We start from the raw sequence: 144,179 nt of genomic DNA on the forward strand, positions 1-144,179 counted from the left end.
GGAGAAATTGTTCACAGCAATGCCCTTTTTATGCTGATGGAATACTCTGCATCCAGAACTGCACTCATGTAGATGGAGCTTTAAAAACAAGACTGACTTCCAAGTCCATTGGATTTTGTCCCTATAATATTCTCAGAAAGGAAAATCTAATGAAATGAAATGAAGTGCTTTCATAGGATTTTGTCTTTTTGTCCCAATAATCATGTGGCCTTTCTGTTAAAGCTTCATTATTCTCAAACATAATTTTATGTTTCCCATCAGATGAAACACTAACACAGCTGATAACTTTAAACTATCCTTATTATTCCTTATAAGAACTTCGATAAATCATTATAGAATTATCATTATTCAGACTTGTTTTGACAAGGCTACAACCTTCATGTTTCAAAATGAGTTAGGTCTGAATTTGTCTAAGCCCAGGGTACTTTATGTATTCTGAAAATGTCATGAAATTTTTCACTGCTCTATATCTTCACGGTGCTAATTTACCACCAGAACCATATGTTTCTAATCTTAGATTACAGCTGTATAATACCCTCAAAATTGTGTTCATTAAAAATATGCCTGTGGTTAGGTCAGCTTATCTATATTTATTTTAAGTATAAGGTAGGGTTCATATTCTGTTGCTAGTCATTTTGTAGAGACTGTAGCACACAGGAACGGCGCAGAGGAAGTGAGAAGAAAAGCAAATGTGAGTTCAAGCCATCTTTTTGCCCATGAAAGGAAAGTTCATATTGTTATTCAAAGGAATGTGTATACATTAAACATTTGCTACACTTCTAAAGCATAATTTAAGCACTGGCACAGAAATAAAAATGTGATATTTCAAAGCATGCATTTCTCTTCATAAATATTCCAGGTTATAGTTTAGGTTCTTTTTACAAGTTGGAAAAACACTTTCAAGCACACTGAAGCAAAAAAGTATCCAAATGAAAAACATCTAGCAAAACCAAGATTTTTGAATATGTCAGCTGATAGTTGACTGTCCCATTTTCCTACTCTCAAAATGGTGCATGAAGTAGAGAGATGTTTCACATACATTGTTATATGTAAAGGTGTTCTTTGAAGGCAATTCCAGTGTATTGTGTGTTACAAGAAATGCCATGCAGTAATGTTAATTTCTTTTTGGTGGTGTTGTTCAAGGAAGTTAAATAGATACATAAAACTTACATGAGTTGTTGGCACGCAAGTTATTGCTTCCTGGGGACTGCAGCAAAGTACTGAAACCTATTTCAAATGATGTTAGGATTCTTTGTAATTGAATATTTTACATGTTGGAGGCTGAAACACACTTTTGTTTTTGGCTGGCTTTTTCAACAGATGCACGTGCTGAGCCTCTATATTAGGAGGTCTTACAGCATACGTAAGTCAATATATGTGCATAATTTATAAAACTGAGCAGTGGAACATGGCTTTTCCATCAAATTTATACAGCCATATTTCCATTATTGTGTTTCTTGCTAAAGGAAAAAAGGATGCAGAGGCACCAAAGACATCAATATGAATAGGTAGGTAGGTACGTAGTTAGGCAGGTGGATGGATGGATGGATGGATGGATGGATGGATGGATGGATGGATGGATGGATGGATGGATAGATAAAATTTAGGATTAGAAGCTAAACATTACTAGCTAATGATAGTAGAAACTGACATTTTTTTCTGAAGAAAAGTACTAATGGAAAACAGAAACAAAGGAGAGTATTCAAAACTTGTAATTAGTCTTTCAATCCATACTCCCAAGTCCCTGAATGTTTCTTTTTAATTAGCTTGTCTCTCAATTTCTTTGGGGTTTTGATGAAAGAGATAACAGGCAGGGTTGTAAAGAGCAGAAATCATTTTTAAAACATGTCTAAAGTGTTCATAAATATTAGTTAGAGTTGCTGTGTACCTTCCAGTTCCTTATATTGCTGTCATGCATTCCAACTTTAAGAAATGGAAGACACACAATAAACAGGCCAGCAGGGTAAATGGATTGTTGTGTCATAAGCATGATACTATAGTGACTGAAGGTCACTGAATTCAACTCACTAATTTCTGGTACTGTCAGTAATTAGAAATTTGGAAAAGTCATGAGCTAAATATATCATCAACCATTTTCTATAAAGAGCAAGTGTGTAGATATAAAGATAAGGATTGTTTGACTTTTTTGACTTGCTGCCAAATTATCAATAATAAAAATACACCATACTAGAGTCATATCTAGAGTTTCAGATAATGCCTTACCTTGGTTCTGTTTATATTACCACAAATTGTGATGAGTTGCTTTGCAATGAGATTATTTTTATTACTGCTGTTATTTAATAAACCTCTAAATATCAAACCACCTGGAAGTCACTAAAAATCATAAAACTAGAGTGAACCTAAGATTCTCTCATCCAGACTTGAGTGGACATACCAATTTTTTTAAATGAACATTAAATTAATTGTTTAACTGAAAATTGAGAAAAAGAAATAAGCAGTTTAGACTTAGATTTGCTTTCAGTATGGAGATTTATTTGTATACCTCTAGTTTTTACTTTAGCCTTTGTTTTATACACTGCATAGGAAAAAAAGGTAACAAAGATTTATTACTCCACAGATAAGAAATGAACAACAATTCTGACAGCTTCATAAGAAGTTCATGCTGTTGCATGATAATGAATAAGAGCGCTTGTGGTGACAAGTAATGGCTGCCAATTTTAGTAACAGTTTTCAGTCACAAAGGTTAGCTTTGGACATGAACTTTCTAAGGAATATATAATAATCATGTATAAGCATTTAAGTTTAGGCTACTTTTTCAAAGTAAAAGCATTTCAATGGGAGAAAGTAGAGCAAATAAAAAAATAGACTAGACATTGCAGTGCTGCACACATTTTACTTACGAGTGAGCTGATATAGACAATGACTAGATTGCACTGCAAAATCTTTGAGTGTCAGAATATAAACTAGCTCTTGTCACTAATTACAGCCACCAGGCCACACTTCTATTAGTCAAAAGATTTTTCTTTTCAAGAAAGATGTCTGGTGATTGGGCTAACCAAACATTATTTTCTGAAAATCCTATCTTGACATAGCTAAAAGAGTCACTGGGAGAACAGATCAAGATTTAACTACAGCTTTCACGTTCCTAGCAACTTTTATTTGCATTCTACTGCAGATGCATCTTACTTCCATAAATTTCAAATAAAATGATGTCAAAGACATGATGTTAGATCTGTCATCATGAACATAATTTATATATATAGCGATAAACTTCCTATATAATAGAGAGAACTAGCTAAGAATTCAGCTTTATCGAGCATATCATAATACAAACAACCAGAATAATGAGTCAAAGGACAATTTCTGAGTATGCAGATGTGATTAAATTGGGTAGAACATCAAGTAATGAAGACTAATAAAGAAGGACTTGAATCACTGAAGAAATACGTCTGAGCTAATTTATAGTAAATAGGCTTTGACAAAGACGGATGTATCATTATGTGCTAAAAGGAAAGAAAACTCATCTATGTGAATGGAAAGATGCAGAAGTCTTCTAATTTCAGACAGCTAATCCACATCTCTGACAATACCCTGTACAATACACGTTATATATAAGCAGCACTTTTTATATAAATATTGTTCCACAGCAACCGTAACATGAAATGAAAAGAAAGACTGTGAAGTATCAAAAGGGAGCAAGTGGAAAGGGATGGAAAAAAAAGCCCAACACAGAACCAGAGTGGGAAAAACTAGAAGTACAAGGCATTTCAAGTTGTTCTAAATCTTTCAAAGCTAGATCAAACACAGATTGAAAAGAAGAATCTTGCTTTAGTAGGAAAATTCAGTATATCAAATACTCATCTCTTTTCTATGTTTAAATCCTTAATACTCTTTTTAAGATTGCCTGGTGTATTTTTCAAGCAGAAAAATGTTGCTAAATGTTACCTTTGAAAGTGCAGCATCTTTCTTCTACTTCCCTCTTTTTTTCTGCACTTCCTTCCCTATAGTGAAAATTTAAGTCTTAACAGAAATACAGTTTGGAATATTCCTGAAGATAAATATTTCAAACTTCAGCTGCTTATCTAAAACTTGAACCAAAGTAGTCTAGAAAACACATTGAAATAAGTATTCTGTACATACACACATGTACCACAATATGTTTACATTCTTTTGAAGATACACATTTGGTGACTGCTAGCCTATATGACTAGATTTCAGTAGTCCTTTTTAATTCACTAAGGGCCCTTCAGTGACTCAAGAAGACCATTCTGTCCCTTTTTAATTACCCAGATTGTCCCTAACTGCAGTCTTATTCTCCTTCTTAATTTACCAAAGGCACCACCTCTGGACTGAATCCAACTGCAATTTAACAATTTATTTTAACTTCAGAGTGAGCAGTTTTAATCAGTTTCTCTCTCTCATCGCTTCAGCCTGATATCTGAAGAATAAACACAAATGAAACCCAGGGTTAAATCTGTGCCAATAACAACTTCTCCTGTATAGTACACAGAGCTGGATTCAGAAAAGCAGAACTCACATTTTGTTGCATCCAGTGATTTCATCTGGGCTCTAAAACATAAATTTGAAATGCTAAAATAAAATTAAATAACCAAGGGCTATCTATGCCCTTAATTTGGTCAATGTAACTCCTAACATTATTGAAACATAATGTAAAGCAGAAAATTGACATTTGTTTTCCAGCTCTAATCTCCTGATATTTTAATACATCCACTGCTTGTTGTAGCTACAATATATCTGTGCACTAAGAAAGCAAAAAAGATTAGTGTTAGTGCTGTAATTTTTATGACTATAGCAGCTGGTCTTTGGTGAAGTGGACGGCAGACTGGGTGCTTTTGAGATTATTCACCTGTATCAACTCTTGAAATAAGTCTGATGACATTAAGATGAAATACAACAATACAATAAGAAGCAGAAAGACATATTTTTCATGCCTATTTTCATCTATTGACCATAAAACAAGTGAGAATTTTAACATAATAGAATTTATTCTATACTATTCCTTTTTCTTTCAAGATAGTTCTTTGAGGCTTTCATTGTTAGAATATGGCTGCTTTACATGAAGTAATACAGTGTGCACACACCCTGCCTTTCTCATTTTGACTCCCTCTTCCAAAATAACCTCATACCCAAGGAAACTAGTTTTCACTTTTTCTCTGACTCCGAAGCATACCAGTTTCTGAGGGAAGGATCAGTATTTTATTGTCAAGAATAGCAACATACTGAAATATGTTTTAGGCATCATTAAGATCTTACATACTTATTTGTATATAACAGTTGAAATTGAAGTTTACTTTGAATAAAGAAACAATAATGTAGACATATGCAATCAGCAATTTCCATAGTGGTGGAATACTCTGAAAACCATAAAAACAATTAAATAAAGACAGGACAATAATTGTGCTTCCAGGAGTAAGATTCATTTGAACTGACTGTTATAAAATAATCAAATATCTCACCGCTGTCTTGCAACCAAGACAGTATTCTTTCAGGATTTCCAGCATGCCTCAGGAGACCAAATGCACTTCCAAAAACATAGCATGAAGCAAATCTGACCAATCCCATTCTACTGTGATTATATATGTGTTTTCCATCAGAAAACACTATAATTATTGGGCTTTAGCAGAGATGTTTCACTATCAAGTCATCCTTGAAAGGGAACTTCAATAGCAGAATCAATATAACCTTGAACAAATCTCTCTTGTGAGAGACATAACAAAGAAAACTAAAAATTACCACTAGAAGGTTACGACTGTGCTAATACCAGTACCACTTTTACCAAGTCGCCTTCCCTTTTTTCTTTACACACCCTCTCTGCACATCTTGGCTAAGCCGAGGATGCTAAGACTGTCGAGATTGTCTTTTTGATGCTTTGCATATGTCTATTCTGTTCCTTTGATGTATAGACACATATTTGTAACAGTAATTACTATTAGAAGCAGTGCTGTTTAACCACATTGTAGTACTTCTCAAATTTCTCAGTCTTTTCTAATAAGCAAATGTATACAGAGGGAACAGAAGACTACAAGAATTTCGAATCATATAATTTCTGTCAGAGAGAGCGCCAATGATTCACTCTGTCTTGAGTAAATGTACTGACTGGTTTATGTTTGACGTTCAAATAAATTAGTAATGAGAGTAGAAGCCAAAAGAGGCCATAAGATGAAGGTGTGGGGGTTTTCCCTATGAATAAACAACATTTCATCATTCTATAAGGTCAAAGAAATTAGATTAAAAGAGTTCTATTACTAGCCATTGAATAACTGAAGTCAATAAGGAACACTGATTTCTGTTAGCCAAGGATACACAACCAAGGAGTGTTCAATAGCTGCATAAAAGTAAGGAAGTGATACAGCCGGTCACATACAGGTTACTGAAGTGCCATTATCTGTACAGCACTCTGACCGTGTCACATCCATGGTCACCAAAGCTAACACTAATAAATTATTTACAAACATGAAGATAATCATAACATTGAGTTAGAAAATTAAATGGATTCTTCTCCCCTCCCTGCTTTCATTTTCTGTTTCTTAAGCATCAGTTTTAAACCACCTGACAGAAATCTAAATGTGCCTTCAAGCACCAACAGCGTGGGTGGCTGTGATCCTACTCCAAAATTCTTAATTAAATACCTGCTTTAACCATCTGACTAAATGAACACAACATTGACTGGTAGCTCTAAATCTTTACTTTATAATTAATGAAAAAAATCATCAATGTTTGTACTACAGACAGACTATCCTCTCCTTAAAATGGTACAAGTGTAAATTATAGACCAAAGATGTTAAAAATGTTTTGCCAAGCGAGATCTCCCAGCTTGTTTTTTTAAAAATTATTATTAAAAATAATAAGAATTGTTATTACCATAAGCATTCCTACACTAACTCTACTGAAAAAAGGATCATTTTCAATACACTCAAACAAATTCTGTTTTCAGATGCATGTGTCTCTGTAAAGTTTATGCTTTTGAGGAAAATCCTTAAACAAGTCTAGTTTTCTCTGCATACAGAAAAAAGCCCAGCCCAAATGACATCCAATGTTCTTTTTCCTCTTATTCCAGCATGTCATTACTTCACAACACCGCAAAGGCTGTTTGAACTCATGTAGGAGTGAGCAAAGAGGTTAGCTCCTTTTTGAACTCACATCACTTTTATTTTCCTCTTCAGACACTTCATATAACAGCAAGTAGTGTTACAAATATTGGGGGTTTTATAATTTTACTGATTGATTGATTTATTTCCTTGCTTATTATTTTATTTTATTGATTTGTCTATTTATTTTGTCATAAATGTTGGTTTATTTTTATAACAGCTGGAGCTTCTTTCTTAGTTTTTAACATGATCTTGGGAATAAAAACATCTACTCTCTTGTAAAATAGAAAATAAAATTCTTCAGTTTCTGAGGATCCCTAAGGTGCTGGGGTTGAATATTCAAATAAATTTAAAAAGCACTAGACTAGAAGAGTTTTAAGTTGCTATCAAGCGTGCTTGCTCCTGAATCCTGAGTTCATTTGTTGTGGCAAAAATATTTGTCATGTTGCTCATCACATCACTCCGTTAGACACCAGGAAAATAAAAAAAGAGATCAACCAACTAAAACCAAAACTCAAAAGTACATAGAAATTCATTATAGTATCCTAGCCTATGAATGTAAACCCACTTCTGCTATTTGATGATGCTGACATGAGTGATCAGCATGTTTCACAATGGAAGACCATAAAAGCTTCTGATAATTATGCTGTCAAGCTAATTAGTATTTGTAATCAGAAGTGTGTTTTGCGGGGACCCTTGATAAGAAATGACATTTTTGTTATTTGTGATTGACATGGATACGCAAAATTCAATCAGACTTATTACCATCTTCTTTTTATTTACACTTTTTTGCTGCACAATGATTTCCAGGAACATCAAAACCTTTTTTTAATACTGACAATAGTAAGGAATTTCACAAAATAGAATCTTAGAAGATTTACTTTCTTTTTTAATTGCCTGTTCAATACCAAAGTACATTTACTTTGAAATCTCCAGTGCAAAGGTTCACAATATTAATAACATCAAACTATTTTGGATCTTAGTCAGTCCTTATGGAGGCAGAGTTTGGGCAAATTTTCTCCTGCTGACTCGACCCTTGGTTTTATAGTAAATAAGTAGTTTAAGTAATTTGACCAAAAGAGTGACTCAATTACATTCTTGATGTATAAAAAAACTTATATAAATAATTTCATAAAATATAAGTACAAAAGACCTGCAGCTGAAACATCAGTTATTAAACAGGAATTAATTAAAAAAGAGATTTTCTGAGGCTGGAGTACATTGGAAAGAAAAATTAAACAGCTAAATCTTCAATGGAATCATTAACTTCTCTTCTTTGTAACCTAATGTTTCTGCATATTAACACATGCAGCTGTTTAAGTGACACTTTGTCTTACTACAGCTGAATGTCGTCCTCACAAAACTTGACAAAACATGGCCACGGGTTCTCCAAAAGACCTGGAAAACCTGAAGCCCTACAGTAGCTCGGAAGATGATCCATGCCAATATCCTGTTTCTGAGCTAAGATTTTCCTTTGATGTACATCAGTAGAGTTTTCACCAGTCACAATAAAGGGCGACATGATGCACTGAAATAGAGTTTTCCCATTGAATTCAATGAAACAGGTATTTTGCTTACAATTTCATCTTTTTTTTAATCTAAATGTGGTCTGTTCCAGCACATGTGGAGATGTCTTTTGTGAAGGCACAATTTTATTCTGGATGCACTACTAGCAGCGTACATCGAAGGCTGATTTGAGAGCACCTGGCCCACTGAGGACATTGGTGTGGAAAACGCTGCCGCTCTGATTGTGTTTTCCCTGGCGGCACTTAGTTACTGTCATGGGAAATGTCAGATACACTCAGGCAGCCCAATGTGCAATAGCCACACCTAGCAAGTACAGTTATTGAATATAGCTATGGTAATCAGAGTAAGGTCATGGAGATCTTGCTAATTAACAGAGATACGGAAAAGCATGTTTCATGATCTGAACTGCATTCTCCTGTATTCCCATTCTATCAAGACACTCTGACTAGAGCACAACAGAGGTGCCATCTTCCAACCTAGACATGAAACACTGTCAGTGCTGCTCAGGAGACTGCATCCCTGGATCTAGCTCTGTCACAATACTCTTCTCTGGGGTGTCTATGTCATCTTCTAAGAGCTCTCTGAAACAATCTCCTCCTTCTGTCTTCCAGACTGACATCACATGCTGACACACTAAAGTGACTGGGGAGACACTGGCATCACCACCAACTACAGCCCATGCTAAGCTGTGTGCTACATCAGAGAATGTATCGAGAGAAAAGGGTCAAGGCTACATAAATTCTGGTAAATGAGCATTCTTCTTGATAATGATGCCTGTGATACACTATGTATGCCCAAATTGGACACTGGATCCTGGAGCTCATTCACTGGAGTAACCTGCAGAACTGAACAAGTCTCTGAATCTTTTGTCTCCCCTTTTGAAAGATTACATGCACTAGATAGCCACAGCCACAACATAGAGCACATAAGTAACCACAAATTACTTGTGAAAGTGTAAGTAAACCATGTTGTTCTGAATAATTTGTGTCTGCAGCACTTACAGGCATTTTTATGGACTTTTTTCTTCTAAGAGTCTGTTGGGACTGGTAAAAACCCAGACTGATTGAACTAATGGAATGGGATTTTAGTCTAAAGATGGAGCTGAATGTTCCACGTACAGTGTGTGTCTTTAAACAGCAGCAGGTCACCAGTACTTTGAGCTGGATTTAATTTTTTAGAAATATTGCATAAGTTAAATTGGAATGAATTAACTGTGGCAAATATTCCATGCTTACTATTTTTAACAATAATGGTTAAAACAAAATCTGAATTGGTTACTACATATAAAGAACAAAACATTCCTCTATATGTTATTTATTGACCTGGCTACTCCTTGTAATATTTATATTGTTTATATAATGTTGATTGTTCACTTTTCCTTTATTCCAGGAACTCAAAGTAAAGGTCTGATAATTTCAGTAACTCTTCTAATTTTTTCCAGATATTTCAGTGTATGCTTTTGCTATTTTTGTATAGGTTTTGTGTAGTGAAGTTAAGTATGAAAGTTGATTTATCTACAACAGACACATGGAGGGAGAAGTCTCATCGGATGCTTGGGAAAGAAAGTATACTTCTCACGAATGAACAGTTAACTTCTTTCCTATTTCAGCACCACATACTCAGGGACATTGAAGCAGCTGTGATGAGAATGAGGAATTTTCCAAATTGGCTGCATTGTACTCCTAGAATTTTAAAAGGTCACAGAGTGAAGGAAATGAAAGAAACTGTTTTGACAGAGACACAGTTACCCTGTCATGGCAATCATGCCAACAAATAGCTTTGTGCTCATATCTAACATAAAATCCTAAATCTATTGCTAAAATACTTCTTCATCATTCTTATAAGTCTGTTATCTCTTTAACTCTTTAACAGTTTTAATTGGAATCACAGAATCATGGAACAGTTTGGGTTGGAAGGGACCTTAGAGATCATCCAGTTCCAACTCCCCTGCCGTGAACAAGGACACCTCCCACTAGATCAGGCTGCTCAAGGCCCCATCCAACCTGGCCTTGAAAAGTTTCAGGAAGGGGGCATCCACAATTTCCCTGCGCAACTTGTTCCAGTGTCTCACCAACATCATTGTGAAGAAATTATTTGTCATGTCTAATCTAAATCTTCCCCCTTCCAATTTAAAAGATCAGCATGAAGAAGCACTGAAAGAAATTACAAAGCAGCAAGTAAAGAGCAAAGGAAATAAGAGTGGGTTTTTTTTTTCACACTGTGCAAGTAAATTGTTGAATTTATGGTCTCAGAAAGGGAAAGACCCAAACTATGAGTGTGAAAAATACTTAGACACATTTATTGAAGAAAAATCCGTTAGGAAGTCCCTAAATTGCTTGAGCTGGAAGGATATGCTTACTGTCTGTAAATAGGGCAACAGCATTACTCTTACTTTTTCTCACCAAGCATCTGCTATGGGTCATTTTCAGAGACAGCATTGGGCTAGGTCAAACTTTCATTTGACCTCTAGCAGCTATTGTACTCATGATATGTGTAAATCAGGGAGGTTGATCTCACAGCACAGCAAGCTACTTCATCAGTTCATTTCTGTGATTCTTCAGGTCTACTATCTGAACTTATAAAATACTCAGTACAGTTTCCATGGCACCTCATTTCACCAACCCCCATCTTAACCCTTGCAGTATGATAGAAAATAGGCAGCTCATACAAGTCCTGAGTTTTCTGCACCTACAGATCTCCAAGTAGCCTGTTAGTGAAAATTTTATACTTAGTTTAGATACTTTCAGACACACAAAAAAATCTTTTGTTTTACCTGTTATCTAATATCCTTCTTCACATCCACAAGCTCAGAAATGAAAATGACAAATTTTATTTTTCAAAGCAAAGAGTTACTAGTTGAAAAATTGGAATCACACTCACAAAAGAGAAACATGAAAATGAGATATCACTCAAAATTAATTCCTACTTTTCACTACTTTTCATTGTTACTTATAGCTGTCTTTGAGGCAACACTTTGCTGCAGAAGCAAAATCAACAAAATCCTTCAGGAATTTTGTCTTTAGCATAGGACTGCTGTGAGACATCTGTGTTCAAAAAGATGATTCAACAGTTCTGCATCAGAATATGAATTTATAAGAAGTGGATGCACAGGTTTACTGCCTTGTTACTTCTATGAATGAATGCATTCCTCATGAAAGGTGTGGTTTTCTTCAAAGTATAATTGTTGATACAATTACAATACTTTGTAAATCACATGTTCAGGGAAATTTCTACTGTACATGCATTTTAGAGACGTTATAGACTCCTAGCCATCTCTTGCATTGCTCAGTATATAGACTGCTTTAGCAGGTGAGAAAGTAACATATTTCGGTATACAGCAATAATCAAATCACCGTCAGATGGTTCTGATTTAGCTTTTCCTTACAGCTTTGCTAATCCTAATGTTTCTGCAGTAAAGGCTCAACAGGTTTTCCAAGAAGGTGTATTTTCTTCCTTGCTCCTTGTCTTTTGTTTGTAGCTTTTGGGACTGAGAGGGAATAGGATGATCTCAGAAACCAGTGAAATTTTAAAAGAAATTCATGTGAATGAAAAATTAAAACAATGTGTGACTGATTTTATTTGCTTTGGAAAACTGATTCCTCTGCATTAGGTGGAAATGACTATCCTGCACTCAATGGTAAAATTCCATATTGTCTTCACGTAGATGAGGAATTTATCTTTGATTTTCTGAGATTCAGAGATGAAGAGGCTTTATTACCAGTTCTGTCTATTTGTTGAAGGTTTCAGAGCATTCAATGTGCAACTTTGCAAAAGAAACAATGTCTGCCTATTTCCAACATTTTTTGCAACTAGATCTGCACAAACCTGTATAGATTTTCTGAAACAGAGTTTGTACCTGAAAGAGCCCAATTTTCTCAAGGTCAGCTTGTTCTATGAACACAGATATGATTTATGCATAGTAACGTGGATCAAAAGTGTGTCAGAAGAAGGACGTAATTACATGAGACAAAACATGAAAAAGTAATGAGGTCATTTCCTATTCAGGTTTTTATATACAGGCCTTAATCCTTTCCAGAGAAAGAAAGAAACATCACTGCAACAAGGCGTTTCAGATGTGATTTTATGTCTTGTCCTCTTGATTCTTAAACTATAATTTTATGCTAAAAAAATAATTATATTTTGGACAGCACTGACCTTTTCTCTCCGAGTTTAATAGGGTATAAATTAGGCCATATATACTGATATAAATATATGTAAAAGGTAAGTACAGACTCACTAGAGTATAATATCTTGATGACCACAATCTTGAATAGAAGAAGAGGTACTGAAATGCATGAAAATCTCAATCATGTGTGATCACATGAGGAAAAATTAGACATCAAAGTATTTTTTTAGCACAGCTTAAAAAATTTACACTTTTTCATTCATGACGCTAAGATATTTCTTTAAATCCTGCAACTATAGTGTAACTTTTAAATGAAGCAATAATAACATACTAAACCGGTAAAAAGAACAAGTCAAAGACAAAGTCAGATTCAAGTTATAATAAGGCAAACATAACCTTTCAGTAAAATAAATTTGAATAATTCCCAAATCTGATTAAAAACTGAATAATACTCAGTACTGTCACAGGTGAGACAAAGTAGAAGTAAACTCACAGTGGATTTGATAGTAGGGTTTATTTAAAAACCTGAGAGTTTCATTTATAACCCACTTGGTTATCTCACACGCTTGCTCACTGCCTCCCCCTGCCCCACCAGGTTTCCTTTATCTCCAGTCCTCATCTGAGCAGTGGATGCTGTCTCAGAGAAGCTGGGAAGTAATTTGTGTCAGTACATGCCATGCTGCTGCTTGCACATACCTGTCTTGGGCACCACCAGATAAGGTTCCTGGGCATTCCCCAGCATTTCTGTCCATGCATATCTCACCTCTGGGAACTTTCCCTACTTCCTAGAACATTTATCCAGCAACAATATTCACCTTCTACTTCCTAGACCTCTTTTTTTTTTTTTTTCCTCCAAGACCAATTCCTCCTTTGGGGAATCCCTCTTCTGTTTCACACCTCTTCTTTCCAGGGCCCTACATCCCCAGTTTTCCCAATGTATTTAGAGTAGGTAAGGAAGCCAAAGACTTGATTGCCCTTATGACAGCTTGTCAAGTCTCAACTGGAAGATTCAGGATGTGAGACCCAAATGCCCAGTCAGCATGGATTCAGGAAGGCAGGTCCTGCTTGACCAATCTAATCTTCTCAAAAGGTGACCAGCTTAGTGGATGATAGAAAGGCTGTGGTTGTTGTCTATCTGGACATTAGTAAAGCTTTTGACACCATTTCCTGTAGCAAACTGTCTGCTCATAGTTTGCATGAACATACTCTTCACTGGGTAAAAAACTGTCTAGACAGCCAAGCCCAAAGTGTTGTGAATGGAGTTAAATTCAGTTGGAGGCTGGTCACAAGTGGTGTTCTCCAGGGATCAGTGTAGAATACAGTTCTGTTTAATGTCTTTATCAATGAATATGAAAGAGGGAATTGAGTGCATCTTCAGTAAGTTTGCAGTGTTGATCTGCTTGAAAGCAGAAAGGCTCTACAGAGTGATCTGGACAGGCTGTATGGGTGGGCTGAGACCAATTGTGTGAGGTTCAAAAAGGGTAGGTGTTAGATCCTACACCTAGGTCACAACAACCCCATGCAATGTTACAGGCTTGGGGAACAGAGGCTGGAAAGCTGCTTGGTGGAAAAGGACCTGGCGGTGTTGGTCAATAGCCAGTTGATCATAAGCCAGCAGTGTGTCCAGGGGGCCAAGAAGGCCAATAGCATCCTGGCTTGTATCAGAAATACTATGGCTAGTGGGAGTGATACTCAGCACTTGTGAGGCTGCAACACAAATTCTACAAGAAGGACATTTAGGTGCTGGAGAACTAGAAGAGACAATAATATTTTATATTGCAAGCATCTGCTATTCTATCGTAACTGAATTTATGGCACAACTAAGAGTTTGACTGTTACAGAATAAATAAATCATATTAGACAACATTATATATATATATAGTCACAGAATGTTAGACTTGGAAAGAAGGCTCATTTCCTTACTTAGTTGACCCTCATGGAAAGCAGATTTAAACCATATATTCTCTTGAGCTTTACACAGACAGATTTTTACATGTCCATAACTATGAGTTTTCCATTACATTTCTTGAAAGATTTTTTCATAATCTAGTATCCTGGAATACTCCGGCATTGATTTCATTTTTTTTTTCACTTAAATACAGTGAAACCTATTAATAGTTGATGTCATCCAGTAATCCACTTCACCAAGTTTGATTTGTTTTGACTGGTAAAATTTATGATTCTGAAAACATAAATGTCTGTTTTTGAAGCAGATGCTCATTTCACACTGAGGCACAGCATAGCCAGTTACAATTGTCCGTTGCTGCCTAACAACTACAGAAATCTATGAAGAAAATATAGTGGTAATTTTTCATACTGAAGAAATAAGAACCACAATTGAATGTTTTGTTCATAATTCTTCAGACAGACTCAAATCATACATGGAAGTTTGACACACAAATTCTATCCCATGTGCTTAGTATTGGTAACTCAAAACATTAATAATTTCATAAAATAATTAAACTCTAAAAATTAATCACTGTCAATATTTGCTTTCTTATGAAAAGCTACAGAGAGCTCCCTGTAAGCTTTTCTTCTAGTCTCAAGATATTGATATTCATGAAAGTTTTCATTGTGTCAGTTATAGGTATCAATTTAGACATTTTAACATCTAAAAATTTGTCACACAGCAGGAGACTCAGCATCAAAGTTATACACAGCTATTACTAAGAAAGTAATTGCCTGCACCCTGGAAAAATAAAATAATCTACATAAGAAGTACTCTGAACTTGTTCTCCAGCAAGTGCACATATAGTAAAAGAGGAGATGACTTTTTGCACAATTTCTACATGGTTAAATAAAATAGGAGAACTTGCTTTCAGACAGCTTTTTGTCCTAGAGATATGGACCTGAAGGTGCTACGTCTCCAAAGCCTGCTTTACTGATTAGACTATTGAAAGAAGCCTCAAGGAATACTGAGATCCTTACAGGCAGTGAAAGCTGAACAACTATATAAAAAAAAAAAGTAGAAGGGTGTCTGGCTCTGCATCTCTCTCTTAAACACAGAGCTGCTGAAGCAAGGGCTCAATGCTGTTACAGAATGATCTGATTCAGTAGTATTTTAACAAAAAATGCATAGTCAAAGATGGAAATCCAAATACCTCTCAGAGTTAAATGAGCAGTTTACCATAAAATCTGTGCATTTTTAATTTTAATGTTATTCTTTAAAAGCACTTCAGGCATTTATTTCATGCCATTTATATATTTTTTGATATATTGCCCAATTTGTAACAGAAAATAATTTGGAAATTATAACCTTGGCTAGAAAGGGGTTTTGTTACTTTCTTTCTAAAAGTATGTTGTTGTGTTATGCAGAGGAGCCATCTTTTGACACATTATCTACAAATGTGTGTTATCTTTTAATTACTTCTCCAATGACTTCTGCCATCTGTTTGGAGTTGCAAATACCTTTTGGGATGGAAAAATAAGAAAAAGGAAGGAAAAATGCCGAAACTGAAGTACCAAGAACACTAAGATCATATCAATACCAAAAAAATATTAGAAATTTTTAAAGAAATCAACAGAAATGGTTTCACTAGGAGAAATACTAGAAACAAATTTAAGGAAAAATAAGATTCAGTATGAGAGAAAGATATGCTGAAAAATCTAGTAGTGGAAACAGTGAATAGGAAGCCAAATTGGTGTACATATACAGTCAAAATGAATAGTGCATAATGGAAAGGAGACATAACAAGTCATATATTATGTATTTAGGACATCTAATTACAAGAAAAGTAAAATTGGAATAGATTTACAAGAAAAAAGAAAGGATTTCTTTTTGCTTTTGAAAACATTTAATTATTTTTAATTTCAAGTAATTCTTTTTAGTGAAATGTTACCAGATCAATTTGAAATCTTTAGAGAAGTCATCACAATAACCAAACAAAGTTGACAGCCTGCATCTTAAACCTTTTTTGAACTTCAAAAATAGATGGTATGTTTGTAAAACAAGAACATATTGGCAATGACTTTTTTCTAAATTCAAACGTATCTTTGAAATTTCTGTGCCATAGCACATCACAGCTGATTATCATGTTACGGTATGTGTTGATGTAACCATAGCAATCATTAAATTCATTCTTGGAATTTTTAGGTCACATGGATTCTCCAGACTGTTCAAACATTTGTTCAAAAAGAGCAACATTTTCTTTTTAAAAATTATTTTTTAAAGAATTTTCAGATTTTTTTATATAATGTTCAGATGCTAAAGGAATTGTTATGCAAATACAGTCCAGTCTAATGTACTTATTTCATGCTTACATTTCTCATTTGCTTATAATCAAACTGAATTAAGTACAATCTACTGTGCTTGCTATGCGTGATGCCTGTCATTGATCAATTCACTACACAGTTACGTACTGCTTTAAAACTTGATCTGGAAGATATAAGCAGTAATTCCCCTGGGAGCCAAGAGTCAAGACCCCTCAGAAGTACAACAGTAAGTGATAAATTAGATTGTTTAATTATTAACATGAGTACAGGTTATTTGCAATCTCAATAAATCATCCAACGATACCTACACCAGATAGAATTTTAATTCTCCTGTTCAAGGAAGAGCCCTGACCTATAATTTGCCTTTGTTGAGCAGATAATGGAAAGAACAGATGATAAGACTGAAGGGGGAATACTCAGATGTTAAGAATAAGTATTTTATTTTATTTTGCCATAAGATTTTTTTAATGCTGGCAGTTAGGATTACAGGGACAGGTAAATAGGTACATGTTCAGAAATGCTCAGAAATTTATAGGATGGCAGGCAAGAAAACCATCAAATCTTTGGAAATGGAAATATGGGGTAAATTTGTATAAATGTTGTTAGGTTAGTGGGACGAGATGTGCAGTCACAAGAGTATTGTAGTAATATCTTGGTTCATTTTTGTGATCATGGCAAGTACCTCAAGCCCAAATGTAACACTGCATCTAATGATAATTGTTTTTACAAGCTTCTGTATGTTCAGTGGTTGAAAAAAATATTAAACACAGACAGAATATTGGTAACTAGGCTTTTTTATTCTGATCAAAGTTTATTTGCAATTTATTACTTTCAAACACAGCATGAGGTAAGCAAGACTTTAGGTTGGGACAGTATACACATTTCTTTGATCTTTTGTGTTTGCCAAAAAGACTTTGTATGAATGTCCATGTAACTCTGATTAAAAACACCTCTGGCCAAAATTTTCAGATTTGTTTTCTGAAGATGGGCTGTTAAGATAATGGCTTAATTTTGACTCCTCATAAATATTCAACAATTTCCAATACCTTTCTCTGCAGTTTTAATGGTACTGATTTGTTTTAACTATATTTCAAACCACAGTAACCCTAGAAAATTAGTTTATAATATATAGTAATGGCTCGGAGTATGTCACCCTCCAAAGAAGCTGTCTGAAATTCACAAGAGTGGCATCCTTATGCTCAGTGTCTGAGATATTGCATTCATGTTATAAATCTTTTAAATGGTTAAACAGTGGTTCTCAGGCAGGGCAGAAAAATAAGTAAATAGACCTGTGTCATTCTAGAGTTAGTGCATCTTACAAGGCTAAGTAAAGGAGTGGTCTGTATCCATCACATAATGACATTATAAATCTTTGTACCTTGCAAGGCAATGACATGAAAAATTAGACTGAACAAGCCAGAGATGCACTATTTGCAAGCCTCAAAGGAAAGGTTAATGCAAGTTAAATATTGACATGTCAGCAGTAAGGATTATAGCAATTATAAATTTGCACTAATGCCAGCTGCTGTTTAATTATTATGTGACACTGACAGGTCAGCCTGGTAGATTGACAGCCGAAGGCATTTGCCTTACAGAAATAATTCAAAGTCTTTAGAACAGGATCTGATCTCAGTTACACCAATTCAATTATATGCACAAATCTCAAAGAGTCAGGGGAGTTAATTCATATTACCAGTGGCAAGAGCCGAATCTGCAACTATGTCACGTGTTGTATTCATTTCCCCAAGGGTCAGGAAAGTAAATAATTAGTTATCATGTAAATATACAATAACACACTTCCTCTCTTCTTTCCTTTACATCAGTCTTCTAAGAACCACACTAGAACAGGTGTAAATACTGTTAGTATCTGTGTGAAGAAAGGGAGGGGGTAGTTAAGAAGTGTGAATTTCTGCTCTAAATGGTTATGTTTTAATTAATGTCAGTGATAATAAAAAATCCTGAGCTTTTGGTAGGTGCTCAGAAATAAAAATGTATGTACATAATACAGGAGAATTTTACTGTTTTCTGGGGAAAAAAACCCAAAATAATCAGTGATTAAAATAGAGGAATATTTCTGAGAACAGGGAATAGAAGAGACTGAACTTCTCTGCTGAAATTTACTGGGTCTTCTTAAATTATTTGTCTGGAAAATTAATTCAATGACTGCCATTTTGCTGCACTTGTATTGTTCACAAAGCAATTTGATATCTAAAAGCACATGGAAATTATGGCAGTAAATGCCTGCAACTGACTGACACAAAGCCTGTGAATCAATTCAATTCTAATTAAACCTTCACATACTGAATGAACAGAATTTAACTTGTGGAGAAGTCTTGTCTTGGTCCCTCCACATACTCGTGCATTTCTAAAAGACTCTGTCAAATAGAAAATCAGGACAATTTAATGATTTCAATGGGAGAAGATTAAAACAAGTCTTGTCACTTTTGAAATTTCTAGATCATACCTTTCCTACTTTCAGTGTTTAAGTGAAACAGGAGACCTGTACCAAGGCCTGATGGAGTTCCTGGTAAAACTGCAGTTTTCTCTTACAGAATTCTGTGGTTTGGGGCAGTTATACATCTGTTTACCTGTAGTAAGACACGTTTAATTCTGAATACGCAAATACGCTCAAGTCCATCTCATAGTCTTTTCTTATATACTTTATTTCAGCTGCCTCAGATAATTGAAGGAACTTCTAACTAAGATTCAGCACTAGTAAGTGTGATTGCAATTTAGTTCTCAGCTATCATTAAAACTTGTGTCTTCCCATACCTCAATTACAGTTTTATAGATAACTAAATGGGTGTGTGGTTTTTGATTATTAATTGAACATTATAAATTTTTGCAGGGGCTTATTTCGAGCAGTTTCTATATGCTTCTGTTTCTGTGTTCCCCAGTCCTTTGAATTCACTAGTAGCATGGATTCAAGGTTTTAATCTCCCAGAGGAGAGATCACTTCAGCTCTTCTTGTATTCTTCCTTCAAGTTTAATTGACATGTGAAATTTAACTTCTGATAAGATGAAACACATAAAATCAGTGACATATGACTAAATTGTAAAATATCTGACCTTCAGCATGACTTGTTGGCATTGTTATTTCTTCTCTTCATTGAAAATAGGAGTTTTGCTTGTTAAGAGAATAAGGTTGGAAGTAACCTCCAAGAAATTTCAAATGCAAAATTTTTTCATGTTAAGATTTTACAGTTACAAAATTAAAACAAATCAGAGGCAACCACTATAACACAAGGATGCCTGAACTTTAGATTTGCTATAGGGTACCAAGAATGTACTACACAGGTTCAGGATAACAGCAAAAAAAGTCTATGTAAAGGTCATAAAATAATGTTGTGGCTCCTTGCTCCAAAGCAAAGCAGAGTCAGTAGTGACTGTTAGTGAAATCCCTTAGAAAATGCACCCCTGATCCAAGCTAGAAAAACAATTTAGATACATGTTGTAGAGTCGTTCCACTATGTTCTTCACAATAAATGAATAGCTGAAATGAGACTTCTTTATGGCAATATTCTGTGGTGGCATAACATACTGCAGTGACCCTAAAGTGGACTAAAGAAGTGACTGTATCACTGTCTTTTTCCCAGAGTTTTCTTGAACTTTAAAGTGGAAATACTGGAGAAGTTCATACACTGCAGTAGTTTAACAGAGATTAATTTAAGCGCTTTCGTGTGATCAAAATGAAACCAGGCATTTGTATTATTTTAAAAGTTTCAGTGTTAGCAACTAGCCTAATATTTGTAAGCATGCTGATAGAATGATATCAGAGTCCTCTCCAATCAGATAAAAAATAGATAATTCAGATGATTATTCCAACTCTTTCTCTTCTCCATTCAAACAAACAGCACCATCATTTGATTTAAAACAAATATATTTATAACTCTACTTCCTATTAAATGAGGCAGGTTACATTTTATTTAGAAAATATTCTCAATTTGAACGCACAAATCCAATCTGCATGAAAAACTAAAGACATTTCTCCAGTTTGAGAGTGGAGTTCTAAGGAAATTATGGCACGTATTTTAAGGGCAAAAACCTTCGAAATATTGACCAGTCTCAATTATATTGTTAATTCCTTTTATGCAAAGGTCATTAACCTCATGCAACCATAAACACATCTTCATTCTTCTTCCAGTCTTCACTTGATTCCCCAAGGTTCAAATATTTTTTCATTTTTTGTTTAAAGACTTTCATGTTGCTTAAAGAGTAAGTAAAGCTGTGCTATTTGGTAGTTATTGGATTAATAGCTCTTTCTAAACTTACTTAAACAAATGCGAAGAGACACAAAATAAAACTTTTGCTTTGTCTTTGTGATTTTAATGCCAAATAGAGGCTTTTTTAGAATTACATAAAACTTTAACTTTCAAAAACTAATATAAATTATGAAATATATTAATATATTTCTAAAAAAATACCAAAATGGGACCCAAAAAGACCAAACACATTCCTGTTGAAAAAATGCAGCACAGAAAGCTGGGAATTTCCAGACTAAGTCATACCTAACATGTCTCTAGTGTTGCACACTTTCTAAAATAGCCCCCAACAATAGTTTGCAGATGTCACATTATCTACCCTACTGCCACTTTCCTAAACAGACTGAACTTTCTCCTCCTTACTATTCAGACACCCCAGCTCTATGGGCTTCTTGAAGATTTGCCTCTGAGTAGAGACTCCCAGGACTCTTTTTTGAGTTGATACAATGCACCTGAAATGTGAGAGTCCTCTCTATTGTGGATTAATTAGCATTTTTTAGTTCTTTTTGACATTATGCTTCCAAGTAACTATTCACAGAATCCTCTAGTATTTTTTTGTAGCTTTCTGTGTATTTGAGTATTAATGAAGTAGCTTCTGATCATCAAGAAAATTTGCATGACTAATATTCACTCAGTATTTACAAATATATTGACATTGGACTTTTCATGAAGATTTGAAACCTCGTATTGTCAATCTGACGCCACAAAACCTGACCATTTACTATCTAGTTTGTTTCCTCTTGTCTTCTGTGGGAGACTTCTGAGAGAAGGCTTGTTCCTGTACACAATTATTACCTTTCCAAAATGTCCAAAGGACTCAAATAACGTATCACTTATCAAGCTTGCCAGATCGGTTATCCAGGGAGAGACATTCTACTTCAAAAACCAAAATTGTTCTAAACAAACTTCTTGAACTGTCTTAGCTCCCAATAAATTAAAAAATAACAAACCCAAATTCTTAATCTCAGAGACCTTTTCAAGTTTATTGTGAGAATCCTTTGTGATATAGAAAGTCAGAAAATCATTTTACTTCTCAGCAATATCCTTAACTTCCTCTAATGTTCCCTCAATCATACTTAAATATACAAAACAAAAAAGATCTGAATGTTGTGGTCTGTCATTTACTGTGCATTTAGATCAATTGTTATGCACATGACACTGAAATGATAAATAGAAGAGTTTTATTATTGTTTACAACTCTGAACACAGCAGAGTTTAGTAATGTTGAAGATAAGCACTGAGCCTGATAGGTAGCTGGAATCAATGAAAGGCAGAGGCAAATTATGAACTGAAAATTTTTTTCAAGCTTTTCATGTCCATTTATTTGTGAAAATCTCCCTCACACATATATGTGTTTGCAAGGTACAGGACTCAGAATATTTCTGGAATCACTATAGGTAAACGGGGAACAAGAGACAGGGAACTGAGTGAGCAAATTTCCTCCTTTACTGCATGATGTTGGCACTTTACTGCATGATGTTGGCACTTTACTGCATGATGTTAGCACTTTACTACAAAGGGTGGCAAAAGGATTCTGCATGCCCTTCTGCTTTCTCTCTAGCCTGGCAAGGCTCTGAGGGAAAGGATCACTGAAAACTTATTCTTATCAAAAAGCTATTGAAGGAAAATTCATTTTCAGAATTCTCCTTTTAGGATTCCCACCAAAATATGCCATTAGCCAATGAGGAAACTGTATTACTGCCATCCAGTTTCTCAATGAGAATGGTTCCCGCGTTCCCTTGTTCACTGCTATGCACTGGTTTTCACTGGTCAGATGATGTGTTTGTGTGAAGGGATGTATTCTGTGGGCACTCAAATGCCTGGGCAACCTGTAAGACTGGGGGGAAATTTACTATCTCTTTGGTATTTATTCTCTATTTATGCTCAAAAAAACAGGATTCAGCTTGCTTGCCTAGAGTTCCTACACCCTGCAATAAACATGATGATCACTTTTACAGTCTCCAATTTATCTAAAAATTATTAGGTTTTTTGAACCATTTATATTTCCAATAGAGTCATGTTAGTTCACATGACTTGTTCTCCTTTATGTCCTCAGCAGTGAAAGTTTGTTCACTTTTTCATCACTAAGGCTTACAAGTATAGTATTTCTCTTACTTGTCATTTCTGGATATTAGCACCACATAAACCGTCCTCCAGCCTTCTGGGTATTTTTTTTGCTATCCCTGAAATGTATTACAAATCAACACTATCAAGACAGAGATGTCATCAGCCACATCTTTTGGATACAGCTCTCCCAGCTTGATGATTTCCAAGGTTTATCACCACCAGATGTTACTTAACATCTTTTTTAGTTACTAATAGACAATATCTATCTATCTAGAAAACAGACATATTAATTCTTTCCAAATGTAGGCATATTCCAAAACTCTTTGGCTTTTTTATTTCTCAAAACCTCTTCATCTTCTTCATTTAGTGGATTCCCTCTTTTTTTTAAGATTTCTGTTGTTCTTACTATATATCCCTAATAAATAAATCTTAGCATAGAATATTTAATTTCACTATCAATAATCTAAACTTCAAAACACCTGTTTTGATTGATTTAAACATGGGTCTGCTTTTTTATATAAAAAAAGTTTTATATAATATTTACCTTTTCACTTCGGCTTTAATTTCACCATTATATAAATACTATTCATGCTGAGAAGTTGTCCTCTTTCTTGTTTCCAGAATTACATTTTGTCATCAAATAAACTCTATTTGAAGCATTCTGAATTTTATTCACATTGTTTTTTGTCTTCTCACTGCTGTTGTAATTCTTACTGACAGTTTGTTTTCTAGTCTATTTAAACACTAAGTAGGGCAGTATACATTAATGTGTTAACTTCCCTAAAAAGGAAAAATGTGTTATTTAAATAAATTTAGGAAGGAAATGATTGATTTGATGCACAAAGGAAAGTCACAGAGATGTGAAAGAAGGCAGTATCACCTGTCAGTCTTGACAATTATAACTTTCTAGTCTAAGTCAAACTTCTCATATATTATTTGAATAAACCTTTTTATGCTATGGTTATCCTAAGTTTTTCCTGCCCAATGCTAGCAACACAATAAGTGCTGGAACTGGTCCATCTCTAGCATTCTGGAGCTGCTATTCCACAGTAGACTGTAAACTTCTTAGTGTTATAACATGGGGTGAAAAGAAAAACATTTTATGTGGTAAAATTACCTTGGAATAAATATGAAGTGGCTGTGGTGGTTATATGCTCTCAGCTGTTTAAAATTTAAAATGCTGTATGGTAGGGAGGCTGTATTTGTCTTTGATAATCTTAATGTGTTTTCCTGATCCTTAAAAGCACACAGAAAATATGCAGTTCATAAAAGCAGGTGTATGTGTAGTCTTCAAGATTTAATGATGCATGAAGTGTCAAATTTTTAAATCACAATCTCATTCTTGCACATATGAGGATTATGAGGATACTTAACTTTACACAAAGTAAATAAACACACTAAAGATAATTCTATTCACAGTCTGCATATTTGGACACAGGTAATGTAATACTATTTCATAAAGAAAATAATATTGCTAATGTATTTTCTGTTTATATTAGCTGTTCACACAGAATCATTCTTTCCAGTCCATCTGACTGACAAGGACATTCTTTTCAAATCAAGAGGACCTCACAAATACATATATTCATCTTTTCTTGGCTGGAAACATTACAAAATACATACAAGAGTGAATATGGAAACATGCAGCAAAGCATACCTGAAAATTCAAAAGAGTGTAGGTATTCAACATGAAAATGGAGTACCTGTGCTGAAACCAGCACATTGGCTCTTTCCATAGTTCTTCAGATTGTTGACTTAGATGTCTCTTCCTAAGACAATCAGAGGTGCTAGAATTGAGAGAAATAACTGGCAGTTCTGTTTATTAGGCAAAGGGGAGTGGAAAGGATGGAAAGAATCTTCTCCAGACTGATTCTGAAAGCAAGAATTCCAACAGAGTCTAAAACCCATTTCAAACCATTTCTCTATGTAATACATTATGCACCCAAAAAAAGCTACAAAATATTGCAGGCATTAAACAAGTAAAATAAGGAATTTCTCATTTAGTGAGTTCACTTTAGGGTGATTTAAAATAGATTTAAAATGATCTAGAGACATTTGGCGATAGAAAGACCCCAATAATAGTATAGGAAAATGTTACACAACTTGGAAGTTCACACAAAAATTAAGCTACCATAAAGTCCTAACAGAGGAAACTCTGCTTTAAAATTAATTCAGTTAATTTGAAAACAAGTAAAAAGAGTGTAAAACTGGCCCAGGACATATTCAAAGAGGTATTCAAAGAGGGAACAGAAATATTAACTTAGGGTTTCTTCATAATGCAAATCATAGAATCATAGAATGGTTTGAGTTGGAAGGGACCTTAAAGATCATCTAATTCCAACCCTTTGTCATGGACACAGACACATCCCACTAAATCAAGTTGTTCAAGGCCTTGAATACTTCAATGGATGGCTCATCCACAACTTCCCTTGGCAACCTGTTCCAGTGCCTCACCACCCTCTTTGTGAAGAATTTCCTCCTTATGTCTAGTCTAAATCTTCTCCTCTCCAATTTATAGCCATTCCCCCTAGTCTTGTCATCATAAGCCTTTGTAAAAAGTCCCTCTCCAGCTTTCTTGCATGCACCCTTCAGTTACTGGAAGGCTGCTATTAGGTCTCCTCAGAGCCTTCTCTTCTCCAGGCTAAACAGCCCCAACTCTCTCAGCCTGTCTTTGCATGGGAGGTGCTCCAGACCTCTGATCATCTTTGTACCCTCCAATCATCTTTGTAGCCCTCCTCTGGACCAGTTCCAACAGTTCCATATCCTTATGTTGAGGATTCCAGAACTGGACACAATACTCCAAGTAGGGCCTTCCAGGAGCAGTGTGGATGGCGCGAATCACCTCCCTGGCCATGCTGGCCATGCGTCTTTTGATGCAACCCAGGATACAGTTGGCATCCAAGGCTGTAAATGTGCATTGCCAGCTCATGTCCAGCTTCTAATCAATGAGCACCTCCAAGTCCTTCTCCACAAGGCTGCTTTCAATCACATCATCCCTCATTCTGTATTGAAAGCACGGATTGCCCCAATCCAGGTGTAGGACCTTGCACTTGGCCTTGTTGAACCTCATGAGGTTCACACAGGCTTATTTCTCCAGCTATTGGTTTGCCCATGTCCACTGACGTGTTTACCCCATCATAGAAAGCCGCTAGGCAGGTCATGCCTGACTTGCCCTTGGTGAAGCCATGCTGGCTGCCTCTAATCACCTCCCCATACTCCATGTCCTGCATGTCTTCTAGGAGGATCTGCTCCATGACTTTCCCAGGCACAGAGGGAGGCTGAGAGGTCAGTAATTTCCAGGGTCATCTTTTCTGCCCTTTTTAAAAATGGGCACATTGTTACAGTTCTTCCAGTCACCAGGGACTTCTCCTGATTGCCATGACATTTCCAATATCATGGAGAGTGGCTTGGCAGCCACATCAGCCAATTCTCTCATGTCTCTGTGATGCATCTCATCAAGTCCCATAGACTTACATGTGTTCAAGTTCCTCAGGTGGTTGTGAGTCTGGTGTTCCCCTACAGTGGGAGGGGCTATACCTCCTGTTCCCCATCTTATTGTCCATTGACTCAGGAAGTCTTACTTTTTAAACAGATAATATGTACAAAATAGGGAGCTGAAAGGTTCCGTATGGGGTGCATAAATAAGCCTTTAGTAATCTCTAAGCTAATAAAATTTACAGAAACAGTAATTTGCTCTGCTTTGAGTGGGCTTTCCCTAAGAAAGGGGAAACCTTATTGCTCTCTATAACTAACTGAAAGGAGGTTGTAGAGAGGTGGATGTTGGTCTCTATGCCCAAGCGACAGGGGACAGGACAAGGTTTAGCCTGAGTGATGCTGAGAGGGAAAGATGAAAAACTTAAAACCTTGAACTCTACTTACCACTGTTGATCCGGAGATGAAGTTGTGCTCCCTCCATGAAAGCTTCCTTGTACACAAAGAAGTTTTAAAACCAAAATAATGCACTAATCCCTAAGGCTATATCCCCATTTAAAAGCTTGGCAACAAAAATGAGTGCATAATGCATATGAACGGATGTAAAAACACATGTATAAATACGTGCTGAAATGCCAGTTCACCTGGCAAATGCAATTTTCACTGTAATATACCCTTTCTTAGGACAAGTTGTATATTTTAAATATGAGCCTGCAGAACAATTATTTCTTTTCATTTAAGATTTATTATAGTATACGGAACATATGAGCCAGCAGTGTGCCCAGGTGGCCAAGAAGGCCAATGGCATCTTGGCTTGGATCAGAAACGGTGTGACCAGCAGGTCCAGGGAGGTTATCCTCCCTCTGTACTCAGCACTGGTGAGACCGCTCCTCGAATACTGTGTTCAGTTCTGGGCCCCTCAGCACAAGAAGGATGTTGAGGCTCTGGAGAGAGTCCAGAGAAGAACAACAAAGCTGGTGAAAGGGCTGGAGAACAGGCCTTATGAGGAGCGGCTGAGAGAGCTGAGGTTGTTTAGCCTGGAGAAGAGGAGGCTGAGGGGAGACCTCATTGCTCTCTACAACTACCTGAAAGGACATTGGAGAGAGGAGGGTGCTGGCCTGTTCTCCCAAGTGACAGGGGACAGGACAAGAGGGAATGGCCTCAAGCTCCGCCAGGGGAGGTTTAGGCTAGACGTTAGGAAAAAATTCTTTACAGAAAGGGTCATTGGGCACTGGAACAGGCTGCCCAGGGAGGTTGTTGAGTCACCTTCCCTGGAGGTGTTTAAGGCACGGGTGGACGAGGTGCTGAGGGATATGGTTTAGTGTTTGATAGGAACGGTTGGACTCGATGATGCAGTGGGTCTCTTCCAACCTGGTTATTCTGTGATTCTGTGATTCTGTGATAACCTTTTCCACCTCATCCAAATTTGAAAATATTAGTGACGATTTTTAAAGAGGGTAACTAGAACCATGTTACTTTTAAGAAAGTCAGAATCTAAGGGATCACATATATTCATAAGTATTCATAAGATAACAGTTAATTTTCTTTGTAAAAGAACTTTTGACTCAGCAGAATGTGTATGGAAACTTCAGTACCCTACAATACAAAAATTTTTCTTTTTATGATAACGCAGTGATTTTTCTGTTTCCCAAATGGGATTTGAATTAGTTTTACAAAATGTAGTTTACCCATAACAGGTGCAACCTGCACCTGTGCAGTATTTCAGAAAATCAGTAAGAATTATATATTATATTTTCACTGCCATGTGGTGTGGGAAACAAGTGAACAGAAAGTGGCTACTGAGACCTAATGAATGAGAAAGTAATGCAATATCAGTTTGAAGAGGTATTTACTTTTTTGAGGTATGTAACTAAACATAGAAAAGATTCAAGTTTAGGCAACAAAAATGCTGTACTTTCACTTCTGAACTGAAGCAGCAGCTAAGCTGGATGAAAAATGTTTGATGATTCTAATTTGTCTCATAGAAGTTGCAACCATTTCTTGCTTTGTTTTGTTTAGTTTTGTTTTCTGTTGGTTTTATTTTCCTTTTTAGAATCAGTGACTAAGGTCTTCACTTATTTTCAGATCTCAGAGCCTGATGTGTGGTGATTCAGTCTGTGGGTAAATTAAAATCCCCTGAGAACAATGCTGTGAATATCAGTCCTCAGAGAATCAGACAGGTGAAGGTGCTAGGAGGGATTCAAAACTTACTCTTGCCAGATACTGATCTGCCCAGCCTGCATTCAAGTCATGGTGAGTTACAAGTAGGCATTGCACTCAGGAAAGTGCATTACACTTTTTAATATCTGCCAGGGTTGTATTCAGCCCTGGTTTGAGAGGTAAGGGCTGCCTCAACATGAACCACATGAGGTCAGAAAGAACAGGGTGCACATTGCTAACAGAAGGGGAAAATAAGTGAACAAAGCCACTCTGTGCCTCCAAACCCCAAACAAATCTGTGTTTGTATCCTCTCTGTGTGTTTTGTTAGCAACAGTGTTAGATGGCACCAGACATGCTTTGGAAATCCAACCCTTTCCCTGAATTTTTAATCTCTCTTTTGGTGACAAAACCACAAATTTCCAACGAAGTACTTGTAACTGCATTTGCAGCATTTTAACTTTTTTTAAAGTAAGGAAATAATAAAAAAATTAAATGTACTTACCTCCATCCATTTTTCAAACCATTCTATGGAAAGTTGCCCAGAAAATAAGCATAAATGTATCTCAGTTTTTTTTTAAACAAAGGAAGAAAAAAGGACAGAATATCTTCCCATTAATTGCAGATACAATAACAATCTTATTTTAGGTTTTTCAAATAGCTACAAAGAAATCATGTAAAAGAAAACATAAAAAGAATGAATGCTATTAAAGACTGTCACTAGGCTTGACAAGTTAATAAGGGTTAGATTATGAGAGTATTATTACTTTAGCAGAGTATTATTTTCCACTCAGATTCTCCTCCTGACTTCATAGACAAAACTTGCTCTGAAAGCTGTGCCAACTATTACATTAGGTTAATGGGACCCTGACATGCGAAACAAGGCAATGCAGTCCTGTTGACCTACCACATGGAAAAGTGATACTGGAGCCAGTAATTCAGAAGGGACAGCATGTTGGTTTGTTGGGGTTTTTTGTGGTTTGTTTGTCTTTTTTTTTTGAAATGAGAGAATGAGGTAAAATGATTAAAATAATCTCTAATGCAGTGAACACCAATTAATTAATTGTTGTACTCCAGCAAGGTACATTGCTGTTTCTAAGTGAAACAGGCATTTTTACCCTCTGGTTTTTTATCTTTAAAAAAAAGTAGAATACTTCCCAGATGACCCGGCAGCAGAGAAAGTCTCCTAAAGGCATTGTTTTCGCTAGATTCTTTTTTTTGAAGATCTGAAAAAATTGTTTCTGTTTTCCTTTCTCTTACCTTAAAAGGCAATTATAATTCTTTTGAGCCTAGGTGCATACGCAGCACGCCTAAAACCTGTTAATTTGATTAAGTTCTGAACAAAGAGCTCCATTACTCAAACTTCTGTTCAAAACCACAGCTGTGGCACTGTTACCATTTTGTTTCATATTCATTCTGTGGCTAATGCATTCCCCTTGAATGCAGACATTTCCATTGAAATGTCTTCAGCTTGATGGGATTTATAGACACAATCTGAATTCCAGGAACTCTAATCCTGAACTGCCTAGACCAAGACCCATAGAATAGGCCTATCAAGCAACTGTTAACTAGGTATGTAGGAGGCAGGTAGGACATCCTGGGAAGTGGTACCAGATGGCAGAGGGTAGCATTCCCAGACATAATCCTGTAGAAGTAAGGGCCTGCACTAGGCTTGCTGATGAATTAAATAGACAATTCACTAAAACAGCTCCCATATCCCCCCTCAGCTCTTTTTTTGCACCTGTAGATTCAGATATCTCTTCGGTTATGTCTCATATCTAACCAAGACTTTTGATCCTTTCTTGAGCTTGCATTCAACTGAAGAGCATCATTCTGTTCACATTTTCTTTTGTCTACTCAGGAGGAGAGAAGGTTACAAGGAAGTCAGTCTCCCACAAAGAAGAACTGTAGGATCTGTCTTTCCATATTCTGTTGCGGCTCTGCTAAGATCGTTGGCCTAGAAAGGAAAGATGACCCCTTAGCACTGTCACTATGGCATTTGCACAGAAGAAGGAGGCTGCTTTAAATGTTTCTTTCTGTATTGTCATGTTTCTCTTTTGATTGTCATTTATGTCTGTTTGTGGCTGTTGTTAGTGGGATGTTCTGATTTTCTTACTGACAGCTTATGGTCTCTGTCCTACTGTGCTTTCCAAGTTTGTAGCTGCTCTGCTGCATAAGTAATAATATAAATTATACCTATTATTTTCAGTTAGGTCTTTATCTGACTTAACCTCTTAATCATTAACCCTTCTCTCGTGTCTTTGGCACAAAGCTTTCTCTACTTCTGTCTTGACTGCTGCATCTATTTGAATGGCTGTTCCCTCCCCCTTTGTGCCTGTTTACACTCCCTGTCTACCTTTCCCTCAGACACAAGTGAGTCTTGTCATAGTTGAGATCAAGGGACTTGAGCCATTTTCTGCAGTCACTAATCAATGACTTACAGAACAGTCACTTGATTAAGTAGTGTTAACTTAGGATCTATAATGTTTAACAGTGCACACGAAGCTTGCCTATATTCAGAAAGAAGGTTACACTATTATTCCAGCTAATGTGACTGTTTCATGATTTTAAAACATATATACTTTAATAATGCATGTTTTCCTACCCTTTTGACATCCTGAAGATTTTCAAACATGATGTCAGGAAGTAAATGATAACAATATTTTTTTCTAAATAATTTAATACTTTAAAAAATAGGTAGGTATCCCTCTTCTGCTTTCTTTATAATAATTCTGTTCACAGGAAGAAAATTATTTGTTTCTGCAAAAAGATTATTTTTATTAGCAGTTGTATATGAATTTAGATTAGAGAGAGAAGAAAAGTGAGAGAAAAAAAAACTGGTGAATGAGTAATATGTAATTTTTAGGTAAAGACAATTATATCTCACCTGTCTCTGTAGGAGAGCTTGGACGTTCAGACTGTGTCTGAACAAAAAGCCATTTTGAGAGATGACAGAATGCAAATCAAGTAAAATGTGAAAAATTGGTATCCTAAGTACAGTAAATGTTCAAACTCTATGCAACATTCCATTTTGCCACAACACTCTTGAATTTTTCACTTACCCATAGCATTTCAAAATGATAGCACAAGTACACGTGAACTTTTACTATAAAATGCAGGTTGATCAGCTTTGCCTTGGCAGCAGCATTTGTTTAATCAGCCTGCACTGACATTTTGTGAAAGACAGTCATGCCATAGTGTCCTGGGAGTGTGGCCTCTCTGGATTTTACTCTTATTTAATCATTGCTCAGATGTGCCCCCCGCCCCATTACTCCGTAAGCTATGCTCTGTGTTTTTTTATTGATGGTATTTAAGCTGACATAGCAGCTGAAATGACAAGCAAACAAAGCCACAGAAGCCCCTCTGCTTACAACCAGCATCATGCTTGACAGTTTGACCTTGTCCTGCTAATTTTAACTGTCATACCAATTGGATTTGAGAGACAAAGCACAGATGAAATCAGTAACACAGAAATATTGTTCACATTTTATGTCCATGCTCACGTTTACAAGGAGAAAAGGTAGAAAGAAATCATGCTGTCCATCTAAGCTTGAGGATATGGAGGTCATTTTGCCAGTACATATATTCACATGGAAACAATGCTACTTAGTTTCAGACTGTGAAATAATCTTATCAGACTGCAAAGAACAGATCAAGGTCTTCTGTAGTAGAAAATTATAACTGTAGTGATATCAGCAGAAGCAACTGTTTCTTCACTACGTTTTTCTCATAAAAAATCTTATATGGATTTCAAAAGTTAATTTGGATGTTATTGGTTTCTAGTCATTCATATGGTTTCTCAGCAGTGCCTCTTGAATGCATCAGTTTCTCTGCAAATGTTTTTATATTAATTTAAATATATGTGTGGATTATATACTGACATATATATGTATACTTACATTTTAATAACTTCTAAATTTCTTTTTATTTTAATATTTGCTGCTGCAAAACCACTGCAAATTCAGTTTGTTTTTCAATAAATTCGTCACTTTTGTAAGAGCAGTGTGAATAAAACTCTTAGCTTCAGGGAGGCAGATGAAGAATAGAATATAAGTACAATTTCTTCCTTGTTCAGCTTACTGTACTCAGGGAATTTGATAACTCTGTGCCATCTAATATGAAAGTGTCATTTGAGATCCTAATACCAGAAGAAACAGGAAAATCACTATGACCATAAGTGAAATTAGACAGGAAGAAAGGAAAACAAAATTAACATGAAATAGAAAGTAATCACATTTCTCTATACTCTGTTCTATCTCAGCTAACAATTTCTTCTAATTAATCTGCTGAGTGAAGTGATATTATTCATGACATGAATTCATGAGGAAAGAAAATCTGGCTTATGTCATTAGGGACTTCCATAGAAAAGTTCCTGGTTTTGCAGGAACTAGAAAATCTCCTATATCTGTTATCATGCTTAGACATTGACACAAAGAATTAGAAAAGGAGGAATTTTCATTTTGTTCTTTGGCATCGTCTGGTAGAACAACTATTGACCAAGTCTAATATGTCTTCTGCTTTACTCTTGTTGAGTTTGTGTTTATGCACGGTCTTTTACTCCTCAGTAAAATATATGAAAAAAAAAAAGAAAAGTCTTGAACAGTTCTTTCCCCATTTGTCTACAGAACTTGCATCTCAATTGTGACAGACACTTTCACGTGTTTCTGAAGATGCGAGAACTATACTGACTAGCAATTAAAGGCACAATGGATATAATAGACATTCAGCATTTATCTGCATGGTAGTAACAATATTCAATTCAGACCTAAGCTTTTAGTAAAGGGGCTATTATTGTGTTATTTGTTTCTACAGCTTCCTGATCCCTGCTGGAGAGCTCTGAATGAGACCACAATAGAAATTAGAAATAATGATTCAACCGAGGGAAAGGTGCTTTGTTCTCATTCAGATCTGCTTTTAAAGGTACCATCAATGCCTGGATTTATTTATTTATGGCAGAGGTCTATAGAGAAATCTATTGTATAAGCAATGGATTTTGAAGAAGCGGCAAAGATACAAAGACAGAAAAATATGACAAATCATCCCTTAGAAAGACAGGTTATAAAAAGTCTATGACTTATAAGCAAAATTCTAATATGACCTAATGTAATCTCATTCTTTTCTTTCCATGTGGTGAATTAAGAGTCTATTACTCTTCCCTAGCACCACTAACTTCACAACTATTGAAGTCAGTGGACTTGCAGAGGTATAACACTGGTGTAAGGGAGCAAAAAAATCAGACTCATTTTCCTGTCTGCATACAATCTAAGGGTTTCAAAGGTCTTTTTTTGGTCATACTTTGACTCTAAATATACAAGGCAAGAAATAGTCCTACCCAGTTGAATAAAAGGATGTTGCAATTCAGCTGATGGTAAAAACAGCTCAAACCTTTCCTTTCAGCACTCTTGTAAGCAGAAGACAGCAAAACACAGAGAATAAAGAAAAGTTGTTCTTTCTTATTTAATTTTATCCAGAATAGCATAATTCCACAGAATGAAACATTTTAGCAACGTAACTGAAATACATACATATAAACCATAAATTTATTTTCCTTTTAGGGACAAAACTACATCATTTGAGTTGTTATAAAATCTCCCAGTAGCTCAGATAAGATTATTCCACTGAGCTTTTGTCTTATGGAATCTGATTTAACTTGTAAAATAATGAAAATTGATTTTAACACATTTCTTTTTTTTTATGATACTGTCAAGTCCTTAAGAACTTTACAAATTTCTTTTTAAACTCACTATGACTGAGGTAACCTAGAGGCACAACACCACTGTTGCCTTAAGTTCCAGTTTACCACCACTGAGGGTTTACGTAGACGTTGCAAAGATAATATGAAGTGGACTTAAGTGAAGGCACGTTTGTTTATAAAAGGCAGCTTTTCCTGCAGGAACAGAAAGAAGATCTTAAGTAAATAAACAAATACATCCACTTGACTCACAAAATTGAGGCTACGATGACTGAAGGGTGAACCTTGGCTACCTATCCATTTTCATTTCTGCAATTTTTACTATAGTAGCCAAAAACTATGCAACCTAGCACAAGCCGTATAGTGCTTCAGTTTCAGTTCCAAAGACTTAGGGAGTTTACTTTCTTTTTTTTTTTTCTTCTACTCTACAGTAACTCATATCCTAGCTGTTACTTCAATATCGTTATAGGTTTTAGGTTGGGGAGTCATTGCAGTAGCGCTGCATTATCTTATCATGTCAATTGATATTGTCAAGCCACTAAAATATTGAGACATGAAAGCATTGGGATAATTTTTATATACAGCAGTTAGCTTTCAAATATACACATACTCAATGGGGAGAATTTTAAAGGCAGACTTAAAACAGCTGTAGGTTTTAGAAAATATTATTTTTGCTCCATGAGAACACTGAATTGCCAACACTCAGATGTTTCATTTTAAAATAAGGTTTCCATTCACACAGACAGCTTTTTTAACAGCTCTGTTGGTGCCTATGTCAGAGTGAATTAAAAGGGAAGTTCCATGACACAGAGCAGAACAGTTTAATTTGATAGGCATACATTTGGAGAAAGATGAGGAGGCATAACTGGAGGAAAGAACAAGATTTTAGAATCTAGGAGATAGATGGACTGTAAATTTAAGTTTTGCCATTGCATTGCTGTGTAAACTTAGACTTCTGCATGGCCAGTCCAAATGACTCAGTAGAGCTACTGAAGTGGTCTGAATGAATATAGTCTGTAAGCTTTGTAGCATTGTTGCGTCAGACCAATAGAGATTCCTGCTACTTTTTTATATTCTCATTTCAAATGTGCCTTGCAGAGTAATGGGATTATTTTTTTAAAGGGAAGACCATAAGTTGTATAAAGACTTTTAAATGTTTTTCATCACTCACAGGCTAGACCCTAACCTGCTACCCAGGGGACTACCACAATGTCCTTCTTCCCTTTTAGACTAGCTATGACCAATCTTGGGTCTATTGATCAGAAATCAGCAAACAGAAAAATATTAGTTCATATCTCTAAGTCAGTAAAGAGCAGTTTGCAAAGTAAGCCAATTATTTTCGGTGACACCACTTGTTTTGGTCTAAACGTGTGTTCTTGTAACTGATCATTAGTATCTTTTCATAATGCAAGGGCATAGTACAGCAACAGTCTTGCCAGATGTTTAAACTCTGAACATACGTCTCATGGACAGTGACCCATCCCTCCAAGCCTGTGTTGAGGAGCCATTTCAGATTACTTCTTTGAAAATAGTCTGGTGTGGGCAGATTTCATACCCATTACATGAGCTCCCCTTTTCTTAGATAAACTTGTTACAAGCATCTGAATAGTGCAGGAATCCAAGCTCTATTTTTCTAGCCAAACCTACAAGATCAAAGAGTGAAATATGCATTAAAAACTGCTGGAATAAAAGCTTGCAATAAGAAACTACTAATTAGAAGGTATCAAAAATCCATTCTTTTGATCTGCTTTAGAGAATACTTCATGCTAGGCTGTCTTAATTGTTGGAATCATTCTGTCCAATGTTATTTCAGTAATAAAATATCAGCCTTTTTTTCTTACTATTATTTTTTCCTAACACCATTTTCAGTCTGTCAAATAAGCTTATGTACATACACTTTATAAGAGACAACTCAACACTGTAGAGCTTTTTAATAAGCTCATTAATGTACTAACAAGATTTTAACTATTGTGTAACCTAAAGTAACAGGGGGGAGAGGAAAAGGTAGTACTAAGATGGCTTTTAGCTGGGTAGCACTCCTAAGCCTTTTGAAAATATTTTGATGTAGTTAGTCAAAGGACTAATCTCCTTTTCTTGTTTCTCCAGTGTTTACTATGTAAAGATTGTTTTCATCACAAATGCTGTAAGCCATCAACTGTATTAATGCAATGCACAGTAACTATACAGAACAATCTTCAAATAAAATCCTCTATACTTACATTGTAAAATACTTGTTATTCAAAAATTAATTTTAAATCTCTGAAAGAAACATGGCATCAAAATAAAAATACTGGGTAAATCGTGGAAACATTAGACACAGTCAGCTCCAGAAGGAACAAAGAATTTTTGAAATGTCAACATATTTAATTTCGGTATTCTGTTTTAATGATCTTGGATACTCATTTTTTATTTCAGTTTATAGCTCCAAATTGACATTTATTCATATGACAACAGCTATAATATAAGACGGTGAGAAAACTTTGGTAGCACTTATTAAATAATATGTTACTTTCCATCATGTTTCTGTTTGACGCGTAACATTATCTTCCTTTGCATAGCAACATTACAAAAACCCAAATTACTAAGGACCAAATCATTTTGGGCTTATAGCAGCACGTGTAACAAGACCACAGAAAAGTAAAACAGGAACAATTTTTCCACAAGTCACTTTGTCACAGGCAGAACTTTACAGTGCAAGTAATGTGCACATTGATTCAGTTCTGAGATTCAATAATCTTTGGGAACAACTAGGAAACAAGGCCTCTTGAAAAAGGCAGACCATCCTAATTAACTCTTCATTTCTCTTCCATGGTTCTGGACAACAAGAAAGGCCAATCTCTCCTTTGGACAGACAATTGGACAGATTTTACTTAGGAGAAATGAGCTTAGCACACTGCAGCCCAGGTGGCAGACAGTTCCGGAACAGGAGACAAAGACAGCAGAGTCTGAACACAGCTCTGCCAGCAGAAGAAGCCTCCAGAGGTGGAACACAGTGGATGGTTCTCTGGCCAAGTTACCAAGCCACCATTGCTTGAAAACTGGAGTTCATAAGTAGGTGGAAGAGGTTGAGGCTTGTGAAGATATGATTCATGTAAAGCCAAATGTATCATTGTAGTTTTGCTGGCAGTGAGACTATCAAAAGGTTTTGGTTTGGACCATTGCCTTAGTTACACTGACTGCCACAATGTGAAAACATTTTATATCAGTAGAGAACTGGGTCTTTTATGTATTTCCTTACTGTTAAAATGGCGCATTTTCCATATTGATAATTATAACTTGAAGTCAGCTTTTCTGCAATCTTAGTAAGTATAATTTTGGTATGTTTTACTTGAAAACACATACACCACAAAATAATTACTTAACAGATTTAAATAGGATACTCTTAACCATTTGAAATACATTTCTAATTCATTTCCATAAATTGGCCACAAAAATAAGTCCTTTACAACTTCAGAATTTATAACAGATTTTTAACTACTGCCCTAAGGAGCAGAACTTAGAAAAAAATTACCTATTTTATCACTTGGGAATACCATAGTTGCAGAATATTCGTAAGAATAACAGCAGAAAATAATATTGTCTATGCTTATAAACACAACAGCTTATTATTATCAAATGCTGACACATGGTGCATTGAAATGAAATACTATTAACAGTTGCACTGCAGATCTACCACAAAATTCTTCTAATTAGCTGTGAACATTTTTCAAGTCTTACGGTTTCCCTCAACAGGCACCATGATTTTGTTTAGATTTTTCTGATACAGGTTAAGGGAAAAAAAAGAGAAAAAAAGAGCCAAACTAAACACCAGCCATCACCAAGTTCTTCTGCATAATAATTATATCATTTTGAACAATCACAGTATTGATTTCAGAATAACAAAAGTAAAAGTTACGGCCCAGAGGATGAAAAGTGCAGGTAGAACTCTGCATTGTAGTGTAAAGCTATGAAAGATGGTTAACCAGATGAGAGATTCTAAGTTGCATCCTTTTTGCTTTGGCTTTTTTTTTAACCTTTAAATGAATTTTATCGTTTTAGTGTCAAGCATTTAACGTCGACTTAATGTCTATGAACCTGGATCTACCTAATTACAAAATAAACAAAGGCTCTTCAAGGTAATAAACAAGAGAAAGAACATAGGTAAAACAGGATGGCATATTCAGGTAAAGACCATGGTAGAAAGCCTTCCAGCATTTACACTAAGGAATACAGTTTTCAATGAAGTGCTAAAAAAACCAGAGATGTTGTAAAAGCCGGTGTATGGAGAACACTTCAGATCTCCAGAACATACTCAAAATATGCTACAGGATTTGCCAAACAGACTGTTCTTTCCTTTCCACCACTGCCTCACCAGTAAAAATACATGTTAAAATAGAGGACAGAGGTAAGAATTTAAATCCTAAGGCATGAAAATGTTGGTCTCTGTTACTTATCCATACTGTAAAATTATTAGGTTTGTCACACAAAGCTACTTTTTTCTGATGTCATAGTATGCAGTCACACCTTTGTATTATCAGAAACTTGTTTGTCAATATAATTCTGTAAGGTCTGTCATGATTTTTTTTACCTGCACAACTCTGTAAGAAAACTGTTTTCCCAAATATGATGGCGCAGCACCTATTTTATTATTTGATTTTATTATTAGGTGTCACTGTGCAAAATGGTTTTATAAGTAAAATTAAGCCAGTACTGTTATAATTCTCAATAACAGTGGGTATTATCCAACGATTGATCTTGTCACTAGGTATCCAAAGGATCAAAATGAGGTTAATGACATAGATGGAACAGAAACAATTAAAATTATGGTTTTGGTTACTATATTTCAGTATGTATTTTGACATAAATACATTGATCTTCAGTCTCTAGGTGAGGACTGACATTCTGTGGTGGGTTGGCATTGGCTGGTTGCCAGACAGCTGCTGTCTCAGCTCCACTCCTCAACAGGGCAGTGTCAGAACATAAGATGGAAAAGCTCATGGGTCAGGATAAAGGCACTTACCTATTACCATCACAGGTAAACCAGACTTGACTTGGGGAAAATTAATTAAATTAGTTGCCAGTTAAAATAGATTTGGCTAGTGGGAAACAAAGACAAAGCCTAAAACACGTTCCCCCTTACTTGTCCCTTTTTCCCGAATACATACCTTCTCTCCTGACTTCTCTACCTCTCTCCTGCCCCAATTGGTATGAGGAGCATGAGGAGCAGGGGGTTGTGGTTGATCTGTAATGGCTCCTTTCTGCTTCTCCTTCCTCCTCACACTTTCCCCTGCTCCAGCATGGGGTCCCTCACCTGCCCTGAAGTCCTTCAGAAAATATCCTTGTGCTCTGGCACGCAGTACTCCACAGGATGCAGTGTGGATATCTGTTCTGTCATGATCTCTTCATGGGCTGCAGGAGAATCTCTGCTCTTCATCTCTTTCTCCTCTGACCTTTTTGCTCAAAGCGTTGTTTCTCACACCTTGTTACTCTCTCCTCACTGCCATACAGTATTTTGTCTTTCCTTCAACATGTTTTCCCAGAGGCCCTGCTAAGCTGGCTGATGAGGTGAACTGTGTCCTGCCATGGGTCTGTTGGAGTGGCTGGAGATGACTGGAACTGACTGTGTCTGGCATGGGGCAGCCCTGGCCTCTCCGCACAGAGGAGCCCTCTGCCCTACTGCCAACACCTAGACACAACTTACAACCAAAGCACACACTCATGGCAAACATGATCTTTTGCCACTCTAACCACATGGCTTGCACAGCTTTGGACACTAGCTATGTTAAAGAAATAATAAACATCATCTGTCTGATACAGAGCCAATAATATAACGAAATGTTTAAGTCACTTTTCCACCTCCCTCACTTCTAATTAATAAAGCAAAACCTACATCTCTGATCAACACAACAGGAGCAATCTCCCAATCATCTATTCTTCATCAGAGCAAGCAAAGCATTTGAATGAAAGTTCATATTTTATTATAGTGCACAATTTGAGACTACAAGAAATACTAACCAGCAAAACTGTGATTTATTAACCTCTCTTTTGATACAATTGTGAACTTTATGAGGTTTGATTTTCTAGCTGAGCTGAAAGAGAAAAAAATTCACTCCCTTTAAGTACAACAGAATGCAATTAGAGGTGTAGCAAATGAAAAAGTACTTAAGCAGTAGGAACCATGATCTAATTAAGGTTTATAATTAGAAATAAATTGAAACTGAAAAGGCAAAAAAACATCAGGATGCTTAATGTCAGAGGGAAATACTTGTCAGATTAGTTAAGATATTCTCAGGGGCAAACAAAATATCACGCAATGAAGATAGACTGATAGATGGATTCTGCATGAAGTACAACCAAAGGCATAGAAGAGGGGAGTACCCTGTAGCCGTAAAATCTTAAATACAGAAATGAAGGTCCTGTACCTGGATCAGGGCAATCCCAAGCACAAATACAAAGTGACTAGAGAATGCATTGATAATAGCCCTGAAGAGAAGGACTTGGGGCTGCTGGTGGATGAAATCCTTCATTATGAGCTGGCAGTGTGTGCTCTCAGCCCAGAAAGCCAACTGTAACCTGGGCTGCATCCGAAGTAGTGAAACCAGCAAGTCGAGGGAGGTGATTTACCCCCTCTCTTCTGCTCTCATGAGACCCCCTCGGAGTACTATGTTCAGTTCTGGAGTCCTCAGTACAGGAAGGACATGAATCTGCTATATTGAGTCTAGAAGAAGGCCACGAAGATGATTAGAGGGCTGGGTTAGAGGGCACCTTCCAAAGAAGGACAAGTTGAGAGGATTTGGCTTGTTCATCCCAGAGAAGAGAAGGCTCCAGGGAGACCTTATAGCAGCCTTCCAATACTTAAAGAGGGCCTACAGAAAAGATTGCGGTTTTCTTTATCAGGGAGTAAAATGGTAGGACGAGGGGTAACAGTTTTAAGCTGAAAGAGAGATGAGATATGAGGAAGATATTTTTTACAGTGAGTGTGTTGAGGCACAGGAATGGGTTGTCCAGAGAAGTTATGGATGCCTCATCCCTGGAGGTGTCAAGGCCAGGTTGGACGAGTCTTTGAACAACCTGATCTAGTGGGACATGTCCCTGCCCATGGCAGGGGGATTGGAACTGGGTCATCTTTAAGGTCACATCCAACCCAAAACATTCTATGACTCCGTGATGTATAAAGTAAAGACCATAAAAAACAATTAGGGGAAACATGGAGTGAAAGAAAAGAACTCAGGAACTAGCAGTGCAGGACAAAATCAGAAATGTCAGTCTAACAGCAGAAGTCACAGAATGAAGAAATTCAAGTAATGAGTAGCAGTAGAAAATTAAAAGCTTTCTAAAAGATTTCTGACGCACCCGATCAGCTTTCATAGTAAAATAATACACTTGCCCTACTTTACTAGTATTTTAACAGATGTTTTTGTAGCTTTTTAAACCTTTAATTTAGCTTTACATTTTCCATACTGTAATCTCTGATTAACTCTTTTAAAATCAAAATTATTTGCAAATAAAAAAGATTTAAAGACAAGTATGCCACAAAAGGCCCACCATCCACATACTCCTGGGTGATGTTCTTTTAAAAACTTTTTCCTTCTGCAGTACCAAATGCTAAGAATCAACATTCTGTGGGAATGCAGCAATTTCGCTGACAGCGTCAGGAAGACATGCAAGCAGCCAGGCTGACCGTCTCGGCAAGGCTGACCGTCCTGTTCAGAATGACCATTCTGGCCAGCCTTGGTCTTTTTAGATGCATAGGGTCCAACATTCCTGTGCTGTCCAGCAGAATCCTATTTCCTGAACAGCTAGCTGTGTTTATACTTCATTATTTTTTATTTATCTAGCAGAACACAAAGACTGTGATGCACCTGGAATACTATGGATCAGAAAAACTGTGGTTATGTTTAAGACGAAGATAAGTTATGTTTTAAATTTATTACAATGAAAGGAAAACCAGACCTGATTCCATCATGGGAGCTACCTCAGAAAGACAACAAACACAATTGTTACAAGATCTAGAAAGGCACAATATAGTTGGAAAAAATATGTGGCTAATGCTAGATGACAGTGTGTCTAAGACTTGGTTGTGGATGTGAATGTAGGCATACCGCAAAGATAATAGTGTCACTAGAATCAGGATTCTGACCTTCAGACACTGGACAGGACTTGAAACAAGACTTATCACCACACCCATGAACCAAGAAAAAAAAATTAAAACCAATTTGAATTTATCTTATCTGCTAATAGTGAAATGAGTTTAAGTCTTAGTAAAAACAATAATACCACCTTGAATAACACAATGAAAGTTAATTTCTTTTTTATTAAAACTAAGCACAGCCAGTCTATGGAACTGCTGGGTGGGACTTTGATTCTTTTCTTCAATCTCTTAATCATAGTATCACGTCTCTTATTTCTAACACACATATTAAGTCTTTTAATAATAGTGTTGGTGTCTAAAAACTATAAGATAGCAGTAACTCACCCAACAGGACTAATGTGTACACTAGAGAAGTTACGATTAAAGTGGTGCAGCCCAATGCTCCTCAAAATGCCAACTATGGCACTTTTTCTCACACTCTATTAAGAATAGCACAGCACAATTCTACTGATAACAGTAATGTGAGAAGTTACAGATTAAACTGTACACATAGTGATGCAATACAAGTCATCCATGGGTCACCTATGTTGTTTTTCACCTTTCGATCGGGCCTCATCACTTCAGAAACCAAGAATGAAGACAATTATGTTAAAAACAAATATACTTCAGGTGCACAGTGAAGGTAAAGCAAGAGAAAGCTCAGTAACAGTTTACTGAATCACAGGGTAGTGGACCAGAATATGACAGCAAAGAAAAAAATCAAACCACTATTTCTTAGTAGGAACTGTTACCCTGGCAAACAGCATCTATGCTGATACAACCAAAGAGCTTCAAGCTTTTTTTTTCTTTTTAAAAATTATTTATTATTATTTTAAGAGCAGACATTTCAGAAGCCTTAGGACAATTTTTTGGCTAGAAAGTAAGCATAATCTGGTGAGAGAAAGGAACTTTGCTGGAGTAATAACATGCTGTGTCTTTCTGGGATTCCTAATGAGCCTTAAAGTGACTTCTGTTTTGCAAACAGACTTGCACAAACAATATCTTCCCCTTTTCTGCATTAGCCCTCCAGAATACTAAATTTTCATTAAAACATATTTGTATCTCAGATTTCTCTTTCTGCCTTCTTCAGTGACGACCTTAGAAGAATATGAAGGAGGTAGCCACCATCTGCTCGGAGACATGGAAATGAGTCTAAAAGCATTAAAAAAAAATAATTATTCATCAAAGATAAGGTTCAAAAACAGCAAAGAGTTTCAGCATACTTTAATGAGAAAGTGAGAACGTGATGGACGAGCCTTTCCGTTTCTCTTTCCACCACTACTTTTCCAGTCTCTTGTGTTTTTTACCCCAATCTTACTATATTTTCTCTCTTCCCATAAAAATTTATTATTTATTTATTATTCATTTATTATTTATTTATTTATTTATTTATTTATTATTTATTATTATTTATTCCCATGTGTCTGATCCACCTGTAAGACATGAGACATGCCCAACTTCTGTGATTTTTCACGCTTTTTATCACTATCTCCTTGAGAATTTGCCCTTTAATTTGTGCCTGACCTCGAAGAAACCAGAAGTTGCAGCCCCCTACCAAGATAGCAAGGCTGATCTGGTCCAAGCCCACCCTGGCCACAGACTTGTAGCATTTCCGAAGAAGGAATTCAAAAGAAACATGAGCTGAGGCAGCAACAGGCAGGTGCTGGAACAAAGGCTTCCTGCCCTGCTGGTCATACAACTCTTCTGCTGGGATATGCTTCTCTGTGCTTTCCGTTCAGTCACCAAGTACAACAGCTGAATTTTAAGAGGTATTTTGATAGCGGGAGAGTGAATGAGTGCAGAGTGACATTGTATTGTAAGCAGTTTCAGGCTTTCCTTTCACTATCTAACACAAGCTCCCTCACCCCACTGAGTCAACGAGAATTTGCTCTACACTTAATACCTTATATAGACAGTTTTTCACGTAGAAGGACCTATACCTATAGACTGCCTTCATCAGTCCAGTATGAAAAGCTGTTCCAATAAGGAGCTAATTATATGTATTGCAAGAAGGAGTGAAGATCTTGTGACTCAGCAGTACTGGTATACATATTAATTTATTAAATACATTTCTCAGATTTTTTGTATGAAAGGTTTTTTTAAATTTAATTAATGAAAGAATACAGTAAAAAAGTCAATAAAACACCAACTGAATCATTACCCGTCTTTGCAAAGGAAAAAATATTTTAGCCATTATATTTTAGCGCCTATTTACTAAAGAAACCTTGCAATATCAATCTTTATTTACTAGATTTTCTAGAGCTTGATCTAAAAGCTATTCGGGTCAACAGAATTGTTATCATCAACTTAATAACATTCACTCAGGCCCCAGTGGATGCAAATATACAATAGTAAATAAAATACATATGTTGACCTACATTAGACAATGAACCCATAAAGTGAAAGAAAAGAAGAAAGACCTTGCAAAGAGAAAAAAATGTAGGTAATAACATATTGTTGTACTTCAACTCCAACAGTTTTTTTGCTTGTTTTGTTTGTTTACTGAAAAAATAGATTTGATGAAATACTATACTAACTTACCTCAGTGATAAGAATTTATTGACAGAAGCAAATAAAAAAAGATTGCCATGAAGGCTGTCTGTTTAAGCAACTAGTCTCTACAAGACTTCAGAAGTCTCCAGATCAATTTTTCAATACCTGAGAAAGCCTCCATGGTACAAAAGATATGTAGAATATTTGACTAATTTTTCTGTTGAGAATTATTGTTTTAACATTTGTATTTTCATACCTTCACTACATTTGAATCTTGCCATATATGTCAGGATGCTTATAGAATAAGAAGAAAGAGATGTAGAAACCCTCTATTCATTAGTGTTCATTTTACTTCAGACATACAGGATGTTCTTGACTGATGTATGTAGACTAGGCCTAAAATGTTAAAGAAATTGAGCTAATCATCAGCCTAAATTTTTGCTTTGCGTGGTGTATCACATCACTCTCAGTTATGTCCCATTGGACTACCATAAACAGTTCTTTTTCATCTTTTATTCATATGCTCTTCAATGTTCCTAAATGATTGTTACAATCCCTCTTAGATGTTCTTAGCCAAAGTAGTAATGTGAGATGTGTTCAGAATTTTGTCTCCCATCATGGGAGCAAATAAATAAATCATTAAAAACATAGCTAAGGGCTTTGTTTCTTTCCATGAATTTTATCTAACTGTGCTATTTTAATCATGAACTAGGCAATAAATCAATAAATAGTGAAGATCACTTTTTCCTGCACTCTTTTTTCTCAGTAAGCTTAATAGGGACCTAATAGCAGTCTTTCAATACCTTTGAGGAGTTTGTTGAAAAAGTTTATCTAGGGCCTTTACAGTGGTGTCTGGCAGGAGTATGACAGCAAACTGAAACGAAAGTTTCTGCCTGGGTATTAGGAAAAGCTTTTTTCCACATGAGGGCAGTTCAGCAGAGGAGAAGGTTGCCCAGAGGGTTGGTATCTTCTCCAGCCTTGGGAGTTATCAAGACCCAGATAGATAAGACCTGAGTAACCTGGTTTTATCTCATAGTTGACCCTCTCTTCAGCAAGATTTGAACTAAAAACCTTCTGAGATAGCTTCTATTCCAAGAATTCTAAGTAAGTGTGATTGAAAACTATCAGCTTCAGTAATAAAATAAATTGGGTGGGAGCAGAGTTCATTTTACATGAAACGATGAGGAATTAACCAAATGGGGAAAAAAAGAAACAGGAAAACAGAAAAATAAATCACTTGCTTATCCAAATTTCCTGAAAATACTATTGGCTCTTTACCATACATATGGGCTTAAGAAATAAAGATATGAAAATAAACTTTCATGCCCTAAGGTATAATTTGGGCATTGTGTTACAGTAGCTGAGTAATGGCTTAAAAATACATCAGGGTATTGGAACAGAGGAAATTTTTTTAGGCTATTTCTCATAATAAACTAACCCATGGAAGCTTTGTTGGTAGGACTCTCTCAGAAAGTCTTTCATTGAAAGGATAAAGATGCAGGTAACATCTACTTCTAGCCTGAATGATGGAGCATTCACCTCTCTTAGCCCTGCCTGTTGTCAAACCTGTCTGAAGAACTGCAGTGTCAGACTATTAGGAACTCACGGTAAGTCATCATTATGCCTGAACTTACTGTTCTAAAATATGCAGCATACATTCCTGATTATGTGTTGTGCATTTCAATGTAGTCTTTCTCTGTCCTTGATCAGCTATCTAAACAATACTAATCACTACAAGAATTCAAGGAATGGCACTTTTATTCTGAGAAGGAATTGTTTTATTTCTTTCCAGATACTTATTAACCTTAAAAAAAAGAGCTCCCTAAAGTCTCATGCTACTGGTTACATGAACATTTCCATATCTTCTTAGTTTATCTGCCCAAACAAACCCTATATGATTGTAAAAGCTTCGCAGTTTTCCTCTCTTATTCAGTTTTTATCACAGACATGAAATTCTGCTGTCTGGCTATATGGTTAAATGGATGATACTCCTGATGTTACATGAGCCAGGACAGAGTCTCCCAGTCTTGTCTCTGGGTCATAGGCAAGGAGTATTGAAAACTTCTTTTTTCATTAATTAAATATGACTCTGATTATACCTATCCAAGAGCCGCATGGATCAAGTATTTTTAGAAGGGGGAGATTCTATTTCTGTATATATATGCATGCCTTCAAAGTTCAAAATCAGCTATTCTGAGAACTCTTCATTCAATCATTTCCAAAAGGCCTTGCTTGTCAAATATATTAACTGATCTTCATGAAAATAATAAAATTATAAAAACAGTACATCTGTCATTGTACCACATGCTTCCTTAGCTCACTAATAAACTGAGAGTCAGACTGAGAAACAGTCACACTGATTGATGGCTCACTTTAAAGCAGTGTTCTGCTAATCAGTCTACCATGGCACCAAAAGAGCGAATGCCAGGAATGTGCAAGAATATTACCAGTGCAGTCTTCAGCTTAGTGCTATGAAAATGCTTCTTTAGGGGGCCGATCCCCACAAGGTGCAGAGTAAACTGTTCCAGAGTGCTCAGTTCTACAATTTTCATTCAGTTGGAAGGGAATTAAGAGCATTAAGTACTTGGAAGGCAAGGTCCCACTCACTGATGTTGCAGCTTTGAGATTTAATGTGTGCATTAAATGCATTGTTTCTGAACCTTTTATGGATTTAAAGATAAATCTTTTAACTTGGAACTGATGCCATATAATTATCTCTAAGGAAAAGAATAGACACTGTGATTATTTCAGACTTATCACAACATTAATTTGCTGGGGGAAACATGTTGATGTGCTTCAATTGTAAAATAAATATATACTGCTAGAAAGAGATCTCAAACTAGCTAGCTTCAGCAGAAAATCTTTCATTTTTCTAATCCTCATGCAAAGACTTATATGCTTTTAATGTGCAGTTATTCATTATGAAGGATCTGTGCAGAAACTAGAGTTCTCTTCATTTAGTGTTTCAGTGTGAACTTGTAACATAAATATGTTAAAGGCCAAGGCTCTGTCCTCTAAGCCCCCTCAGTCCTCTTGACAGTGTCATAATCCTGTACAATAGGTCTTATTTATTAACAATTTGTGATTTGCTGCCATGAATACCAATAGATGTTGTGCAAAAATGTTTGATTGCTGAATTGCAATTTAATAACCAAGTTATAAAAGCTGTTATAGAACATGACTTAGTGGCCAGGCACATATGAATATTTAATCAGGGGTCAAGACTTTCTTACACTTGCTTTTAAAATAACAACTTCTTGAAGCTGCAGAAAAGGATTTTTTTCCAAAGTGTGTGTTGTAAAATACCTCTTGAGTGCACTACTTTTAAAGAATAGAATCTTTTTTGTTTTAAAAGGATATACCTACCTACAGGTACAGTTATGTATAATATACAAATGTTATATGTGAACAGATAAAAAAATATTTTGTAAATAATTTTTAAAGTGTTCAATTCAATTTTTAACTACAAGATCAATTATCTCATTAAATTAGCTACGTTATAGTAAGACAACTATGAGTACATCAGATGAGACTTTAATTATGTTTCCTTAAGGAAAAATCAGTGTGATCACAGAAGCAATGCATTGTCTCATTTTATCCAAACCCTGCTTTTACATAATATAAATGCTCAATTCCAAGGCTCCTCAGGGATATTGAGCTATAAAACTAGAACAGTTTTTATACTGTGACAGACTGTAAAACAGAAATCATCTCTAATTTACTTGTAGTAAATGGGAATTGAAAGATTATGAAAAAAAAGACAGAGGAAAAATATGGAATCGCAGTAAAATGTTCAATGAATGGAAAAATACACTTTGTCACAGCTTCTTATTCTGTTTAATAACATTTGGTTTTTGTTCTCGGTTGAACTGCTATACCAGCCTCAGAACACTCCAGGCAGAAAGAACTAGCTTTAGTCTTTCAACACCTCTTTTTTTTTTTTATTATGGAATGTGAGTTAGAGTAGCTAGGTAGTATAAACAAGCTCTAAATCTCATTAATCTTGCTGCCCTTTCTGTTCCCACTTGTGCAGTCTCCAATATGGTAATCATATTTTGCACTCAGGCAGACACTATTTACTCAGAAAGAAGAGTGATGTCTAATTTTAAGAGCATTTGCCGAACAGTAGCAAGTACAATATTGCCTTTACCACCTGGTCCGTATAAATTACTACAGTTAGGGTCACACATCTTTTCTTCTTTCCACACACAACCAAGAAGGAAAAAAATGTAAGGTATATCAATTTTCCTGTTTCTTGAGATCAAGTACAATTTCCATTTTTTTCATTTAACCTTAATTAGAGAAGGGGCAAAGGGCAGCTCCCATCCAACTGTTCCAAATATTATCAAGGAGTTTTGAACTGATGTATCTCCATGGCTATGAAGGGAAGGGATCTGTGCTTCCCTTCTCTATTTTGAACATGACGGTAATCATGTGAGAAGAATCACACTAACAGGATTTCAGACCAAACTGGCAGTCACCTCATAAGAAACACTAATCTCAAGACATTTCCCACCATTTGTGGCCAAGAAACAGTGAGAAATATTTACAAGCTTCCAGCTAACACTTGTGAGCCTAAATCTGAAGAACCCTGGCCTGATAAGAGTACTGTTTCCCAGGCCAGTTCCCATGGCATCTACACATGCTATGGCTGTTTCATGGCACCAAAAGATAATAAGACAAAATAGAGGGGAACGGTAAGAACTTCATCAAAGTTTAAAATAATGACTGTTAGCTACCCTTGTCACTTCAGAACAAGTTTCTACGGCTCTAACAGAGAAATTCTGTTGAATAAATATGTAAAAGTATGTGTTGCAATACTGAAAGAGAACGAATGTGTGATATATTATGTTAAGTAGCAATATAGCTTGTCTGAAAATACTGTGTTTGCTTTTAATGTTCTTTCAGAAAGGATGAACATTAATAAGAAATGCCTTTGCAATTCTCCTTAAAGTTATCTTAAAAATACTTGTCCTCAGCAATATGTGCAGTGGTGTACAGTCAGACAAACAACACTCATTGTTATTGTCAAAAAAAAACTGGTGAATTATTGGATAGAGATACGTGGCTAAGAATCTTAATTAGAAACTGACTGAATTCCTCAAAAGCAGAGAAAAATAAGAAGAAATTATTTCCTAACAATGGTCTTAAATTCCCCAGGTCTGAGGTAGCTGTCACAGGACTTTCCCAATTTGTCTTGACATGTATGCTAATCTCCAGCCTGTCAGATCGTAAGTACTGCCTTGCTCCTCTGTAATCCTTGAGTTTATTGTATTCTATTTGACTTACTGTACAGTCAGCTTCAGATGGTGAAAAGTTTTGTTTTGCTTTAAGGAAGCAACAAAGAAAAGCACTCATCAGCAGGCAAAGGGCTGTCTCAAAATTTTGTGACATAATTGGAGTGTCTTCATTTTCCAAGACAGTTATAGTGTCTTAAGCTTGAATGTTGTTCAGATGATTTCCAGCTCAGGGGTGACACAAAACCTGCTAGGAGTGTTTATTCCTAAGTAACAGAACAACCTAAAAGATATTTTTCTCTGGAAAAAAAAATACATTGGGATAGAAAACTGAACTATGGATATCCTAAAATTAAATTGTTGTCAGAATTAAAAATGAGAATTTTTCTGTGGTCTGTAAGAAGTGGATGCATAGACCCTGTCTGTTCAGAGTGCAGGCTGGTATCATCCACACAACTGCAATTGGCTTGGTTAGGACACCATTAAACTACCATATCGTTTTTCTCCTCTACTGAATAATTAAAAAAAATTCAGCATCAATATTGTTTCTGGTTCTAGATTGGCCTGTTTCTCATGCACAAACTAGTTTTTAACATGTCAAATTAAGTCTATTAAATTAGGTATGCAAAGACACTTCAATAGGCTTCAGTAGTTAATAATAATCTGAATTAGATGATTCCAAGCTTCTTCAACTCTCTCTGCTCTGCTGCTAATCCTACAGTTACAAACAGGACATGTTCTCTCATCTGTTGAGTATTAAGACACGGTGTTGTTGCAACAAGCACGGAAGCATCTAAGACACGAGGAAAATATATACTTAAACAACTACTGCCTCTTTAGTAGTATTAAAAGAGCACAGGAAGATAAAACAAGCTGTGTTTTACTTTTCTATAATCCTTTTTTTCTTTTTGCCTTGCTGTAGTGTAAGCCTACCTGGCTTTGGGAAAAAAAATATGACTCATACAAGATAATTTATAATTTGGAACACAAGTGTGACCTAACCAAACACTCATTGTATAGTAATATAACTTTGCTTACCCTGGCAGAAACTAGAACTTTTCATCTGTAAATTCAGCAGCCACTGTAATATATACATGGTATAAAAATTAAATACATGTGCTTTAACCAATATGAACAAACCCAATCAATTAGCCTATACATCTCTGAGTTTCAGAAAAATCTATAGCTAGAGCACATTCCAAGTCAACTAGCCAAGAAGCAAAAATTAACCAGATGTAGTAGCTCCTCTTAGCATTTATAGGATCACAATTGCTCTAGAACACATACCCTAGGATTTGTCAACTGTGTCTCATTACAAATAAAACACATAAATTAAACTGAGAGATTTTTCCATTATCCTTTTCTAGACCTATCTTTAACTCTCTGAACCTATGTTTATATTTTTTTTCCTGATAATTGTACTAAAAGAGTAATTGATTTTTCCATCTGAATGGCCATATGCAGTAAAGTATATAAATGGCACGATAGTTAATATTATATACTTTGTGATAAGTAGAATTTTCCAGATACTCCATATCTGGGTATTTGTAAATGTCAGGTAATATTTAAGTCTTCCCAGGGAAAACAAACAAACAAACAAACACCCAACAAACCAATATTCTGAGCAAAGGCATGCTTCTAGTCCCCTACAGTCACGTGAAGTGTAAAGATACCAAAAGGTACTGGATGAGTGATGATAATGAGGATAATGACTTAACATTACCTTCCAGAAACCCTCTTCTGGTCTAAAGAGCTGCATCTATGTATCCAAAGGACATCTTGCAATCCTGATCTTCCAACTGACCAATGCAAGTAATACGTTCTCCTCATTTCTGAACCATGGGCCTTATCCCCTTTCCCTTGAAAAAAGGCCCGAGGATACTGGTAGAGTATGTTTGAATCTTTTGCTAAAACATCAGTGATGAAAAAAGCAGGGGCTGATAATTCCATTGCCTCTCTTGATCTGTCTGCAGACTGCTGTGTTCCTGTGTAGTGCATCCCTCTTTCAATGGCTGGATCTTAGCTTTAATAAAAAGGATTAATCTTTTTCTTTTTAAATACACCACAAAAAAATAGGGGCTGGGGGGAAGAAGGGAAAAATGAACACTATAGTACCCCAAGGCAAGGAAGCTCATAGGCAATTCTTTTTCCTGCCTAAGACTAACATCTTCCTTCTTTCTTCTCCTTGCCTGCTGAAAAGAGACTGAAATACTGTAGTATACTGTACTTAAGTACTTGCCACTACTGTTGACACTGTGCAGATGAATGTCCAGGAGTAAAAATCATGAACATATCTGAAGACACAGATTTCTCGTTCCCTTAGTGAGGACTTAAATTGAGAGAAGGGCTCCGGTTTTGTGCCTCTACTGTCAAAGCAGACACATTGATGCACATGTTTAAAGAAATCCTTGTAGCTGAATCTGGTCAAAGTGAGGTAAAAATGTATAGAATCTGGGGAGCCTGGGCAATCTCAGCATTAAAAGTCAGCTAAGTAGAGGCTTTCAGAAAGGTAAGTTTGGTCTTCAGCATCTAACAGTTGACTGCACCTCCTGTTGGATCTAATCCATAGTTTTGTCAAGTAACCCATATAGGCTGATTGTAGCTCTTATTTGAAGTCAAATCCTGTGAGACACCTCTAGTTCTTAAGTGTGTTCTAACCTTTTCCTGTATAAGCAAACACGCCTTATTCTTAAATGTGTTTCTATACATACACTGTGTGAATCTCCTTCTGCAGATTATTAATGTCAACAAAAGGTTAATAAAAAAAAACTTTTCCAGGCCTTTTTTCATGCTTGTCTGCTCCCACCTGATTTGTTTTATTACTGAAGCTGATGGTTTTCAATAGCACTTACAGCAGCAGCAGTGGAGTTTAACTCTCAGTTCTTATTGAAAAAGGCAAATCAAGAACTGAGTAATGTCTTTTACTTATCTGTTCTTTTAAAAATAAAAAGTGAAAGTTAAAAGCTGACAGGGTCATGGGCAAGTGTTATTGAAAATCACAGCTTGCAAGCAGTTTGGACCTGCAAGAAAAATGTTCTTTCCCTTCCTTTTCTGTAGTCAGTAATGGTATTGTTATTCTTCAATGTTTTTTTCTTTTCTTCCCATACCGTTTAAATAGCACTGATGGTCTGTCTTGAAATAAATTTCACCTCTCTTATTTTTAGAAAAATGGTGGCATGATCCAAGGTTTGTTCTTATACCAAAGAATTTTGCATTCTGGATTTTAAACCTTGTATTTCTGAAGAACCACAATACCTATTTTTTTAATTTCCTTCTCTCTTTAAATTCCCGGTGTTAGAACAAGAAATAATTGATAACAATTCTATGGCAAAGTTCTTTGAGATGTGTAAAGAGGAAGGTTTAGATATTACTTCTTCATGGAATATACCAATATTGGAGTCCATAGTGAAGCAAGAATGCAAGCTGTGTGGAGCGTTTGAGAATTCAGGGTTCATTAAAAAAAATATAATCTGTTTGGCCTCTTCTTCCAAGTGACAGGGGACAGGACAAGAGGGAATGGCCTCAAGCTCCGCCAGGGGAGGTTTAGGCTAGACGTTAGGAAAAAATTCTTTACAGAAAGGGTCATTGGGCACTGGAACAGGCTGCCCAGGGAGGTGGTTGAGTCACCTTCCCTGGAGGTGTTTAAGGCACGGGTGGACTAGGTGCTGAGGGATATGATTTAGTGTTTGATAGGAACGGTTGAACTCGATGATCCGGTGGGTCTCTTCCAACCTGGTTATTCTGTGATTCTGTGAACAAAATCTATCAAATTTAAAATATAAAAGAACAGATCTGATGAGAATGCCTTCCCGCGGTCTCACTTTTAGTGTACTGTTAATGTTAACACACCTAGATATCACATAAGGATATTCACAGTTGAAATAAGGATATTGTGGAGTTCATAAGAAAAGAGAAAGAAAAGAGAGGGTGAGATATCCAAATGCTAAGAAGAAATATAGACATTTCCCTTTTAGCAAATGCGAATGTTTTGGCACAACAATGTTCAAATTTTTACTGTGACAGTAGACAAATTTTCAAATACTACATAGAGGATTTTTGTCTTGATTATTAGCTCATCTCCCGGGGTCATCAATGAAAAATGTTTCTATGGGCCGAGAATTGCTGGAGATTCTATATTTTAAACTGATACAGAGCTTTGACAAACCAGTACTACACTGGTAAACAGCCAACCTGTTGAGTTAGCCAACTCCAATATGTTACAAGGAATTATGTGTTTTAAGAAAATGTTATCTAGGGAAAAAAATAGGCTCATAATTAAATGTATGCTCTAAATGAAATATAACCTCCAAGTAGTCAGCTGATAAAAATGAAACCTAACGGAATTGTTAAGATATCTTCATGGTATAAGTAAGGCCAAGTTTCAGAACATATGGATGTCTTTGTTCCTTTCCCTTGTTCCAGGAAACAGACTTGGCCGAAGAAATATAGTAAAGGCAGAACTGGACTCTGAAATCTGGTTTCATTGAAGATACAGTTAAAGAACATGTTTTCATTGTGCAGTGGAAAGGACATTGCCATTATTTATTTATTTTTAATCTCAGAAATTTTCTGATAATCAAAAAATCATTTCTTATGTTTATGCCTTGTTAAGTACATCACTATTAAAAACAGAGTTTGTCTTTATTCTTTTTTTCCCCCACAGATTGTGCCTGATGATATATGCAAACTCCCTGCTACTGGCACAACCTGAAAATTGAATATTGATATTTTATTCACAATCATCAGATCATCAGTTACACCCATTTAGCATCCTTCACTTCGATTGTCAAGTACAGTTCTCTTAAAAAGAATCATGCTGTTTGTTTCACAACTTTCTGCTTAACAAGGTTGCAAAGCATAATGTTACAGTTTGTTGCCCTCCTGACAGATAGAACTGCCAAAAAGCCATTCCCTCTTTCTTAAGATTCATTGGAGTGTCAGTATTTACCCTCAGTTGTTCTTTTTTCCATTTACATTACAAAATGAAATTATATTTACAGAAGAGAAATTATTGTTCACATTACAATTTAATTAATGTTGAATTAAGAAGCAATTTCATTAGCAAGTCTTGGATCAACATATTTGTTGTGCCCTAGTGGAAATCCTCCAGAACTGATTGAAGCAAACTAAGGATTAATCTGGTGATTTATTGACAAGAAAGATGTCACCTTTATCTACAAGCAGGGATGTTTGTCTCAGCTGAAGAGCTCTCAGTGCATTTCATCTCTCTTTTCCCCATTACCTTTCTGCTCACTTTTGTCATTTTCAGACAAAAAAAAAAAAAATCCAAGCAAAAAAAACAAGAGTATTCTTAATTTTGGAGATTGTTTGATTGAACTGTAGGAGCAGAACTGCATCTACCTGCAGGATCACATACTTTCTTGGGCTGATGGAAACAAAATTTAAAATAAACAAAGAACCAACCAACCAACCAGAAAAAAACTCAACATGACAGAAAAGGCACTTTAAAATTTTTATTTTTTCCCATAATGAGTTGCTCTAAGCCAGAGGTACAAATGGGGACTTTATTCAGTCAGAAAACTTGACTCAGAGTAAGATCATGCCATTAGACTGTATTCAGCTGATATTTATTATATTATTTTATACAACTCTGGTGGACCATTGTTCCTGAAAGATGCACTTTAATAATATGTGTTAGTACATCACTTAATACACAGCAGTGGTGATTCATGAAAACACACTTCAGTCAGGAAGAAGTCTGATAATACCATAGACAAATGTGATATTTTTTTATGGTAATGTTTGTACTTTGTACTGGGCAAGATGTTTTCCCTTAGGCTGTGTTTGAAGGCAATATCCAATACAACCTGCATAAAAAGAAAACAGATATGAAGATTGTTTCAAGCAGATTAGGGAGAACTTGCAAAAATCTGCCAACTGAGCAAGCTGGCTTCTCCATATAATTCATAAAATTAAGCTTCCTCAGCTGAAGAAGATAGGTTGCTTGAACCTCAAATTTTTCCTGTAGTGAGGGATGAGCAAATACATTTACACATGAAAACCTATTTTCATACATCGTCTGCTCAAAAAAGATCCTGCTACAATCAAAACACTGAAAATATGCACAGACAGAATTTAAATGTGTCCTTCCTCCACTCGTTTTTCAGTCACAGACTTACTTGAAATATTAGCACAATATGAGAGTGTCCAAAGACACTAGCTAAATATCGTAAATGATGTATTTTCTACCAATTTCTAATGAACACCAGAGCTGCAGTGCAGACAAAAGACCTGGTAATTATGGATCTCTCATGTTATAACCAACATGAAAGTTATTCATGCTCGTATTTAATAAGAACAAGACCAGATCCTTTATTGAGGCAACAATCTATTTGTAGAAACCCACTCTAAACAGAGAGAAACAGCATGTGCCTCTGATCTCCCCAGTGTCACACCTAACTATTAGATTCTTATTTCAGCTATATGACTCTAAAGGTGATCAAGAAATACCACCAGTCTCACAAATCTTACCTCAGAATAATCCTTGTCCCACTCCACAGTGTAGCAGCATAGTTTGCATCAAACTTTTATTTTTGAGAGCCTTTTTGTTCACTTTATTTGAAATATCTTAAAAGTAGTCTTGTATATTTGATTTCTAAAATCTTTTAAAGGGGTACCACACAGCATGTATATTAGCTCTGAGGCCTGCAATCAAGAGCCGCTCATGAACATAACACCTGAGTAGTGATAAAGTGTGACAGCAGGGAAGAAGGATTCCAAATGGTTTCACACTTCCCATCTTTACTATTATGTTTTGGAAACAAGACTACAACAGCTTTTTCCTGAGAGAATGTTTAAAGCACTCAGTCAGGAAAATCAGATGGACAAGCAGACTCTCACTCCAGGGAGCTGTAACAATGAATTACTTCTGAAATCTTTTGACAGATAGAAAAATGTGGGCTTGTGTTGTGTTTTCAACCACTGAGTCCTCTACACAGTTCATTTCTGCGGTGAAGGGTGTGAAGTGTGTGACCCTTGCTGTTTGTAAACCCAAACTATCCAGCAATGGCAACAGTCGTCACCCACTGATCATCCAAGTTAATTGTCCCTTTTCCACAATGACACCATTTGCAATAACTCAGCCTTCAAAGGATGTCTCCAGGAGTTTAACAAATGCATTACCCTCAAGGCAGACTGTCTTTGATCTAGTCTCATCAATACAGAGGTCTGGTTTTGTGTGGGAGTTTTGTGAGGGCCATTTATTCAGTACACTTGAAAACAGGAAAAGTAAAAAAAAAAACCAAGGAAAAGGAAAAAGGAAAAGGGGGAAAAGGAAGGAAAAAGGGAAAAAGGAAGTAAAAGGGGAAAAAGGAAGGAAAAGTGGAAAAAGGAAGGAAAAATGAAAAAGAAATTTTTTTCTTGTTTCATAACTCTCAGAATAAAATGTTGAATCTACAAATGCTACTTCTGATCTATGGCCTAAAAGAAGTGTCAACAATTATGAAAATTTTAAAACAAATTCTATTAAAAGCCTTGGTAGTTAACTCTCCTGGAACTTCTAAAATAAATGTACATAGCTGTCTGTGTTCCTACTTACACCATAAAGGGTTTTAGTGTTCTGATGATCAGGACAGAGTTTTCATTTGCTGAGACTGTTTGAAAATAGACAGTTTGTACTTTCTACAAACTGCAAGGGAAAAAAGTTACACCTCAGGAAAGTAAGTTTAAAATACTTAATTTCAGCCATAGAAGAACAAGGTTGTTCAAGCTCTCAAAGGAATGGCAAATTACATTACAGCATACTTACTCTGATGGACTTTAGGGCACGTTTATTCATTCCCTCATATTTTTTTTACTACATTACAGTGAAAAAACTGTACAGTATGTCAGGGATACTTTATCCAACACTTCTCTGAATTGGACTGACAGTTTTGCCGCCTAGGGTGACTTCTGTTTGGCGTGTCAGGACCTTGACCACATCCTACATCTTATACATGTAGGACTGAACAAGCGAATAACAAAGAATAGTCCAAGGCAGGGAGACAATGCAAGAGTATACAAAAGTGCAGGGTTGTCCAATTTCTGGGTCAGATACAATGTCCTTAATTCGACATTTCATGGACTTAATAAAAGTAGAATTGTTGGTACATACTACACTTCTCATCTGTTCTATGAAATGTGTTTCTGTTTTCATCATTTTTAAAACCACTGATAAACTAAAGTTTAAGGACAAAAGATTTAGGGTGGTGGAACAGAAGGCAAGATAGCCAATTTCTTGCTTTTCTACACAAAATATTAGAGTTCTTCCTGAACAAACATGACACGTGAGAGCACACCAACTGAAAGACTAGAAGTCTTTACTCGAGTAGTTTAGCAGGAGTCAGCATCATTATTGTCCTTAAAGTTATATGACTTAAAGGTACTTTCCAAAACTGTAAATGTAGTGAAAGACATTGAAAAACATAAACATATGACTGCAAAAGCTGGCCCTCTGGCATACACATATTTTCCACATCTCCTGAAAAAAGACATTCTATAGAGACATTCTATATTGGTCGTGTAACTACACCCAAAGAGACTTGCAGATTTTCCTAAATACAAACCCTTTCATAAGTTTTTTTACCAACACAATATTTTATTTTGAAATAAAATGTTCTTTGTACCATTACGGATTTCTGAAAACACTACTGTATATTGGATAGATGCTTCAGCGTAGAAGAGTAGTATGCAACAATTACTGAGCTAATACACTCTAGTTTTACTTTATTAATTAAAACTAGAATAATTCAATAATTATATTAAAGTTTCAATTAAAATTGAATCAATACACCAATAGATCGAATGATTAAACCACCAAATTAATAAAAGAAGTAGTAAGATCAAACTAGAAGATTGACACCACAATGAATATTTATGCACTGGTCTTTTCTGTGAAGATTTTAAGCAGAACATATCTCCTCATTGAAAATCAGATTGCTTTTTTTCCCCTAGAACCTGAAAAAAAATATTGTAGAAGGTGATTTTCAGGAATTTTTGCCTTCACAGGATTAAGCACCTTAGTTCTTCAAATACTGTATCTTTTTTTAATTTCAGCCAAATATTCCCAGGAATCCCAGATTGTGGTTAAAAAAGAAAAACCTAAACAGTTGTTTAGTTTTATAATTCAGAAACAGTGTTTATTTCAAAGCACTTCCTCTTCAACTAGTTATTTTCTTCAGTTAAATCATGAGATGAAAAACCCTGCTGCTCTTGCTGCCTGAAGGTCAAAGGGTTGTGTGGGAGAGAATTTACCATGGAAGAAACAATCCAGCTTTACCTGGGTGACAGCAGTTATGCAGAACGACAAAAGGAGAAGTTATGTTACAAGATAAGAACCCTAATATATTCTCCCCAGGGTCTGCCACTCACTCATCCATGAGAAAAACAATGCCAGACTTCATTTTAGCGGTTATGTCTCTGTAACGCTGAGATAGTAAAGCCTGACATACACACAGCACACTTTGTTGTTTTACTTCCCAGGTGTCGACTCTTCAGATTGTTTTGTTCCAACAAGTGACAACCCAATAGGATACAAAGAAGAGAAGTAGCCTAATCAATTTTTAATTAAGAGTCCATGCGAATATACAGTGAAGTCATAGTGTTCTCCACAAGGCCAAATCTGGGCATGTCTTTAACCTGCAGTGTAAGAGAAATGTGGGAAACATTCATGGAACAGAAATATCACTGGGGAGAGGATTGTGGAGGGCACAGACTCTTCAACCCTCAGAACAGGAGAGGTGCAGCAGGGGGGGAAACACATTGTCTTGATTTGGGTTGACACTGCGGGAGGAAATACTTGGAAGAGATACTTACCCACACACATTGCTCACAGTCATTTACAGTATGTCCTGAATGTAACTGAAAAGTGAACTAAAAATGAAAAATGAATGCATTTTACCTCTTGCATGTTGTGTATGAAAGATGTCCAAAGGTGGAATTTATTTTTTTTTCTTAAGTTGTTGTTTGAATTACTTTTTCTCACATTCAGGCATTTTTGACAACTTAAAATGTAGATAAACTTGTCATTCATCCCAATCAACTCCCACAGAGTGTAATTTAAACAATTCAGAAATATGAAGTAATATCATATGCAAGAATATTAGCAGTCATTGTCATTCATTTCAAGTTTGAAAAAATTGAGACACAGGAAGATCAAGATGTTGTCCACAAAATGTTCTGGTCCTATGAATTAAACTTAAGTGGCTCATGAAAGAAGTTGAAGTATTCTAATGACTAATATTGTCTCTTATCAACAACAAAATCCCAATCTTTCTCTGAAGATCAAAATACAATATTACTCAGAAAATTAGTTTAGCCCTTTTTTAACAATTATTGACTGAAGAACAGACTAGAGACAATGGAAAATCTAAGAAAAAGAATTTCTGGTTACTTATGTAGCAGTTAAACACTAGTTTTCTTTTCAATGCAATGGTTAAAAAATGGTTTATATTGTCAAATAAACAAGAATATGCAAATATGGATATAAATTCCCCCATCACAGCATATATTTATATGGTTAATCATAGAATGTCTTGGATTCAAAGGGACCTCAAACATCATCTAGTTCTAACCCCACTGTTATAGGCAGGGACACCTCCCACTAGACCAAGCTGCTCAAGGTTCCATTCAGCCTGACTTCGAACACTTTCCGGAAGGGGGAATCCACAACTTCCTTGGGCAACCTGTGCCAGTCCCTCACCACCCTGATCATGAGAAGTTTCTTCCTCATGCCAAATCTAAGTCTTCCTCCTTCCAATTTAAAGCCATTCCCCCTAGTCCTATCACTCCATGCCCTGGTAAAAAGTACCTCACCATCTTTTTCGCATAGCCCCTTCAAGTGCCAGAAGGTTGCTATAAGGTCTCCATGGAGCCTTCTGTTCTCCAGGCTGAACAACCACAACTCTCAGCCTGTCCTTGTATGGGAGATGCTCCAGCCCTCGAATCATCTTTGTAGCCCTCCTCTGGACCTGTTCCAACACTTTCATGTCCTTCTTATGTTGAGGATTCAAGAACTGGACACAAGACTCCAGGTAGGGTCTTTCAAGAGTAAAGTAGAGAATCACCTCTCTTGCTCTGCTGCCCAGGATATGGTTGGCCTTCTGGGCTGCTAGTGCACAATGCTGGCTCATTTTGAGTTTCTCATCAATAAGCATCCCCAAGTCCTTCTCCACAGGTCTGCTCTCAATGACATCCCACAGTTTGTGTTGAAACTGGGATTGCTCCGATGCAGATGTAGGACCTTGCATTTGGCATTGTGGAACCCTATGAGATTGGTGTGACAACTGCACCACTCAGCTTGATGTCATCTGCAAACTTGCTGAGGATGCACTGAGAGGTTAATCATCTATAAGAGTCTATAAAACACACCTTTGTCAAATGTCTTTTTCCTTAGCAGATCTTTAATACTGCATAGCACACAACATTAATCTTCAAATCACTTTAGATTACTTTTATTTAAGAAAAAGCTTTCTCTGTACACATTAATATGTATAGAGATATACTCATTAGTATTTTTAGCACTAAAGGAATTTCACAGGGCTAGCTAATGCTTTGGAACTGAGCAATCACATTAGTTTCACTGTTGTTCTGCGTTTTTTTTAATTCTATGCCCAAGTATATTGATTGTACAGATGGAAAACTGTGCACAGCAAATATATTTTTACCTAAACTTTTATATTTTGGGGATCTTCTTCTGATGAATTCTATTAAAATGCATGTTTGAAATAATTGTTAAAATGGAAATAATGTCTTTTCTTAGTGGATGTTTGCTCTGTCCCGTTACAAGTGATAAATCAAATGCAGTCCAGTGACTTAAACATATGGCTGTGTTTGAGATCTGATCAAAAGACAATGAAGACTTCAGGTGGCTTCCTTCATGTTTAGCAGGAAGCTCTTCAAAAAGCACATGCTTCCGCTAATTATACTACATGAAAAACCCCTCACATATAATACTTATGCCTTAGTTAAATTTCTGTCATTCTGCTAGACTTTGCTCTTCTATTATTGTAGCATCTTGCACATTTTATAACACAATAAAAAAAGCTTTTATGTTATTTATCTTATTCTTCCACATTCCACTACTTCTTTTCAGCAAACGGTACAGTATTTTATAAGGATTTACTTCTTTTCTCTAATTTTCTGCTCTCTTTTTCTTCTTAGGTGGTTAAATATGGAGAATGAGAACTTTTCATGCTTTCATTCTCAGCTAAAGGCTTTTCCTAACGACATTTGCACCTGTGTCATGAGCCACTTGAGAAATCCTGACTACAAACATCAATAATCTGAAAGACAAAGAGAAAACACATGAGGTGAAGCCACATTCTCAGCTTTCTTTACAAACTTATGTTTAGACCCAGCGCATCCTTCAGAGGGAATGAAAAAAAGGCTTTCTCAATGTTTTGCTGTACATGTTACATATAAGAAATACACTTATGCATGTGTTGTTATATATGTATGTGTCCACACTTACATTGTGCTATATATATAGGTATCATATACTTGATATGTTAAAACGTACTAGTCACCAAATACCCAGAGGGATTTACTAGCAGCTGGCAGCAGTATTGTAATATTATTCATTTCCTGACATCAAATGGCATCTTCAAGCCCAAGCCTGTTGACGAAGCAAGATGCACTCAAGAGCACACAGTCCCTGCTAGAGTATAGCCTTAGTAGCTACTAATATTAGGAATCAGTTAAAAGGAAGACATCTGGTAGATTAAAGTCTCCCACAAGGACAAGAGGTAGTGATCTTGAGAATTCTCACAGTTGTTTGTAGAAGAGCTCATCAGCTTCTTCTTGGCTGGGTGGTCTACAACAAACTCCCATCACAATATTTGCCTTCTTGTGGGCTCCTCTGATTTTTACCCACACACACTCAATCCCATCGTCATCATCATCGAGCTCAAGGGTATCAAAGCACTCTCTAACACAGAGGGCTACCCTACCACCTTTCTTACCTTTCCTATCCCTCCTGAAGAATTTATATCCCACCATAGCTGCACTCCAGTTATACGAGTCGTCCCACCACGTTTCCATGATGGCAACTACATCATAGTCTCCTTGCCCTACAACAGCTTCCAGTTCCTCTTGTGTATTGTCCATGCTGCATGCATTGGTGTAGATGTACTTCAGTTGGGCTATTAATCCCACAGCTCTCATAAAGGGAATAGTTTTCATTCCCAAATGACTGGTTCTTAGATTATCTACCCACTCAGTGCCATTTACATCTTTTCCATCATGAAATGCATTCACCCCCACTCACTCTGAGTTGACATACTGGAGATCCTCACCAGTACATCATCTCTCAGGCACTGGAGTGCCATTTTCAGGATCACTCCTGTCTAGCCTGGCTTCATCCCCCTCCCTCTTCACGAGTAATTTAAAGCTCTATTGATGAGCCCTGCTAGATTTTTGGTCAGAATTTTTGTACACCTAGGAGACAAGCATGCCCCATCCCTGGTAAGGAACCCTGGAGCTGTGTAGGCCAGTCCATGATCAAAGAACCCAAACTTTGCTCCTTACATGAGGTTTGGAGCCCAGTATTGTCTGTTGTTTCTTGCTCTCTCCCTCTTCATTCCTTGTTTTTGGAATGGTGGAGGTGAGCAGTGCTTGTGCCCCAGAGCCCTTCACCGTTCTCCCCAGGGCCCTGAAGTCCCTCTTAATTGCCCTCAGCTTCTTCCTCTGGATATCATTATTGCCTATTTGGAATACTAACGCAGGATAATAATCTGCAGGCAAGTTTCTATACTTGGAAGTTCTGAAAATATTGCAAATTAAAGTTGAAGACTCAAAAAATTAGTTTTCAGGCCTTTTTTTTTTTCCTTGTTGCACTTTTTAAGGATTTTTTGCTTATGTAGCTGAGTGAGAAAGAAGCTAGAAATCAAAAGGCGTAACCTGGAAAATGAAAGGGGATGGTATTTTAACCTGTAGTTAGTGTAAATTGTTCTTGTTTCGTGATTTATTTTAAGATACCAATCTCAACAACCCTTTTTCTTGAAGGCATATTTATGGAATTATTATGCTTATAATAAAGATGTGCACAGTAAGAACTTCCAGTGATATGTTGAATAGGAGAAAATGATCTTTGCAAGGATATTTGCTTTCCCTGAAACAGATAAGACTGTGTAAATATTTAACTATAATTATGTTAAAGCACTATTCTTTATGTCACAGTCACTCACAAAATACAGTCCTATAAATGCCTTTCTTGCTATTCGTTACATGCTGGCTTTTGGTCTTATGGGAACAAATCTCTCTCACTGCTATTGATCTGTTCTTTAAATTATTCTCCCATGAGGCTTTCAGCTAAGAGCATCTTTTTCTTGAATCTCTTTGTATTTTTAATTGGCTTATGTTTGTTTAAACAAAATCACACCAGCGCCTTAGGCTGCAGCCATCAACTTACTGCATTCAAAACCAGACACACTGTACTCTAGCAGCCTTCACTTCTGTCCTCTACTGGACTCATCTCTTTGGGGATGAAATCTGTCACAAGATAAAAAAGGCATACAAAATTGCCTTTGGACTGGGTTGCTAGGGACATAGCTGGGATTTGCATAATGCTGTTAGAGTCCTAAAGATGAAAGGAAGGGTAGATTGTGCCATTTGTCTGCAAGTTCTGGCTAGTGGGTGGTGAGGAGACGCTGCCCCAGGAGCAGCAGTGGAAAGACAGTGCCTTGGGCAGGCCTCAGACCTTCCTCCCTGCATGGTCCCCTGGGTGTGAGGAGGGGGTCTCTGCAGTCTGCACTGGTCTCTCCAATGACACTGTGCATTTTCTGTGCTTTCCCTGTCCTACTCTCCTAAGTGAAGTGGGGCTGTCAGTGCTGTATGTTCAGCTTTTCCCTGAACCTCTTTCATCAATAGATACTGGAGTGAGTGGTTCCCAAGCTCCTCTCACTGATGGGAGCCCAGGAACTACTATTGTGTGCTGCCCTCTCACTGCTCTACAAAGAGGAAAAGGTTCTTATTTCCCCTCCATGCCCACTTGGCTGAGCAAAGAGGGTTCAGAGCCAGAACCCAGGATAAGATAGACAGTGTGGGTGGCAAAAGCAAGAGAAAAGTATTTCTTGTCATTTGATTTTATTCTTATGCACTTTGATCCTAGATTATTTTTGAATAGTGTGAAGTGAGGCATATTCAAGGATTTTTAATTTTATCCTGTTCTTTTGAATGTTTTCACTCACTTTTCTCCTTCTGTGGCATAAATACAAGAGAAAGTAAATAAAGTCCTGCTCATATTCTATTATGTTTCAGTTCAATTCATTCTTTACAGGTTACTGGAGAATGCTAACCACACAGTCAGGCTTGGACTGTATAACCCACCTCAGAGCAACACAACCTCACGCAGCATTGCTCCATACCTTATTATCTCTGGAAAGAGACACCTAAGAGACACTTTGCCCCTCAGTGTAAGCCCCTAGAGTTAAATCTCTTCCTCTGGCCTCATGATCCTAGCCCTATCCATGCAGCATGGATACTTCACAGTAAGGTAAGTCTTGAAGGTGGGATACCTATTCTCATACCTCCTTATCAAGCCTTATATGATCCCTTGATTGCCCACTCACTTAGCAACTTACAAGCAGAAGGATGTACCATCAGAGACAGTAATATTTTTCAATAAAATTAAAAGGACACCTTGCACATACTTCTACACTTCTTGCATTGTAGGCATGGATCAAAATACAATGCTGATCATCTATGTTACCTGAACCAATAATGTTTGTGGCAAGGTTCCAGATCCTCCATTTTACAAAACTTTAGGTTAGCTCAGTTGAAAGTAAAGTTAAGAATACCCAAACTATCCACTCTTATATGAACTTACCACTGATGTTTGATATTGAACTATTCATCTCAAACAGTCAAGCTATGCAATGAACCAAGAGATACTGAGCTGCCAGCTTAGGGGAACACTGCACAGTATCTTCCCACCATAGGATTTTATAGAGTCAGTGTCATCACAGTGTCATGAGCCATTAAATGAGTAGTGAATAAGGCAACTGTGAAATTGCTGCTTTCTGAAGCCTGTAGCAGTAGAAGTCAACTGTACTCTGTTAAACTAACAGACTGATTTATAACAGATAAAGGAACAAACTTCCTTGTGCAGAGAGTGGTGAACATGTACAATTTGCTTCCACTGCAGGTTGGGGAAGGACTTCAAATCAGATGAACAAAGAGAGACACACTAAAGCAAACAACAGAAGGCATCCTCTATGATCCTCAACCCTGAGCTCTATGTGCTCAGACAGGGAGGGAAGAGTGCACTGCAGGGAGCAGTCAGATTCACATGCTCTCTCCAAAGAAATTTACCTGCTGCCACGGCTGGAGACAGAGCACTGAGCTACACAGATTGCTGCTGTAACCCAGTAGGGAATTCTGCCTGTTCTCATATGGTTAGGTTATGCCTGCAAACGGCAAGTAATAATATTTTACTTGCAATCGAGCCTGAAATATCCAAATAAAGCCAACAGGAGTTACACACTATGCAAGTGTGAAACTCGGACCAGCCCTGTAAACCAGGGAGTTTACAGTCTAAATCCTGAAACATTATCATAATTCAAACCATTCAGAGGAAATACTAAAACTTAGGAATTTTTGCAGGTCATTCAGATTTGCAGATATGCAGGGGTGACAAAGGTACTTTTCACAAATTGCACAAATCACAAATGGTGATACAAATTCACCATCAAAAGTTAAATTAATCAGAATAGACTGACAGATATTTAAGTGTAAGAAAAAAATTGAATTGTTTTGATAAGGTGTTCTGCAAGCTATGAGATTTTAATCAAATCACACAAATCAACAATATCCTGGGATAATTGCATTCAAAGGTAGTTCTTCAGTTTTATGAGCTCTGGTGATATGAAGAATTAGTAATTTTGCATTTCCCATTTACTCATTCCAGATTCAAAAGCAGGATAAACAGAAGATCACTAATAATTTTCAATTGACAATACAATACAGTGTAAAACATATTTTGTCTCGGAGCCCTAGACATAAAAATACCCAATGCAAAACCTTGTTAATTACTATTTGAGTTCCAAATCTGTTGTTGTCCTTCTTCATATGCCATCCTCTAAGTAAAATCAGTCTGAGCTGTTGTGTTGACAGTAAGCTTGTTAAAAACATTGGGTTGGTGTCAAGTGTTGAAACTCAAAAATCAAGATTTAATTGAACCTTGCATCTCAAATGAGAGACTTGAATTCTGTTTTTCCAGCGGTAGTTATAGTGGCTGCCAAGATGCAAAACTCACAAATGATATTTGAAAGAAGCAGTCAGCAGGGGACTGTTTCATAGCTTAATTTATAAAGGAAGTGCAAATATGACTAATTTAATGTAAAGTCTGAATTCAGGTAAACTTTTGAAAGTCAAGCCGTTCTTTATTACACTGTTTCCAGCATTCCCTGGTTGCAAAACTCTGTGTAAGTTTTGTTACTAATTAAAGTTTCATTTCTTCCTTCAAAGGGAAGTAATCACCCTGGTCATATGAGGGTAAAAAAAATTACTTGGAAATGGTTATGAAAAACATTTAAAGTTGCCTTCTTAAAATGTATACAGATGTCACTGAAAATACCTATAGCTCTGTAAGGACTGGATTAATACCATATCTTCAGTCATATTTTTTCTTATCTCTTCACTAACTAAACAGTTTCTCACACACCCATAAACAAACAAAAAAATCCAATCCCTAATGCTAAATTCTACATATAGTAATATAAGTAATAGATACAGAGAAAAGTATTTTACATAAGCTTGGGCTCTGGAAGTGTTAGGCTTAAAAAGCAGTGCTGCTTATCACTTGATGACTACTAAGCTGGATGCAGACACTTATTGTGTCAAGCAGCTGCCCAGGGACATGACTGCCTCCCAGCTGAGTGACACAGACCACATACCACAGGAAGATGCAGTAATACCAGGGAAAGAAAAAGGAACCCTTCTGGTAAATCTGTCACTGACCATCACCACGTCCTTTGCACATACTCTCCTCTACCCAATTCTAATTCCTTCTCCAGTTTGCATTTTTATCAATACTCATACTTACTCTCAGAACTTTGCTCTATCAGATTAATGGGAACTGATGTAAGAGAGGATATTGATGAGGTGAAAATGTACCTGACCATTTTTCATGGGCCTAAAAAGCAAACAGACAATATCATAAGTCATACTGGAAGTTCCGTGGGATAACCAACAAGGCCAAGGCATGGTATAAGCAAAGGAGCTGATACTTTGAACTGACTTCTTTATGCGTACGTGCTTATGGTCAACATTATCTTAAACAAATGATTGAATCAAGACAAGGGTATTTTTAATACACTGAGCTCCAGAGACCACAAATTCTGTCTTAAACAAAGATAAATGATTAAGACGTTAAGCTGAGGGATCAGTCCAGAACATTTTTATTGTATATTAATGTTAGTTCAGTCTCTCAGGAAATGTCATGGAACAGGTGATCTTGAGTGCTATCATGAAGCACATGCAAGAGAACCGGGTGATCAGGCCCAGTCAACACGGGTTCACAAAAGGCAGGTCTTGCCAGACTAACCTGATCGCCTTCTATGACAAAGTGACTCGGCTGCTGAATGAGGGAAAGGCTGTGGATGTGGTCTTCCTGGACTTCAGCAAAGCCTTTGACACAGTTTCTCACAGCATTCTGCTTAGGAAACTGTCAGCCTCTGGCCTGGACAGGCACACACTCTCCTGGGTGGAAAACTGGTTGGATGGCCGGGCCCAGAGAGTGGTGGTAAATGGTGTGAAATCCAGCTGGAGGCCAGTGACAAGTGGGGTTCCCCAGGGCTCAGTGCTGGGTCCAGCCCTGTTCAATGTCTTCATCAATGACCTGGAGGAAGGCATCGAGTGCAGCCTTAGCAAGTTTGTGGACGACACTAAGCTGGGTGGAAGTGTTGATCTGCTGGAGGGTAGGGAGGCTCTGCAAAGGGATCTGAACAGGCTGGACCGCTGGGCAGAGTCCAATGGCATGAGGTTTAACAAGGCCAAATGCCGGGTCCTTCACTTGGGGCACAACAACCCTATGCAGTGCTACAGACTAGGAGAAGTCTGTCTAGAAAGCTGCCTGGAGGAGAGGCACCTGGGGGTGTTGGTTGACAACCGACTGAATATGAGCCAGCAGTGGCCCAGGTGGCCAAGAAGGCCAATGGCATCTTGGCTTGTATCAGAAATGGTGTGACCAGCAGGTCCAGGGAGGTTATTCTCCCTCTGTACTCGGTACTGGTGAGACCGCTCCTCGAATACTGTGTTCAGTTCTGGGCCCCTCACCACAAGAAGGATGTTGAGGCTCTGGAGCGAGTCCAGAGAAGAGCAACAAAGCTGGTGAAGAGGCTGGAGAACAGGCCTTATGAGGAGCGGCTGAGAGAGCTGGGGTTGTTTAGCCTGGAGAAGAGGAGGCTGAGGGGAGACCTCATTGCTCTCTACAACTACCTGAAGGAAAGTTGTGGAGAGGAGGGTGCTGGCCTCTTCTCCCAAGTGACAGGGGACAGGATGAGAGGGAATGGCCTCAAGCTCCACCAGGGGAGATTTAGGCTGAACATTAGGAAAAAATTTTTCACAGAAAGGGTCATTGGGCACTGGAACAGGCTGCCCAGAGAGGTGGTGATTCACCTTCCCTGGAGGTGTTTAAGGCACGTGTGGACGAGGTCCTGAGGGTCATGGTTTAGTGTTTGATAGGAATGGTAGGACTCGATGATGCAGTGGGTCTCTTCCAACCTGGTTATTCTATGATTCTATAATTCATCCAATGCAGATCATGTGTTCCAACTTTCACTCCACTTTCTTTTGCACCATGTTTTGTACTTGCTCCTTTACCAGCTTATGAATCCATTTTGCATATGCCAAGGGGATTTTTGGTGTAATACTTGGCTGCTAAAAGTGCATGCGTTCCAGAATGTGATTAATAGAACAATGGCAAACTAATCGCTGGATGATCTTTACAGCAAAGGAGCCCTGGTCAAGAAGGTTTCCACATACCCAGCTTGCATTAATAATATAATTTAATTAATATAATTTAACTCCAGCATGGACAGCAGCTAAAATTGTACTAACTCCATATTTATCGAAAAATCTTTCTTTCCCTAGGATCTAATACTTTCATCTTTTTTGTTCATGAATGGCACTTTTAAATAAATACTATCAAAATAATGTAAATGAAGACCACCATTTTAATCAGAATAATATTAAAAATTGAAGTGGTACAAAATACGACTAAAAGCTAGACAGAATTCTCTTGGAAAATGTAGATGTCAAAAGCATTCTGAAAATTTAGACTAAACATACAATCACTTCTAGAAAAAAGGAAGCAAATATATCCCCCATTGGAACCAATGCAGATGAATTCATTATTTCTTGTTTCATATCACTGTTCATTTTTAAATGCTTTCAATGGTTTTCCTCTCAATCAAGTGTATTTCTTTCCTGTTTTAATGTTTTTGTTTTCCTTGAGAGGTGTAAGAATGTTAAGTTGTGATAAACCACAGTAGTAAAGTCTAGTCATTACACATATTATACGCTTTTAGAAAAATAACCACATACATTCTGTTCTTGTGAAAATTATTACCCCGTGAGTCAAGGCGTGTGCAAAAACCAAGGAATCAGAGATGAAACTGATGAGAGCAAAAAAAAAAAAAATCATGAAGTCTTTTAACCAGTTTATGTTTTCCCAGCTCTTGCTTTGAGGAAATTGAGTTTCAATTACATACTCTTATGAAAAGCAAGTTTTAAGTGCCTTCTTGTTATGTCTGCTGTAAAAGAAAACAGATGGAAAATGAATGTCTAAAGGTAACTGAAGAGGAATATTTGTATAGAGAATTATGTTTTTCTTAAAGGTTAATTAAATCTATTCAAAGTGCTAAGGAAATCAAACATCATTCTTGGGTTGATATTTGTTACTTAGAGTTTCTAGAGTTCTGATAACTGGATTCAGTCATTAACAGCAGAACATACTAATGGTGTTGAAGGATGCTGCACACCCAAATCTAGCTGAGGGTCTGCACAGGAGGCAGTATCATAGAAATGACCAGTGACTTCTCTGCATGTAACTTAAACAAGTTCCTTTTCAGTCCAGTGGAGTTTGCATGGGGATCTGGGGATGCAATGGCATCCTATATTCTGCAGGATGCAGTGTGACTGTCGTAAACTGAACAAACATCTCAGTCAACACAGCTGCCCTGCACTATGTGAGTTGTGGGTCATCTATTGCAGATCAGCTGCCACTACCTGGAGCACAAACACAGAATAATGCAGTGATTGCGAAAGGAGATGTGGAAGATTGTGGGGATGTGTTGTGAAAGGAGACAGAGCTGCCGAAGGCAGAAGATTTTAGGGTGAAATGTAAAGTGGAGTACAATGGTGGGCAATTTGCAGCTTAAGACTTCATTCAGGAAGAAAACTGAAAATCTTTAGACAAGCTCAGATAAGAGAATTATGTTTAAGCTGAGGAAGTGAGTTTATTCCAGATGTGTTTGACAGCATGAGAACAGAAGTGGAAGTAGTACATTTGGTAAGGAGCCAGTACTGAGGATTAGTCAGGTGGAGAGGGGAATGAGGAGCTGAGAGCACAAGGGTGGGAAGAATTGAAAATACAGGCTCTGGCATCAAGCAAAGGGAATGAAAACAAAGAAGGATGGAAAGGAATTAGAGAAGCAGAGAAATCAAAGAGAGGTTTAAGGGCAAAGCCAGCTTCGGTAGAGATCACAAGGAAAGAATAAAACTGAGAGGGGAGAATAAGAGCTACTGAAGGAGGGACATTGGTGGTAATGGGGAGGAAATAAAGGGACTGCAGATAATTCAGAGCTAGATTTCAACGAGTGAAGATGAATCTCTCAGACTTTCCCACGTTATGCCCTCAGAAAGGGTTTTATGATCACTGTTGATCTGTGCATATATGTAGTCAGTTCTGTCGGTCTGTTGGATTTTTTTTCCTTCCCTTTTATCTCTCAAACCTACCTTCTAAGGCCTTTATTCTTACAACAGTGTAATTCTCTTACATACCTTCTATTCTTTGTTCTTACTTTTTAGCATATGGTCAATATGCTATACTTTTCTGCATTTTTGCTGCCAGCCTACACAGGTGTCCCTGAGAGGGATTTAGAGGAACAGCAAGCCCTCTGTCATGGAAAAGCTCTGTGATCAGAGTTACTTCTTAAGGTAGAGGTGGCTGACCTGGGTGATGAAATACCTATGCAACTCATAAAAGAGGAGACTATGTCAGCTGAATACCTTTCAAAAGAAGTTGTTTAACTTAGGTAACTCATGTAACTACTCCTATGTCCATCTTCAAAAATATTACAGGACTGTATTCTAAGTATGCGTCCATGAGCTTACCTGCACACACATGTGATATGAAGGGTATAAATATATGCTAAGTGCATTACACTTCAAGCAAGTTAAACTCAAGGAAGCAATTGCCTTTCCACAGAAAATTGAACTCCCTGTGCTGAGAATTGAACAATTTCACTCAGCAGGAAAATTATAGTAATATTGAGATGATATTTTGGTGTCAGAAGAAGGGACAATGCACTCTTACCTTGGTATCCAGACAGCTTGACATCTGCACAGAAACATTAAAACATGGGATACTGGATCCCAGGAAAGATGCAAGTCTTGATGCTCATTGGTTTAGATGTGTAATGACACAAAAAAATAAAACAGCTTGTGAGCCCTCTGGTGGTATTTATTTTTTCTCAGATTTTAGCAGGATCCTGCCATAGCAACAATATGTACATGTACTTGGATGTATAGGCAGTGGAATGTAAGTATCACTGTGCATATTTATGTACACATGCATACATACGCATACATATGCCTATAAATACAGTCTCAGAGTCACTGCCAGACCAAGGGAAAGAAGAAATCACCTGTCACCATGATCTGAGTATTTGCATGTAAGTGTCCCACTGATGCATGACAGTACCAACACTATCCATCTGAAAGAGGGACTATGATCTTACACTAACACTATTCTAAGAAATTTAGAAAGATATTTGCCTTTCCACTTCACAAACTCTATCTATAATATGTCACCTATAGAAAGCAGAAATCGTCACTGTTGTGATCCCAATGAACAAAAATGTAAAATTAATTCCCTACCAGGTTCCAACTGGATTTGACAAATATAAATCCTTAAAAATAAAACAAATTAGAAATATTTTAGAATTGCTCTAAATTGCAGCAAGTATCTGCTTAACTTACCAATGATAATGGCTTTCCAGTTAGGAGCAATAGACAGTTTCCATTTTTTTATAATTGCAAAACTGAAATATATATATAAAAAATTATTTCCTTTATTGAGTAATTTCATATTATCACCAGGGCATAGACATCTAGACATTGTAACCTTAAGAATAAGAAACAGACAAGAACATAATGGAATAGAATATTGTGCTGAATTGGTCTCTAACGAGTTTTAAAGTTAATAAAACTCCACAGTTCCTACAGTAATTAATTATTAGATTGACATTATCATCCCTTTATCTAAATTTTAGGGTAAAAATTACGATGAGGTATTACTCTTTGACAAGGATAACAACCAAGTTTCATTTTCATAATATTCTTTGTTGTTATAAGTGTTTGGGGATTCCTTGTTTAAATTTAAATGTTGAACTGTAATACTTCAACAATTACTATTGACAGAAGTTATAGAAACTCTGCCCTAAGGGAATTTTCATAATCCCTCTCTTTTGAACGTATTTAAGTGTCATTTATCTTTAGGAGGGGCTTTAGAGATATAAGTTTTCAAGTTATTTCATATTTTCACGTCATTTAAAAAAAACCCAGCATATTAATCAAAAAAACCACCAGGTGACTGAAGAGTACAAGTAAGTTTTCACATGCAAGTAGGGTTTGGAGGAATTTCTCACTGCCACAGTGTTTCATTTATGGCTTTCACTTGTAGGATATAGAATAAAGTGTCAAGCTTAAAAATTGACAATTTACTTGAATCTAATAATTTACTTTCAATTGTCCAGTGCAGGTGTTCCATTTTCTGGTATGAAAAAGGTTTGAAATGTCAGTGCCGTGTATTTCATTTAGTGCTCAGCTATGTTTCATGTCAGCTGGGAGTCAGGAGTGGTGAGTAGTTACACCTCCCCAAAGAGCTCTAGGAAAACACATAATCTCATGAGAACTCCCTGAACTTCTGGAGTGCACTGCACCATGGTGCAGCTGTGCTTTTTCTGGTTCTTTGGATGGGAAGAAAACAAATGTATTCCTGGAATCTCAGTGCCTTTGGAGCTCCTGTTCTGTTCCAGGAGGGGATATTCTGTATCAGACCGTCACCAGAGACTCCCTTTTCCCACCCATGCCCTACACTGCTTAATATTTGCCATTGTTCCTGAATACAGTGGATCATATTTGCAAAATTAATCCAAATAAATCTGACTATTGGAATACGGGAAACTGAAATCTACCTTTCTACGTTTCTGGATGCCACTTGTATCCTTTTCATGGTGCTTATCAGTGCCTTTGGGTAATCATTGTTCTAAAGGTTTCAGTGGATTTTGTGTCATGTTCTTTATTCTCTGTGCATTAATTAATGTATCTACAAAAAGAGTTTACAAATACTTGGATTACCTCCCAGAAAAGGCTGAGAAGTTTACATCAGTGTTCTTTCAGAGCAGTAAGTTCTCTGTTAGTCAAGCATAAAAGAAAAAAGTGAAAAGTTACTGTGATCATGACAACTCATATAGGACACATCCACAATGAGCAATAAAATTAGAAGAATCCTAGAATGGCAGTGATTGACATGACCTTTGAATTTGAACTTTTGACAGGTGATTGCACACAGCTCATGTCTCCATCACTCTTTCTCTAAGGATAGTTCTGTTTCAGTTTTTAAAAACCCCACGCCTATAGTCTCAGCCCTACCTCATACCACCTAAACATCTGAAAGTTAAAAATATGTTAAAACTTAAGAACTATATTGAAAACATTGAGCAAATTTCATTGAAATACTATCTAAATAACCACTGTGTTGAATGTGGCTTGCTCATAAATGAACTCATTGCTTTGGAATAGCATTTATGAAATAAGTAGATATGGGCATAATTTAGTAAAGTAGTCATTTGTCTTCCACAATTCCAAACTGAAAATCAAAATACAATAAAATTTTAAATGGTTATTAAATCCAGATGGATCTTGAAATGAAAGCAAGACCTCTGGTAATGACAGACTTTAAAGGGCACTGTCAACTTAAAATATATAAGGCAACTGAAAATGTTTTCTCTCCTTTTGTTGCAAGTAACCATTATGTTAACCTTAAAAATACAAAATTTTTTTTTCATTTTCCTGTCTTTTTTTTGTAAATTTCTTAATTTAACATAACTTATTTCTCATTTAACATAACTGTATTCCTAATTTAAAATTTTACCTACTGAGATGCAGTAGGACTTACATAAGTACCTTAATATATGTGCAGAGATGCTTAATGGGATTTAAGCCCATAAATATTTTGTCTGAAAATAAAACATCCTGTGGAAATTCATAGTTTAAATTTTACCAAATACATTCATTTCTCCATCTCATGCAGCAATATTGTTTACAATAACCTTTAAAGGTAGATATCACAGGTATTAATTCCTTCTTGGGACATGCAAGATACTTTAATCCATTAAATTCTACTAAAAGTGCTCTCTAATAACTTTTTTTAAGAGATAACATCATTAGGCTTATTAGTTGGATTTTTTCAACCTGGAGACAACAAAGCTCCAGAGAGACCTTATTGCAACCTGCCAAAACTTAAAGGAGGCCTATAAGAAAAATGAGGACAAATGTTTTAAAAAGGCTATTTGCAGTAGGACAAGGGGCAATGGTTTTAAACTAAAACAAGGTAGGTTTAGACTAGATGTAAGGAAGACATTTTTTGCAATAAGGTTGATGAAACACTGGAACAGGTTGCCCAGAGTGATCACAGAAGTCCCATCCCTGGAAATGTTCAAGGTCAGGTTGGACAGGGCTTTGAGCAACCATATCTAGTTGAAGATGTCAATACTCACCTTTAAAGACCCCTTCTAACCCAAATCATTTTATGATTCTATGATTTATTGTGACATTTGTAGTGAGCTCTGTGTTGCTGGAAGTGTTGGAAACTACACTTAATATTGCTCTCATGTGACAACACTTTATTATCCATAACACAAAGTGACAGAATCAAGGACAGTGGCATGGCTGGAGATGGGAATGGAAATGTTAATTTTTGGAGTGTGTTGGTATAAAGTCCCTATGACATCCAGAGATAAGTCCTCTATTGCAAAGGATTTAGCAGTACTGAAGATCAGGTCACCTCTGCATACAAAGAAACCATCAAAATCTTCACTTAGATTTTTTGACAGAGACCCCCAAGGTTTCTCCTGAGTTATAGTACTGGGCATTTTGTCATTTCAGGAACTGTAGAGATGCATGGGATTATCACAAACAGATGGCAACCAGTCAGCCACATCATATCAGTCCTTCCTCTTCATTTCATGGGATAGTACTCCATTAAAGAAGTCATGACTGGCAGTTGCTATGAAATTATAGATTTTATCATCACATGAAATTTTAGAAGTCAAATAAGAGAGGCACATAAGGATCAGGCAGATTTAAATTTCTGCCTGCTATGTCACTCATCAGGATTCTCTCTTTCTTTGTGTACGTGTTTATATTGCTAGCAGTAGAGGAACAAATTAGTTTCCCAGAACATCCATTTTGGTTTCTACCTTGTCTAGTTGAGGAAGTGTTTGAGCCACATGCGGTAGACCACATCCATTTTCTTATGCTAGCAGGATGACGAAGGAGCACATCTGGATTCAAAATGCCATTTTCACCCCTAACATTTTTGTATTAACACACTGTCAAACTTAATATAAATTGGAAAACACTTAGTCCTGTAGCAGATGATATTCTGAAAGAAGACAAAGCACGACATTGTGGTGTCCATAAACAGCAGGGGGTATAATTCATAGTAAAGCTATATAATATAATCCATATACGTTGCAGCTGTTGATAGATTTTATTACATTTCAGTTAAGGGCCTTATTACATTTGTAGGCAAGATTTATTATATTTTGCTGTATTACTTCTAAAGTTCAGGATATTTTCACATTTGTAGCTGGCTTATTTCATCTATGATCATTGAGTTTACATCATAACCTTGTTATAACTGTAGACTATGAATAATGTCACCTGTTGTTGTGATGCTTGCAGTCAGTTTTCATTACAACTGTTCCTAATACTTCACAATATTTTGCAGGTGGTGGATATTACACTGCGGTTTTTAAAGACATATTTTGAAGTCAACAGAACATAAGAGAGAATTGTCTGAATTAAAGGTTCCTACAACGCAGAAATGAGGAAGCTGGTCAACAGCATGAAAAGACAATTGTGGGATTCCTGCTTATTCATGTGCACATTAATTAGCTACATATTTATAAACTGGAAAATACTTCTAAGTTCAGAAATTTAATGTATTATAACATAACAAAAACAACAGTATCTTATTATAAAATAAGTGCCTCGTTTTTTCTTTCAATCTTTGTTTCTAGACACCAAAAAATCACCCATAACTCAATGTCCCATGTCTTTGGTGTGTGGTTTCTTTGGAATAGCACATGAAAGTAGCTGCTTTTTTACACCCGTCTTTACTTAACTGGTCCCACTATTTTTGTCCAGTAGTACCCAATGCCTTCCAGTGCTAGACAAATGCCATGTTATACTATAATCCTTACTTTCATCCTGTTTCATAGCTCACTTCTTCCTCTTAAATCCACAAATTTTAATGGAAAAAAAAAAAGCCCACTTCATAAAAAAGTTACAAATTGGCTTATAAACAGTGAAAAACATTGAACTAACTGCCCTAAACAAGATTAATCTGACTAATTGTTTAAAATTCCACTTCAAACTAATAAAATGCATTTACATTTTCAGAGTATGCAACAAAGATTCAGAGGATCTAAGCCGCTTTCTTCTGACTGCTCATTTATATGATAAGACAGCTTTCCTACTCTATAATTTCACCTATGTTAAGATGGAAACGTGCTTCCCACAAAAGGAGGAAAGAAAAGTTCATATTGGTTTCATGAAAAATCCTCAACAGTTTAAAATTGTAGTAATTGTATAATTTTAAAAATAACAGTTTGAAACTAATGAAATCACTGAGTTTCAGTTGCAGAAAAGATAATCATTGCTTGCTTTACTGTTTTTTAGAAACAACATTAAACCGAATCTCAGAGGTTCAGTTGTGCATTCATGTATTTTAGATTGATATTCTGTGTGTGTAGACCTCTACTACAGGTCAATATAGACATATACAGTCTATTACATGCAGCGGCTCTATTCCTTTGTAAAGTCCTCCTTTTTTTTCACACAGGCATGTCCTCAGTATAGAAGATTTTTTCTTCCTGATCACAAGGGCGGAATCCATTCATTCAGAAAATGTTCTTAAAAACCATTTTCACAGGAATCTATAAGAATGTTTCCTGCATGAGTTTAAGTCCAGTCTTACGTAGTATAAAAAAGCACCAGAAGCATTACGTGTGCCAAATTAGTGAAACTGTATAGTTCAGTTTGAATTCTATCCAGAAGATTTCACAATTTTCTGTCCCTGGCAAGATAATAGAGCAGATGCTCCTGGAAACTCTGATGAAGAACATGAAAAATAAGGAGGTGATTGGTGACAGCCAATATGGCTTCACTAAGGGGAAATCATGCCTGAAAAACTTGGTGGCCTCCCACAATGGGGTGACAGCATTGGTGGATAATGGAGGAGTAACAGACATTAGCTACCTGGACTTGTGCAAAGTATTTGACACTGTCCTGAATGACATTCCTGTCTTTAAATTGGAGAGACACAAATTTGACAGATGGACCACTCAGTGGATAAGGAATAGGCTGGATGGTCATGCTCAAAAAGTTGTGATCAATGGCTCAGTGTCCAAGTGGAGGCTGGTAACAAGTGGTGTTCCTGAGGGGTAGGTATTGGGACCACTGGTGTTTAATATCTTTGTTGCAGAAGTGGACAGGTGGATTCAGGACACCTTCAGCCATATTGCCGTTGACACCAAGCTGTGTTGCACAGTCAACATGCTGGAGAGAAGAGATGCCATGCAGAGAGACCTCGACAGGCTTGACAGGTGGGCCTGTCTATACCTCATGAAGTTCAACAAGGCCAAGTGCAAGGTCCTACATCTGGACCAGAGCAATCCCAAGCACAATTACAGGCTGGGCAGAGAATGGATTGGGACTAGCACTGAAAAGAAAGACTTGGGGCTGCTGGTGGATGAGAAGCTCAACACGAGCCAGCAATGTGTGCTTGCAGTAGTGAAATTAGCAGTTTGAAGAAGGTAATTCTTCACCTCTATTCTGCTCTGGTGAGACCTTGCCTGGAGTCCTACCTTCAGTTCTGGAGTCCTTAGCACAGGCAGGGCATTGACTGGTAAAAGCAAGTCCATAGGAGGGCCACAAAGATGATCAGAGGGCTGGAGCAGGCTGAGAGAGTTGGGCATGTTCAGCCTGGAGAAGAGAAAGCTCCTGGAAAACCTTTTAGCAGTTCTTCCAGTTCTTAAAGGGGGGCTACAGAAAAGATAGGGAGGGGTTTATTATCAGGGAGTGAGCAATAGGACGAGCAGTAAGGGTTTTAAGCTGAAAGAGAGAGGATTTAGATACAATATTAGGAAGAAATTTTTCACTGTGAAGGTGGTGAGACATTGAAACAGGTTGCCCAGAGAAGTTACGGATGCTCCATCCCTGAAGTTTTTCAACGCCAGGCTGGATGAGGCTTTGAGCAACCTGATCCAGAGGAAGGTGTTCCTGCCCATGGCAGAGAGTTTGGATCCGATGATATTTAAGGTTCCTTCCAATCCAAACTATTTCATGATTCTACAATTCTGAGCATCTTTCTGCAGTCTTAGTCCCATGTATAGCCTTCACCTTGAAGTGTTTGAGAAAGCCATTTGTATATCATCATCATGGGTTTTAATCATGTGATTAGACTTCAACTGAGGAGAAGAAAGGAATGAAACCAGATGTTTTTCAAGATAAGTATTTTTCCAATTTTCTTATCCCTTCAGCTATCTTAACATTGCTAAAATCCTTGCCCTGACTGTAATCTATGTAAACTTGGATGAAACCATATCAAGTAAATGGGAAGTCGGTGCCCATAAAGACAAAAGCGTTCATAGTGGAGAGAATCAAATGTGTACAGAAGCTGTGATCAAGGAAAGGAATTCTGAATTCTGAAGTGACAGCAACCCAAATGTGCAGGACACTGAGAAGCAAGGAAACTGAGGAACGGAATTACAAAGAGGTGTTTTATTGATGCATCCAGGTTCTGTTTATTTCCTGTGCTGCCTAAGGAAAAAAACCTGTAATTTCAGTGCTATTCTTGAAATATAGTATGTGCTTGATCTAGCACTTATCTTTTAAGATAATTACTAGAAATTAAAATGTTCCTGCTTTGGCTTCAAACTGAGAGTCTGTACACAGAAACATAATTAAGAGGTCAGAAAATACATTGGTCTAGGGAAGCTTAAAAACTCTTAGGTCTAATGTGATATGACCTGCACAAAAGAGTCTGTGATGCATCTGCCCAGAATTGAAAGTTCAGCAAATGTAAAAATACATTCATATTTTCAACATATTGCCTTTTAAATGCAAAGCATTACTGTTGCAATCTGCCCTCACCAAAAAATTGAGATGACACAATTAAAGCCAACCCCTATGAAATAAGTACAATTGCACTCGTTGTTTTTCATCCGCAGACTTTTTCATCCTTTTATTCTTTGCTTTCCTTTCATAAAACCAAGATAATCCTGATTGCGAGCACAGGTCACAATTCTTATACTTAGAAAAACATGATTCACTGAGAACCACTGAGTTGAAGCTCTTCAGCATGTTACAAGCAAAGCAACTTCACAGATCAGGCCCTTTGCTGATTAATTTCATTCACCTAATTAGTGATGCTTCTTGAAAGAATCTTTCTTTTTTGTCCTTTTGCATTGATGGTTTAGGTTGGAACAGGCTTATGTTTTCCAGTTACATGTTCTCCAACAAGCGTAACAACAGAATTTACATCTGAAAAGTTCACAAAGAACTGTGTTGTAGAGTGAATTAATCAGTGACCTTTCACTTCCAGAAGTGTACATGCCCTGTTAATGTAGCTGAAAGCCCTTCTGGAGGCAGGAGAAGGGGAAAGAAAGAACATTGTAAATTAAAGAGATTGGGACTGGGAGTCTAATCTTCTGTCTTCTGAGTTCAGAGACAACTATTTCTCACCTTAAAGACTAGTCTTAACAGACAAGTATTCACCATGCCCAAAATATTTAAATGACATAATTGACAACATTTGTTCAAAGGACTAAAGAATCCAGGATGATAAAAGACTTTCTTGCATGACTAGTGTTTGGTCATTCTAGGTCAGGATTCAGGTGGCAAGACAGAGAGTCTGGCACCCAAACTGTGAATAAATATAACATATTTCAGCTGGGGTGCCTGGTCTTTGAATAAGAGGTTCTACTCTTTATCATTCTCAGTATTTCTTGTACGATAGCACATATATACACTGAAAATACAGCTGCATATTCCCAAGGGACTAAGGAAGTAATCAATGTTAATTATAAAAATTCAAGATTAAACTGTCTTTCAAAGTCTATATGGATTGAGTCATTGCTGCTAGTTCACAGTGGTCTGAAAGAAATTTACTGAATGCAGTAACAAACTTAGGACTTCAGATCTAAAATGTAGCGTTATTGATGTCTTTGGCTATTTCTTTGAAGCAGGAAATGGACATATTTATTGTGTCACAGTGCTCAAACTTTTCAGAGATACGTTGGCTTAGGGTTATGGATTTTAATTCACACAGGCATAACTGGGGGAAAGCAAGTTTATATTCCCCCTCTGCACATATTGGGTCTCATCTTTTCCATCTACTTAGAGATAGCAATTAATAAAAGATTCACAGGACTTATTAAGGGTGTTTCTCAGATGTAGTAAGACTATTACTTTCCCAGTCATTGCAGCAAACTCGAAAATCACATTTGACAGAATTCAAGAATGCTGACAACTACTACTACTACTACACAGTTTCTATGTTGACCTTCACAAAATTTCTAAGACAAAATTAAAAATAGGTCTTCCTCTATCTATAAGAGCACTGTTAAATGGCATTAACAATGACCTGTTGGGATTACCTTCCAAGATATATGTACAAACCACATTAGCCTTTCTGACATTTATATCACATTTCTTATTAATACCATAAATCATAGAATCATAAAATCATAAAATATCAGGTTGGAAGATATCACAAGGGTTATCTGGTTCAACCTTTATTGGCAAAAGCACAGTCTGGACAAGATGGTCCAGCTGAATCTTAAGTGTCCAAGGCTGAGGAATTCTCCTTTTCCATGAGGACACGGAGACTACCTAAAAACAGGTTGTAGAGTGGGTGGGTGTTCATCTCTTATCCCAAGTGATAGGTGATCGGACAAGAGGGAATGGCCTTAAGCTGTGGCAGGGGAAGTTTAGATTGGACATTAGGAAAAATTTCTTTACAGAAAGGGTTATTAAACACTGGAACAGGCTGCCCAGGGAGGTGGTTGAGTCACCATCCTTGGAGGTAGTTAAAAGACAGGTAGGTGAAATGCTTAGGGATATGATTTAATAGTGAACAGGTGTGGATGATCTCAAAGGTCTTTTCCAACCTAATGATTCTATCATTATTTCAATGGCTGATTGATCCCATTGTGAAAAGAATCCCTCTTGTGTCCAGTCGGAATCTCCCCAGAAATAACTTCCACCCATTAACTCTCAGCTTTTCCATATGACTCCTTGTTAAAAGGCAGTCTTCAACTTCTTTGTAGCTACCGTTTAAATGCTGGAACATAGTCTCCCTTGAGATTTATTTTCTCAAGGCTGAACAACCCAGTTCTCTCAGCCTTTCCTCATATGGCAGACTTTCTAGTCCTTTTATCATCTTTGTGGCCCTTCTCTGGGCCCTTTCCATCCTGTTCATGTATTTTTTGTATAGTTTGGACAGAAACTGAACATGGTATTCCAGACGTGGTCTGGCAAGCACTGAGTGGAGTGGGATAATGACTTCCTTATCTCTGCTGGTAATGGCCTTGTTGATGTAATCCAACATCCTGTTGTCTTTCTTTGCAGTAGGAGTACACATCCACCCATGCTGAGGTCCTTTCCCTGTGTCACATAGGTGGAATTCTCCAGCTTAGTCTCTAACAGTACTATTCTCATTAAAATCTATTGTCTTGATCAAGAGTTTGATTTCAGAATCCAAACTTCCTTCAGAAGAAAGTGGAACACCAGAGGTCAACTCAAAGCCTAAAACAATTGTTCATTTTTATTTAATGTATTTTATTTATTCCTTTTGTTCTTATCTACAAGGACATTCAGCTCTTCTCAAATTCCTTTCTATGTTGATTCTGAACTACTTGTTCACAACATATTTTTGTAGAACTTTTCTTCCTTTTCTGTCAAAGGGATTAATTAAACTAAATTGTCCTTTAATTATTTTTATTTGCTTCAAACATTTGGTACACTATCCTGCTGTCTCTGAATTTCCTACATATGAATGTATCAAAAGCTTCATGGAAATCCAGAAAACTTAGTTCTACTCTATTTTCTCTGTCTACATCAGTATCTTGTCCAAAAAAGATCTTTGTCCTTTTATATTTTTTTTGCACATCCAGTCCTTTCTATTTCATAATCCATTTCTTCTTTCTTTTTCTTATCCATGTGTCTACAGAACCTCTTCATAGTAGTTTTAGTATCCTTCGCAAGTCTGCCTCCACTTGAATCAATGTTGCCAAGTCCAACACTAAGCCATGCCCCTAAGTGCCACATCTACAGTCTTTTATATACCTTCAGGGATGGTGACTCCACCACTTTCATGGGCAGACTATTTCAATACTTGACAACCGTTTCCATGAAGCAATATTTCCTAATATCTAGTTTAAGCCTTCCTTGGTGCAACTTGAGGCCATTTCCTCTCGCTTTATCACTTGTTACTTGGGAGAGGAGACCAACACCTGCCTCTCTACAACCTCTCTTCAAGCAGTTGTAGAAAGCAATAAGGTCTCCTCTCTGCCTCCTTTACTCCAGACCAACCAGCTCCAGTTCCCTCAACCGTGCCTCATAAGACTTGTGCTCCAGACCCTTCACCAGCTTCATTGCCCCTCTTTTCACATGCTCCTGCATCTCAATGTCTTTCTTCTGATGAATGACCCAAAACTGAACACAGTATCTGAGATGCAGCCTCACCAGTGCTTTGTGCAGGGGGACAATTTCTTCCCTGCTCCTGCTGAACAAATAATTTCTGATACAAGCCGAGATGCAGTTGGCCTTCTTGGCCACCTGGGCTCACTGCTGGCTCATATCAGCCAGCTAGCAGTCAACACCCCCAGATCCTTTTCTGTTAGGCAGCAGGGCCTTGTAGTCATGCCTGTAAGAAATTCAGCACAAGTTTCTTCTTATCTGCCTCCATAAGTACCAGAGGATAAAAATAAATAATTAATATCTTTCATGAGAAACATGATATTTTAAATGTTAGATGAAGCTTGTTTAAAGTGTTTAAAAACTTTGAAAACACAGCACGCATCCAATGGAACTAATAAGTTAGCAGCTTCTAGGCCATACATATACATACACAGATGTACAAGCATGTGATCTGTGTGTGTATGTATGCATATATGAATGCACATACACAAAACCATCAAAAATTGTGTATGTATATACATTACATATATATGTGTGTTTGTTACCTCTCTATTCTTCTAACTTAGATCACCAGAAACAAGGGAAATACTTCAAAATTCAAAATGCAATGCTTCAAAATTCATATAAAAATCTCATTTATTATTACTTGTTTCTAACAGTAATAGACAGTGATACACATTCAGAGTCAAGTTAAACCAGTAAAAGATTTGTTGAGCAGAGATCTGCTACAATTCTTTCATTCAAGACCCCAAAATTATATCAAGGTAATACTTAATCTAAATAGAAAAGTTCTGCAAAAACAGATCACCAGATACCACTCTCTTAAGTTTACATTTGACCACATAATTGATAAATGGATTAAAGAATATTGAAACCTTTAATGCACCCAAAACCTTTGTGACAGGTACTGTCCTGGAAATTGATGACATTAATTAAAATCAGGCTAAATTTGTTTTCTTATAGAGACATTAGTTTCAGTAACGGCATTAATTCATCTCGAAAGTCACCTGGAATAAAACATGTCCTTAAACGTAGTCGTTTCAAAGCAGATGAACTAAGTAACTGAGAAAATATATAGCTTAGATCATTCTAAAAAATAAAACATCTTTTTGCAAATATATCCAGTTCAGCAACAAAATTAGGCACACACAATTATACAGTTGGATCTTACAAAATTTGCTTATTGCAGAATTTCTGATTATCTGGATTATTACTTGTATATTATATACTACCCTTTAAGTATTAAAACTAGTCCGTGGAATGGGGAGTACAAATTAGTCATGTGAAAATTACAGGGCAACAACTTGCATCATGGTTTACGTGAAGAAAAAGTACTTTATCACTATGTTGCCTATTCTGCTGACATTTTTCCCTTTCAAAGATAATGAAAATGTGCCTAGAGGACATTAAACACAATTAACATCTTTTTTTTTTTTTTTTTCCCATTATATGGCTGTAACTCAATGTATTTCTGGATTAGAAGGACAACCCTGGTCCTGTAGTGCAGGTCTATCTCTTAGGTTCTAGAAACATAAGTTAGGTCGCAGATGTTCTCAAGTGAGTGCTACAGAAAAGTCCAAGTCTGAAAAAATTAATACCTGTTAAATCAAGAAAATTACTTGAATTTCCTGATAGAGATGCCATTCTGTAGGAGTATTTTAAAAACTAAATCATTTTATTCTGAAAATTTTGAGTTCATTTCAGTGCAGGATGGGGTTAAAATATTTCTTTGGTAATTTTTTTTTTAAAGCATGAAGCAATACACAATTAAATGCATTGATATGATTTGGCCTAAAAGTCAAAACAATAAATTTGAAAAGAATGTTTGAAAATAGTGATAAAGGCACAAACAGAGTAAAGCATATTCAAAAGGAAGCAAGAAGTTTGAGATGTTATTGACTTTCTCTTATCAAAGAATTATGGTCAAAACTTGCTAAATATAAAATAATTTGCTTTTGACAAAATCCAATATTTTCCTTTAAATAGTTTTCAACAACTCTACCTCTGCTCCCATCCAAGATGAAGCAGTAGGGAAAGCAGCTGTACCTCCTCTGAAAGGCAGGTAAATGTGAATTTAGGAATTACAGTAAGAGGAGAATAAGAAGGCATAGTTTTAGGGTGAGAAATAATAGGATTAACTAAGAATTAAGTCAAAAACAAAAAGAACACAACTTTTTCAGATGAGATGTAAAGCTGAAATTCAGCAGCTACATATAAAAAAGGAGAATTTAATAGGTAAGAATTTTTAAAAAAAAAAGGATTATAAAAATGAAGGACTATACTAACGGGAGCTGAACTATCCAGAAAAGAAAGCGAGAAATACAACCAGAGTTGTGACAAAAGAAATTAATGAATTTTCTGTTTTGCAGTCTAAAGAAATGTTGAATTTTATTCAAAACTGAATAAAAAGAACCAATTTTTCTGCAGCATAAGTCTCTTAGTATGAGAGTCTTGTCTAGAGACCTAACACTCAAAAACTGAACTAGAGAGCATTTAGCAAGATACAAGGAAAGAAACATTGTCTATACCAACAGCGAATGTATAGAAATTTAAGTTTAGATAAAAGTATTTAAATTGTTGATAAAGTATCTAAATGTTGTTTAAATTATTCCCTCAAATATAATTACAGTTCTGAATGTTTTAGGAACGTAATGGTTTGTAAAAATAAAGATATATAACATTATGTTTCAGTGAAAAATTATCTTCCCTAAATAAAATGCCTGAGAATTTTTCAAGCATTAGCTTAAAATATACAGTATTCGTGACTTATCAGATGCTTTACTGTCAACAGATGGGAATAAACTAACAGCTTAGGATTCTAGGTCTCAGCTTCAAAATTTTCACATATTGAAAAAACACATTTCCAAATGCTTTTAACTGCTGAAAGATGTGAATAAGGATCTATTAGGATTCTCAAAACCTTTTAATTAGGTTAGTTATACGAAACCTTTGTATATTTGTCTGTTTGAAAATCTTGAGAGATCTGTATTTTGATCATTAACTGCTCATAGAACTACTAAAAATCTGTTTCCACTGTACTTTTATGTTTTTATTTATCTGCTTATGAAAAATATATTCCTAGAGTCATCTCTAGACACACATCTAATAGTAAGGAAAATAAAACAGATATTTAGAGTAATAAAGTTAAAATTCTTGTTTGATGCTCGATTTTCCATGTTTTGCGCCATAGAAAAGTTTATTTCAAAGCAGAACAGCAAAGGTGATTACTCAATCAAATAAGCAATTTTTTAAGCTTTAAGTAATGGCTATTGACATGATAAGAGGACTCTTTTTTTTTTCCATTTTGGTATAACTGCTGTGTCTCAGCTACAAAAGGGCAACTTTGGAGTCCTTGGGCAAGCTCTTCATTGCAAGCAGAGTAGGCACATTCTGTTTCAGATACCAGGTAATGTTTCATACTTCTAAAATGTAGCAAGCTTCATTTTGTCATACACTAATCATGGTTTCCATTTTATTATGTAAATGCAAACATTTCAGAAAGGCTTAGAAAGGCACAGTAAGGTCTGTCATCTCCAGAAAACAACGTCATTGCTAACCTTTAAGGTCATATTAGTCTATTATCAGAGTGTCAGATATCACTGTGTTGATAGTTAGATTAAACAAAGTATTACTTTATTATTCTATGAAAAACATCAGTCTTATCTGGATAGCTTCTACATTAATTACACTTTCCTTTTTTTTTTCCTGAGGCATTGTTTCTCTAAATCAGCCAAAAATACTAGGAAGAAAGAGAGATACCTTTTTTTGTTGTTGCATGAACTGATCAATCTCACCTTTTGTGTAGGACACAATGTCATATTTAATTTTTTGTATCCTGATGCAATGGAATACAATGAAACAGTGTTGTATATTTATTGAGTTTAATCTAGAATTAAATTACTATTACCTAAAAATAGAAAAAACTTGTTATAAATTACATATATTTTATTTCCTTCCAATTCCCTATTGCCTGTACCAGGTAAAAGTTAACAAGTCCTTGAAAACTTAAGCTGGTATTTGTTACATGGATAATATTCAAAGCAGTATGCTAGAAATTGGTTCTCTGCCTTCCGTTAACATTAAAAGAACTTGTCATCCCAATTCACAATAAATTGTACTACAATATTATATCCATTTATAGTAAGGGCTAAATGTATAATAACCTTAGAATTACATCTCACTAGCAATCTTTTCTGCTATGTGTTAAGACTTTTATATTTCTCTTGTACTTAGGGTAGGATAAAGCATGTTATGTGAGCACTTTCTTTTGACACATTTGTGTTGTAGAGGTATTTGCCATGTAAATAAATCCTCCTAACAGGAAAAAAAAATAGAAAACTGTTGTCAGGGAAACAAAAAGGAAAGCAAAAAAATTCATGTATACCAAAGAATACAGAAAAATAATACACTGAATAGCAGAAAAGCTTGATTGTACATCAATTGAAATCCTAAATATTCTTTCCACTAATGTCAGTGAATTTGGACAATGATCAAGAGAGGCTCTATCTCTCACTAATAGAGTCAAGAAGAAAGGCTAATAGTGAGTGAATTTAATTAGATTTTTCATAACTTTATGCTGACTGAAGTAGATTTTGGCATCAACAGCAAACTCTTAAGTTTCACTGACACAGTGAGAACCAGAGGGCCAGTAAAACTATTTTTATTTTTTCTCTTTCTAGACAGAAGGAAAATAACTGTTTCTTTTCTGCTGTCCATTGCTTTCTCTAGATCTGTACTCTATCTTTCACACAGGCTTATGTCAGGGGACTATGAAAATGTAGAATACATCCCACAACAGGTACTTATAGAATGATGTAATCATAAGACAGATTTTTTTTTCTTTTCCTACCTCTCATTAGTTTGAAACCAGCCTATTACTTGACAGAAAAGGGGAAGCAGTGGAACAGCATGTAAGTGGACTATGGATCCTGAGACCGAAGACAGCCGCCCACCTGCTAAGGCTAATCACAAACTACCCACGCTGTAGTGGGCAGCTGGCCACTGCAGAACGCAATGAAGAGTAGCCACACATTATACTAGCCACATTACTTGTGTGATGTTTCTTCTGGAAAATAGAATCCCCTAACCACTTCTTCACTATTAGTCAACAAGGCTCAAGTAGATCTGTCTTTGCTTTATTTCCCTAAAGTGGAGGTACAGAAGTGTGTCTTTTCTTCATTTCTAGTTTTTACTTCATTTAAACACTCTGTAATATCTGTTTTATACTTCCATATTTTTAACCCAATTTCAAATGAATGCTGAAATAATAATCATGTCTTTCTGTCTCCCCCTGCCTGCTTTGACTCAAAAGAAACATATCTATTCCCATGTGCCCTTGTCTCTCTAGTTCTATGAAAGGGGCATGATCAATGTAGGAAGGCAGGTACATAGAAGAAAAGCTCTTATAAAATACCTCCTTTTCCGTTTTAGTGAATACTGAACTTCAGAAAACCAAAGATGAAATATAAGAAGCTTAACATCCAATTATTCCTCTGTTTGACCCGAGGCTGGAAAGGAGAAACCATCATATTTTTAAGCATCTTTGCTGTACTCACATTCAGGCCAGGATCTCACAGTTGCTTGTACATATATTTTAGCCCCTAGGGCCTCTTGTAGGTCCTGCACAGTAGGCAATAACTGGAATGCAAAGTAGGCTTTCCCAATCCATCTACAACACATTCCTAAAAGCATTTGTCAAGACCGTACTCTCCTTCAGCCAGGGAGTACACTTGTGCAGTAATCATCCAATGGGCATTTTAGTCATTTTTTAAAGGTCTCTTATATTTCTAGTACAAAATTAAACTAGTCTAAATGCAAAAGATTAAGACCCATACAATTATAATTTTTTTGTGCTTAAAAAAATGTATTAAGTTTGACTTTACTAGTTGTACAACTCCATGTGTACGAGATGAGTAATTCTCTAGGGAGATGATGAGAGGAAGAAAGCTTGGGAATAATACAGGAATACCTACCGCAGATATTCATCTTAATTACTGCTCTAATTCTCTAATTACTCTGATACTCTCTTTTTTAAAAAGAGCCTTTGACCTTTGGTCACTGAGAAGTGCATCTTGCCCTTTCCTCTGATAAGTGAGAGGAAAAACTCTTTTTTGAAACATAGCTCCTGGCTTCAGCCATAGTTGAAACTTTTGACCTATTAATCAGTCAGTAGTAAGAAAACCGCAGTACACACAAAAGCATTGTTTTTGCAAATCAGATGAATTAAAAAGTAACTGTATTGTGAGAGACAGAATGTGTCAGATATTTTTTGCTTAAATACAGTTTTGGTTTAGTATTTTTTAATATATTTTTGTTTTAATATTGCAGGGCATGTATTGCCTATATGTGTGGTTTTGTTACTTCTTTCATTTCCTATACAGATGAAAGCAAAATGCAACCCTATAAATTAGTCCATCAATCCTCCTAACTGTATAACCAGAAACAAAATTCCTCCCACAATACCTAAAGGTAACTCAACTTTATTCATAGACAAAATAACCTATTTGGCTGAGAGTTCTGCAAATAACAGTACTGGTATATTAATCCTCAAATACAAACACACATTTAAAGAAAAACAAAATTCTTTCTGATGAATACTTTATTTATCATCTCATTACTGCTAGAGTAAGGTCAAATCTCTACCTCTGTTTCATTAAACATGAGATTTTTTGGTACCATTTCATATCTATTGCTTTGCTAGTTCATAATCAGGCACAAACCAGTAGTTAGAGTTAGAACAGACTGAAATTGAGGTAATTTGGGTGATTCAAAGATAATTGGAAGTGAATCAGGACAGAGTAGCAGAAGTTACCAGGTGTGGGAAAGCTCTCTGATATCATCAAACTAATGGAGAAAGCTTGAGATATATTTTCCCTCCCAGTGTTGGGAAGGAAGAGAACAGTATGACAGCCCCTAGTTGGCTCTTACATGGCAGGACAAGACCTGGGGTATTTGCAGCTCTGGAGTGAAACACTCCTGGAATAATGAGACAACTTCATTCACTTATTGACTGCCAAAAGATTTATTAAATTCTGTTATTCTTTTTTAATCATAGACATTAGATGTGTTTTCTGTACCTATATCAAATTTCTTAGTTGTTTATTTTTGATATTTGACAAAAAAATCAATAAGTAGAATGATACAAAAGGAGGCCACTGAAAGACTAATACTAAAGAAATTTTTAACTAGCCTTTACTGCTTATAGGTGGAGCAATATCTCTGGATTTGTTTCACTTTAATTCTTGCTTGTTCTGAAAAAGTGTTCACAATTCTGGAATCCTAGGAGTGACACCCATCAACTACCTATCCAATCCTTTGAAGAACTGATTGAAAAAAAATCACCAGCTTCTTAGAACCTGGTTCTGCAAAGATCTAAGAAAAAGGACACAGAACACTCAGTGGTTAGAGATAGGAAGAAAACAGCTTACAATAAACAGGTCTTCTAAAAATTAGAAACTCTTTTCTGCTTTTCATATAGTCATGCTTCAACCAATAAACTTTCATGCAAAATACAAAAATTATGCAGGATAATTAACTAAGTCTAAAAGTAAAAAAACACATTTTTTTTTTTAAAACTGAGTATTGCAACATAGTATTTTTGTTCCAAATCTTTAAAGTATAAGGTTTTTTTTTTTCAAAATGTTATTCCTTATGCAGACAGCCTGGGGATGAAATGTATCGTAGATGACAATAATCAAGCTGTTCCTGTGGTCTTCCCTTCAATGAATGAAAGCTTCCTTTCACTGAAAAAGCCTGTCTCTACAAAGCTTGATAGGAACTCGGATGAAGGCATAGCAGTTACTGTACGGCTCACAGACCCTAACTACTTCATGTGGCCTTTACACTGCATGAAAGTCGTGAGAAAATTCCAGGCTCTCACAGAAATTATTTAGCACAGTATCATTATGACTGTACAAAGGGAAATCTTTACTAACATGAAGTCTTTTTACTCTGAAAGGTATGATAGAGCACATTGTAATCTTAGCAGTCTTTATAGCTAGGAAGTAAGAAAACTAAAGCAGTGCTTATCATCAGAAGTTCTCCCAATTAAAGAAAACTGTCTGGAGTCAAGTCTCATTTTGTGAGCTATAGGTTTTAAGTGCTCTGTGCATACATTTCAGCTCCCAAGGGACCTTTTCAAAGAGTCAAAGAATGAATTTACTCAAGTTTTTCGAAGTTTTCAGATCAAGGTTTTCCATGTTGGTATTTCCTGTCTGGGGACTGTGGTGCAAAAGATTTGATAAAGAAATTTCATTTCAGGACAATTTCCAAATGTTGATACTTGGGAGAAGACATACTTCTAGTCTAGACTATAGAGGAATGTTGCAAGAGCCAACACACAAGCTCAACAGCAAGTTTTTTTTTCTTATAATCCAGGAAACATAAATCTAGGAAAATGGCATCATTTTAGCCATTCAGTTCTGGTCACAGTTTTACTAAGTGCCTTACCAGAAATGTATATATTCCCTGTACACATACAATAGAAAAAGGAGTAAAATCTAATATATTTTGTCAAACAAAATCAATACAATTGCAATCACAATCCTAAACACTGCTGTTTTCCAGATACATTTATTTTATGAGAACACTAAAAAAGTCAATGAGCATCACTGGAGAACCGCACCCAAAAACCCATGAAGATGCAGACATGTAAGTAAGAAGTACACATCACTGTTTAAACCACCTGCTGCCTGAGAATACCAAAATGGTCTACAAACCTTAGTTTTGTCCCACCACAAATTTTTTTTGAAAATCAAATTTTTACCTCTCTTTATACAGTCAGAAAATGAAGCACAAATGAAGGATTTCGCTTGAGAATCTATGGCAGCAATTAGAACAGTCAGTTTTCAAAGGCCTTCCTAGTTACAGAACTCAATCCATAAATATGGCCAGCATATTTATATTGATATTACTTACATAGCTTCTTTTTCCTGCTATAAAATTAAATGGCCTTAACACATACAACATATGGTGATGTATGGAATGTTTGAAAGAAAAGGCAATTATGACATAATGAGAGATGCTCACAGCACAAAGTTCTGAATTCATGCCTCAGTCGGGATTTCCTCAAAATTCAGGTATGTTTGGACTCAAGTGTTCACTGATGTTTGAGTGACAGGTCTAATCCAATTCTGCACAAAACCAAAAGAAAGCTAAGACATTAGAAAAAAACCTTATTAATTTCGCGTATTCTTATTCATAACTCTTGATATCTCATTTGTGTTAGTACCTAGTTGTCTTCTCTCATTCAAACGGTTGTTAACCTGGTTTGTATTGTTTTTTTCATATATTAATTAAATTTCAATGTTTTGAATGGATCACAATGTCAGAATTTATTTTCACTCTAGGGGAACATGAAGTGCTAATTAAGAGCCTAACATACCTGCACCCTCAGTCATGGATTTCCACTGACACACTGCATAACTTTGGCAAAGTTACAGCCCCTTCTCGAAAAGTTATTTATTTCCTATTTCTTGTAATTACGAACAGCCATTTCATAGTAATAAGTGGTCCCAACTGATACCAAAGCCCAATAGTGTTAGGCACTGTACTCATGAGCAAAAGATGACAGTCCAGGTCTTGGTACTATTCAGAAGGATAAGACACAAAAACAGTAAAAGTAGAAATAGTAGAACAAAACAGCTGTCTCAGGATCTCATGGAGCCAAATTCAATGCAATTTAAAGCAGACAACAGGGATTACGTTTCAGAATATCCACAGTATGTACTTGGGTTTAGAGATTTCTTGTCTCATTTCCAAAGATCAGTTCCTGAAATGCATGGAAAACTTTCTGTGGGTTGAGGTCATTTAGTACCTTGGAAGACTGACCATGATTTTCGGAGGGGCTGAACACAAACCGCTTCTGTTAACTAGACTATGAGTTCACAGTACCTTCAAAAATCAATTCATGTCTAATGGCCTTTTCACCTGTCAGAAATAACTGCTGTTTCACAGGAGCATATTAATTCAGTCACTGTTTTGTTTCTAAAGAACATTATTTATTTATAGCCTCCTTGGAAGCTGATCTGCTAGGGAGAAAGATCAGGAACAAATAGCATCCCAAAAGGAAAACAGATTGTATATGAAGCACTCATTCTGCTGACTGTCAGTCATAAAAAACACATATTTTGATAGTTCTTTCCCTTGCAGAAAAATCTGTTTAACTAATCTGATCAGTTAAAAAAAAACTTTCTTCTAAGATTAAATAGTTATTTGGGTATTCTGTACTGGGATATATCTTTTACAGTTTAAGAAATCCCTTAATACCAGTAGTAGACTAACATGTGACAGAAGTGTCATTTCTCCAGGCACTGGAGGGCTTTTCACCAAAAGACGTTATCTTCAGAGTTTCTCCTGATCTTCCTGGCGTTAACATTCATGAGGATCACATCTTAACATATTTTTCTTCTGTTGTAAGATAGGTTTAGAAATTAAAGCAAAGCTTTCAAATGAGTAAAATGTATATATTTGAAAGGATATGGCAGCAGGGCCACATCCTAAAGTGTAAATCTTTTCATCAGAAATTAAAATGCACGTTAGGAAATGGTAAGCTGCACGCCTTGGCTGTAACAGTTAACAAAACAGTTCTGTTCATATAGCATAATGTGTACGAACTCAAGACAAAGTTCTAGATTTCATGTTCCTGCAAATCTTTCCTCACAAGGTTAAACTTCTGCATAGTTAGAGGCTTGTCTTTTCCAGTGCAGTACCAAGGAGTTTTTAGTCTTCTCCCCAGATCAGATCTTCAGTTATCTGCTGAACTAATATTTCAAGGACAAACTGAAATTCCACTTTGAGAATTTAACAAAGGATAAGAGCTATGAACACTTGGTGTTTTTTATTTAAAGCTTTTTAGTACAACATATCTTTGTATCTATTTATATACGTGTGTATCTGAGAACAATCTGAGTGATTCTGACAAACTATGCAATGCAGAAAATTTTAAGTATATGGATTGGATGCACGGAAAATATTTCCATATGGACCTGCTTAACATGTATCCCTGGTTAAATGCCATTTTTATTCAGATTTTAAAAGCTAGAATAATAAATCAATAGTGTGCCTATATCATAAGACTTATTAGCCCCTAATGTCTCCTGGCTGTCCAGGGACGTATTATGGCTCAATTCTATTTTCACAAAAGTCAATGACTAAATGATATCAAGGACCAGCTCTCCCTCCCTCATGCAGGTGTTGGAAACTGAAATTATAAATTACTCTCTGTGCCCTAGAGGACGGACGCCACGAAGCAGTAGGGCTGTATCCCAAGGAAAACAGCTGGAAGCTACTGTGATGAACACTGCAGAGGGAAAAGAGAAAACAATCTCAGTTCTTAGTGAAATATGTTTTTCCTCCTGACTGTTCTAACACTGTGCATCACCAGCATTCTGCAAAGGCATCTTTTCTTTAATTTAAGAGAGTCTGGATATTTAAAGAGAAACACATTTCACTTTTAATTTCTCACTCTGACAGAGGTAATAAAATATCACTTAATCCACATAGTCCATCCTTTGCTGAAGTTAGAAAATCAAAAAACTGCACTTGAGAGTCTGGACCCGTGGTTCTCTTTCGGGACTTGAATTGTATGACCGTTTATGTGGTACAATAAGAGTTTGCAATAAGGATAAATATTCCTTGGCAATATACCCTACCTCATCTTTTCATGTCACTGCAAAGCTGGAATGTTTATAGGATCATAGAATCAATAGAATAGTTTGGGTTCAAAGGGACCTTAAAAAACATCTAGTTCAACCACCTCTGCCATGGGCAGAGACACTTCCCACTAGATGAGGCTGCTCAAGGCCCCATCCAATCTGGACTTGAACACCTCCAGGAATGGGTCATCCACAACTTCCCTGGGCAACCTGTTCCAGTGTCTCACCACCCTTATCATGAAGAATTTCTTCCTAATGTCTAATCTAAATCTTCCCTTCACCAATATATAGCCATTCTTCCTCATCCTACAAGTACATGCCCTTGTAAACAGTACCTGCCCTTGTAAAAAGTACCTCCCCAGCTTTCTGGTAAGCCCCCTTCAGGTACTGGAAGGCAGCTATAAGGTCTCCATGGAGCCTTCTGGTCTCCAGACTGAACAGTTCCAACTGTCTCAGCCTGTCCTTGTATGAGAGGTACTCCAGCACTCGGATCATCTTTGTAGCCCACCTCTGGACCCATTCCAACAGCTCCATATCCTTCTTATGCTGGGGCCTCTAGAACTGGACAAAATACTCCAGATGAAGTCTCACAGGAGAAGAATAGAGGGGCAGATTCACCTCCCTAAACCTGATGGCCATGCACCTTTTGATGCAGCCCAGGATACATTTGGTCTTCTGGGATTTGAACATGCATTGCCAGCTCATGTCAAGCTTCTCATCAATAAGCCCCTCCAAGTCCTTCTCTGCAGGGCTGCTCTCAATCACACCATCCCCCATCCTGTATTGAAACAATGGATTGCCCTGATGCAGGTGCAGGACCATGCTCTTGGCCTTGTTGAACCTCATGAAGTTCACAAAGACCCACTTCTTCAGCTTGTCTAGGTCTCTCTTGATCGTGTCTCATCCTTCTGGTGTAGCAAGTGCACCTACTAAACAACACTGGCCCCAAAACAGATCCTTGAGGGATACCACTTGTCACTTATCTCCATCTGGACATTGAGTCAACCGCCACCCTCTGAACAAGACCATTCAACCAAATCTTCATCTACTGAGCAGTCCACCCATCAAATCTATATCTCTCAAATTTACAGAGAGAAAGATGCTGCGGGAGACCATGTCAAAAGCTTCACAGACATCCAGAAAAATTACTTCTACTGGTTTTCCCGTGTCCACTGATATAGTTACCCCATCACTAAGTTCTTGAAGAGCTGGAATTTTGCTTTCCAGAAATTTGGAGTCCTTACTATACTCCTTGCCTATCCCATGTCCCTCAGGACCTTGAACTCCACCAGCACATGATCACTGCAGCCCAGGCTGCATCTTATCTTCATGTCACCGATGAGCTCACTTTTATTGGTGATCACCAGTATTGCATCCCCTCAGGTAGGGGTATCTGTAATCTGGGTGAAAGGATTATCTGCAATGCGCTCTAGGAGTCTCTTGGATTGCCTACAGCTTGCCATGCAACCTTTCCAGCATATGTCAGGGTGATTGAAGTCCCCCAGCATGATGAGAAGTTGTGAGCGTGAAGCTTCTCGTAGCTGGAGGAAGAAGGCTTCATCAGTAGGCTCTTCTTGATCAGGTGACCTGTAGTCACCAACCACAAGTTTCCTTTTGCTGCCTTGGTCTTTTATTCCGACCCACAGGCTTCCAACCTATTCGCTGCTACTCTTCAAAGACAGCTCTTCACCCTCTAATAATTTCCTGATATAGGGGGCGATGCCTCTACCTCCCTGTCTGTCCCATCTCAACAGCCTGTAGCCGTTGATATCCACACTCCAGTTGTGGGATTTGTCCCATCAAGTTTCAGTAACGGCAACCAGATCATAGCTTCCGAGCAGCATGGTTATGCTGCTTGTCCCTATGAAAGTACTGTAAGTACACACATTCCCTGCGTATAGATGGGATATGTAGCACTGCAATATATTTCAAAATTTCAGTCAATGAAGAGGAGTTAAACTAATGATGGGGGGAAAAGGGAACTTAAGCATGCCTAATAGTTATGCCTTACTCTTCATGTCTTCAAATGCCCTGAGTTAATAAAAGGAAAGTATTTCTCCAATGATGTCTATCACAGAATTTCAACAACATCTGAAGAATAATTTTTCAAATAAAATACTTTCCGTCATTTCCTTACACATTTCCCAACATCTGTTGGGAACTCTACGCTAAAGAAGATTTAATAGCAAGCTGACTTCTGGTGAAGATGTAGTGATCAGGCAACAATCTATATTTCAGGCCACTGGAAAGGCCATGTAGAAAAAGCAGTGAAGATATTAGCTGGATGATGTGAGGCTGAGAGTGTCTCACTCTTGATCAGAATTTATTGCACTCCATATGTCAACAAAAGTGACAAATTACTGCAGCTGGGGAAACTCTTCCTTTTCCAACAAACAATGTATTGGAGAGGCCAGTTGATTAGTCATCTGTCTATTTAAGCTTTTCAATGGAATATAACTGTAATTAATTTTGTATCTTCAAAAATAGGTCCTAGAAAATTGATTTCTGAGTTAAGAAAAATGTTTTCATATCCACAGGTTTCACTGATTTTTTTGACTGACCTGATACAAAAAAAAAACAGACAATCTCAAACCAACTCTGTCTATTTTCTTATTTTGAAAACATCATAAAAATGTTGCCTTTACATGGATTTAAGTTTGCATTAAAACTGTGTTTGTAATGGAGCTTTCATTAACAAAGAAGGGCCATAATTGTCCTCCAATAACAGGCATGTTATAATGGAATACTTAAATAAAATTAATTGACGTGAAATTATAATGCTATAAGAGGAGGAGGAGGAGGAGGAGGAGGAGGGGAGGGGAGGGGAGGGGAGGGGATGGGAGAGGGAAAAACAGCCTCTGAGAGGTCTGGAGGTACTTAGCTAAGGTTACAGCACAAACAAGAAACAAGTTTCTTGATGGCCCTGCTAATCTCTTTCAAGATAAAGATATTACATATCTCTTCACCTTTTCAGTTTGAGTCTTATCCCCCCTGCGTGAATGCCTTTTCCTGTACTGAAGCATACAGCTATTGTGTCACCTAATAACTAATAGATTTTTATAGCACCGTGCTGTCCTCTAGCAGTGAGCTTGCCCCACAATGGAGGCCTAGGTTCAAATCCCGTTCCTGAACATAGCTCCTGGGTCTATTTAGACTGCTGTAAGCCATGGGAAGATACACAGGGTAGAACAAAACATATGCTTCTTGGAGGCTCAAATCCAGCTCAGCTGAGCTCACTGGAGAAGCAGTTTCCCAAACTGTTCCCAGTGACTTTTTCATGGAATTAAGGACCAATTACCTAGCTATAACTAGATGTATAGACATGGCCAAGAACACTCACTGCTTCAATGAGGGGTGCTACAAAATACCACAGGATTTAGATCCCCAAGACGAAAATGTTAAATGGAGATCTGCAGAGATCAAATCTTCATCAGACCTTCTTGCAGACTTTCAGGCAGTACTTGTAAGGAAAATAGAAAAATAATTCAGTGCTTAAACAACATTTGTCATTTGCCTCAGGACTGAAATGAACAATATATGTAAAGGTTTCTTGCAAAATGCAGTTCCATTGCAGAACAATGCAGTTCAAAGCTCCCTTTATTCCTAAAATTAAACTCTTCTATAACAATCTACAAAATCTATTGATACAGAAGTGTTTATTCCATTATAAAAACTCAGACTAATGCCAGTGACTAAAATCCTGTGCAGAAAATCAGTGTAACTGGTGATTATCCATCCCAGGTGTTATTTACAAAGATTATACCTATTCTTAATATTGCCCATCTTAGCATGAATTTAAATGTCACATATATAATTCTACCCCTTCGATTCCAATGATGCATAAAAATCAAAAGATTGAAAGATGAAGACTGAAATAAAATAAAGATGTTAGGTTTTCTTTTTCAAAGTAATTGGGAACATTTTTAGTTATATAGAGGATCCATTCAAACATGGTTATGTAATTCAAAATACAGATTTCATCATAGCAACTGGGGACAGAATTAGGCACACAATTATGGCAATTTGACTTTGGACACATGCCTTAATTTTTTTTATTTTTTTCAAACTAATGGAATTCTATACAATTGAATAGGAAATATTCATTCAATCTTTCTTGACAGGATTTTACTTTTCCACTTTTTCTCAAGCTCAGAATATCATATAAATAGGCTTTCCCAGGGATATTTCAACTTCCATGTATATTACAAACTATAACATACAACAATTTAAAATCTCCAAGCTTTAGAGTGTTTCAGACCAAAAAAAAGTCTTCCAATGACTATAATTTATCCTACCTCATGCTATGATGTATTGTTACTTAGCATAACATTCAAAAACTGACAATTCTCAATCTAAAGATAAAGTTTGTGTTGTTGCTAACATACCTTTCCTAGTATATTGTAATCTTTTTGATTTATATATATATATATATATATATAAAGCAGGGGATCCCTGTTAAAACTAAGAGGCGAAAAGGTGCACCCAGGGCCCATGGTCTTCTTGTCTTGGAACTTCTGTATTCACTTACTTATTCAACATTATTATTCAGGTATAATGATTCAGTTCTTATGATACAAAAGATAAATCAATTTCCAATTCTAATTTTTTAACATTGATCACTTATAACTCTCATTGAATGTACTAGTACTTGGGAATATCCTGCCCACATAAAGGCTAAGGAAGCTCTGATACTCTTCCTATGAAAAATCAAAATGCCACACAAAAATGAAAAATCTGGGGTTTTTTGAGTCTTTTCTCTTCGTACATATGTAATGTAGGCACAGATGCTTACTTCTAGCAGTAATTAAAATACTTTTTAAATCAAAGGCTCCTGAAAACATACTGGTAAGAAATGTTTTCACAAATAATAAATCCAGAATGTCTGTTTCATTCCTCCAGTGTAATGTCTTCAATGTTGCACTTTTTTAAACTAGCTCTTGTGAAGATAGCTCTTAAAACATCCAAATTGATGATGAAATAAAACCCAATCCTGAAGTAATGCAAAATGCGCAGCAAGATCTGATAGATCCTTTCAGTGGCCTACTCACCAATGATTCATTTCTGGTCTGAATTTATGTAGTCATAATGTTTACTGTATTCTTTCTAACCAATCCCTTTCCATCTTCATTGCTAAACCATATAGCTGCCTTTTATCAACTTTGTTCTCTCATTTTCTGGAGAAGCTACTCATACTTGATCCACCGCCTGAGACATGATTGTGTCTATGTACTTCCCACACATGGATCACAGATACTTCACCCTAAATACCACCAAGGTCCTCCTCACCTGTAACTATCTGAGCTAAATATATATAGATTCTCACAATTCTCATTGCCAGGTAAATTTTTCAACTTTTGCCTTGTTTTTGTAGATCTGATCTGAATCGTCTGTGATTTAACAAATTATTTATTAGTTTCTTATAAGACTGGATAATTATTCTGGTAGAGGTTGTGCTCCAGTGCCAATATATAAGCAGTACAACCCTACTTCGTGGTTTTCTATTAAACTAAGCTATTTCATTTAAATAATAGTTTTAAATAATAGTAAATAATAGTTTAAATTAAATAGTTGAGTTTATTGCTTTTAACTGTTAAACTGCTTCCAAGGATAGTACTTCCTCTTCAGTGGTCATTATGTACTGAAGTCCTGAAATCACACAGTCACTTTTGAAACCCCAGCAACATCTGCATTTGAAGACCTATCAGTTAGTTTGTAACCTGTCCGGTGCCTCCCATGCTGATTTTGATCATGTCACCTGGACTACATTGAGCACCATATGAAAGTTTTTTGGACAAGTGCTTCCAACTGTTATACCCATAGGTCTTATTAAAGAAGACAGGTATTATTTCTTCTCATTCCTTGTTCCTGCAAGTCTTTTTCACTGGTTGTTCCTTATTTTGATGTAACTGCCCCTGTAAGAGGGCCTTGTTACCTACAAAGAATCCTTAAAAAAAATCTCAGATTCATCCAGAAAAACATAAAGTATATAAATAAAATAAGCAAAAAGACATTAGAGAATGAGGAAAGAATGCATGCCAAAAACCCACATGATGAGCCTTAGAGAAAATGTAGTGAAAGCAACAGTATGTATATGGCACTTCTATAGCTTTACAGTTAACTTTCATGTTGGAGCTAGCCTCCAATCTAGTTTTAAATGCTGAGAGAATTTTAATATTTTCAAAAATTTCCCCATAATTCCATAAATATATAATTCAAATCCAATGTAAAAATAAAGAGGTTTGGCTCAAAAACAGAGGGATGGAGTTGCTGTCTGACATTTGCATCATAAATTCAGTCAGGAACAAGAGTGCACTAGCCCGGTGAAAGCTGGATAACTGTAATGATGAACAAGCACACTGGGAGGCACAGCGTCATTGCTAAATAGATTATTTATGCTAGTTCTAGAAATCAGGAAGAGAGATGAATAATACTCTTCAAACCTCAAGGTTGCTGATCAAATGAAGATTTCCAAGTACAATAAAAAAATTGGCTCCTAGAAACACATTGGAGCTCCTTGAGCTTTTCTTCCCTCAATTCAGGAAAGAAAAATTTGTTCCACAGCTGCAAAGAATCAATTTTTGGTACTCTTGAATTAGGATTTAAGTTCCCCATGGGACTGCTTAAGCTTTCCATTCCCTTCAGCTCTCTGTGGGAGGCACCCATTTTTCTGAGGAAAAACCTTTCTGAGGCCAGGCCAAGTTTGGAGCTAGAGAGGATGGCCAGGTGTTGAAGCCAAGTCTGTGAACATCCATGGCACAGAGGTCCTCCAGACTGAAAGCTGGGGTAGGTAGCGGAAAAAGTTACATCTTTAAATTCCTGGTTTTCTTCCCACTTTGTGTCAGACTTGGTAGGATTTTGCCTCAGGTACACAGGGAAAACCTGTTTTTCACTTAACTTTGCATTATGTATAGCCTTGAAAAACGAGACTGGTCACAAACCTGGTAGGTTTGCACAACATTTAAATGTGAAATTAACACCACATGTACAGGTGGTGATCAAAACCCCAGTGGAATCAGTGGGCAATTTTCCATGGAGATCAATGGGCTCTGGATTACACCCATAAAGCCTTACTAATGAGGTGTTATGTGGATTAAAAGCACAGGTTAAACTAGGAAATATAGTACTTCTGTGCCAATGGGATTCTGGATTTTTTTGGCTTCCCATAGATTTAATGTTGAATAGCATAAAGGGAACAGAAAGCCCCTTGCAAAGCTATTATGCGTGGTCAGACCCCACGCTCTCACAGAGCCCATGGGCTCCAGGCCTGCAGGAATAAGGACTTAGCTCACTGAGAGAGCCTTGATGTCACATACATTACCAGTGTTTCATGAAGTATAACATTAACAGCATGCATTTCCTTCTTTTCTCCTCTCACTCGTTCATTATATTTGCATCTGTTGTGCATGGAAAGGTGAGTTTGTATCCATTTTAAAATGTCTTTATATGTCTAAGGCAGGCAGAGACAAAGCTTTGTTAGACATTTTGAAAAGCTGAGTCTATATCTGAAAGTCTTGCAGAACAAACTTACGACTAGAGTGGTTTCCTCAGCCATATATCTTTTAAGGATGGCATAATGCAATAATGTATGAGAGGAAGAATCTTATGTTTAAATTAATTTTGCTCACCAAAAAAGGAATGCTACACTATTATTCGATAGATTTGCTATCACCAGCACTGCATAAAAGGCATTAGAGAGTGACCAAGTCATTGATATGCATCTTTGAGAACATTGATATGTTCTCACAGCATCTCTGCAAATACATGATTTGGACCAGTTAGGGAACAAAATATATGTTATGGTGTCTGGAATCTGTGAGCTCATTATCTTTATCAGTAAGGAATATTTTAGTTATGCGAGCAGCTGGAATGAACAATGGTTAGGTGTTCAAAAGTATTCTAACTCACAGCAATGAAGAATACAACTAGCACTGCAGACCAAAAAGAGGAAGGTGGGTGCTCCCGTCGCCTGCAGAAGCAAAGTGTCGCCATTCAGCTGTTCCCACCAAAGCTACAATGCTCAGCATGAATCATGATGTTGCAAGGAGTGGATTATGTTCCCTTCCTCTACAAGAGGCTGTAAATCCCACATAGGCCCACAGGGACTCAGAATTCTACTCATTTTAAAAAGTGCCAGTAAGTTGCTGTTTTATATACTGTCCCATACAGACTGCTGGTGATGGCTCAGTTCTCTTCCTCTCCTTCCTGCCTGTCTTAACACTGAGCAGCTTGGTTCACCTAAGGTGCTTAAACAAAGTTTAAACATGTCAGAAAATATCAATAAGCTCAAAAATATAATATCAGCTAGACAGGATTTAGTTGAGGGTGTGAATCTAAATTTTTCAATGCTCATAGAGCAGCTGCATACCATAATATATACCATAGTGTAGATCAAAACACCACCCATATCCCCTCAACCTGAAATTGAATGTTATTGAAACGTCCATGGAACATCACTGAAAAGAAGACATGAGAAGCACAAATGATCACATAAACCACAGAGACGTCATGTAGAAGTAAGGACTGTGTCTAAATTGACATTTTGTTTTTAAAGTAATTTGCAAAGTTTGTATGCCTTTTCTTCAGTCCAGTCATGAAGTAACAGCACTATAAAAAAGCTACAAGTACAGCAAAATAGTGCAGACAGAAATGTAGCAGAACTCGTTTGTCTTCAAACTGCATTTCTTCTCCAAACAATATGAAATTTGTTTCAGTTGTATAGTCTGAATCTGAATCAAACTATTAAAATTGTGTTGTCTTCAATTTTTCAAACAGCATTTGTAAATATGGCAGTATGGATTCATAAGAAATTCATAAGTAATCTGGTAACAAGAGTTCTCAACATAAATTACTTGAGATAATTTATGTATAACATTGAACAACTTAGTTTTCCTAATTTTGTCACAGTCACTTATTACTTGTAATCAATACTGTGTAAACCCTGCAGAGAAAACTACTACTTGCAGTATTCCTTCGCCTCTTTTCTACCAAGCAATGTGCTCTTGACCGTGTTCAGCAGGGAGCATGGGAAAACGTGGGAGTATGATTCTCAGTCCTGAAGTCAGGAGCTACTGACAAACTTGGCAGGGACTGGGATCCAGCAGCAGCTGCTTCTCACGAAGGTTGTGTGATTCCTCCCATGAGAGGCAAGACAACCTGCTGCTTCACTCCCAATGGCCATTCGATGCAGCAGAACCTGGATGATCGCAGTATGAACAGAAAGAAAGCCTTGCATCCCTGAATGAGCAGGTGTCTGCCCTCCTGCTGAGGTCAGAGCTCACTAGGAGCTGTGATACACGTCCTAATCTTCCTCCGAGCAGGCAACATCACTGTCATGCCTAAAGAAGCTCAGGGGCTGGTGCCAAATTCCTTTATTGGAAATACCCAGGTGACTCAGATGAACAAGGGGGTCTTAAATGACTTTAAGGCAGGGCTGCCTCGCATCCTGGGAACAGAAGGGTCTATTCCCACCAGAGATTTACAAATCTCACTAAAATCTTTCTTTATTTTTTTCTTTTCTTTTAACAATAACATGCAGTCACAGTGTAAGGCAACATAGGCATAAAAGAACAAAATAAGAAGTGTAAATCATTCGTTATCAAGACATTATGAACAATATAAGCACATTTAGTTATTAAATGTTGAAAAACAGAGAAAATATTATTACATGTAACAAGTTTCTCCCTGCATTTCCTTTTACAAATTCTTAAAAATATTACATAGTTACTGCACCTGCACAGTAGCCCTCAGTGTTTTTTTGTGTTGTTCCATAGCTTGCAAAAGTAGGCATGCGGTAACTCAGAGTGTAAAAAGCAATCCTGAGGAAGCTATAAGCTTTTTTACACAGCAGTGATCTCTTTATTTGAAATTTTTCTTCCCAATTTGATCAATGTATACATATAAACTCTATTCTGTTATAAACAAAGCTTTCTACTTACTTTAAAATAAAGACATGAGAAGGTAAAAGTGTTTCTAGTAGCATGTGTAGTGCAGACAGGACACACAAGTAAACACCACTTCAAATCTTAGTCCTGAGTAAACTTGTTCCCGGTTCCTACATGCCCTAGTCCAAAATAGAGCTAAGGTTCGAACCTATTTAATGTTTTTATTATCTCTATTCCTACTGGTTTTAATGTAATGTAGTCTGCACATTTTCACATTAAATTAACATATTCTACAACACATTTCTATTCCTGGGGATCTGAAAAGATAGCAGATGTCTCTGCTCAAGTGTATTGCAATTCCTGCTCTGAAAGTATATAATTCTTTTTAATTTTATTTTATTTAAACAACCTCCATGCATTCTCTAAGAAAAACAGACTTATGCTGTTTCTTAAAAAAAAAAAAAACAAAAAACCAACAGTTAAAGCTTTGATGTGATGGATGCATTGAACATGTCAGGAAGAGTATTATCAAAAGGAGAAGTTTAAAGCCATTCCCTGGGGTATACATGTTTTGATGTCCTACTGTCCTTGTCATACATGAAAGCATTTGGTCTATCTAGAAATTCATTTGACCCAGAAAAAATAAATTGTTCAGAGTTAACAGGGTAAAGAAACCACACACAGAACAAGTACTGGGACCATGATGCACTCGATATTACACTGCACTCTGTGTTTGAAGTAGGTTAAGAAGAAGCAGTATCAAGTAATTAAAATGCATCCTGTTGGTCTCCCATAGTACTATCCAAACACTTCTGGAAAAAAAAAAAAAGGACTCTAACTCCCTAATGTCTTCAATGTGTTTCTACCTGGGGTTTCATTCATATGGCATAAGCTTCCTAAATGACAACATACCTGGAAAACTTTTTTTTTAATACAGGCTAAAAGTCGTTTAAGGGTAGAATCATCCTATATTTCTTCTGTATGGCAATGTAGCCATTAATACTTGATTCAGATAATAGAATAAAAAAGCTTGCATTAAATGCAATGATACTAGCGTCCTTAAGATTATATAAAATTATTTATTGTTTTTCTGATATTAAATAAAAGTTGTTACTTGTACTTTAAAGTCAGATTTTAAATTGCTCTTAAGCCTTTGGCAAAGGTGCCTGCACCGAAGACTTCTAATAAAATGCAAGCTCAGAAATTTTTCACTCAGCTTCAGAGTTGTTTTTTGAAAAAGACGGCTTAACAGCAAAATTTGGTGCAGTTTGCGGGATAGGCTATATGTCCAGGTAGAGGGTGAGCAGGGGACTTGTTTGCCATGTGTTTCTGAAAGTCCTGATTCTGTTCTCTCTACATTTAGCAGACAGGCTTCCACAGGCTTTAACATCAGTTGGGCCACAACTTTGTTTGGAACCATCAGTTGTTTAATGCCTATTCTGCCATAAACTTCTTCAGAAATGAGAGTACTTGAGCATTAGAGCAAGGTGTAGCAAGTGATTGATTTGAGGATAAAACTGATAGCAGCTAGATTCATGGCAGGGAATGAGCAATAAACTTTTCAAAAAACAGTTTGCCTAAGCACGAGTGAACAGCACTCCTTGCAAACCAGCAATTACCAAGGTTAAGAAGTACTACCAGTTCAGTAATCTAGGAATCATTCTCTTAAAATAGTAGAAGCAGAACAGAAAAATGACAGCCAGCTTATTTTGAGGGCTACAACAAGCTTTCTTATTTTTTTATTTCGGCAGAAAGATGGTACAAGTGATGAAGACTTAGAACTGAAGTAAATCATAGAGATGCCCTTAGATCTGATACAACACATGTCTAAGGAATGATGAATTACAGCCCTTTGGAAAGGTCCATTGTAATGAAAAAAGTGACCTTGAACACTAGTGATGACAGTCCATTTGGGAGTGTCTACTCTGATCCAACAGCGAGAGCCAGTGTGTTGTAACCTTATCATCCTGAAATTCATGGTTCACTGCTGGAAAGTATTTGAAAGAGGCAGAACTGCAGACTTTAAAGCAGTTCCAAATCTATCCCCCGGCTCCAGGCTCCCTGTGTACTTGCACATTCTCACATGCTAAAATACAGTTTTGGAGAAGTGGAACCTGACCATTTCAGACAGGTTTTGCTTTTGGAATAACAGAATGAATGAAAATGTGCAGAAAATTCCATAAGGGCATCCCAGATGTGTGTTAGTTTGTAGTGACATACTAGACAGACTCTTTCCCACACTGTAAATGGTTTACCACTATATAGAGAAATCTTGTGTTACAAACAGATTTATTAGCTTAAGAACAAAATCAACATTCACATGAAAATATTTATTTTAAATATAGTAGAGCTTGCCTTATTAAAGAGATAAATTATTTTTATTACTTTTCCTTTATGTACAGATCATGGCTTAGCAACATTTGAACATCAGGTACATGGCTAAAAATTTGAAAATTGTGGTAATATAAGAGTATATTGCTGAGATATCTAATGGTGAAATGCACTGACATAGTATAAAATGCAAATCATCTGTAACTGCCTTAAATTATTCCAGCTCATTTACCTTGCTATGAGCATTCATTACAGCTAATCATTGCAACATATTTTTATTATTCATAATTACTTTTTCACATTGTCATGATTATAAATTTTGAAAATTCTGGTCATAATCTGTCACCATTCATGCTTGTCAGATCATTTTTGTACAGAACATTTTGCATACTTGTTACCATCAATACAGTAGGCTGTTGTTATTCAAATCCAGTAAAGAAAATGCAATACTGTTTCTTAAACACATCGTTTTAGACCTAATGACAGACTGATGCTGATCCTAGCTTAGAAAATGAAATGAAATGCCTCTAATTAAATGCACAGTTTACTCCTTGCACTCTCTCTGTCAGGCTCATAAATGCACCTACAGTTAGACATAAATTATTTCACTGTTGTTATCATCCAGGCAGCAAGGCATTTTAAAGACCAATTTGTAAAATGAAAAGGTTGAAAACATAAAGCATTTCCAGCCAGCAAAAATGGAGGATGAGAGAAACAGAAAAAGAGATTAAGAAAACTGCCTACACAGCTGTAAGCAACAAAATGCTCACAGAACCAAGAAACACTCAATAACCTAAGCTCATCAACCTGGTCCCATTTTGTCAGGTAGCTGCAGATGTCAGATAGACGCTTCATCAGACAGGATGAACACAGAGGTTTTATTGTTGTCACTGCCACTATGCTGCAGTTGCACTTGGTTTGCTACTTCTGAATAATCCAAAATACAAAGTCAGTGCTTCCTTCAGAAGGGGCTCTGATTTAGTCTCTCCACAATGAGATATTACTGTGTATTTTCATCAAACATCACAAAATGACCTGAACTGGCAGATAAAGCAAGTACACAGAAATAAAAAAAAACCAACCAGCAACAGTAACATCTTGATTCACTGTGTCATTCAGTGACATCAGAAGTTCTAATTTATTTATTCTCTGTTAACGGTGAAACAAAGTGCAGTAATGATGGTACCATGCTAAAATATACCAAGGTCAACAGAAAAAAGAATACACTATATATCAGAAACCATGGAAGGCTTTTATTAATATTTTTCAAGTCTCTGAGGAAGTTACTGTGTATTGAAACTCACTAAATATGCTTCCCATTCACAGTGCAGATTAAAGGACAGACAAAAGAAAGCAATTACAAAATTCATTTTTTCATTGATCTTTTTCTGAAAGTATGATACCAGCAGTTGCAGTAAATCTTTCAAAACCATTTGAATGGAACGCAGTATGCCAGCTTTGAAAGAAAATAGCTGCATGTATGTTGATATAACTATTGTACCTCTGACATGAAAAGCAGAAAATAAGGAGGTTACCAGTCATGGTTGACTAAATAAAGCCTTCGACAGAACTTGACATTCAATGATCCAACTTGAAAGGTTATGGAACACATTCCAGGCTGATTAAATGGGTCAGAGCTTTTCCTATGGACCATACCCAGCAGGTTAAAGTCAACTGTGTCCCCTCCAATTGGCAAGCAATTAATGGAGATGTCTCCCCAGGGCACTAAATTGGGACCTTTACTCTTTCTACTAATGATTAATGACCTGATGTTATATGGTGCAGCAATAAAGAATAAGCATGTGATGCTTCCCTCACAAAGTCTTTTCTAAATCACTGCATTAAATTTCTCAAACTTTGAGAAAAATATAACATAAAAGTAACGGGCATAATTTTAAGAGTTACTAGCCAGTAAGAACAGTACCCTGTGTTCTTGGTTGTATAATACAAATGAAGAATGATTCCACTTATGGCATTAATTTATTTGCTTTACACAGTAAAGCTGAGATCACTGTCTGGTGATCCTCATATTCCTAGGAGAAATATTTTAGAACAGCATGCAAACGTAATTGGAAATAGGTGAAAATATTCCTAGATTTTTTCCTGTTCAAAAATCAAGCTTAGAAAGATCAAGATAAATCTCTATCAGCATGTATCTTAAGATATCTTAAGAAGAAGTTCCATCACTTAAAGACACTCTAGACCAGACATCAGGACCATTTTTTGAACATTCAAAACTCATCATTTGGTTACATATTGGAAGATGAAGTGGTAGATAACCAAAAATTTTCCATTGCAGTTAAGAAAAGAGAAATGGAGACAGCCAGATTGTGTGTTGTAAATGGACACTAGCAGCAGTGCTTTAAGAGAAAAACAAATATTAATTGAAAGAAGGCAAGATAACTTGATTTGAACAATTATCTGAAAGTAATTCTTTAAGCTGGGCCTCAGGTCCTCCCTTAGCCTCCTTGATAGCTAACCTTATCACTACTTAGATACTTGACAAACTTTAAAAACAATGCTGTCAAAATAAAAGCTACTGATCCAGAAATTGCCAGCTGGCTATCATAACTGATGACAAAGGGAAAAAAAAAAAAAAAGAAAGAAAAGAAAGAAAAAAAGGCAAACCAACCCTAGGGACTGGCTTATCTTTGGGGACTAAGATAACTTATTTGACTAGGCAGATTTTTATATCTATAACGCAGATTCCACCACGATGAATTGCATGGCATTTTTTGAGTATCTAGGCATAACACTTATCTTGAAGGAAGTTCTAAATTACTTTTATTCCAGATCATCCCTTGCCTGGCCTGCAGGGAGGAACATGCAACCTAAGATAAATGTGACCCAAAGATTTAAAGTATCACATCCATCCTAAGCTGCTCAGGTAATGAATTAAAAGGCACAAGTAAGGCACAAGTGAAAGCATGACAATGATGATTAGTTATAAGTCTATAAAATATGTTCACTGGGAGAGGAAAAGTAGGAATTTATTTCAACAAAATTAGGAGATTTAATGTATAATATTTACCCTTAATGTTAAGCTTAAGATCAAGCTGGATTTGAAATCCACTTAAACCCACTGAACCCACCTTCAAGTTTACCTCTGTGTGTTTGCCATTTAAAAAGATTTTGAATGTCATCTTAAGCACTAAACACAAATAAACTACCAAATTATCATAATTAAGTTAAATTTGGAGCAACTGCTCTCACACTGTACTGATTTTGGAAATTGCTGCTTCTGCTGCAGAACTGAAGTACTTGTTTGTGTTACAATTATTTTAACAGAAGGCCAGAAGACCTTGCTTGCTTTAAAAAAAAAAAATAAAATAAAGTCAATCAAAAAACAAGATCTGCATAGAGTTCTAAATATTAAGAGACAGATGAAAAGGAGCATTGTTATGTCTAACTATTGGCTTCATTGTCTGTCCCTAGCTTCTCCAAAACTGTGGCAAGCGATAATTTATAGCGTTTTTTGCTTCACACCTGAATTTTCTTTCTCCAAAAAAAAACCCCTGAAGATATAATACAATTTCAGACAGTAAGTATTAGTGTCTAACAGACAGTTGGAGTCCAAGATTTTAGCCTGCTTTTTGAAAGATGTTGCCCATGTACGTAAATAGATTTCCTGTGTGAGTTTTATCCTCTTTGTATAGTATATACACTAAGTACTTGAATTGACTCATTTCATTCAGGGAACACAAGTTTTCTTGAAAACAGCCTGAAGCAAAATTTAGAGTCTTTACATGCTTTCAAGGAAGGCTAGATATTACAACTGCTCTCAAGAAACAATTGAGGAAGAAATTGTGACTAAATGCTTAGCCAAGCTACATGAATTCAAACAACTTCAAAGTTGAGCAGGATGTCCAGAGCTTAAGACAGCACTGCACCCTGAAGGCTAGAGAGAGGATTCATTTATTATGGTAACCAGTTGAGGTTGTGGACTCCAACCAGGAGGAGACTTTGCTGAAAGCCACTTTGATAGCTGCCAGATGCTAATTGATCCACTATCACCTCATTAAATCACTAGATAAACAGTGTAACAGTTTGAACAAAGCAGAGCTGTTTTCAAATATACCGTAAAGAAATGAGACATGACAAGACATCTATTTCCTCAACCGGAGATATTTTGTGTAAGGAACTTAGGTACTTATACCCTGATTTTTCGTTTTTCATGAAGATGCTAACATGCTGAACATTTTTCTTATTCCTGTCCTGCACTCTGCAGCTCCCATCAGACATTAAGATGCCATGGCTCTGTCTATCATGCACCATGGCACAAAACTCCATGTGGTACAATATAACTGGACGGTGGATCTGGCAATGTTGCAAACATAGCACTGATATGTTTAAGTCAGTGAAGTGCCAACACTAAAATTGCAAGCGAACTTTAATGTCAGATGTTTATCCAAAGCTACTTGGAAGACATAAAAATAATTTTTTTTGTTCCATGCTACTTCTTCAGATTTCAGATCAGCAATCTTTCTTTTAAATTGGTTACCAGAATATTCAAGTTCTTACCCTAATGCCACAGAAATCACTTGTAAATTATTTCCAAGAAATTAAAATAGATTTGCATCTTCATCTATTTTATCCTTTCCAAAGCCATTTTTTTTTCTTTCCTGAACTGCAGTTGGCAGATACTGCTTCTCAGCTCTGTGTCCTCAACTGGTACAGTATTTTGTTCTCAACTCGGCTACTATACTCAGATCTTTAGGACCTGCCTGGGTCAGGGATGCATTGTTCAGATGTTGCCACAGTTTTCAAACTCTCACCGATTCAGAATAATGTACCACAACATTTTTAACAGCTAGAAGTGATCTTATTCAGTTTCTGATTAGCTTTCTATCATCTTGCCCTTTCTAACTTCCATCTTTGCTATCTCTCAACTGCACCAGACACATCCCCTGTTTGCAGCACAGAGGACCCAAAATGAATGGTGTATTTTATCGACACAGACTACAGAACTGCCTAGCAATGAATCCAAATGACTGTGTGTAAAGGGTAGCCAGACCCTTTACAAGTAACCCACAGAGAATGCACACAATATAATTCTGGTTCTGCCTACAGCAAAATGTCAGCTGCTCTAATTGCAGCACATCCCAGCAAATATTGAAGGTGAGATGATAAATACAGATCAGTTTGACATCAGCTGTCACAAGGAAAATAAATGAACTTACAGTGATGGGAAAGGTGGAGAACACCAATGGCACAGACAAACTGAAATGAAATAACAAAGTCAGATCATGCCTAGTTATTTTAATTGATGATTAGACAGAAATACCATGTTTAGAGAAGGGCATATAAGACACTGGAACAACTACAGAATATGTCTATCATGCCTAGAATCCTGTTTCTGAAAACAGAGTAAATATACAGTGATATTTCTCCAGCATATGCTTACAACACCCAACAGACAGCTAAATTATATGTCATGTAATTAAAATACATGGGATCTGTGTTTCCAACCTTTGATGTCATTTATAAAGCACCAGTTATTGGTGTCTCAGACTGTAGTTTCAGTAGCACTATTGGCTTCTCCAATGTTATCCACTCCTGTCTGTGCACCATATTAACCTTTCAGTTCTTCTAGCAAAACCATTTCTATGCCTCTGTTGTGAGCAAATCTGGTCAGTTGTTCTCGCTTAAAGTTTGCATGAGGAAAGAGAGAGAGAGCAAAGGAGAGAGAGAAATGTGTTTTCAAAGCCAAAAAAGTTTGTGGCATGCTGACAGTGTGGGCGCACAGTCATTTGTGCCAGAACAGCTAAGAGACCCATTCATTACAGCATGATGAACAAGCAATTGAGAATGTTTCTACCTCTTGTGATTGTTGACAAAACCTTGACAATGGAAGGAAAGAGGCTGAAGTCTGTTATATTTAAAATCTTCCCTTTACAGATCAGGAGATGCCAGCTAACTCACAGAATGGGAGCTGTTGCAGGAATTGGACCCGCCAGTAAAGGAGGCAGTTTCAAAAGCTGAGCCAATCCTTAAAACAAAAGCTGCTGAAGTAATTCTTTGCTGAAAATTGGAATAACACTTGTAACTGTGGAACCTTCTCATAGCAGCTGGTATGGAAACAGTTTTCTTACTTTTTATCCAACTTTTCAATCTATCTTTAGCCTGTCTTTTCCTCACAATTCTTGAATACTGCCTCAGTCATAAAACAGACACAAAGCAGGTATACCGAAGCACTCAAGCTGTGCCTGTTTTCAGTCTGTAGTTTTCGATTTTTCATACAATAAATGAGTACCCTTTCCTACTGAGATACTTTCTGTTATAAATGCCTCCATTGTAGATGGTGCTTTGGAGGGAACTGGTTCAGATAATGCAATGCTGAAAGGCAGGGGAACATTTTTCCTAATTGGACTCTTGAGTTTGGAAAATCTTTCTTTACTGACTGAAGGAAATACTTCAGACTGAATGTCAGGACAAGAGATGATATATAACAAAAGGAGACTGAAGAAACCTAAGGTAGACACTAATTTATGACTCTTGAATAAATCTCTTTTGACTGATTGCATTCAATCTGTCTCTGTACTCAACTGAAACTCCCTTAAACAGCAGTCCTGTCTCCTTCATTTGCAAAGATTCTAGAAATATGCCTCTCTCTCTTATCTTTGGTGTTCAAACAACTGTAAGCACTTTTCAGTCTAAGAATACTGGTCTATATTAATTCTTGGTTTAATACCATGGCTTTGTGCCAGAGATAATTTTGACCCATTATATATAAAATAACAAAAGGAGCACTGTAGAAAGAAAGATTTAAAGAACATAATGAAGACTTGCAGCATCAGCAAAAATTAAAAATACTTGACTAGAAAAGAGAAAGGAACAAAAAAGATTTTGATACAATGTGTGGGGACCTGCAGGGCAATAACCCCACTGTTAGAACAGTAAAGGACCATTCTAGCTTTCATTTGAAATGCTTTGCAAAAACTTAAGAAAGATATGCTGACAGGGCTCAATAAATGGTAGAATTTCTTTTGTCTAGCCAAAAATATTATGCAGAAGATAGTACAACTAACATCAAACATAAAGTATTACAGAATCACAGAATTCTTTATTTTTGCTCCTTCTAATTGCTTTATTTATTTATTATAATATTTATAATATTTGCTCCTTCTAATTGTTTTATGTCTTTATATTTGGGAAGTCTGTGTCAATTCCAAGCTTAAGTGGATGCTCTTTAACTAAGTCTACAAAAATGACCCCCAGAAGTCCCTATTTCCATGACCACCAGTCTCAGGAAAACTCTGAATTCATTTGGCACATGCCTGAAAACTCCCTAAACATCTCAGTGACGTTCCTGAGTGTGTATATATTCCTAGATTTATGCATTCTGTACTAAAGAGGACTAAGTAGTTCAGAAAAGTTTACTTGGAAGAGAAAGAAAAGCAGGCCCAAAGTACACTGAGAGATTAACTTGTGAATAATATGGTACAGAAAATAAGAAATTATATTCAGTGCATTTCTTGCATTGAAAGAACTAGGAACCCCTTAAGTGAGAATATTATATGTGTATCAATCAAAACATAATTCATATAGTTCATCTGTAAAACTCTTCATAACAAGACGGTGTAGAGGGCAAAAGGGCAAACTAGTTCCAACAGGGTCAGGGAAAGTCATGGATTATTTTACATTCACTGCTGGTTGCTAAATAGAACCTTTGAAACGCAATCTTCCAGACTGCTAGGCATGTACCATAGGAGGACGCTCTATATTGCTAACCATTATTGGTCTAGATGGAGGCAGATTGCCAGTTTAATGACTCTATGTTGGAGACTGCTTTTCTTTTGACTGTTATATGGTTTGGTGATTAATCTATTGTGAAGGGAAACACTGACAGCAAGCCCATTAGGATAAGTCAGAAAATCCCTTCAGATTTTCTGCTTCTAGGTTAATGACCTAAACAGTATTAATGTATCTGCGTACATGTATGTGTCTGTGTATGAACTGGGAAACAGCATCACCTCTGTTTTCAAGCATCTTTTAAAAAGAAAGCCAAACCAACCATTTAGGACACCAAGCTTCTTATTTGGCAACACTATGTGCAGACTGGAATTGTGGGAAATATTCTAGTGCAAATTATGTACAGTCCATATATACATCACAACCCCCTGACTTTAAAAATTAAGAAAAGTTTAAATACATAACTTCTATAAGCCTTATGTGCTTTTCAGGTGATTGCGTCTTTTATTTTTCTTTCTGACTGTGCATATTAGACTGCCTTCTACATAATGTTCATTTCTCCAACCTTAACTATAATTTTGCTCCTTTTTTTTTTCTTATTTTTACCTACTCTTATTTCTGTTCTGGCTGTTGTCTGATTCATCTGTAAAGTTCTTTGGGTTTTTTTAAATAGTCTTCTGGTCTTCTGCAGAGCAATGAGAATAATTAAAAACACTTCTGCTGTCAAACATGGGAAGTTTTATCTTTCTTCTTCATATGAAAGCACTTCTGCCCCAGCTAAGTTGAAGTAGTTGCTCCAGCAATAACATACATGTAGACATTAAACACCAAGTACATATTGAATTGCCTCTATCTATTAATTTTAAACAAATTATATGTGTACATTTTTTCTTTATTGTAAGCTTGGGAAAATTTCACCAAAATCAACATATTTATTTTCTAGTGAATTATTCATACACAAATTGTGTATTTTGTGAAGAAAATCACCATTAAACAAAAGTACTAGTAATACTGTGTCACACAACATTGTCGTTACTCGGGTTCCATAGCAGACACACTGTACTGGATACATAAAGCACATGGCCTTATACACATAGTATTACCCAAACTGCATTGGTGCAAGCTTGTCTAAAGATACCAACATTTTCTTGGAGTTAACTATGCCTAATTCTTATGATACAGACAAACATAGAAGACAGACATTTCACAGAGATCAACATTTCACAAATATTTAAGACTTAATCAAAATGTGCCAAATTTGGACTGAGCAATCAGCAGTCAGCAATGTAGTTATATGATCACTCACTAATGGATTTTAATATGTACTCAAGAACTAAGATGTTGAGAGAACCCATATTATTCATGTGTTATAGATCTACAGAAAACGACACAGTTTAAAAAAATGGCAAAGAGTTTTTGTTTAAAAAAATGGCAAAGATTTTTTTTTTAAAAAGTGATGAATAGAAAGCATAGAAGAAAGCAATGATTGCAGTATCTGGTTTGGGACCTCTGCTATGCTATTAGTGAAGCAGTCACCTTATTGAGAAGAGGTCTAGAAAACTCAGAACAACCTTTCATCCTATTTTTTGCAAAAATCTGTGGGTGTCTAGAACACCAAATTAAAGTCACAATTGAGTACAAAGTATGATAGTGGACTTTTCTCTCTGTGCAAGAACAGCGACAGCACCCAGAAAACTCTGGGTCACATTAATGAACATTTGCAGTCAATAAAGAAGTATCTATATTTTATAGGTGAAGTAAAGAAACGAGTGCCAAACAGAGAACAAAAAGAATTAGCTAAATGCAGACTGGAGAAATAAGAACCTAAAATTATATCAAACGTGAAAGTGCATGGCAGTTCTTCTCTAATGCCCTATACTAATACACAAACAAACGCACTACGGAAGGACCATATTCAAAGGTGCCGTGCCTGTGATTCACTTCCATAGCACAATAACTAAGGTAAGTGACCTTTCCCCTTCCTTCACTATTGACCTAGAGATGTCACTTGTTAGTATCCATTTACTTGTATACGAGATTTTTAATGCCAACCCACCTAGCAGCATTCAGGAGATCAGTAAAGGCTTTAAATCCTTTGCGGTAGACTTGTCACACTGAACTGCTACTCTTAGAAATTAAAACTGAAGGCATGCATAGCAACCCTTGGCTTGGTTAAGAAACACAGCAGCTTCAACAGAGTGAAACTACAGACACTGAGAACAAAGAGATCAAAGTTACATTTTATTCTGTTTTAAACATGTCTTTACACAATCTTTTTGCAAATGTGTTCATATCGTGCATTTGTGCATCTTATACACAAATGTGCTGTCTGGGCTTCTACCTGTGCATATTTCACAATCTTCTGATTAAATCCTCTGAATTTTTAGTAGCATGGTTAACAAAAACACAGCTCTATGAATTTACTATCTCATAAAGGAGAAAAATGAAGGTAATTTATGAATTTAATCTTTTTAGTCTTACATTTTTCAAAATCAAAGCTTAGCACTCCAAAAGAGGTATTGTAATAAACCGCAGTGTGCCATACTCACAATTTAAATGCGTATACTTCTACTGAATCATCAGTACCATCAATATTTTAAAATGTTTCATCTTGGCATCTTCCTGGATCAAATTGCCTACAATCATCCATGAACATTACTTCACATTTTTACAAGAGAACATAATACTGTTGTTTAAAGGACTGTACTCTCTGATGAGGCATGAACACTTCGACAAAATCATTTGCATTGTAATGCTGCCACATAGAAGAAGATGAATTTGGGAAGTTTTAGTATCTTAGACAATCAGCTCTGCAATTAGATGTTATCTGAAGAGAAATTTGGAATAAAAAGAACAGCAAGGAACAGAGTGAATCCAGCAGAGTCATAACCAAACCATAGTTCAAGAGATTTTCCTCTTCCTAATGGAGCAATGTTGGTCCCAGTGAAGTTTCCCGAAAGAAAACTTGAGACCACACCTCCTTGCAGAAATAGCACTTATTATTGGCATTATGTAAGTTAAATTACAGAAATGCATTGACACTGATCAGTTTTCCTCTTGATTTTCCATGAGAATTAAGTTCAAATTTTCTTTGAAAATCTCCTCTTGTGGCAGGAAACCTTATGTCCATTGCTCCGTTTAAGTAATGCAAAACAGGCCTGTAGCTGTATTGTCTTAGGCTGTGATTGTCAGATTTCATAAGGTGAGCAATACCAGGCATTGAAGAGGAGGCCTCTTCAAAGCAAAACCAGATGGTGCAGAAGACGGTGCTGGAGACTCAATAATTGATGTTCTTCCCTCTGAGTCGTTGCTGAGCTGAAGACTCCATAGCCCAACAGAGCGCTAGGGGTACTCTCAAGAATCCTGTCTTTCAAATTCAATATGACTCAAAATATGTGCCTAATCCTTCTCCTTAACAGTACAACTTTAAAAATCTAGGTGCTGTCAGGAGAGGGAAGGCATGAGTTACCAACAAGAACAAAGAGGACACAAGCTTTTCCTGAAGAGGGAACCGATTTCATGGGTGGGTATTCATGTATATCTGATGGGACTCTATGTACAATATGCACGTCTGAAAGCACAGGGATTTTACAGAGAATGTAAGCATGAGTTTCCTTAAATACAATGATCTGTTGGTCTTAGTAGCAATTCTGTAGTAGAATGCCTATATTTCTAGTAAAGCGACTTTTGACATTTATTTTTTTTTACAAAAATAGTACAGTTTATATGGGAGATTGAGTCCCATTCATTCACCTTATTTATATTGCTTCTCTAGTATGTTTGCTTATTCTTGGGGTATCATAGAATCATAGAATAATAGAATAACCAGGTTGGAAGAGACCCACCGGATCATCGAGTCCAACCATTCCTATCAAACACTAAACCATGACCCTCAGCACCTCATCCACCCGTCCCTTAAACATCTCCAGGGAAGGTGAATCAACCACCTCCCTGGGCAGCCTGTTCCAGTGCCCAATGACCCTTTCTGTGAAAAATTTTTTGCTCATGTCCAGCCTAAATCTCCCCTGGCGGAGCTTGAGGCTATTCCCTCTCATCCTGTCCCCCGTCGCTTCGGAGAAGAGGCCAGCACCTTCCTCTCTACAACCTCCCTTCAGGTAGTTATAGAGTGCAATGAGGTCTCCCCTCAGCCTCCTCTTCTCCAGGCTAAACAACCCCAGCTCTCTCAGCCGCTCCTCATAAGGCCTGTTCTCCAGCCCCTTCACCAGCTTCGTTGCTCTTCTCTGGACTCGCTCCAGAGCCTCAACATCCTTCTTGTGGTGAGGGGCCCAGATTTGAACACAGGATTCGAGGAGAAATCTCAGCAGTGCCAAGTACAGAGAGAGAATAACCTCCCTGGACCTGCTGGTCACACCGTTTCTGATACAAGCCAAGATGCCATTGGCCTTCTTGGCCACCTGGGCACACTGCTGGCTCATGTTCAGTCACTGTCAACCAACACCCCCAGGTGCCTCTCCTCCAGGCAGCTTTCTAGACAGACTTCTCCTAGTCTGTAGCACTGCAAAGGGTAATACTTTTCTTTTTTCAGTTGTCACTGTAAATGAAATCTAGCTTGTTAAAAGAAAAAATATTACAAAAATATATGCCTTGAAAAGGCTTGTGACCCAGAGGCCTGAAGACTAGAAGAGATCTCAAGCAGCAAGCAAATATAAAGTGTAGCAGAAATGTAGTTAGAGAGTGAAAAGATTAGTCAAGAAAGGCCCAGTACTCTAAGATACAGCATGCATGCCGCATTTTAAAACTTGTCATATTTTTAAGAAATAGTTTATGGTATGTGCCTGACACCATAGCAGATGGGTTAGGAGAGTATCATACACAAGTGAGAGGAAAGATCTTCATCTACTGGAAAAGCTCAATGTCCAATGCTCCTCTGTCTTACTTACATCATCAGTCTTTAGACTGAAGCCATATTTAATGTGGTTTAAACAACCTGTCACTAGGAATCCAGTGGTCTAACTGTATTCATGGATAATGCATTCATCTATTAAAGGCATATGTAAATAACAAAAATATTTTCCTAGGTCATATGACATTGTTTTAGCCAAAAGTAGCTAGCACTTCAAAGCAACGTGGAGTCTGGCTTTTATAACATTTGTAAAAAAGTCTTCCATTTTCAACTTCTGATAGTGTGCTTTTCCTGAACTACAAACAAACAGTATGAATGAAATAGTGGTGATAAAAGCACCAAAACTTGTAATGGAATTGTCAGGCTTTCTTTTTCCCTAGTGTCCCTTCTTCGCATAGGGGTCCTAACTGTGTATTGAGTGGAAAATTATTCCTATCTAGAGAGCTAAGATTATCAACCTTCTAAATTCTTTCTTAAAACAGTTTGTTCTCTTTCCTCTACCCCCAAGAGAGCCTTAGAAGCAGCGCACTCTCATCACATGGTGATTACAATTAGTGTATGAGACTGAAAATGTAGTGTGAGCAATGCATTTTGTTCTGTTAAACAAATCTTCCACCGAAAACTAGAAAAAAAATGTTATTTAAAAACTCCAAAATCTTAGCATATTAACTGATAGCAGTTTAGGTACTTTCAGCAGGTAGCTAATTCACTCCTGATTCTTATCTTCTTAAAGGCAAAGTCTCTTTCATTCAACTATTTTTACTCTGATAGTAATGTTTCTGATTTTCATGGACTTGTGTTTTACTGGAAACACAAGGATAAAATTATGTCTGAAAGATAAAGGAATTGAAACAGTGCTAATTAAGTATTCAATCTGCAAGCATATTTTATAAATTTCCCTTCTGAATATTGAGATCTGGAACAGAGATGACTATCTCTGCTTCTGGACTACACATGATGGTGCTGTTGTTCTGGATGTTTATGATTTCTTGCCTTCCTTACAAGAGTATTTCACAGAATCACAGAATAACCAGGCTGGAAGAGACCCACCGGATCACCGAGTCCAACCGTTCCTACCAAACACTAAACCATATCCCTCAGCACCTCGTCCACCCGTGCCTTAAACACCTCCAGGGAAGGCGACTCAACCACCTCCCTGGGCAGCCTGTTCCAGTGTCCAATGACCCTTTCTGTAAAGAATTTTTTCCTAACGTCTAGCCTAAACCTCCCCTGTTTTTATGGTCATTCTTTGATTTCCCTTTGTACTCTCCTCTGTAACAGCTGTCAGGGTAAAGTGAAAGAAATTTGAAATTATGTCTTCAGAATTTTTAATGCTGCATACTTCTGAAGTAAGTGTTTACAAGTCAAATTTATTATTATACCAATGCTTTCTTTGTGCTATAAGTGAGAAATAGTCCTAACATCAAAGCATGACCTCTCAATATACCAGATACTAAGACAGAAAATTTTTTAAATTCACCCCACATAAATCGACTAATCTCCAAAACTCACGGCTTAAGTCTCACTTATGTTTAAAGCATATACACAGCTTTGGCAAATTCAGGTCCACACACAGTTCCAGACAAAGTTAAATATAGCTTAATGTGAAAGAAACAAAGACTAAGCTTTCCATTTTCTATTAGAAACATTCAATTATTAAATTTCATAGGAAAGGCATCCGTCAGCTGTGGTTTTTATTTATCTGTTCACTTTATTAATATATTAGAAGAGTAAAAATAGTATTTTCTTTCAAATAAACCCATCCATTTGACAAATATTTTATATCACTAGTTGACTACTCAGCATGCCTGCCTTTTGTTAACAACATTGACAAAGGAGTAGACACACGTCTGGGGTACCCAACTGTGTATTATCTACACTACAAATCACCTGTCTTCACTCGTTAGCTCCTGCATTAAAACACGCAAGGGAGCTCAGGTGTTCATATCACCAAGGCATGAATTCTTAAAACTGTTTTTTCTTAAACTGACTGGTGAACTATCATGGGTGAACGGGAAAGCAAAAATAAGAACTGGTGCATTTGAAACAGAAGTTGACACTTTTATAAAAAATGAGATTGAAAACCTAGCCACCGTGCTGTTGTTCAATATCTGGAGTCACAGAGAAGGCAGAATGTGAGGCGACATCTTCACTCCATTTATGCTTCAGGGCAGAGGACAACCTCCTCCAACCATAACATTTTTTTTATTCTATCATCTGAGGGAAGCTCTGCAGGATTTTGCATTATCTCCATCTACAAATCTATGTTTGGTTTTGCTTTTTAAACACAGTGTATGGAAAATCCATCCTGTAACTCTAGTAACTGTATTGACACCATTGTTCCCTCTTATGTGTTCAAGAATAGTTGAAAAAAAGAATAATTAATTTTGTATTTCACTGTTAACAACACTGTGTATCTTTTCTGAGTAGTGTACACTGTAGGTAAATATAAAGCTCATGATCATCTTTACAAGCCCTGATTTCACTTGTGACTTATTCAAACAGAGAGGTCAGGTTTACTGAATTAATCTTGTTAATGACTTGTTAGGCAACTGGTTTCTGGTACAAACCCAGTATTCTATCCTTCTTCAAATAATTGTAAATGATCAATAGTAATAATAGAACCCCTATTACTCCCTACAGTAGTTAATCAATGATTGAATTAAATACAATTGAACTACATATGCTATAACTGCACTTGATGCTATCTTATTCACAACTAAAAGTTTCACAGAACTATTTTCAATCTTCCTTGTATTCTTTATAATATTTGGGCAGTTTCATATGAAAGACAATGACAATATAATCAGGTGTAGTATAATTAAAAAATAACATACTCAATGTAATATAAAAAACAGAAGGCAGGTGTCAGCTTACAGTACACGCAATATCTTGGAGATCACGTATTTAAGCAATGAATAAAAGAACAACTCCAGCGTCTTGCCTGTAACACAGATTTAAAGCAATTCTATTTTTGTGTGAAATTCAGGTTACCTTTCCCTGGGCTGTGACAGAAACTGAGAAGAAGCTTATGGCATTGCCCAAGTTAAAGGATTATTTTGGAATTACCTTTCTCTACCTGTGCAGAGCAGCTCTTAGAAACACAGCTATAGGCTCTTTTCCTCCATAAAGGCCATACAAGGAAATTCACACCACTTTGTGGAATATCGTATTAGTCCAAATCATTCTTCATCTTAGCATTTAGGTTTTAATGGATGCCTTCTGTAAGGCAGCACTATAACTCCAAAACTTATGTTCAGCCTTAAGTATGGGTGCTGTTCTGCTGATGCCTTCCAGATCACTCTCATGTTTAAACTTAAGAAACTGCCTGACAACTTCATCAGAAGGAAGCCAAATAACTTATTTCATTTATTTTTTTCTGATAGTCTTCACATAGATGCAGAAGGAGGAAAAAAAGTTGAAAGTAATGATTATCATATAACTTTAAAAACCTGGGAATATAAGTTCAGGTAGGCTTCTTTTTTTAATTCATAATTCTATACCGACAATATCTCAAATTCTGCCTTCTTAGCACTAACAGTTCAGTTAAAGTTTCTCTTTGTTTGTTTGCTTCTTTTAAAACAATTCTGGTTATCCAATTGTTGTGAGTTTACATTTTCACACAAATTCCCCGATACATACCCTGTCTGCAAACTGCAAGTCCATTGTGTTGTAGTGGATGGAAATCACATACTTTACCATTGCACAGAACAGCAGACAGTGGTTACTTGATATGCAGTTCTTCAACACTTTTTCTGATTTTTCAAAATGCATCTAGAGAACTTATTTACTGGATAGTAGTCAACCATGAGAGAAAAGAGGATTATATTCTACAATTAATAAATAAGGAAGCAATAAAATGTAAAGCAAAAGCATCCATTACGTCAACTGTCTATTCTAATATATCTGAGTTTGTCACAGTACTGAACTTTGGGCAGCACCATTTTGAGGGTAGAAACCCCTTGCATTTATCTACTGCTGAGAATGCAAGATAGGAAGTTTTCAAAACAAACATGAAGTGTTTTAGAAAATGAAAATTATTATATGAGAAATTTGGTTTAATTAGCTCACTTGCCATTGCAGAACTCAGAGATAGTTAGACATTTTTTTCATGGCAGCATACTCTTGCTTCAGCTGTGAATATTTCTCTTCTGTTCCAGTGGATTTCCCCTTCAGTCATGGCAAATTTACCCATTTCTGCAGTAAATCAGGCAGACATTATACAGATGACAGCTCGTCTCACTTCATGAGCTCTGCTAAGCTACAGGGAATCTTTATCCAGTGAGACAGGAGGAAAACATTAATTATTAAGTTAACTGATGATGCTAAGTACATGACGTATGTAAAAGTTTGAACAATTAATAGGAGCTCTCTCTGTGTTATATATTGCAATAATATACATCTTAATTTCAAATCCATCAAAAGATGTTTCATAAGCACCAAAAATATATTTCCAAGCTAGTCAATGCTAGTAAGTAGTCCTGTCACAAGATTTCAACAGAGAAATGCAATTAAATTACATTATCAACCACTTAGGCAGTATAGATCAATGTAGTGGTTCTTCCTCATTATAATCTAATTTCTTGATTCATTGCTGTCAAACTTTACACAGGTTTCAATGTCTAAACTGATAGAAAGATAGCTTGGACAAAAGAGGAAACAGTAGCATTTTTCTTATTAGTTGCCTAGATAAATTAGAAACAGAAATATATACAAGTAAATATACAGGGATTGTATGAACTAATTGTTCTGAATGGCTTTTGCTTTTTCATTTTGCCAGGCAGGAAGGCTTTCTCTTTGTTTGGAGGCTCTAAAGAGGTAGAAGGACTGTTTTTATAGCAAGGAAAAAAGACTCATTGTTGTAGGAATAGAACGAAACAACAACACAGGAGGAAATGCAGGGCAGTTGGAAATCTGGTGGCTCCAGTTGTGTTATATTAGATGCACTGTTACAAACTACATCCACAGAATATGAAAATTCTTAGGTTGTAAGGAAAAATGAATGATATTCTAATCTCATATAGTTGGAAAATGGCCACCAAAGAAAATACTACTATGCATTCCAGCTAACTCTCAGAACTCAGACAGCAACTGGCACCAGAACACCACAAAACTGAGGCTTTTCATTTAACTTCTTAGCTTTATTTTCCATTTGTTCCCAATAAATTTAAATATTTGCTACATATAAACTGTCACTGAAACACAGTAAAAATGGTGGATTATTTAATTTATTACATTCGTACTGTTAAATTTACCAAAAAACTCAATGTTTCTCACAGGCTGAATGAGAAAATAAAAAGCAGTCTCTATGGCTATTACTCGGATATATTCCAAAGTTAATCCATTTGAATCATAAAAATACTTGCATATTAAACCAAAAGCATATAATGTTGGTTTTCTCTGAATTATTGTATTGCTGTTTTGTAAACAACAGGATTCTGACAGAGTAGGAAAGATTTGTATACTTATACTGTATGTAGTACAAGTATCAATACTGTAAATGTGTACAGTTCAGTAATCTGTGCCTATTGACCTTGTCATTCTGATTCCACTGAGAAAACAGGAACTCTACTTTCACATCTTTTATTTACTTACAGGCACAAATTAGTTCTGTGGCCTTATGGGCTCCCTAAAGCTACTTCTGTGATTCACCGAATTGCTTCTGCTGTGTTATCGCACATTATAAATGAAATAACTGCCAACAGCAGTTGCTTTCTGACCAATGTTGCAGGACAGATACACTTGCATTAAAACTTGTTACAAGGAGTGTCTTCAGAATAAAATAACGTTTAACTAGCCATTATGGATTAAAGCAAACTGCACTTGAGCTGTATTTAATTCCAAGCCCAGGAGGAGGTTCCGGCTTAGATTTCATAGAATCATAGAGTCATAGAACAACCAGTTTGGAAGAGACCCACTGGATCATCGAGTCCAACCATTCCTATCAAACACTAAACCATGCCCCTTAGCACCTCGTCCACCCGTGCCTTAAACACCTCCAGGGAAGGTGAATCAACCACCTCCCTGGGCAGCCTCTGCCAGTGCCCAATGACCCTTTCTATAAAGAATTTTTTCCTAACGTCCAGCCTAAACCCTGGTGGAGCTTGAGGCCATTCCCTCTTGTCCTGTCCCCTGTCACTTGGGAGAAGAGGCCAGCACCCTCCTCTCTACAACTTCCTTTCAGGTAGTTATAGAGAGCAACGAGGTCTCCCCTCAGCCTCCTCTTCTCCAGGCTAAACAACCCCAGCTCTCTCAGCCGCTCCTCATAAGGCCTGTTCTCCAGCCCCTTCACCAGCTTCGTTGCTCTTCTCTGGACTCGCTGTTTAAAAATGTTTTTATTAACTGTGTCAACATTATTTTCCTGTACCTTACAGGAAGATTAAACTACTTTGACCTGCAGTAATTTTGAGCTGGACTTGAATATAAATGTGATCTTCAGCTGCTATTTAGACTACATTTTAAAATTAAAGTGATCAAAAATGTAGCAAATTAGACTATACTAATCCTACAAGATCCTAAATTTTCAGCCACAGTGTGAGCAGTCACATCACAGCTCTGTGCAAGGATGAGACCTGAGCATGCAAGCCAAAAAGAGGAGCACAGATGAACAGTCTCCCAGGCTGGAGAGCCATGCAATTAGCATTACAGCAGCACAGACACCACTCTGGACATAGCTGCAGAAAAGCATCCTAAATAAAATCTCTCAATAATTAAATTAAATTTAAGAAAAACCCAACATTTACTTAGAGACAAATAAAAGCTGTGTAAAAAGGCTTTTTCCAGATCAAGAATTCTATTGGTCTTTACACAAATTTCTCAAATTAATATGCCCCAATGGAAGTAATTTTTGACCTTTTCATTGTCATGGACTGTTCAATGTCATGTCCTTCTCCTTTTCCATGACAGGATGGGGCATTTCATATCTTTTTTGTATCAGCTTATAGTAAGCATTCTTTTAAACTTTGTATGCTACCTGTGGCAAGCATGTTTGTTGTAGTAGTAGTAGTAATAGCTATTTGATTGTATTATTTTTTAGCAGTCTGGAACTCCTAGTTTCTTTTGTTTCTTCAGTCACATATAAATGAAGTACCGCATAAACTATTTTTAATAAACGTATAAATATGCATTTATACATGCAAAGCACTTGGCAAACATGAAGTAATCATTAGCCCTTTGCAATATTATCTTCATTCTAATCAACATTTTCACAAATCACAGAGCACCAGGCACTGTACTGATATCCAAGACCATAATCTTTGGAGCCTGATACTTTTCTGCATATGGCCACACTTGTAGTCGCTGCGTGCCAGGCTGATGGTACTGTACATTCAGAATATTTTGAAGTGAAATCCTAGCAAAATATTTAATGTCATTTCAAACTGAGAAAGACAATATAGCTTTCTTGATTCAGTGTGGCCATTTTCCAATGTTAATAAAATTCTCCTTTCTGTAACACATAACTCTGAGCCACACAGCCCCTTAGGTTCCAAATTGCTTCATGACAAATTTAACATACCCAGTTTTATAGGCCTAACACAATTTTTAACACAACTGAAAAAAAAATGTGATCACTTTCAGAAACACGTAACACAGCCACAGATGTTTAGCTCTTGTCCTGCTTGCAAAGAGCTTTATTTTTCAAATTCCATCCAACAATCACGGAAAATATCAGTAGACAGTAATACTAGTAAACAAATCATGCTAGTAATATAATACATGTATTACATTTGCCTCTCAGTAATAATAAATCCACCAACACCCTCAAAATGAAACAAATATTAAGATATTATCAGTTTACAGACATTAAAAGTTTAAAATAACTAAGCCTGGAAGAAAAGACTTATCATTAAGAATTTGTTCGGCATTGAAAATTATCTATACCACCCTGATAAACACCATAATCATATCTCTGAGATATTACTGCATAATTAGATATCAAATGCAAAAGTATTAGAAAACTACAGATAGAAAGGTTTGGTTTTTTCCCCGAAGTTTAAAATTATTTTGTCTTCCGTACTGACTTACTGCCTTAACTATGTGTGAAAGAAGGGGAAAAGTTATACTTCTAACACATTATAAATATTCAGTACTCTAAAGAAAAATGCCTTTTGGTACTTTTGGCAGAATTACAAGCACATTCTATAGTATTGAATCAAAGTTCTTATCACATGATTGATGAAAAATGTGAATGAACAAACATTATATTTGGAAAAATCATTTATGGAAGTTGAGAAACTCCTAATATTTTAGCAGTAATAAAGGCCTTCTGTATTAAAAAAAAAAAAATATTTGTATGAAAGAAAATATCTACGGTGGCAATCTTCATAAGAATCCTTCAGATCTTATTCTCAAATCATTAGGTAAAAACCTAATTTACAACAATGATCTTATTTTATGACTGATTATTTGTGACTTCCATGTACCTAAAAAACAACATCCCAGAGAAGTATTTGTTAATATACTGGCCCAGAACCTCCATTATGCCTAGTCATTGCATAGCTCAGATTTATGTATAGAGCTCCTCCTTGTTCATGCTCCAGATCTCCTGCTTTCATCTGCAAAGATCTGAAAGCTACATAAAATGTGAATGGTCAGCTCATTGACCTCAGGACCTTCTAACTCAGATCTTAAATAACTTTAGGCCTTTTCTCCCTTTTCTCAGCTTACTGTGGAAACTGGCATTAAGATTTTTTTTACAAACCTCAGCTTTCTGGAGGATCAACCCTAATATACATTGAGGCAAGATTTGTGGTTTCCAGAAAACCCACAGAACTCTGAAGATAGGTTCTGAATGAATCACAAAATTGATACAATAATGTTCACACTCTAGCTACCTTAATTCGTTGTCCCACAAACAGCAAGTTAGAATGGGAGCTACAAAATCTAAAAACAACTATCTTTTTTTGTTACCCAGTTCAGATTTTCATATAAATCCTCTTTGAAATGCATGTTATTTCACATTATGCATACTGATGTGTAAAGATAAGGGGGAAATGTGATACGATGGAAAAAACATATAGTAGCCTTCCACCACAAGACACTGAAGTATTCACTCCTTTTTCCCTTCTTTTTTAGCTCTGTGTGTTCTTCTGTATGGGATAAAACAGTGATTTCAAGAAGGAATAATTGTAAGGAAGTTGATAAGTTGTAAAAAATAATGAAATAGACACAAGGAATTCAACTTCAAAACTATGGTTTTAAGGCCTAGAAAAATAAGTTTGGGTCACACTTAAGTGACAGCAGGTTCAAACATTGAGCCATGTTGCCATTAGGTCAATAACGATGCTGAGTTCCTCCGTACCGCGCTTGTGAATATATATTGTTTGTAAATATAGAAAAACTCTTCTTCCGGTTATCCACAACCTTCTTAATTCTTTCTCCTTCTAACTGAACTATGTGGCTTCAGGCCCCATAACTTCAATGATATAGGTATGATAATACAATGACAGATACAGGTGCTTCAAATTCTTAACAGAAATTTATGGTGCACGTTAAATAATAATATTGCTGCATCAGCTGTTTGATTTAAGCACTGCCATCACTCTGTATCTTCCTCTTCAGGAGTGAAGTAACAGGTAGTTTAGGTAGTTTACATCCAAAGAGGCTCCTCCGTAGTAAAGATGTTGGTTAACATCTGAATTAACATCTGAATTTAATCTCAAAACCTATTTGCATTTAAATTCTCCAAGATTTTTAGGTAAGAAGATTTAAAACATCCTCTTGAGTGTTTTTATAGTCTGTGGAATGAGAACTAGAAGGCAGCACCTCCTCTCCTCCCCTTGGAAACTCCACTTAATCTTTTGAACTAATAAAAAATTGTTATTCCCTTGTCTGTCTAGAAGGTATTTTGCTGTAAAATAGCTGACATTGATGATAAGTTTAAGAACAGACAGGCAGGAAACCAAAACTCTATTGACATATGAAGATAACAAGGGGCAGTAAAGGAAGAAACATTTCCCAGCAAGTAAGTTTCAAAATTTTGGATATACAAACCAGACAGTCCTTTGCATAGTGCACAGCTATCATAGCAGGCACTCTGAAAGTGGACAAATTCTCATTCAGCCTGTAATAATAGCCCTGTTAGTACTGACTGAAGGTGCATTAGCACTCTGAGAACAAATGGGACTTGGACCTCTCTTTCCTCATAGCCAAGGCCTGTCATTTTCTCAGCAAACTACTTAATCTATTGTCCTTCAAGCCCACCCTCGCTTCCAATGCACCTTGTGGAGGAAAGCAAGGGGCTAGTAAAGATGGAAGAAATTTTTGCAGTATCCAGACAGCACTCTGGAGCTTAAGTATCAAACTATACATTCACATCCAAGATTTGGATGCACTGATAAATTCTCCACAGCTCCAGCTGGATTTAATTCTGTAGATAGAAAACAGTCACTCATTTGAATTCCAGTGATCTGTGTTTTTATCAAACAAATTCTGCTGTTTTTCTGAGTTATGATACTAAAACACCACATGAATAATTCCGTTTGTCCTAATCTATAATGACAACGTTTGCAGACATTTTCTGCTTATATCTTGGTACAGTGTCCACATCTCCCTGGACAACAGCACAGACAATGCTGGACGCTTAAATCATTACAGAAATAGTGAAACTGAGTGGTGATTTGAATACCTGAAAAGTAGGGGGGGGGAGTTCATCTCCAAGAGACGGAAGATGTCCAGATGTGCCAGACTTGGCCTGTGGGAAGTTTCCAATAAGGGCAGTGGAAACACCTCTGTAGATAGTACTGATTGTTGGAGAGCGTTCATCTGTAGGTGGGTGAGATGGTTGTGATGGTATTGAGAGGCTTGAATGCCATGCAAAGAACACCTCCATTTATGTAAATATTAATTCATTTACATAATGAATAGCAAATGAAGCAGAACATATTGAAGCTATTCATCACTATGGCTTTGGAAAAGTCCCCTCTATGTTATGCTACCAGAGACAGAATTAATAAGACCTGATAGATTAAGAACCATGAAACTTTATGTCAAAGTCCTGAATTGTTTAAAATGTTTTTCTCAGGGGAGAAACTAAATCACCACAAGAAAGAGAAATTCAGTCACACACCCTATCTGCCTGAGTTCTAGTAAAATAAGGAAATCATTCTGGGGAAAGGAAAGACAGAAGAAGAAAAAGAAATCAATTCTATTTTTGTCAAAATTATGAAATACAGAGTTCTCAGGTACATAACTACTCACTGTTCTGCTCTTTGAGGTCCTAGGCATATTGGAATACACAGAGGTTTTATATCAGAACACTTACTTTCTCTGTGTGCAAGTGTGTTGTCTTGCTTATGTTAATAAGATGGCCTACAGGACAAGGAAAGAGAGTGAAGAACAGCAATAGTTCTCAGAAACATTTAAATCATATAAATTGTGAGAATTTAAACAGATGTTTATAAGAGTAATAGAATCGTATGCTTGATTTTACTTCACTGGATTAAAACAGAACCCTAAAGAGAAGAACTTTCATTAGTCATCTGGTTAAGTGTAATTAGTTGGAAGTATATTTCTCATAAAATTAAATCTAGCTCTTGGTATAATTGCAACAATTATTATAAAACTGTGTCCTTAGATTGTGTCTGAAAATCAAGAGTTCTGGCATCATAGCTCAGATCTTAATTCTGTGCCTGCAAAGATGTGGGAGAAAATGTAGAAAGAACACAGTGTAGTTCCAGCAGCAGCAGAACAAAATTTAAGTTCAAATGCAATAGTATTGAAGTCAAGGGCTGTCAGTACAAACACATATATTGGGTACACTTGTAATACAGTTCACTGTCATGCAAAAGAAGAATGTCATGGGAAAATAAAATTATTCAAATAATTTTATTCATACAAAAAACAGAAGACAACACTTTTTTAAAAAAACAACAGTTGTGGAATATCTTTTAAAAATATTTTTATTAAATTGTTACTATAATAAAGGCAACTTTGAGAAATTAAAATTTTTGTGCAAATATGGAAAGTAGAAAAGAGTATAAGTCTAGAAAGTGAAATATTAAACCATAAAAACATATATAAAGATATAGAAATAATAATAATATCTTTTCAGCATCAAAATCAGGCAGTCTGCCAAAGACTTTATGGGACGAATGGATGATGGAGAATCTGTAAGAGGAGATAACACCAAAGCTGAACAGTTAAATAAATTCTTCATATTGGTGTTCTCTACAGGTGAGATTAGACTGGTTTCCACATGGAAATCTTTTATAGAGAGAGAGAATTGTAGAAATTGTCTGCAATTGGACTCTCAGTCAAAAAATTCTTAGAACAAATCAATAAAATGAATTATAGCAAATCACCACAGCATGATGTTCACCTACAAGTGAAAAAAAAATCAAATATTAAATAGCTAGATGATTAATTCTACTGAAAATTATCTTAGTGCTGAGAGAATCAATGGTAACAAAAGTAAGCCACTTCTTCTGACAGGTTTCAGCTGGAGTAGAAGAATACAGGGACCAATAAATCTAACTTCTTTATCAGGAAAAAAAATGGAAAAATATTAAAAATTTTTAGACCTACAGGTAAATATAATATAATGAGAAAAGTTAAATCAGCATTTTTAGTGTATTATTGTGCTTCAAAATCTTATTGGAGCTCTTTTAAAAATTCAAGAGCATAGTAGCATGGGCCATGTGACTGACATAATGTGCTTGAATTTTCATAAAATTTTTAATAACGTTCTTCACTAAGGGGTCTTCTAGACAGTAAGTTACTCAATAAGAAAAAGACTTTAGTAGATCCTTGATTCACTAGAAGATAATAAATAAATAATAAAAATTTTTTAAACTTTCTATGAAGGGAAGTTTTCCAAAAACATCCAACAAGGATGTATGTATCTCTTCTATTCAGAGTTTATATGCAAGATCAAGGAATACTGAGGAAGGTTTTGCTAGCAATGCTAAATTATTTGGAGTTATTAAAACAAAAACCCAGCTGCAACAAGCTACAGAAGGGTATCATGATAATGAATGTCTGCACAAAAATATCTGAAGAATATCAACAGTCATAAATATGAAACTATTACTATGATGAGTCTAAATTAGCTACATCCACTAAAAACAGAGTTTTGGGTGTCTCCATAGGCACATCTACCTATACAAGCTTCAGCTAAATACTCATGAGAGAGCATGAAATTAGCTGAATGGTAGACATAGCTGGAAAAGGAGTTCAGTATAAATCTTGTCGAATATTGAATGCAGTTCTACTCCCCTACATCTGAAAATGGGAACTAAAGAAGATACAGAAAAGTGTACCTAGGATGGTAATAGTTGTTATTTGATGAGGAGAGGTGAAAAAAAGACTAGGTGGAAAAGAAACACCCAATGGATTAATATGATTAAATCCTATAAAATGTTGACTGGAATAAAGAAAATACACAAAGAATAAGTATTCCCTGGTTCCCACCACGAGGGAATTTAGGAGACAGTTATCAAGTGGCAGGTTTAAAGCAAACAAAAGGAAACACTTTTCACAAAGCACTTAATTAAACTGCAGAACTCATAGCTACAGGATGTTGGAGATGTCAAAAGCTTAGGTGGCCTTAACAAGAAATTAGGAAAATTTATGGAAGAAAAACAATTTCATCAAAGAATATTATATAACATACATGCAAATGTTTCTGCTCTGAGGGAGCAGCCTCCAGCTCCTGAAGACCTTTCAGGGATACTGTATTCACGTGCTTTCTGAGCTGACAGTAAACAGTTGAGCCTTATTAAGAACTTAGTAGATATTTTCCTCTTGAGCTCAATGAGTTGCCATTTTTGCATTGAAAAATAAAGCTATGAAGCTCTACGGCTGTCCTGTAAAAATCAGTTAATGTCACCAGGTATTGTTAGGCTTCCATAGATTTCCCAGAAGACGTTACAGTTAATTAAATTCCAATTTAATTTGCATGTTTGACAAAAGGCCACCTTTTGAATGAATTTTACTCTACCGGTACTTGTTCACCAAGAAATGTTTTGAAGGACTGTGATTTGGAAGATTTTTTTCAGATGTTAAAAAAAGCTATCTTACACCACAGCATGATTACACAGCATGGGCCAGTATATAGTTGATATAAACAGGGAATAACTCACATTATAGAACTACATCATTGACACTTACAGAGAACGTAATTCACTGTCATTAGTCTGCCAATACTTTTTAAAAGTACTATACTACTATATTTGATCATGTGATTAATAAAAGTACTGTTACTCAAATGCTTTGAGGGCTATTTCTTCCCAGGAGGATATTCTAACCGCCTGCTCAGCTAGCACACCAGAGCCCTTAAATCAGTACAAGCCTGACAATGTGGGACTTCTGAAGGAAACTGCTCTCCCCAGCAGCTCTGACTCGCTGACTGGAAATAAAATACAGATTACTTGGTTTGTTCTTGAATGAATTATTTCAGGAAATCCAGTCTATACTATTGCACACAGTGACTTTGCAGACTTTGCTTATTTAGCAATACACACAAAGAGCACATCGCAGCTCTGCTCTGTTACCTGTGCTAATCTGAAAACTGTTTCTGGCGCAATTTAAGTAGCTTTAAGCTGCTAAGACTTCCTGCAATGCACTGGTTTTATTTTATTTGCAGTCTTGACTCCTTTTTCTTCATTTAATTGTTCCTATTCTTTCTAGAAATGAAATGTTATCTACATCAGTTCTTGATTTTCTGGACTTTGGGCACTGGGGTCCAAAGAGGCATGTGGGTACTCTCAGTTTTAAGACTCTGCTTAAAGTGGAGGGAGTAAAAACAAAGAATTCATATGAATCATATGAATGTACCCCTCATCTGATTTTTATTCAATGTAGCATTCTCTTCAATCTGCATAATAAATCTGGCATTTACTTGGGAACAGCAGCAGATTCATTCTCAATAATGGAAGTACCAAAGTCAACATACCTTTGATAGCAAAACTCCCCTAATAATAACACTAGGCAAAGCAGCACAGCAACTGCCTGTTGATGTTTATTTCTTGTTTAACAACCCTCCTTTTCCCTTGCCCCCATAATATGGGAATAGATGTCATTGTTTTGCACACAAGTTCATGCATATGTAAGTTCGTCTTTCAAGATGTGCTTTTGGCTACTTGGATTATTGATCTTCCCACAGATATGAGCTGTCTACAAACAACCTGCAATATGATAGCTACATATGGTGAAATTTCTAGGTAGCTTTACTGAACACTGTGTATCCTTGGTGAATCATTTTAACGATTTCAGAGATTGCCTTACCTAATTTACACCTCCCTCTAAAATCCTTTCAGACATATAAGTGACATATAATGCTTAAAAAGCAGTATTATAAATCTCCATAACTTAAAATACTGAGGTTTCTGCTATCTGCTTTAATTCTTGTATATTGTTATGTCACCTCAGATAAATCCCGGATCTAAAGTGAGTAGAAAGGATATAGCCTGTAATTCTGACTATTTTGGACTCATGAAAAATTTTGGATTGTTTGATTCATTAGTGTTTGTCTTACCTATTTTTCTCCTTTGGCAGGGCAAGTTTTAGGCTGAAACATGCACTGAGGATATGCAGAACCTGAACTATATGACAGTGACTTAAGTTCAAGAAGTCCAACAAGATTAAGACAGCCAGGCTAGCAAGAAGATGACAAGTCCACAAGCAGCACACAAAAAAAAAACACAGACATAATAATAGCGATGCTCTTAGCAGAGTGCTCATACAGTCTTCATTTGTAAGCTGCAGACAAGTGTTTGTCCAGCAGAGAACAGTGACAACTGAAGATATTAGCAACTCTAAGAGTTTCTTCCTCTCTTTTTCCAAAAGGCTGCCAGTTCCACAGCTTGTTGTCAAAACAGTTCATATGAGAACTCCATATGGAGTCACGGTAGTATTAATCAGCTGATGAACGCAGTTTGAAAAGAGAATTGACTTTGCCTGAAGTGGATAAGGCAAAGCGCTCATACTCCTTTGCCCAGCAGAGCCGTGGGAAAGGCAACTTCCAGTAGATGGATTATAGTTTTGGACAGCTGGGTGTAGTAATACCTGTGTTCAGCCCTGCTAGGTCTAAAAGATATCTTCTCATGACTGGCCAGTCTGAATAATTTAGAACCCTTTTTTTCCCATCACAGTTAAAAAAAAAACGCCTGTGAATGATTCAAAAATAAAAGGGGATCATATTTCTTTAATCATATTTTCAAAGGGTAAAGGGTTTGGATGTATGCCTTCTCCCTTTTCTCTTTTCTTTTAAAGCAACAAAATTCAATCCTTGCCTGTATAATATGCTGTGACTAGAAGGAGTAGGAAAACAATGATTTCACAGGAGTCGTGAATGTGAAAACATTTCCAGTGCAAAAGGTGATGTTTTAATATATTTGATAAAAATTCATTCATCATAGCTTCAAACTCTTCTTCTTCTCCTTAAATATCATCAGAAGGTACATAACAGGTTAAAGACCTCATAACAGTTTCTACCAAAATTAGGCATACATTTCCATTTTATGGTTATGTTTGTAAAAGAGCAAAAAGTCAGAGAAAAGATATGCTTATTTTCACAAATTCTTTGTAAATCACATGGATTTAATATTTTTTTATCCCAGTTCTCCTTCATTGTCTGACCTCTACAATAAACATCGAAACCTTCTAAGGAATTTACTTAACTTCATTTGGGCAGCATCTGTTATCACATTATAAAAATAAAGTATCTCAGGAAAAAAAGCAGCCTTTTTTACAGTAGTATGAGTTGTACTAGTCCTGAAGTTATTTTATACATATCTTTCAAGCCATCTTGCTCCAGGTTATAAACCAATCATCACTGACAGAGATTAACAAGAAATTTTCTCTATGGGCAGAATATTTCATAAGTGCTCACTGCAGGGGTACTTGCACTTTCCTCTAAAGCATGTGGTAAAGGTCATTGTCAGATGGAATAATAGCATTAGAAAGCTGTTAATCTGTTCTGGAATGGTTCCTCTTGTATGTTAAAGCTTTTGTCCCTGATTTTACTGTACCTTCTCCCTGTCATTTGAAAGAGGCAATGCCACCATCCTCACACCTATTACCAGTTAACTAATTCATTCTTTCTCTTCTCTTTGCTTACTGGAATTTTTACTGTACCCAGAAAGAAGGCATTATGTAAATATTTCTTCCACTGAGAGAACAGAAGCAAACAAACAAGGTTAACAAGAAGAATGACCTATACAGGCTCATGACCTTTTGATTTCCACATGTCGAATTACATAAAGTAAATCTTTCTTCAGCAGATACATGAATCAAGAATCAACATTCTTTTAAAGCAGTTGACCAGAACATTAGTTGCCTTAGGAATGAATTAGTTCCTTGAGGAACATCTCACATTCACTCTTTTTTCTGACTAACCATATTTTGGATTAGCAGTGCGGAATGCAGAGATTAAAAAAAAAAAGGCACTAATTTAAAATCTCACCATGCAAAAGTTGACAAGGAAGTTTGCATACCTCTAGCAGTCACATTCCTCTTGTTTTCTTATTCTGATTTGATTGGAAATCCTGGGAAGTGACATAAGGAAAACTCTAATTCAAAGGTAGCCTATACATGTACATGGGTATATGTGAATATTAATCTCTGTTTCTGAATATAGTTTCATATTTCTGTGACAGAAAGAAACAAGCCTACATCACAAAAAAACATATTTAATAAAAGATATTATGTAAAATCATTTTCTATGCAGCCCATTTCCTAGTTTACTGATGATTCTTAACAAATATCAGTTACTGAAATTCACATACTAAAATATTCCAGCAATACAGATTTTAAAACCCATGAAAAATTATGAAGATGAATTCATCAGTCACAGTCCAATGAGTTTGTTGTTCTGGTTCCATGCAGACATTGAACAGTTTTTAGAGAGACCTATCTGATAAAACTGATTAATTTTGCACACTTAGTAATATGAAAAACATATAATATCTTAGATACTACTGTGGTAAACACTGTTATCTACAGAGGAACTAGCACTGTCACTGAAAATAACTAAAACTAATGATAATATTCCAACATGAGTCAAAAAAAGATGAGTCAGCAGTGGCTACAAGAGAAATCAGCAGTTTTTTGCGCTCCTTAGTCCCAGTTTGCCAGCTAAGTGCTAATGAATATCCCGTTTTCATAGGAATAACTAATAGGACAAAACTTTAACATTTGCTTAGGGAGGTCCAGTGCCATTATCTGTGCTTAAAATCTGAGCTGAGATTTTAGTACAGTAAGAATTCTTTTCTTGTATGTATGCTGGGTTCCAGTGACTGGTCTGAACCATGAAGGTGCTGTTATTGAGTAGGTTGTTACTAGGTCTCTTTTTGTATCTTCCCCAAATGCATGAAGTTTTACACCTATAAAGTATAAAATAATATTACCTAGAAAAGACAAAACCAAAAGAAGATATTGTCACTTTCTGACATCCAATCCACCCTATTAAAAATACTAACCCACTGTAGTTACTCTACAGTGCATCAAAGGACATTTTATCCACTTTGAATAGTTTACATTGGAGAGTTTGCATTTATAAAAGTGTTGGTCTGTCATTTGTTGTCATCTGCCTGGGATGTGGCTCTCTTTCACTGCAGTTTATTAAAATGCATTGGGATTATGCAATAATCACACACTCCAAGTACGCTAAAAAAAATAAAAAATTAGGATTATCAGTCTTGGCATTTTCTCAGATTAGAGGTCTTCTTACATGATTTAGATTGTACTAGAGATAAGTACTGCACTGCTCAAAGAACTCAGTATTCTTGTTTATATCATTATAGTTAGGACCACGCAGAGATTTAAATGTCTGCAATCTAAAAAAACATGGGGCACTACAAGGTAACTTCATAAGATAAAAATCTCATGCAAATTCTTAAATGTCACTACTTTAGAACTCTCTAGACAATGGATATCATATCAATGCATATCATTTATTATATAACTGAGAGCTTATGTCCTGCTTGCAAGGGGAAATATACCTCCTATAGTCTCAGAAAAAAGATTTTGTTCCAACTAGAATCAGTGCATTAGCACTTGTAGTTATTCTTGAAGTTAAACATGAGCCAGGAAGATTTCTGTTTGTTCTAAAAATGTACTTGAAGGGCGTTCAAAACCCCTCAGCTTTGGCTTCAATTCATTGGACGTCAATTGCAAAACTCATTGATGTCAACAGCAACTTTAAGCCACATCATTAAAAAAAAGAGAAAAGCTTAAGTGTCAGGCCAAAAAAAAAAAATTGGCTGCCATTAAAATAATTATTTCTTTAAATCATAAATAGGTAGCTCTTTTTTGTTTGTGTCTTACATCATTTAGTGGTCTTTTTTCAAAGTGTTTTCCCTGATGCTCCTCAGGGCTAAAAAAACATTTTAAATGAAACCTGAGATTTCTGTGTGTTTATGTAAACCAAGGAGTTGAATGGGAACACACAATATTATGATCCTCATCCCAAAACACTATAGAACTGCTAACCTTGCTTACCTGGATAGATACCAGCCAACACAAACTCTCATTAAAAACCTCGCCTTGATAAACTTCATTCTAAAAGAGAAGATGTTTTGAAAAGTGTTGAACAAAAGCATCTTGTACAGAAGGAAAGGTCCAGATACGTGGGGAAATGGAAGTTCTTTAGTGATTGTCAAACTGTCGGCAAGACAGTGTCCACGGGAAATATTTTGATTAATCTTTTATGTGGATTTCAGAAAATGTATATATTTTGTCTATACTTCTCACAACATAGGCTGATGACAATTATTTTGGAGAATTATATTTGTTTTAAAACACCACTTCCAGTAAGCCAATGCATGTCAGAAAAATGGCAGTATTACCAGTGATGGAGGGTAGAATGGTTCAAAAATCCCCAAGAGAGCTGAAACACAAAATCAGCTGTCACATGAACTCCCGTGTTTTGCAAAATTAAATGGAATTTGGGATCAGAGGTGCCATATTATAGCTGCAGAAATAAAGTTCAGGGTAGGCTTTTTTTCTTAAATCTATGTACAGGTCTGGTAAAATCTTCTCAGGTTTAAATGGGAATTCTGCCATCTTGTGGTCACAGTTTTTTCTACAATATTCGGCAGTTTAATGAGTATAAATACACACGACTTTTGCACAGGCTTATTTAAAATAAACTTATGCTTTAGCAGCTTTAGGATAACTTGATAAATTTTAAATATTATCTATTCATATCAGTGACCTTTAACTCAGTGCAATTATACACAGCCTGTTAGCTATAAAGATAATCTTATCCTTCTTGCATGTTTATTCTACACGTGTCAAGGATATACGTAATTTTTATTTATCTAATGCTCATTATTTGAAAGTATTTTGTTGCACTTTTCTGTGTATTCCATGAGACATGCCGCAGTTTTATCTATACTTGACCATTATTTTTATTTTGCCAGCATTCAAGAAGCAAACTTCCAAGCCTGCTTCTCCATGAGAAGGCTTTGTTTTGAGATACAAGTGATGGTGATTATAATCTATGAGCTCGAATTGCAGTAAGATTTTGAATTATCATTCACTGCTTTGATATAGTGCAATATGTTTCAGCACTGCTCCAAGTGAGCATACACTCATAAATGAGGTCTACAGAAAATCCTGGTAACTCTCCTGGTGTTCACCATGACAGCCTACTGATACTACTTAAAAATGACCACTTGAATTTCTGAGGGAAAAAGCTAGAAGTCAGTCATGACCTATAAAACAAAGGCTTTTGAATTTGCTCAGCCACACAGAGTTCACACATGAATTTCAACCCAGAGAAGACAGACGTTCTTTGGAACAGTGGTGTTCTACTCCATCTATCCAATCTCCAAAACTTTCCTTTCCATGATGTACTCCCCTGAACACACTCTCTTCATTGGTAAGTGCTGATACTCCAGGAATTTCTCACTCCAGCAGATTTCCTTTTCTATCGCTTTGACCACCTCTTTCTCAGCAGTTCACTCCTACCCTTTTCATAGCCTATGTCTTTATGTCTTTCTTCTCACTCTTTATGCCTTCTTTTTACACTCACTTTCTTTGCATTTTGCTTAGATTCCTAAAGTGGAGTGAATGAGCAACTGCAAGTGTGAAGCAGAATAGGGCACAAATTAGTGGGTGATCAAGGTGAACGGGAAAGTGATAGAAAGGAGAATGAAATAAAACCATGTATGTGGGCAATTGTTAGCACAACGAAAAATGGAAAGCAAGTAAGTGGGTGGATGAGGAATGGATAATTGTAGCTAAGCTGCACAGAAGCAAAGAACAATTAAGGTGAACTGCAAAGAAAAAGGACAAAGAAACAAACGTACTCAGGAAAGTTTTGAAGGAAATCTTGGGAAAGGGAAAAGAAGGAATTCAAAGTAACTGGAATAAAAGCCTTTAAAATATGAAAAGTCACCAGGCTTAAGAAAAATAATAGCAAAGGGCTTGAACTAGGAAATACAACAGTAATACAAACCATAAAAATAGAAGATTAGAAAAATGAAACCGGAAGATGAATGACATGCTCATCTCTCTTTAAAAGAATTCAGTTTCTATATTAAAAAACAAATAAACCCTACACCACAGATCAAGTCCTTTCTTGTTACGTATCCACATTATTCTTTCAAAAGCCTGGACATTTGTTCAGTACTGCTCTTTTAACCCTCTGAACACCATTTCTTTCAGCTGATTCCTCCTCGTATATGAGGCAAATTAATCAATTTTCTGTTATGCAGATGCAGATGTCAGATCTTTATATTTTCATTGTTTTTTCATTGCTTTTAATGTAATTGTTAAAGGAAGACTTTACCTTGCATTTTAAACTGACATGAAAAGAAACTGAAAACAAAGTCCAGATAGATAGACTTAACTTCTTTTTGTATACCCTCATCTGTGAGCAGAAGAAGCAAGCAGTAAAAAGCCAACACCTTTTTTTTTATCTCACTAAATAGATATGATTTACTAGATAGATTCAGATTTACATCCACAGACTCACACACACATAGAGAAAATCTGGTGACTGTAAACATTTCTCTATTATGCTTTTATAGGTTATGACCAGTTATCACCAACAGTAGTAACATGATAACAAAGTGGCATAGGCTTCAAAACAGTCTGCACAGTCCTGTCCATAACCTTCTGGTAATTATTCAATATCTCTGTAGCTACTCTGCCATCACTACTCTCACTAGCTGAGAATAAGCAAATTTAGATATTTCCTGCACATGCTATAACTACTATGTGCCTAGGACAAGGGCAAAATTTCCAGGCTTCTTTAAAAACGAAATTGCACTTGAGAAGGGCAATGAATTTAACCAAATGATTATTTCACCTTGATGTTAAGATAAATACTTGAAATAAAAAGCTTTGATTAAAGTACACCACAGCCTTCCACTGGTTGTGATGGATTTCTCATCTATTTGGCATATGGATAGACAAACCATTCAATAAAATAACTGTATTGGCATTAAGTGAAGTGGCAGAAATTTCTAACTGTAAGCTGAACTCAAAGAACAAACTGAGAAAAGCAAATTTTTGCTTGTTTATGTGTTAGTGAAAAATGATTGATAATGCAACAAAGTCATAAAATTATTTCTGGAAAATCAGTTTTCTAAAACTAATATTTACAGAGTGGTTTCCAGAAGGATTATTAAAAATTCCAAGCAAACTAACCTCGGGGGTTTCTGTAATACATATGCAGTGCAATTCAGAGGCTAAATATTCTTATGGTGTCAGATTATGAAAGACTAGCATTAGCATTTGTACCAAATCCAAGTTAAATTATGAATGCATGTTTGACTGGGGTTAAAATGTTGCTTTTAAATTGTGTCTTATGAGGTCATGTTGTTGAATAACTAGCTCTGAACATCTTCTACTTAAGGACATCATGTCAAGCCTATTATCTGCTAAATGTGCCTATTAGAGTAAATGTATTCACTTACATACTTTTGACGTTGCAGTGGGGTGAAGAACAGATTTCAAAAGAACCATGTAGGTACATCAGCCAAAACCACTCCAGAAACCTTGAATATGTTTTAAAAGAAAATAGAGAGATAGCAGAATTTATGAGCTAAAGCATTGGTTCCATACTTTGAATTATACTAAATCCAGCCAGAAAAAAAAAAACCAAAAAACCCCAAACCAAACAAAACTGGAATAGAAATAATTAAGATATCATGTAAAATAAAAAATAATCACCTCTTTAGTACAATTTTTTTATAATAGAAACCTTTT

Source organism: Phaenicophaeus curvirostris, chromosome 4 (assembly GCF_032191515.1).
Source record: "Phaenicophaeus curvirostris isolate KB17595 chromosome 4, BPBGC_Pcur_1.0, whole genome shotgun sequence".
Lineage (NCBI taxonomy): Eukaryota > Metazoa > Chordata > Aves > Cuculiformes > Cuculidae > Phaenicophaeus > Phaenicophaeus curvirostris.